Source organism: Apteryx mantelli, chromosome 8, assembly GCF_036417845.1.
Source record: "Apteryx mantelli isolate bAptMan1 chromosome 8, bAptMan1.hap1, whole genome shotgun sequence".
Classification (NCBI taxonomy): domain Eukaryota; kingdom Metazoa; phylum Chordata; class Aves; order Apterygiformes; family Apterygidae; genus Apteryx; species Apteryx mantelli.
The window spans coordinates 17146704-17285131 of NC_089985.1; the positions used below are offsets into that span (position 1 = coordinate 17146704).

General features: G+C 38.6%; 2 protein-coding genes across 5 annotated transcripts in view; one reads left to right on the plus strand and one right to left on the minus strand.

The window, feature by feature from the left end:
• ATP6V1G3 (ATPase H+ transporting V1 subunit G3) overlaps positions 1 to 2270 on the minus strand; it is an 11377-nt gene extending 9107 nt beyond the window's left edge. Inside the window, exon 1 of the mRNA XM_013961201.1 lies at positions 2189 to 2270. Coding sequence (XP_013816655.1) covers positions 2189 to 2270 — 82 coding nt within the window. The remainder of the gene's footprint in view (positions 1 to 2188) is intronic.
• Positions 2271 to 33226: 30956 nt separating this feature from the next.
• On the plus strand, positions 33227 to 102494 carry PTPRC (protein tyrosine phosphatase receptor type C). Of its 4 annotated transcripts, none has more exons than XM_067300779.1 (32): positions 33227 to 33274; positions 33360 to 33493; positions 69885 to 69980; positions 70803 to 70898; positions 71250 to 71276; positions 72839 to 72925; positions 74336 to 74368; positions 75187 to 75405; positions 76277 to 76378; positions 77546 to 77695; positions 78796 to 78933; positions 80672 to 80827; positions 83434 to 83627; positions 85569 to 85629; positions 87542 to 87650; positions 88889 to 88920; positions 90176 to 90291; positions 90860 to 90950; positions 91054 to 91130; positions 91356 to 91392; positions 91825 to 91922; positions 92937 to 93062; positions 94185 to 94342; positions 94830 to 94965; positions 95678 to 95827; positions 96263 to 96353; positions 97302 to 97435; positions 98462 to 98596; positions 98915 to 99037; positions 99457 to 99635; positions 100310 to 100445; positions 101250 to 102494. In XM_067300779.1, exons 2-32 carry the CDS (start codon positions 33427 to 33429, stop codon positions 101520 to 101522), a joined length of 3627 nt encoding a protein of 1208 aa, XP_067156880.1. In that variant the 5' UTR covers positions 33227 to 33274; positions 33360 to 33426; the 3' UTR covers positions 101523 to 102494. The 4 variants fall into 4 exon arrangements, with proteins under 4 accessions (XP_067156880.1, XP_067156881.1, XP_067156882.1 ...); XM_067300780.1 differs by having other exon boundaries at positions 74339 to 74368; XM_067300781.1 differs by lacking the exon at positions 72839 to 72925.
• Positions 102495 to 138428: the final 35934 nt, after the last annotated feature.

Sequence of the window (138428 nt, forward strand, 5' to 3'; positions counted from 1 at the left end):
TCTAGGTATCTATCAGGAGTATATACTTTGCTTACTTAATTTTTCTAAAGGAGAAAATTATATTTAGTTTTAAAAGTAATAGAGAAGGAACTCATACTAATGAAATATTTTTATTCTATTCACTGATAGCAAAATATTTAATACTTGGCTTTCTGTAGCTGCTGAATAACTCTTACCTCAGCTTTGCACCACTGGTGGTTGTAGGCAGTGGTTTAATTCAGGTTTCTGGTTCAGAGGGGTTTGGAAGATACTGTATTCATAAGAAGCTCATCACAAGTGCTGTGTTTGGGGCTGAGGTGATGACAGAAGTGCATTTTTGTGCAGAGTAAAGTAAATACACCTGTAACCTCATGTTTGGATTCAGCAAGGCACTCATCTTCTGCCATTACTTTTATGTTTATGTATATAATGATATTTTTGTTTTTTGGGTGTTATTAATTTACAAAATCTCTTTTTAACTGGCTATTAAAAAAAAACAAAAAAAAACAAACGGAACACAAGGGGTAATCAACATGAAGCTATCGTGGCTACAGGCCTGGTTCTGCAGTCTGTGTGCAGACCAGACTCTCCTCCTCTCCATTTAGGGCTGGACGGTGCCTGCCCGGATCACATGCTTTCTCGCGTCTTGTCCTGGGGAACAGCATGTTGCCACTGACCTAAATGAGAAGGAAAGAGCAACACCACCAAGAGCACCTCATCTGGCTGTGTAAGGTTTGAATCACTCCCGAATTATTCCTTGCTTTGACTGGGAGCAGCAGCTTTTTATTGTGAGCCTTTGGTTTTATGAAGATGAGAGAGGGTCTTCTCATTCTGTTGCCTTTTCCATGGCTACAAGACATAGGCAGCGGCTAGGTGCTCAAAGAAGGGTTGTTGCCTTGCCGCTTTTTTTCTGTCTCTGCTGTACAGATTAATATATCATGCTAATAATTAATGAATACATAGTGATGCTGATTTGTGTGTAGAAGGGATATAGAGACTACACAAATTATTTTTGTTTAGCTTCTATTTCTCCCTGGAAAACAAAATTTATTTCTTCATCACACTCTCCTGCACATGACATCATCTTCACGCTTTTTAGCTGAAGCCTGTAGGACAACATTAAGTTTCCCTGCTGCTGTCTTCTAAATCAAGATCACTCTGTGAAACAGTATGAAAGTTCCCCTGCAAATGCAGCTCAGTGACTCATGTGGTTCATACCTATTTTAGGAGAATATGGTCACCATATTTTTGCATTAAATCACTGGGAGATGAATGCAGAAAATGAAGGTAAGAAAAATAGATAATGGAAAGGCTCTACTAACAGAATTCTTTCTTTTATTGAAATTATTAGAAGATTCAGCTAGAATTTTTTTTGGATATTGCCTTCGTTTTTATATTTGTTACTATTACTTTTTGCTTATAGTTGACTAGAATAAAACTGTTTTAATTTATTATTCTTGGGTATTTACACATGCTCTACCCTGGGCATTTAGGAATTCAGCAAATGAGAGTTTGTTTTAAATTGAACATTTAATCACTTGCTGATTGCATGTGCCATGTTAGGCTTATAGGAATGACCTATCACAGTACTGACAATTCTTGTGACTGTACTGTGACTTTGATAATTAGCATTATCCTGAAGTCTCCATTTGTTTGCATATATATATATATATATTTTTTTTTTTTGAAGACCAACTGACATTAAAAGGTAAGTTCCTAGTTTTCACAAGTAAAGAGGAACACTGAAAATTTTCTGTAAGACCTAAAATACAGAGTCTGGAGTCTGGTTCTCCAGAGCTGGCAGCCAGAGGCGTGTAGGCTCCTAGCTTAAGTGCCTAAAGAAGGCTGTAGTGTCATTATTGGAACTGGGATAAAGCAAGGATAAAGATAGCTGACAGGATGAACATAACAAAGAAAACCTTGTTTAATGTAATAAGGTACACAGACACAAGCACACACACAGAAACAGGCACATACACACATATACAAAGAGTATTAAGCAAACTATGAACCTTCAGGTGTGGTTAGATACCTGACGACAGTCATGACAAAATACTAATGTAAGTGAGAGGGAAGTGGTACAGAAGAAAGAATAGGGGTGGCAGATGTGTTATATATACAGATGAAATAATGATTTTTTTCTGTGAAACACTGTATTTCTAGAGAGTTTACAGTAGAAAAATACAATAAAACCAGGCCAGATACTTGCTTTTTTTGGCTTCTTCCAGTTTGTCTTTGGCACGCTTTTCTGCCTGCAAAAGCTGCTGGATTCCTTGAGACTGGCTGGTCATGCTGATTTCTTGAGTGTGCTTCTGCAATAACTGGAGCTCTGAGGGGGTTTTATACAGCCATCAGACTCTTCCGCGTGCGTTTTGTTCTATCAATTATTACAACAGCCTTCCAGATTGCACCAAACCAGCCTGCTCTATCCAGATTACTGCTGACAAGAAGACCTGCTAGTGTGATCAGGAGAAACACATCAACAAGTTTTAAAGTGATATTCTCTCCTCCTCAGGGTCACCTAAAAGCTGAGGTGTCTAATTAACACATTGAGAAAAGAAGAGACTAACACTCCAAATGGCTTATAGTATCATTGAGAAATATATATATTTTTTGCTGGAGTGGATTTTAGTTAATCTTGTCAGAGCAACTGAGAATAAAAAAAATTTTATTTCTTGAAATTTTCTTTTAATGAAACTTCCCATGAATATGAAGAATCAGACTTAGATGGTCAACAAGGAGTTTTGATTGAATACAGTGAACTGATTGTAGACATCTATTTGCTGTTACTTCTTGACATTATTCGTTAGAGTTTTTTAATTAAAAAAAAGTCTTCATTGGAAATTAATTAATCAGGGACTTAAGTTTAAGTAATCATGTGGTGCTTGGTGTGTTTTGTGTTGAAATCTGCCCCTCAGCCACAAGGGAGATGAGTGCTGTGGCAGATAGCTGTGGGATTTAGCCCTAACATCCGGCCCTCAGGGAAGGCATATTTGTTGGTCTAGGTCTTACTTTCGATATACACAAACATATACAATAGTCAAACGTGTGAGTGTGGCTGTAGATTAATATCTGGCTTCCTACAGTAAGAGTCAGTGTCTTGTGAGCTACCTCATGAATGATCAGCGCTTCAGTGCTTGTAAAAACTAAATCTCCCTGTCAAAGGTACTCTGACCATTAAACAGGGAAGCAGGAGGGGAACATTTCAAGATTCATAATTAAAATAGGTTTTTAAAATACTTCTTGGCATGAGTAAAGCATGTTTATTGCAAGTTCTTCTGACTCAGCTATGTAAGGACCAGAGATCACTCAAACCTCTAAAATATACCTGGGGTTTTTTGGCTGCGGTTATCATTTCTTTGGTGTTCTCTGATATTGGCTGTGGCTGTAAGGGCTTTTCTGGTGCTTCCTAGGCAGCTGTTGTGTACATCTCGCTTGCTGCAAGGCTTTATCCAACCCCTGTGAGGAAATGTCTGCTGGTGTTATGAAGGCTTTGGTGTTTCCCAAGTGGCTGCAGGCTTGAGGGAAAGTGTGAGAAGCCTCTGACTCTCTGCAGTTGCACCCTGAACGACAGATGGTAGCACTGAGACTTTGAGAAGGAGGCTGTTTCCTTGCCCTGTTTGGGATCCTGGGGAGTCCGACCCCACGCTCAGTCTTGCTGTTGGGAAGATGCCTATTTCTCATCACGTATCACTCATTGATTTTTTTTCCTTCACCTAAAACCCATGTGAGATGGCTACCTGTCTCCAGCATTGAAACTACAGATCTGATCTAGTTGCAAGAGAGCAAACTTGGCACTATCTTTAGAAAAAATTAATATATAGCTTTGAAGTTCATTTTATTTGGAAATAAAAAAGGAAATGATGATCAGCTGTACAAAAAAATGTACAAACTGTAGGGTTAGGAAGCTTGTTGTGCCATTGGGGCTAAGCTCCAAATGACCTGACTAGCAGCAAAAAGCGGAAGTGGAAAATGAAAGTAAAAAATGAAGTGCTCTGGTTTACTTGGGGTAGGAAACTCGGGCTTAGAACTTTAAAGCAATAGTTACTTAAAAATTAAATGAGAAGCAGAAATGCTGTCAGACTCATCTCAGACATCAAAAGTATATTCAAGGCAAAGGGCCCTGTCAAGCAAATCTCTGTGCTGCAAGAAATGTTACCAAAGAGCTGGCAAATTAAACTGCAGTACAGTTTCAGGGCTTAGGTAAAAACATCAGGGATCATGCGCCTTGCATTTCTGAGCAGTTTGCAATGCTGTTACATTGTTACAATGTTCCATTGATCTTAGTATTGCTGTAAATTTTCATATTTACAATTTGTTAATTTTAATATTTCACGGAGGAGCATTTTATATGATTTTTTTTTTTAAGGAAAAAATCCATTGAACAGATTATAGCATTCTTCCATTGTTCAAAAATACATATGTTTCTTAAGCAGATCAGTTGAGCTGCAGATGTCAGATTTCACATATTTCAATGTTTTTCTGAATCAAGAGAACTCAATTTTAAATTTTCCCTGTAGTTAATTCATATACAAGGAAGCATAAATATGAACTTTTCAATTGCATCTTCGCAGCAGTTCACTCGCTCTCCAAGCCAGTGGAAGAGGCCTGTGCATGGGCATGCCGTGCTGGCACCCGTTGCCACATCAGACGGGTACAGCAATGTCTCTGCAGAGAGGAAGAAGATCATTAATTTTGGCTGGTGATTATACATATTTAGTTAGGCTCCATATGAAGTGCTGCCATTTAGAGTTAATTTCCAAGCTTGTCTGATGATGATGACGGTGGTGATCTCAGACTATTCTGACATGGCACCTCTGTGTATTCTGCTTTGCGGATAATTCATTAAAATAAAGTAGGTTAAACCACCAGCGAACCAAACAGACTCCTACTTCATCAGGCAAGCTAATGAGAAACTTCTCTGTGCTGCAGGCTTTCTTTCCAAGTCGGAGAGAGCTCCAGAGTCCTTTAATTAAAGAAGAGAAGCTGATGTGACGACTGGTGTGGGGGGGGGGAGAGAAGTATTTGCAGAGGGAGAGAAGTTAAAGAGAAGATTTTCCAAAAACAAGTCCCTTTCCTTCGCAGCAAGTTTATCTTTTCATCTAGCTGTCTTGGCCTCCAGAATTGCCTGTAGCCTTTTCTGGTTATTCCTGCTGACGGAAGGGGAAAACTGGATCAGCTCTAGCACTTCTCACTCCCTCAAAACTAACCTGCGGAGCCAGTAAATGAAGTCATATGAGGGACGAGAGACCCTGCAGAGATCTCCCTGCTCGTTGCAGCACAACCAGCAGCAACGCTCTAAATCAGACATTTCTAGTTTAGGTGGAGGTTGAGCACCTGCTATCTTCTCTCCACAGCTGGAAGGTCGGGGCCGGGGTGTAAGCTCCCCCCAGGTAGTTCTGATTATTTTACTAGGGGGAAAAAAAAATCTGCTGCTTGTTGCTCAGATTGATCCTTACCTAACATGAATATAATAACTTCTCAGCTTTAAATCCACCGGACGGTAAAGGCAGGGCTGTTGCCTCCTTTTATTGTGGCCTAAGAGCACATAGGCTGTTCTGTATGTAGGAGGGCAGCAGGCAGATTTTCCACTGAGATGTGTTTAGGCTGACGGTCTCTCATGCATTGTCTTCGCTTGTATATTCCCCTAAGTGCACACACTTTTTAATGACATTTTTATAAGAAAATATTATTTCAAAATAGAACTGCTATGACTACTACGTAGTGTGCTTTGTTCAGGCTGCAGCTTCAAAGCAGCCACCTTAATTCAATGATGAAGTGATAAAATCAGCAGTACGCCAGGCAGGACAGCTGGCACGGCGCTTCACTGTGGGAGAGTGTGTGCCTTTGGTTTTCTTGCTCTAGAAAGGACTAAGCAAGGAAAAGTACTGTGCACACCTGCATAGCTTGCTATACCCCAGTGAGGACTATTTTTCTAAAGAAAATGGAGCAACTTCAAATGGAGTAAGGTCTGTTGGGATGAGAAAGAATACTAAGTTCTGCTACTTCTCTCAGCATTAATGCCAAAAGCACTTTGTGTATAATTTCAAATGTCTGCAATGACAACCATGACACTCTTCTCAAAATCATGGCCTTTTTTCTCATAATTAAACAATCATGTTTGCTTATATTAAAAGAAAAATAGTTATGAACTTTGTGTTAAAGTTGTAATTATGTCTGCAGGTTAGGATTCTTGCCGTAACATTTTCCAACGGTGACATTGTAGCTCTGTTGACATCAGAGCAGTTGACCTCAGCAGCCTCAGTTTCACCAAGAGGGCTGAAAGGTATGGAAACAAATAGGGAAGCAAAGATGAATAAATAGTAAAATATTGCCACAAGCAGCCTGCTGCCATAGTGTCTGGGCTAGCTTGTTGACACAGACCCAACTTCGGCTCTGACGGCAGTCTGCATACCCTACACTGAGCACACTGAGCATCTACCTGGAAACCAGCTTACATTTTTCTCTGGATTTGGTGTGTGCAGTCTAGATATGGATAATTACGCTTGCAGCTATAGTTGGCTGAGCATCTGGGGAAAGCCAGTGTGAGCTGTGTATTTGATCAGTTTTCCTAAAAATCTCTCCAACTGCTAGGAGAACAGTGAGGAAAAATTTCACTCTCTCCTTTTTTTCGTTAACCATGTGATAATTCAGATGCGTTAAAAAAAAATTGCCATAGTCTAAAACTTCCTGGTTAATTTATGGCAACTTGACCATAAGGATGGCTTTGATTATTTCCCATTCTCAGTGCTTCATTTTAAATAATGTTTCTTTTCTTTTCTTTTTTTTCCCCCCCCGGTAGAGCCATTTGCTATTTTCTTTCCCTTTGCACACAGAACACACCTCTTGTCTTACCACATCCTCTCAATGATTTTTAGCATTGCTGCCTTTCCAAAAAGAGGACTTCAGCCTCATTACTGCATTTGTGCAGGCAGGCTGTGAAGGGAGGGGAAGTGGGAAGTCCTGTAAGTATATTTTAAATTATGTAGGCTAACCAACAACTTGCACCCATTTCACAGTTCAGCATTCACTTGAAAATCTACATTCATTTTTCTTTGTTGGTATTATACACTTGTTGATTGTATCATTTATGTGTCTTCATACTGATTGTGCATGGACTTGCATGCATGTTGCATGCTGTCGTACAGATCTCTTGTTCTAAACTGCAGCATCCCTTGAGTTTTCAGTCAGGTGCAACTTTTGCTGGAGCTCGTGAGAATATTTTAACCCAAGTTTGTCCCTGATCTGAGCTATCTGCATCAAGGAATGGGCTGAAATGAGAGAGGCTCCCTGCCCTGACTGTGCAATACTCTCTTGCAGGTTGACTGATCTCACACCCTGTGTGTTTGTGCAGCATCACAGCCACTCCAGGAAGGACTTGTATCCTGCCAATTTTGGCCTGGCAGCATGGCTCCATGAGATGATGGGAGAGAGATGCTCAGCTTCTTCAGGGTAGTTTGATGTTTGATGTAGTCTGATGTGCAGTTGGACTTCTGCTCAGAGATACCAAAGGCTTAAGTTTTAATCCATCGGTATGCCTGAAGGCCACCTCAGACACATGCAATGTGGGCATGAGGCAAGGTTTGAGTCATTCTGGCTCTATGTAAACTGTCAAGGTTACTCTGCTGCTTTCAGTAATGCTGGATGTAACCTTGGGAAATGGTTTCTCATCTTTTTTCCTGGGGTAAATCTCATGTTCACCATGACTTTTACACTTTCCCCTCTTCCATTTCTTATCAGATAGACCATTTCACATCATTTTTGCATTAATATGACAGTCTGTTAATGGCCACAATTACTGAGCTATAAAATAATGAGAGGATCTATCTTTATTTTGGTTATTCTGTTTGGGAAATAGAAAGGCAAGGACCAGTTAGCTGAAGCAGGAAACCACCCTGCTCTCTGTAGGCCAACAGAAGTGCCCTCCAGATACTGGGAATTTCTCTCTTCCTCTGTGCCACCCCCCTTTCTGTGACTTGGTACATGGCGACTGGCCTTTTCTTGGTATGGGTGGAGGCAGGCAATGCGTATGTATAAACTCTTATACTTGAGAGAATTCCTGAACTTCGGAATGATTGGCTTTGTTTCCTTTCACTGCATAAAATAAACAGAAAAAAGCCCCCAAAACATCTAATGCAAATTTTCATTTATTTCATTTATTGTTCTATTACTTGATAGATCTCTTTTTTCCTGTTTCTATTGCAAACTTTCAAGTGTACTATATCATAACATTTCAGTGCTGCCTAGAATTAGATTTACTGAGATAACCAAGACATAACAAAGAAAATAATCCAGCTTTGTTTCCAGCCCAGCAGAGCTAAACTTGTTGTTTTCTGTATTGTTTTACTTATGTGCTTCTCCTTTGCATGTGGCTCAAAGGACATTTAACTAATATGCTGAGCTTTGACAAAAACTTAATTTTCTACTCCATTGTCTTGTTGTATTTCATTCCAGATTTGAGCAATGCTAGCTTAAACCAAAAATGAGTAAAGGGAGTAAGAAGAATACCCCTTTCTTCTAGTGAAAACATTAATACTACAACTGGAAGAACTGGAGGCATCTTCTTAGTCCTCATAAGGCAAGTGAACATTGGAAAGGTAAGGTACAAAACCTGGGATGGGAAAATGCTGAATATTGACAATCTATCTTTAAGACCAGAGTAGATGTTGCCTTAACTATAAAATTTCCTGACATTAATAATACAATTATGAAGGTAATGGTGTATTTTCCCCTTATTTTTGTATGCCCTGCATTCGAACTGCAGGAAATGTTCCAAAACCAAGAAATCTGTAATCTGTGCATGTACTTGTGCTTGTACACATGCACATTCACTTGTGTGTTCGTGCACTGAGATTTAAACTGTTTGCTGCTACTTCACCTTCCAGTGCCTTCTTGGATTTTTGGAGTTGTTTTGTTTTTTTTTAAAGAACTTGCATCCCTTCACAAAAGAAATAGGAACATTAAATAATTTTAGCCTGTTCATCACTTTACATCATCTCTCTGGTATTTCTGTTCTTTGTTTCTCTTGCTACTCCTGCGGCTGCAAGAACAGCAAGTCTTACATGTCAGTCAGTTCCTCATCTTAGTGGAGGAAGTACTATGCTCATTAAGGCTTGATGCAGTAAACACTTTTTTTCCAGCCAGTTCCTTGGTAAACTGTTTAGGTTTTGCTTTACAGAAAGTGATTCTGCTGCTAGAGATATTTGCACGTTTGTGTAAAGCATTCGTCCCTTTTACATGCTTGGAACAAAGGTCGAAATTCATCAGTTTTGCTTTTCTTTCCATACACTTAATTACAAGTGATTTGAGAGCCTAGCTAAACTAAGCACAATTATAGCACATTAAGCACATCCTGTCTTCTAGTGTCAAACTTAAAAAATAAAAAAATAAAAAAAAAAATTGGATGATTTAAGTTCATGAGTGCAGAATGTAAAAAATGCTACCGTGCAAGAAGTCTTCACTCAAAACAGTTCACATTTTCCTTACTAGAAAAAACAGAGATGAATTTTGCTGCTTTGCTTAGTAAAGATGTATCTAAGGTGATCTTGATGAATTTTCCTTACATTATCAGGAGAGTGCTACTGCAAAAATTATATCGGATTATTTTCTCAAAGCCAGCTCTGGTGAATATTTTAGGCATTGGCATGATGCACCATCAGTCAGTCAGTTTTTCTAATGCAGCGCTATAATTTTTTAAGCATTATTTTAGGAACAGCATTTTTCAAGATACAAATATTATGGCAGGAGTTGCGAAGAAAAACATGGTAGCTGCGATTAGAAAGTTAGTGCAAGCTAATGCTTAAAACTGGGGAGGATCTGAGATTATTCCTGAGTCTGGTTAGATTTCTTTCCATTTGATGCAGTACACTGTTTTTGTACGTGGGTTGCAAGGTCTTGTGCACAGAAGGAATCCCTTGCCAGTGGATCCACAGGCCACCATGCAGATTACTTGCTGTCACTTAAATCAGGAGACAGCCGGTCCCACAGTAAGGCCTGGGATCCAGCAGAGACCTCCCTTGATACTCCTATTGGCCTGTCGAGAGGCAGTCAGGCATTTGGCATACATGTGAGGTGACAGGGTAAGCAGTTAACATGCACATGTGTCCCAGTGGATCGGGATGTGTCTTCCTCAAATGGTCTGGTAAAATGCAGGCACTGCGTCCAGCCTCAAGAGACAAAGCAATTGCTATTGCATGAAGAGTGATGGGGAGTTTGGGGACGTGAGCATGGCTTATAAGTGTGGTGGTGGTATTGGGACGGGGAGCAAGAGACGTGAGATGAAGCGCCTGGTTTGTGGAGCAGAATTGGGATAAAGATGAAGTTGGTGGGACCACAGCTCTCGGAGAAGTGAGGGATGCTCATAGCACCTTCTCAGAGGAATGGTGAGACCCGCCTCAAAACCTTGCTTTTGGCCGAATGTGGTTTGAGACTAGTCCTTCATATGGGATAGGAAATAATAGGAGGCATCTTAAGGGTGGAGTGGTGATCCAGAGATAGGTCAAAGATAATGTGCATCATTGTCCTGGAAGTGCAATAGACTTAAAAGGTTCCTTTCTGGTGGCAAGAATTGTGCTTTTAATGGTGGATCTTGGAGCAGTGGCAACCATGAAAGAGCTCTGTGTATGGCTGCATCAGAGCTCCTGCGCAGGGAAGATGGCTCTGAATTTCTGTAGTTGTCTCATAGAGTTTTTTTGGGTCAAGCTTTTGCCAGCCAACTCAAAGAACAGAGGAACAAAATATTGTACAGTAGAAACATAGTGGGAGTTCCTACAGGGGGGAAAAAGAAAACAGGAGTATTTTCTGACCCTGCAGAGAACCATAAGATTTCTGATAGCGCATAGCATTTTAAAGGGGAATGTTCAGATGACTGATGCGTGGTGTTTTAAAGTCATCACAAGAGCCAAGTGGGTCGAATTTCTTATTTATTTATTAATTTTATTTAAAATGTATCTTCATTGACATGCAGGACAGATGAAAATTTATCTCCAGTAAATATATGGTCAGGAGGAAGCTGCTGGAAATGACAATATGGGCAAATTAATGATATTCTCTTGGTTACTCTGAGCAGCTGCCCAATTTATCTTTGAAATAAATGGCTGGAAAGATTTTTGTGGGGGGGAGAAAGAGTTAGAATTAGGTTGCTATGAAATCAGGAAGCTATTCTTGATATTTCTGTCTGAGAACATTGTGAATATTTGCATTGGTCTTTTTTGACACTATGGATGATGGCAGAAGCAGCATGGATTAAACCTTTTCCCATGGAGCATGGCACAAGCTGTAACGGAAGTCTCTCAAAGCAAAATTCATTGCTTTGAAAAAAATCAAAAGATACATGAAAAAAGAAGCTTTGCGCTAATGATAAGATAACCTTTGATAAAAGGCTACACAATATTGGCTCTCAAAACCCTCTTAAAATTAAATTAAACCCATTGAAATTCTTCAGTAAATACCCAACAGGTAATAGCTTTTATTCTGTAAGTGTGCCCCACTGGATCTTTTCCTTCCAAGCCACCTGAGATCCTCCTGTTAGTAGCAGAGGTGATTGTAGATATATGTCCTAGAATTCAAAATATTACAGCAAAGTAGAAAATGTTCAGTTGTCCATTTCACTTCTCTCCCTTTTCTGGGTAGGAGGGGAGACCTTATGTCAAAGTACTGAGAACCTCAAAAATTATTTATTTCTACCTCTTTATGGCCACTCTATTCATTCTTGCCTTCAGAACAAAAGCAGCTTTGGCTTCATGAAGTAACCTGTCACAGAAGAGGCAGCAGAGGCTGCGTGTCGTAAGCACCGGCTGTTGGCTGCTCCGTGCCAGCTGCCCAGAGCCGCGTGTTCGGAATGACCTTCGGACAGGCATCCCCACCCCACCTGCACACATAGCAGGGCCAGCTCTTTCACTCACTGTTGCAGCCGTATTTTTATGAATCCTGCCTGGGAAGGAGAAGGAAGAGCTGGCGATGAAAGGGCAAAGCTTGCTCCTCATGAGCTGCCGTGAGTGGTAAACAAGACGGCACTCACCTATGTTACTGTAGATCAAATAACTGTATTGTGTTACAGCTCTTCAGATGTTGTGCAAACTGACTCTAATAGCAACAAGTTGGTATATTTTTCATAATATACATATTATGTCGTACGTACTCCAGAAAAAACAGAAATATATGTTATTACATTGTGGAGTACTTTGAAGCATTACACTTAGGACACTGTCACTTCCTTGCAATGATGCAGTGTAATTTACTTCATTTCATGGTAATATCTTTGATATTGGTGTTTTTTTCTGACCCTCTTTTTTGTTCTTGCACTTCTGCAGTATGTGAAACACTTGTTATTACATCAATGATGATACTGAAGAAATAACAAGGCTCGGCAGGGTAGAAAGTTGTGTCAATAGGTATGTGAATTACAGGGTGGGAGAAGAGCTGGCGGTACGAAGTTCAGAAGCCTAATACTTTACAGTAACTTTGACTTCCTCTAGACGGATTTTAGCTGTTTTGAAGTTTGCAGATTTAAAAAAAATAAAGGGGTGACTTAGTTGTTTGAACTTTCCCCCTCCCCAGACAATATCTGATAGGTTTTTTACCAATAAACCCAAGCCTTTTGTGAAACTGTAGTTAGGCCTATGGCTAGGTATATGATGTGCTGTTACTGGGCTCACAAATCTTAATAACATCCCACAGATTCTTTGACAAGGGAATGTCAAAGAAATTGAGTCTTAGAAAACTGACTTGAAAAATAACTTTACAAGGGAAATCTTCTCAATTTCCTTCAGGGACATGATATGAGTATGTTTTATCCTACCTCCATTTGTGCATAAAGATGCTTTAGTTCCTCATCTACCACCAGTTTGCTTGAGCCCTGAAGGAGCAGTTTAGTGGTGCAGCAAAGATGCATTCTTAATCCCCGGAGGACTGGGCAGTATTGCAAGACAGGACCTCTGCCTTACAGTCTTTTTCCTGGTCAAGAGAGGATGCAGAAATGGCCTAATCCTCTCCGATATTGTATGATGTTTTTCCTATCGCTTAACAGTTGTAGGCAGCGGTGGGGAACAGCAGTGCACCCGTGTTAGTTTAATGACTGTGGGTTGTTTTTGTTTTTGTTTTTTGATGTCTGGCCTTTGTTCAAGGGACTTAAAGTGGGAAAAGTGCTTTATACTCCCAGCTTCTACATACTTTGTAGAGCTAGCATTCTGTAGCTTGCACTAACATCCATGTGGGTGGGAAAAAGGAGAGGTTTGAGAGGCCTGTATTTCCTCCTGTGAAATCACTTAGAGTCCAGTTAAAGGTTTCATGCCTATGTTTTTCAGTAGTCTTACTAAATGACAATTTCTGTCCCAGAAACCCTAAAGATATTAGTGGCAGACTTCTAAATTTGAGCAAAGAAAAGCCTGAATATTGGGAAATGTCTGGAAGATTTGCTTGCAATTAATGCAGTCATGAGATAGGATCTTAGTCCACAGAGCTTTCCCAGAAGGTGGATGGTAGTGGGCTCTGCGCTTGGGAGAAGCCCTCACACTAAAAAGAATGCCTCAAAACAGAAATATTTGAAATTCCCATAACAATGGAATCCTGGGGGAAAAAAGGCAGTTAGGGTCCCTCCAAAGTGCCATGCTCATAAATGAAAACCTCTGCTTCACTTCTGACATCAAAAAGCAAACATGTCTTCTTCACAGACTGTTCACGCCAGAGTTCTTTGTTTATTTATTTTAATGATATGCCATAAAAATGGAAAGAACTTCTGACAGTTCAACACCGAGTGTGACTTGGTGTCCATCTTTGGTGAACAGTGATTGGTGCTGTCTTTAAAATTCATGTTACCTTATCTTATCCTCTCCGTCTAGTTTAATTGTTGTATTGTGCTATTGTCTTAAGTCATGTGCCAGGATTAAAAAAAAAAAAAAAAAAAAGGTGAAATGAAGGTGCCTGAAACAAACTTCATGCCATGCACAATTTTGCAAATTCTTTGTGAGTTACTTTCAGTTACTGCTCTGTATGCAAATCTACAAACTCTAGGTATTAACAGAAAACTGATTTCAGTTACTGATTCATAACTATCCTCAGAACTCACCATTCAAATGTCCACAAGAAATGATGTCACTGCAGCTTCCTAATATTTCAGAGCTAACTTGTTGTTAATCAGGCAGAGAATGATTAAGGTTTACTTATGCATATAACTTTCTTAGTCAGCTCTGCAGATACTTGCAATTACAGAACCTTGGTTTTTCATAACATTCATATGCCAGGCATGAAGTATAGAAAAATGTATTCCTTTATTTTCACCCTTAAAATAGGCAGCATGACTTCAAACTATATGGAGCATTCAGCTAGCTTAACTGATTTAGTGGAAACTGGCTGATGCTTAGTAATATTTTAAAATTATTTAAAATAGTCTTAAAATTAATTTAGTTTTTAATTAATTAAAAAGTTTCCTTTTGTAATTACCTAAAGGAGTTGAAGGAGAATGAATGCAGATATTGGGTAGCCTTATCTGACTTGTTAGATGTCCTTGGCATGTTGGAAAGCACTGTCAGATTAAAATCTGAAATGCATTATTGTGTGTAGACTGAGCTTTTCTGTGAAGAAAAACAAACGCTCCTATGGTGCTTACAGGGGTGGGAAGAGGTTCACCTGATGAAATCTACAGAGCTGCTGTAAGAAAATATTCGACTCTTGTTCTGCTATGTTTTACAGTAAGAAAATCTTTTTACAGTCCTTACTGGCAGTTACAGATCATGGAAGAATCCACAGCAGAAGTATGTCAGTGTGTGCACATGTTTGTGTGTGCGCGTGTGCACATGCATGGTGCTGACTGTGCCGGGCGAAAAGTTATCGGGTCCTCCTGTGTGCTGCAATAATAATTTTTAAGTCTCTCCCCCATCACCAGACTTCCGTGGACTAAGCCCAGAGATAAAATAAAATGTGGGATGCAGAAGGCAGAAGTATTGATGTATAAACCAGAAGAGAACAAAATTATTTTAGAAAAAGGAAAAAAGGCAATAAGATGCAATGATCACTTTGGTCTAACCAGAGACTACTGTTTATCTGCATCTTTTATCTCTTCTGTCCTTCTCTTCTTGAGATACAATTTCAATAAATTCACAAAAGTGATTTGGAACATACAACAACAGGAGACCACAGAGAGCTAACTCAGGGAGCTACTACCTGGTGTTATACCAAAGCACATGTAGCACCCAATGTGGTGGTGTTTTAAAAAAAATATATAATAATAATAATAAAGACGGGGTAGGCTTTTTATTCTGGATAGCTGTGTCTCAAATGTTCTGTGTGAATACATATGTGCATATATATATATATATGTACACATACATATACACACATATACACATGTATATCGGTAGATGAATGTCAGCAATAGTTGTGTGAAAAATTCAAAGCTGCTCAAATCCGGTGTGATAGATCTTCAGTCCTTATTGGGTGTATTTTAAATGCAATTTTTCCTTCCATATGGACCGTATTTTGAACCTCCTTTTTGCCTTTTACCTCACTGAGGTATTCATTTTCTTTGTGCCACCAGGACATCTGTAAAACCACATCTTTTTTAATAAGGACCACAGGATTTCGCCTATAGTTTTAGTGTTCATGAAAGAAATAATGTATTTCTTTGAAAAAACAAGGAAAATCAGGGGCATTTTGTCCACTACTACAGCAGTGTTTGCAGTAATTTCCTTATACAGTTCACAAGTCTTTCTACTTTATGTAAATACATTACCTTTTGAAAAAAACCCTTATATCTGTGAGGTGGGGCCTTTTGAAGGGGTTGTTCTTTTGAAGATTCATGGGTCTCTTAAACACACATTTTTTCTTCAAAGTAACTGTTGTAGGCTCCCTGTCACAAATCCTTCTTGTTAGGAATTCTGCTTGAAGAACAGTTTGAATTTCAATATCAAGTATGTCAAACAAATACATCTAGTGCCTCAGTACATTTTGCTTATGGTCAGTCAGTGGCCCCAAATAGGAAAGGGAACCTTGGATAATTTGAAGTCTATTCCTAGCAACCCTTTGAAGAAAAATAAAAAAAATTTCTGCAGGTGTTATAGTTACTCCTGGAAAGTAAGAAAGGAAAAGTAACTGTAAGGTAAATTGTGGTTTTGAAGCTATTACAAAAAGCACTCCAAGCCCTGCCGCAAACACTCCTTGAAAGTCTTCTGATTCAGATTTATGCAATGCTGTTGTAGAGTTATGGAATAATTTAAATTGGCAGGGATCTCAGGACATCATCTGTTCATAGCCCCTGCTCAGGGTCGGGTTAACTTCAGTGTTAGATCAAGTTGCTCAGGGCCTTATCTAATTGAGATCTGAATCTCTCTGAGGATGGACACTCCACAGCCACTCTGGGCAACTCGTCCCAGTTCATCGTCATGAAAATTGTTTTTCTTAATACCCAGTCATAATTTTGCTTGATGCAGTGTCTCTTGGTGTCTGTTGTTCCTTGTCCTTTCATTGTGCTCCTCAGAGAAGAGTCTGACTCTGTCTTCTCTATAACCACCCATTAGATATTTGAAGACAGAAATGAGATTCTCTTTTAGCTTTCTTTCTTTCCAGACTAACAAACTTAGTTCTCTCAGTCTCTGCTTGTTCATCATGTGCTCCAGTTCCATGTGCTCTTACAGATGTGATGCAGCTTCAGGGAAAAGCATCACACTAAACTGGACCGAGAGTTCAATGTCCTGCCTCTGATCAATAAACAAGACAGGAGTGAAACCCTATAACAGCCAGTTATATGTTACTGCATCATTTCCTGAAATAAGTTACCTGGGGATATGTCTGACTCCTAAATACAGGAAGAAATTGTAAGCATGTCTGTCATTAGCAATTTAAGATGTCATGTGAATGCCATTAGCATTTCAGGTTTCAGTTGCAAACATAATACTATTCTGGAAGCTTTTGTTGATTTCAGTAGATTTGGTATAGACATAGGGTCTGTCTTACCCATTATGCACAAATAAGGCCGTAAGTATTTAGCTCTGAACTGCCTTCTGTAGCCAACAAGGTCTATTTTGTTTATATATATATATATATATATATATATATACATATATATATATATATACACACAAGCACACGCACATTTGTATAGTTTTGAATATTCTGATATGCTATAACGCAAAGGTATGCTTTCAAGCTAAAAATCTAAGAAGAGAAAAGTTATTTTTAAAAATTGAATGTAAGCAAAAAGAATTTTGTAATGTCTAGAAAGCTTCTGAATAATAGCTGGGATTTTTGTTAGAGCTGCTGTGTGGTTGCATGCATAAGGAAGCACATACATCATCTTAGATTTAAAGCAGTTAAGACATTTTAAGACATTTTAAGACATTTTAAGACATTTTAAGACATTTTAAGACATTTTAAGACATTTTAAGACATTTTAAGACATTTTAAGACATTTTAAGACAATTAAGGGAGCACATAGATTACTTGAAAGCTTGTCTGGCTTATATTTAATTGTTCCAAAATTCTGTGAGACCTACAGCTCAAGGACACCATCTCATTGTAAAGAAAACCAGAAGTGAACTTGCTTCTCTAAGTCAAGCGTCATTTTTCCAGTCTGGGTCTCCATGAAGGAGAATCATAAATCTGGAAAGTTATAAGATCTTTTCCCATCAAGGTCAAGCCATAAATCTAAGTCACCAGGTCTCTTGCTTGGTATGTATGTTTTCTGGTTCTTAGAGCTAAACTTCCAAGAAGCGACCCTTTAATTGCTATCCACAGTAATTTTAGCAGCAAATATGAATGTTACCCTCTCTCAGTGGTATGAGTTACTTGAAACAAATATCTGATAAAAGGCTTTCTTGTAACAGACAGATGGAACATGTAAAGGATCCTGTTAGCCTGATAACCTTTCCATCTAAAAATTACAGCTATTTTGCCACTTCATACATCTATGTTCTTGTATACATTTGTATAAATACCTATACACACACTCATGATACTAGTTCATTGCACCTTTTCTCCTTGGGACTTCCCAAATGCTGCAGAGCAGAGAGAGAAGAATACAACAACCTGATGTCTAGGTGGAGTCAAATATAATGAAGCACATCATACCAGCACTGATGCTTTCTCTGCTGAGATTATTATCAGCACCTTGCTTTCGTCTGCAATGCTTTGAGTGATCACCTCTTCTTACTTCATGATCTACTTTTCTCCTCTGTTCTTCTCCTCCCTCTTCCCTCCCACATGCATTTGCACTGTTCAGCTAGAAGATCTGAATTCTGCAGTTCTTCTGTGCGCCTGCATGGAGCTGGACTATTCAAAGTGTATATTTCCCTAAACAGTCCTGCGATTAGGGCACATCCAGTGAAACTAGAAAGACTCTGGCAAGGCCTGTCTTCAGCTTAGGAGAAGAACAACATAGATCTCTATAATACTAATATAATACATCTTCCAAAGTTGAAAATCTGCAAATTATACCTATGAATGCTGCAGAAATGGCCATAAAGCAACAGCTAGAGTCACAGTTTCTAACTAAAGAAAACCTAACCTCACACCTCATTAACTGTGGAGGGGAGGAGGGAGTTACTAGCAACTGTATATAGTGTAGGTAGAACAAATGTACGGTTAAGCTGCAAGCCACGACACACTAAGACATAACACATATTCCACCCACTGTACTGCTGACAGAGTGGCGTTAAGGAGGGCTACTTAATGGAGTATTTTCTCCCATACAGCATGTTGTTCAACTCTTTTCTTGTCAACTGGAAGCCATCAACAAGCTAAAACAGTAGCCCCAGGCCAGGGGGAGAGAGAGAGAGAGAGAGAGATGTGCTTTCAGCACTTTGACTGGACAGAACTTCAAATTTCTGCACACTTCTGCAACCTAACCATTGCCCCAGAGCAGGTTTAGTTGGTTTTGCAGAACCTGGGAGTCAATGTCACTTACGCTTCTGTTCAGTGCAAACCTTAAATCATCAGATGTATCTTGACAAGAGCTAAGAAACCAGCTTATCAATTTAGAAGAACCTGAGGCAAGTGACTGAAAAAGTTGTGCTGAATCTCTAAAACAGTACTGAGATGAGAATTTGGGTAGCGTTTGTCTGTCACTGTTCTTTTTTGCTTCCAGTAAGAATGGGCTGGCTCCTGTGGCACATAAAATACAAAGCCAAACTGGTGACAATGAGTTCTGTGTCTCTGAAGTACAAAATGAAATCTGAGATATTAATTAGATCCTCTATGCCCTGAAGGTACCAGTCTTTTCATCAAACCAAGCCAAAGGTAAGAAGGCATATGCCAACATAAAAGGTTTCAAAATGTTAAATTGCGGTTGGGGAATGGGGGACTGGATATCAGCACTAGTGTTAACTCCCAGCTTGTTTCTGAGGAGCAGGGATCAGCAGTAGGCTGGATCAAAATGCTTTAGCTGTTCTCCAAAATGTCTGTCTTGTGTCAGGACAGACAATATCCTGTCTACAGGAGACTCCATGAGAGAAACTGTGACTTTCTCATGTAGACTGGATTTCACTTAACCAGTAGAGAAGATTATAGTCAGGTCCCCAGTTCTGCAGGTCTTATTGCTGGGCCTTGCTAGCTCATGTACGGGAACCAGAAAGTGAAACCGCCTTGGAAATCTGACACCAGCCTTGCCTGACGGGCCAAGCCGCTGCAAGTGCAGATAGTAAGCAGCGGTGAGGAGCCTTTAGTATTTTTCCAGCTGTATTAACTTCATATATATAATATTTCAGCCTAATAGTCTTAATCTGACAGTCTTGAAAAAACTACTGTCTGTCATTTGTGGAGTAATTGACAGTAAAGACATTAAATGTATCTCACAGTGCAGTTAAACCAAGCTTGCTTGCAATAGCTAATATGGATATGTATATACAGCATAAAAGAGTAATATCAGCAGTAAAGTAGTTTAAGTGGGTATTTGTTTGAATTCAAGATGGATAATATATTTAATAGATTTTTTGTTTTTGTTTTTTCCTTTTGAGGTTTTACTTGCCTAATAAGCAATTTTAAGATGTTGTGAGGGTGTAAATGATTTATAAAACAGGATTTACACAGTCTACTATTGTGGCTCATGGAAAACACAACCTAGCCTTTCCCTTAAATAATTTGATTTTTAATGAAAGCATAAAACTTTAAAAAAAAAAAGTAAAGATCAATGATCTTCAGAGAGTTCGCCTGATTGGATGCTTGTGCAAAGAATATGTACCGTTTCAGCCTACTTAGCTTTCCAACATCATGCTAGGAAATGTATCAAAACTAGACTTTCTCAAAACACTTTTTTGACATCCTGTTTCCATGTGGGCCAGCAGTGCTGCAGAAGCTGCTATGGAAGCAGCAAAGAGCCGTTCTTCCCATCCTGTGGGGAACTTCTCTTTTCTCAGTTGGTTTGTGTGCTGAGTTTTTCATGCAAACAAAAGGGAAGGAAGATTTTGTGCCTGCTCTGCCCCTTGCCCCACACTTGAGGTTTGGATTGGATTTGGTTTTCGGAAGGACGCTGGTGTTAGGCACCCTGACTATCTGAACACTGTAGCAGTATGCAAAAGACATGATGTGCAGCTAGAAGAAAGTGTAAGTCTGACCGTAAATAATGTTTTAAGAAGGCAAGCAATCTGTGAGCAGTAGTGAAGAAGTATTCTGTCTACCAAACATTGTTGGTAGGTATTTTCTGAGGCTAATGTAGGAGACTTAGGGAAAGGGAGATTTCAAGAGTAAGGAGTAGTATGAAAGGGAGATTTTATGGGTCAGGACTGTGGAGGGCAGGCTGTTCTTATTTTGCTCACCTTTTCATCTGTCCTTGTTCCTGTTCACAGTGGAAGAAGGAAAGGAAAATAAACAACAGGTTAATAGCTTTTATTAGAAAAAATTCTTTTGTGAATCTATGTACTTCCACAGGGTGCTGGCGGATGTGTGAAAATGTATCAGAAATTTCTCCCCTCAAGAAAGAGTCTCAGCTGATCAATGTGGGGCAACTTGCTGGGCATCAGCAAAATGAAAATAAGGCTGGGACATCAAACAGAAATAAGATTGATATCTTTCTCAGTGTACCTTTGTCTGAAGAAAAAGACCCTAATTTTTATTTATCAGTTTACAGGCCTGACCTACCTTGCTCTAGGAACTGGCAATGTTTAGCTAACAAGTTAGGATTTTTAGTTTTTCTTTTTTTGCATAAAAACAGTTTTAAATAATGCCTCTGTTTTTTAACCCAGAATTTCATAAACTCTAAAGTGGGTCCTCTTATGACTAGAGAGTCATAGCCTCTTGCCAAATGATCGCTGCATGGAGTTTCATTTTCTGCGCTATTTCCTAATGTACTAAGTATAGGAAGTAACGCTTGCTATAAGACAGAAAGAGGATGTGCAAATATTTTATGCTGATTTTTGGAGGAAGAACATGTTATCTCAGTTGGTCTGTCAGCCTGAACTTGATATGGGAAAAATGAGCTATTCTTGCTATGCCAGAATTTATATTGCTAACATTTTATCAAACCAACTGATGAAAAAAATAGCTACACTAAGCCAATTTTTTTTGTCAGAGACTAGATTTTTGGCAGTGTGTATGTAAGCACAAATTATAAAATTAGCTGTGATGGAATTGTAAAATTTCTCTGAGACACACATGAAAGGTTTTTTCCGGAACTAATAGAATCTGATAATGTTTTATTCCCACTGCTATTCAGTAGTGTATATGTTCTGAGAATGCCAGGTATTTTGAGACTCTTTCAGCATGATACTTTTTAAGCTTTCCCTCATGCTCTTCAAGAATTTTTTTTGCCTATTCCATTGCAGCTATGTGTTTATAAGAGACTAGCTATATGTTCCTTTAACAGTTCTGACACAGCTAAAACAGCCAATTTGTGCTTAAAAGCCTTTGAATGTTTATTACAAAATAACAGTGAAACAGAAATAAGGTATAAACCCAAAATATTAATGAAGCAAACCTTTTTATTTCAAAGTCTTTAAGTTCCCATTACAAGTCTGTCTTTTTTCCTGTTTGTCTTTAAATCACCCTATATTTTCTTGGTTCTCTGCCACAATTTCTATCTCATACAAAAAACTACTGTTTACCTGGTTGTCCTTTTAAAGCTATTTCAGTTATTTCTCTGCTCTTCAGTTACATGAGTTTAGTTATCCCCATTAACAAGGAGTGATAGAGAAGCATTTGAAATAAAATAAATGACTTTGCAAAATATTCATATTAATCTCTTTAATGGAATTGAAATGCTTAATTGAATCTCTTTTTCATTTGTGCCCAGATTTACCTTTTGCAGTTCTCATTGAGGCTAGATACCAGTCTACCAGACTAGGACTCTTTTCATAGGATTTCCAGAATACTATAGGAGTATAATAATAATGAAAATATAATCAATAATCGAATGTTGTCTTCTGTTTTTCTTTTCCATTTGCATTTTTATCTTCAATAAGTGTCCTTTGTGTCACAGGACAAAAACAGGCATAAAGAAAAAGGGGGATAAAACAGGGATGAAGTAATAATCAATATGGAGGTAGCAGGGAAAAGGAGAGGGCTGGTAATTTAGTAAATTTGGATTTAATGTGACTATTATTGCAGAGGATTAACCAACTTGAGATATTTTGACCAAGAAGCTCATATAACATGCAGCAAGCAGCCCTCTTCCCACCCTGCTGCGTTACATCTTGCATACTTTCTGCTTCTGCCTCCCTATCCTTCCACCATTTCTTACCTGTATTGTGATTTTTTTTTAAAACTGTCTCAGTCTAAGACAGTCATGAAAGATATGTGGTAATATTAATTTTTTAGACCTTCTACTAAAGGAACAAATATGCAAGGCATATATATAGACTGTGAATTGAAAGTGTTTTTGGACACCAATACTTGAACAATATATTTCCAAAGCATATTTCTCAGGATGTATCTTCATGGGATTTTCAACATTACAGATGTCTTTTTATGCTACAGAAAATTCTCTGAAATGTTCTCAGAGTTCTCTTTGTCAATGTTTTCCTCCATTTTTTGCTAACTGTTTTTCTTTAGAGAAGCTTTGAATTTATGGCCTGTAACAAATTATTTTGTTGTTTTTATAGAGTGCGAGGATGAACAAAGAAAACCAAGTATGTTTACATAGCATTTTTCTGAGTATCAGCATTGTGAACTGCCCATGTTTTATGATGGCTTTCAGTGAGGGCAAAAAAAGCATATAAAATGAAGATCTAACAGGTAAGGAAACTGAGATAGGTAGCTGTGGAATAGACCCTGATCTGCAAATTAGATCTGCAGATCAACCTGGTTTCCTAATTGTTTCAAATTCAAAGATGCATGTTCTGAGATAGAGAAATCTTCTTCATTCTTTTAGTTTTACAATGGCAGTTTCTTGACAAGCCACTGAGGAAGAAGTAATGCCTACCACATGTTTATCTTTGGAGAAACCCGTCTAACTCATTTGGACATCCCTAGAGAGAAAAATCTTGTCAAAGCATGGAGATGGGCTACCAGAAGATGACCGGCAACATCACTGCAAGCAGACCAGCCTTCTAGGTAAATATTTGTGGTTTATGTTTGGAAATACCCTGCTGAGAGGCATTTCTATGCTTCTGTACCATAATAATTGCTATCAGCTGTAGGAATACATTTCTATCTACAAATAATCATAGTGTGGATGTTAGGAAAGCATTATATATAATATATTGTATAAAATTATCTGGAATCTTATTGGAAAAATGAATGCAGATAGTCTTGGGTATGAGCACTGTCATCTGACAGATTGCAAAACACCTGAAGGACTTGCAGACAAAAGCTAATGGTGTATGACAATGGGTCTAGATTTCCAGGTGGGAAGCAGTACTGGCAGAAACAGAACATAACACTATTGGTAGGCCCTGAAAGCGCTCCTTCGCGACAGGCATGCATAGGTTTTGCTCTGGGGCCGACGTTGCTCTGGGGAGGCACCGCTGCCTATCGACATTGACCATTTTTGACAGCGACAGGCCTCGATGAGTGTTGATTTCCATGCGTATTGCTCGGGCATGCCATGCGTAGCTAGCCATGCCTCTCGGTATGCATCGCTCCCTGTGGATGTGGAGAGGCACCAAGGCCTGTCCCTTTCCATAGCTCCTCATCGGGATTGATAGCACTAGGTCTCCATAGGTATCGGTAGCTGAAGATATGGATCCCTGCCGAGTGCCATCGATGCCTCTTGCTCTTGACAGGCATCTCTGGCTTTTGCGCTCGAGCCCAGTTTGCCCTGGGTAGGCATCGAAGGCTGTCAACAGGGATCCATCTCAAGATGGAGCGGCAGCAATGGCTGTCAGATTGCAAACCTATCCATAGTGGTTGTGGTTTCCAGAAGCAAACAATACATCAGTTAGGTTTACAGATGATACCTACTTGGAAATGCTGCAAAATGGATCGAGAACTGACAAAAAGAAAGCCTGTCTACTGATTCAAGATATAGGCTAACCAGTGGTTAGCTTAGAAGTATTATGATGTAGCAAAGTAGCCAAAAACCCAGGTTCAGTTGCCTACCCTGACACTGCATGCCTTGCTCTGCCTAGAGCCCTGATTTAAAAAAGAAACAAAACAAAACAACAATAACAATAACAACAAAATCCATCCACCCTGTTTGGTTTTATTTAGAGCACTAGTTCCAGAATAAACCGGCATATCTTTATGTATGCTGCAGAGCACACAGGAAATAATGTCCAGGTGATAAGGGACTGTCCAGTGAACTGCAATGAAAATTGTGACTATTCTTTAGAAACCAGAATAGAAATATTTTGGGAAAGGTTGTTTCTGTAGACATTTTCTTCTTTTTTGTGTAGGCTTCTGTGCTGGTGTTACTATTGCTTTGACTCATGTTCTCTCTGGCCTTTGGTAAATATGGCACTACTGTGACTATCTTTATAGTGCAGGTAAGATGGCATTTACTGCACAGTATTATGTAATAGCATGTAATTTGGGAAGGATAACTAGTAGACACACGTTAGTTAATTGGAGGCAGACAAGCAATTGGACTTGCTAAAGGCCAGGCAGACTCAGTGAAGATGATGGGGAATCGTGCACAGAGAGAACTGCTTTAGTACCTCCAGCTCTGGTCCTCCTGCTCCTGGGTTTCTCAGTGCAGTTCTGCACAGCGCAGCTCCCTGTCTGCCATTCAGATCACTGCTTTTTAAAGCTGCAGTTGCTCAGGTTCGGTTGCTAACACAAAGTTAAATGAGTGTCTATGAGAATTTGGGAGGTTTGTGTTATAGTTTGCCTGAGATTGCAACTAAGAAAAATGACCCTAGAGATTGCAACTAAGAAAAATGAAACTGAAAAAAGGAAAAATCTGCCATCATTGAATGACTCTTCCAGATGAGAGTTCAGCTAGAAATGGACCATGAGCAGCAAATATTCAAATAATTGTTCTCAGGTCTTCGGTTCTGCTCCTTCTATTCATTTTCCACTTCAAACTGAATGATAGGAGGATCATGGAAGTAAAAGAAAGAAAAGTACTGTGGGTAAAAATGCTAGAAGACAGTGTCATATTTTCATTCTTAAAATTAAGTAAAAAAAACAGAAGATTAAAAAAAATTTTAAAGAAATTTCAGCAAATTCTAGTATTACTATGGCCTATCTCTTGTGTTGCATTAGAAATATAATTGCATAGACAATGTATTATTTTAAAATCATCCTAATTTCTTGACAGGTGTCTTAAACGGGCTACTATCCTACTCTAACAGGACTAAAGGACATTTTAGACATCTCAGGCGTATTCCAGGTGAACATCTTCCTTTCACTAATGTCTTAAATATAAGATCATCCTTAAGGAGCAGGTATATGAGATATATTATCCCTTGTGGCAGGGGACCCTGAGATGTTAATGGCAGAAGAAGAAACAGAATAATTCAGATCAGTGTAATCCCTATTGGCTTCTCTGTGTTTGTGGCTGTCTCAAAATCCAGCATGATTTGCCTTCTTTTTCCAAATTCCCTATGGATCTAGAACATTTTCCCCCAAAATTTTGCATCTTCCCATTCCACTCTGTCCACAGCTGCTGCCTTGCCTCTGTTATTTCCCCCATTTCAATATCACCTGCTCAATACTGAATTCTCTTTTCTCTCTTTCCAAACCGTTACGCCTCTTATCCTTTCAGATTTTGACTCTAGACTTTCCTCTTCTCTGTTCCTGGCATATGGTGTCGTATGATCACCTGCAGTAAGGGTGGCATATGGAACCACGAGCCGTGAAGGCTAGTGAAACAACTGAAGGGGGGTCTGTTGTTTATTTGATGTTATTTGCATAACGTGAAATCAACTTGTTCATTGTGCGACTTTTGAGCACTACAAAGCTAAATTCTGGGCTGTTCTTAGCATTCAGCTCTCATTCAAAAACAGGAGGAGTAGTGTTCAGCACAAATCTCATTCAATGCTTTTGGGTGCGCTTCTGTTGTCTGAAATGATCAGTTCTAAGGGGGCATAATATTACATGTCCAGAATTCGAGAATGTCTATTTCAGAACAGCTGTGTCTAGCGTTATCCAGGAATGGTTTTAGGTGTAAGCAAGAAGTAAGTGAACAGAACTTCTGAGAGCTTATAAGATTTATTGCTTATTTTGGGCCAGATTGTGAACAGTGCCTCAGGGATACCAAAATATGGTCTCTGTCCTGAGCAGGTACAATACAGATCATGCAGGCAACGTATGAAGTGAAGATGTCAAATCAGTATTGCCTAAGGGTTGATAGCAGCATAGCAGTATGCCTACACAAAGAGCTGTTTTGTATACTCTTGACCTTAAAATAATTTGATCTAATACGGCATATTAAGTAAAAATGTTTTCTTTCTTCAAGAAATAGTTCTTGGCAATTGTAAACAAATCTGATAAAAGTATATGCAAAATAGATTCCTTATCAAATACTCAACACAAATTTAGGAGTATTACAACATACATCCTTTAGCATGAACAATGTTTTCACGGTGAGTCTGTCAAATTAATTTTACAGGATGAAAGGCATTCTGGAGGAGGCTGCCTTGATTTAAACAAAGTTGCCCTTGGGATGAATTTGTCCCATGTCCGTTATTGTTTGCTAAGGTGTGTGCTTTCAGATTGTGTGGAATGCTTAATTCTGATGTGCAGTCATGGTGAGTATGAGTGTAACTGAGCTGAGTCGTATGAGCTGACTTCTGCGCAAAGAAAATTATGCAGACCAAAGAAAGTGTACATAACTTGTCATTTAAACCCAAGTGATATATGGAGTACATGGAGAATTTCATTTTTATTGAATTAGATGCTCTGTACTTTTTTCTTTTGAGGCCTCCAGACAAAAAGAAAACAAAGGTAGCCTCTCAAGAATATAGTTCCTTGAGAAGATTAAATTAAAAACATTCTTTAAAGGAATTAATACAAAACAGCCTCAGTTCAGGTACCAGTGGAGAATTTCCTGAATAAAAAAAAAATAGTTAAAATTCCTTGCAATGAGTGCCTAAGTAGCGCAACACTGAATTTGAAAATCTGAACTTGGAGGTTGTGTTGGATGAGGAGAATGTATGCTCCATCATTATTTGGCTAAACTATCAGGAAAATGAACACAGGGTGAACACTAGCATGAAATCATATCAAGAGAGAATAAAAGGTTTGTGGTTTTAGGGCTTATTGGTTTTTTTCTGGTTACTGTCCTGTTTGATGGCACTGAACACAGCCAGCACCAAGAAGGATATATTTTGGGTAGCATAGGCCCTATAGGTGCTTAATGTGCAGGGTGGACATGGCTATTATTTGATACCTGATGACAGATACAGGGTGCCCCAACCTTTTGGCTAGATCCAACCTGAGATTTTAGTTTATTTGCCCTGTGACTGTATGAAAATGCTGTTCAAGCTCTAGCTGCAACTCATACCTTCCCTCAGTCTTTCTAATCTGCTTCCTCACAGCCCTGTGGTACCCAGGGAGCGGTGTTGGGAACGCTGAGTGGGATGGGAGAGGGGAGCCTCAAAGTCCCCTGGAGGATATTCTTGCTCTCCTGGCCTCTAGGGTAGATAGTGGTGGTTTTTTTACTGTCCTCTACTTTCCTCCACCCCTCACTGGAGTAGGAATCAAATTCCACTTGTGAAATGCAGCAGGAAGGGAAATCTGCTTAACCACAGAATCAGGCAGGGACAGATGAATTTTCCTCTCCTCCACCTTGCTTTTGCCAACATGGTGTGATCAAACCTGGCCAAGCAGGACCACTGCTAAGTAATGATGCCTTCAGAAGGCAAAAATGTGAAACATTTTTTTGTAGTAATATTTGAGGACCACAACATGCCCCATGCACTCTATAGTCTGATGCCTTTGTGCCTGTCATCACACAACTTATAAAACAACTATAGAAACATCTTTTGGTAAAAGGGAAGTCAGCAGTAACTGGAGAGGTTATTAGATATCTTGGTCTTGCTCAGCAAGCTCTAAAATTGTTTGGGATCTGGGCAGAGCTTTTGCACTGTCTAGATCAGTCATGCAGTTACTACAGTATTTTTGCCTGCCACATTACGAGAAGGACTGGACATGCGCAATGTGCTCTGTTGGTGTGCTACCTCGTACAGCTGGGCTCTTTACCAGGACTTTGTGCTCTGATCATCAGTGAGGGACCAGACCTCCCTTCTTAAGCTGGAAGGGGCATTCTGCCAGCCTAGAGCTAAGGCTCTGCCCAGCTGGTTGTCTGGGGCAGGAACAGTAACATCCCCCCCATTTGGGGGGAACCAGTGGTAAAGGGGATGCCAAACAGTTCAGGGCTGGGACTGAAGGGCTCTGTGCTGAGGCTCATCTTTCCCTGAAACTCAAATCACTATGCCCGGGACGGTGGCTATGTAGTTATCAGAGAAATGCGTACTTCCTTAAGGGAGGAGCCCTTGGCTCAAGGGCTCATGTCCAGTTCTGTGGGTGTTTATCAGTGCTAGCTAAGGACTATAGTGGGAGAGAGAAAGAGAATTAGGATGGGAGGTTGAGGAAGGCATATCCTTATCATCATCTGCTTAGTCAATAATTATACTATTGCCCTGTGGGAAATCTGGGTCATGTGTAAGTCAATGCAAATCAAAAACAGTGGATGTCACTGCATTCTTCATTGCATCTCTCTGTGGAATAATTTGATTTTTTTTTTTCCTCCTTACATCATACCTGTTTCGCAAATCTATTGGAAGGATGGAACTCTGGATATATAGTATCTAATAAGATTTTACTTTCATAGTTGCAGCAGATTCAAACTTTTTTTTGTGACTGTCAGACCCAGTTTTGGTGGATTTTAAGTGTTGAGACTGAATATAGCCTGCATATATTCCTATAATGTGTGTTAGTTCTGAGATGCATGTGATTTTATGTTTCTGTTGTTTCTTGTGAGTTTTTAATTTATTGTTTGCCATTTGAATTAAAATTAAAAAATTTTTAAAAATGGTTTACACCAGATCTGGGAAAATTAATTTATCTCCAGAAACATGGTAGCTTCAGCATAGAAATATTTTCAGGTGGCATAATTAGTGTCCTATAATAAACATCTGTGTCATAAAATACTTTAAAATGATTTAGTGAGTATAGAATAAATCTATCTGTTTTGGATTATGATTGGAATGTATTTTCATTTATAATTATCATTTACTGAAGTGTGAATTGCTTCTTTACATTCTTTACAACTCATTTGCAGCAAGAGCATATTGCTTAAATTCTTTCTACCTTGAATTCCCTTTTTTCCTTCTATATTTCAAGGGCTCTATTCTCTATTAATTTTTGGCATGAAGCTAAAGGACAGAGGGACAAACAATATCTTGATGTCCACAGATGCATGCTAATAATTACTGCTGTGAATTGTAAGAGACTAATATTTATCTATACCTCTGTCATCACCTACCATTGATAACAGAACTTCCAGTTAAACCTACAAGAAGAAATGAATGGTTTTGATGTAAGAGTCTTTTACAATGCATTTGTAATCTTTTCCAAAAGCTTTAGGTATAAATTGAAAGGAAAACTGGTTATTATTAGCACTTTACTTATATTTTTAGAATTTTATTGCAGCTCTGACAAGATTACCCTTTGAGCTGTGTGTAACTGTATGGACCGTAGAGACATATTTATGGTTATTTAACAGATATACTGTATTGCAAAAGAGGTGAAGCAGACAATGAAAGATTTACTTCTTACAGTCTCTTTTTTGGCTCTTTTTGTATCTTACAAAAGAAGCAGACTTTCAAAGAGATGGGTGAGTTAAGTTTCTATACTGTTTTTATTGCCAATGTGAAAAATCTTTAGTAATACAAATTTGCAGTTCTGGCTTTGATTCTTTCTGCTTCAGGGGAAGTATCACCTCCATACTTACATCTTGGTGAAATCATTTGGCTGATTAAAAATAAAGGGTATGGCCTGAAAAAGGGTTTATTTTATTAATACCCCATTGCTTGATATGCCCATAGAGTAAATTAATCCCCTCCCATGCCCCCAAAGGTGGTCTTTTTGGCCTATACTTGGGAAGAAATTTGCAGTTTAGGCTTGGGAAAAGACTTCACGTGTTCTAATAGCCTGAAATGCATTCATTATTCATTCTGGCTGAACTGAATAGGAAATATGGGATGGGGTGTAAAAACATTTATGTAGCCATCCTATATTAATGATGGACTGAAATGGAGCTCAGTACAAGACAAAAAGTGTAAAATCCCACCCTAACATTTTTATAGGATCACTTTCAGCACAGAATTGAACCACATTAGAACTGAAATTTTCCTACTTATTAGTCTGTTCTTTGGCTTGTTCATAGTATGGTGATTTTAACTTACAAAACCTAAGAATCTCTCCTTGCCAGAAAAGTTAAACAGAAGAGGCCATATCTTGGCCATCAGCCAGCTCTACATTGACTTGTTTTGCAGGAATTTCCCCTTCAAACCATCTTCTTTTAATGTTTCTGAGGCAACTACTTTTATGGACCATCTTTTCTACTCAGCAAATCTATAACAATCATTCTCTGAACAATCATTCTCATATGGCACTAAACTGCCCTCTTGTTTACCAGTAGAGCTAAGATTGCTCTGTCAGTTCTGAAGTCTTCTGATACATACAGTTTTATATCTTGCAACATTTAGGGTCTTCTGCCTAATGCGCATGCTAGCAGAATACACTGATTCCATTTGCCCAATCCTATATTTTTTGCTTAAGTCTGCACTTTCTTTTGTGTAACTTTTAGTTTCATGAATGTAGTTGATAATTACCTGCTTTCAAAGGCTTGAATTATGAAGGGAGAAAGCTTGAAAGAGTTTGCTGCTTGTCACACGCTTCCTTCCTCCTTCTTTGGCCAGGTACGCAGTTGTTTTAAGGACTTGGTGTCTAAAATGCACATGGCAATTCACAGTATCAGCTTATTGATTAGTTTCTTTGAAAAGCCAATGTGTTAGTACCACAATATCTTTCATTTCTTCTTCAGATGTTCAAATAGACAAATGTCAAATAGAGAGGCTGTACTGATATTTGTATTTCAAATGCATTGCAAGCAGGTGGATATTACAACATCTGAGGCTAACCTAAGATCAAAGACACTATGTAGTTTCTGTGAAGGGTGTTTGTTTTCCCTCAGAAACAGGGCAATGGTTAAACTCATTGCCAAAATATGTTGCTTTCATACCCACTGAAATAGATTTGCTGAATGAGGGGTCTGCTCTGGAAAAGAGAGAGTTTTTTTCTTGTTAGCACTTCACTAAGACTTAGGATATATTTTTGAGTCCCTGTAACCTCTCCCGAGTTTCATGTGTAATCTTTGGTCAGTAATTTTAGCAATCCATAGTTTATACTTCCTCAGATGTTAAATGAGGGATGATAATAATAATAATAATATACCCTGACTTACAGTGATGGCTAGTGTGCAGTGTGTATCATTAAATAATACATGTGATATGTTGCAATATATCAGTGATAGGGAAGCTGTGTAAGTACCACACAGACAGAAAAGGTCCATTGTGTAGCAGTTATTCTTGGAAAGACGTCTTGAAAAATCGGGCAGAGGTTCTGTAAAACTGCTAGGGAAGATCAGGTAGAAATGGAACTTGGCTCCATTTACCTTATTGACAACCTTCACATAAATTATCTATAGGATACAGTGCTCTGTATTCATCAGATGGGACACTTCAACACTATGGTTTTGTCCAGGAATAACAGGGAAGAAGATACCAGTATTGAAGACAGTATATGACTGTAGTCCAGATTCAACTTGCAACAACTTCCTGATGATGAAGTTATTGTATATCAAAGCTAGGGTCTCTGGAGACTGACTGATGCCCCTATGTCAGTTTTGTTCTGAACACATTTACAATTTAATTATTATTACAACCAGTTCTTATACAGACATGTCATTTAACATAAGATTTTGGTCTGTGTTATAGGACTTCACTTGAACTTGGACCTGAGGAAGCTGGTTTTAATCTTATGGAGAATCTGATTCACTAATTTCATATGTGAATTATTATGTGAATTTGTGCAACTTTACAGAGTGATGTTTAGGAAGTGTCTAGAGGATTTATGACATGAATGAACAATAACGGCAAATAGACTCTTTTCCCTTCTTTGTCGGTCTTGTGACAGGATTCTGTTGGCACTTTTAAAAACTTTGAAATTGCCAATAAGAGATGCAATCTCAACATTATTCCCTTTGCGATTTCACACTACCAACTACTAGAAAGGAAAAAAATATTCCAGTTTCCAAGGATTTATAATTTTTTTATGGAACAGGTGAATAGTTTGACTTTCCATTTTATAGTTGGTAAAAACTAAGTAGAGTGTTGCATGGAGCTAGCTAATTAAGAACTGAACGTCACTGAAAACAGACTGCCTCTATCCATTTTTTATGTACTACTGTCATGCCTAGAATTGCATCCTTGAAGATAGATTCTTGAGAAAGATATATTCCATGTTTAGAGGTTCTTCATTTAATCAGCAATCACTTCACTTGAGGATGTGTCTTTTTATGAAGGCCTTGTTGCCAGTGTAATGGTTATGTTGATTGCCTTTTTTTTTCTCCCTGAGAAGAGTCTATAAATAAGAAAGGACTCAGTGAAATGTACCCTGTAAAAAAGTGAATACGAAGAAAAAGAATGGCTGTTGGTTGAATCCAGTCTTTTGAAAAGTTAAGTCTTGTTCGGTTCCTCAGTTGAAATGGCTGAAAATGTTCAATTTCATTTGAATTAAGGAAGCTGAGCATTACTGTAGCAACTTAAGAAAAACCCTCTTGACTTCCTGGAAACTGAAAGAAAATTTTTTTTTTTGAAGAAGTTGTTGTCTCTGACATCACTGAACTGCATTGCGAGTTTGCAAGTGGTTAGTTTAGGGTAACAGAGGAAGCAGCTCCTTCACTGTGATAAGCAGGCAGTGCAATGTATGTGCCTGGTTATTCTCCTTTTTGATTCAAGTTTCGCTGAGAAATTATTTTGCAGAGAGATAACACTTATTTTGCTTTCCAGAGAGAGAGAGAGAGAGACACACACACATGCTGTTTCATAAGGATACGCCTGATTTCCAGAAATAACCATGTTTTTGTGGCTTAAAGTCTTAGCATTTGGCTTTGTCTTTCTGGACCAGGATGCTTTTGTCAAAGGTAGGTAGCAACTGATATTTCATTTTCTAATTTTGAACCCATAATGTTCTGTGTAGAACTGAAACAATTTAAAAGCTTTGAAAAATGGAGAACTAACATCTTTGTTCAGAAACTAGAATACAATTATATGTAATGTTGTCAGAACCTAGATCAAGACGACTGACTCATAATACACAGGGCTAAAATGTCTTCCGCATGGTCATGGGTGTGAGTGCTGTATGAACTACTACTTAAAAAAAGAATTGCAGTCGCATTTGAAAAAGAATACATTTAGATCTCTTATATGAACCTATTCAATACAATCTTTATGTTTGGTTTCATTTCACAAGGCAGTACTTTTGTTTTCTGTGCTTAAAAGCTTTAAGAAAAAATTTTCCCATCCATTTAAGCCACTCCCTGATCTCAGATTCTGCATACAGTTCCTCAAATTTTGATTTTTACTGCAGTGGGATTGGAAAAAAAAGGAAACATTGTAAGCTTCTTTCTACTGTTGGAAAATTGCACTTATAATTAGTTTATAAAAACTGCTTCTTCAAAGAGCCTTCGAAATTTTGAATTGTCTATAACTACTACCCCACTGCAGGTGAATTTAAGTCACTTGACCTTTTTTAGCTTTAAAAAAGAAAGATGTAGCTGGAGAGGTTGAGTGCACAAAACATACTACATGTGTAAGAGTTGCGATGGTGAATAGCAATAAAATCAATTAATATTGAGGTAATAATTTATATGAAAATAAGCGTTTGGTGGATCTATGTTTGAAGAAAAGATTTTCTTGAAAAGAACATATAGCATTGTATATCTATATATCTTTCTTCAGTTTAGGTAGTTAATACAATTTGGCATAGTTTATGGCGGATACAGTCTTTTCAGTTAAGTAACATTCATCCTAAAAGTGCTCATAACTTACATGTTCTGAAATGGTAACAAATTACATGCAGGGCCAAAACTACTTCTCACATATGTTGAATTTATTTGTTTCTATCCTCACTTTATCATAGTAACTCCAGATTTATAATGATATAAGCAAGAAAATGATCTGCCTTTTAGTTGATAACCAGCTAAAAGAGCATATGAAGTCTGAACATTAGTTCTCTTGTCCTTCAAAGTCTCTGAAGAGAGCCATCATGCAATAAATCTGGTTGGATGTTATGAGAAAACAAGTGATTACTGTACTGTGAAGGAAAAGAACAAAACTTTCTCATTTTTCCTGACTTTTTTTTTTTAATCTGCTGTCCTACTTTTCATTTTATAAGTCTTTTTCTATGGCTTCCTACTGCTCCCTTTCTTCAGGAAGAGCAGGTTACAGCCTGCTTTTGCAGCCACCTCCACAGTCAGTGGACGCATTAGGTAACAGAGAGGGCTGGAAGACAGAAAGAAGGGTAGCAGTGTTTTATTTCAAACAATAGTTATTTTCTCTGTCTACAGACAGTAGTCTGGCTTGATCCAGTTCCTCGCTACATGTTGTTGCTATACAGAAGAGCCTCAAAGAAATGCAATGATTTAACTCCTCTCTAGAACACTTAAAGCAATTAACTGCCTGATTCTGCAGTATCAAGGACTCAACATTACAAACCATGTTTTCACTATGTTGTTTGGTGCATGCTTATTTGAGACTCCTGTCTTTCTGTTCTGTACCACTTTTCTACAGTTATGACCTATCTGTATAATTTTCCCCGTAGGCTGAATTTTGGCTTTCAGGACACCTTTCTCTGTATATACAACAGGGGGGAAGAGTAGGAGCAGAAGGCTCCTGGAGATCGGTTTTCCTGTAAGGGTGATAGGACTATTATACATCATCTTTGCTCTGCAGATTACTTTGCCTAGTAGCTGTGAACTAACTGCTCAATCTTTTAGGAAGGAGTTTTTTACTGGAGGGGCAACACTAGGAAAAGGTGGAGTAGGCTTTGGTTTTATGGCAGGAATAATTTTCAGGTGCTTGCTAGTCACTGTTGAGTGTACTTTGGGATTTGTTTTGACATTATGATTAGTGTCTAAGAGCCTAAAATACCTAGTGATTTTGAAGACCCAATAGGACAATTTTAAGATTGTTGGATTTTTCACTACAAGCCCAGGCATCCTATAGAGTATCTCAAATTCCCTGCAGTATCCAAACCACTTTTGAAAACTTCAAACTACATTTGAAAAATAAAAGTTAGGAATACCTAGAACCTGCACAAAAGCCTTTTCATTATGTAAATCCCCCAAATAAAAGACTCATATCCATCTAGTTATACTGGTAGTAAGCAGTGACTAATGGTATTTGTGGATGTACCCACATTCCAATAAATAACAAAGCTTTCATTTGAAAGTGGATGGGATTGTACACAAAGAACCAAATCCTGGAGTTGGATCTGCCATTGTAAACATTTTCACTGCTGAAATATCTCATTAAACACATCAATGCTTTGTGTAATATTGGTTAGTCTTTCATCTCCACCTAGATAGAATAGCTAGCTTTATGAAAATCTTTAGTTGTCAGGTGTGTGCCTTTTAAAATCTTTAGTGCAAGGTTGATACTCTAATGCCTTCTATTATCTAGGCTGACTTTCTGATCAAAAAGCTAATACTAACATACTGGATACAAGGCATCATTTCATATCTTTGTAAAAATTGTAAAATACAACTTTGTTCTTATTTAAGAAAAAAAAAAAGAAAGAAAAAGAAATGCTTGCAGGATTTGGAGCACTTTTTTTTATTCCATTAGCCCATTAATTCAGGTTCCTCCCTCACCCTCCACAAAAGTATTAGCAATTTGGTGGCTTTCAAAAGCTTTTACCCACTGCAGAGCAACTTCCTTTATCTCAGGAAACTAAATAATTACTTGGTAGTTTCATGTGTGACTTTATTTTCCAAGTAAATGTACAGAGCTTCAGTAAGCACACGCAAATCTGGGACGACGGACTCTCCATGCTCCAAAACTATGGAGAATCTCACCGGGAGATGCTCATGTGTTCTTGCCACCGGCATAAGCTCCAGTACAGATATAGGCAAGAGGAGTGCAGTGGCCCCAGAGCACCACCTCTATGTTTTCCTCTTATGGAAGCCCCACTGCAAGTTCTGTTTAGGATTGTATCACGTGCTTTTTTAGTTGTGCGTTTAAGGTTTTCTGAAATGCATACCCCAGCGTTCTGCAGACAGAACCAGTTACCAGTTTTTCACAGCTTGTACACTTCTAATACTTGATTCAAGATCCTCTAGGGTGAAGAGTTCGTGTATGCACAGGGGTGCAAGCAGTTTCTGGGTTGGCCAAATGCGAGCCAGTTCTAAACTGGAAGCCATTCAGTTTTATTAGTCTGGTGTTGTACCTAAAAAGACAAAGTCTACAGAGAGGCAGGATGCATATTTTAACCTGAGCACAGCACCACACTAACATGACTACATGTTTTCTGGACTAGAATTAGCTACTGACTTGGATCAAATGCATAATTTTCTTTACCCATTTGCCTAGACCTACACAAACAGAGAAGGAGCATATGGTTGGATTGCTGATAGGGTATATTAATTGATAAGTGCAGAATAGAGAAGAGACATTGGTTCAAGACTAATGGGTCTTTCTTACATAGTATAGAAAATATATTTGTTAATCATTCTGTATTCACTCACATTAGCAAATTGACATACTGAGAATGTTTTACTGGTATAAACCTAAAGCCAAAATACTTCATGCAGAGACTAGTTGAAAAGAAAATCCTGCTGTCAGTGGCATGTTGCATTGGAGCTGCTTCCTTTACTTTTGATTTTTGTTTGGTGATCTTCTGTTAATATATTTGTTCTGAAGAACAAATTAACAGTGAGTGGAATAGAAGCATCACAAATATATAATGAGATAAGGCAGAAAAGGTGGGGGGAGGAAACCCTAGTAAGTGTCGGGAATCAAACTCGGGTTTTCTGACTCCAGTGCCCTATCTGCAAGGCCACCTGCCTCCCTGAAAATGTGTGTATGCATTAAACAGGTAGGTAGTCTCCATACTAAAATTGTGAATGCATTGTACATAGTACCTGATTTTTTTTTTTCTTTTTTCCTGTGCAGCTGCACTTTGGTATATACTGTAGCATGCTGGGAGCAAGAAAAGGAAAACAGCAGGCCATGAATACGTTCAGTTTGCTGTTTACATTCTTGGTCTAGTTTTAAGAGTTAATATTCATAAGCATATATCTGGCTCACCATGAAGGCAGAACAAATTAACCCACAATGAACTTTCTGCTGTCATGGCTAGGCTTCTCTCAGTATTCATTTAACCACCTCATTTAAAGTTAGCTCAAGCATCTCTGCATTATGCTGCATTTTGCAGTACAGACTGTCACTGTCACTTCCCCTTGTTTCAGTGGATGTCCTTCCTGTGCTGTCTAGCTCGGGCGTGAGGACCCTAGTGCCGTGCAGGGCAGTGGTCCCTGCGGGAGCAGGGCCTGGGACAACACTGGAGCCAGAAGCATTGCAGGAAAATGTTGTGTGCTGGGCAGGGCTTCTTAGTACGTGTTCAGCACTTTGCAGCTGTTACTGAACTACTTTCAAACCCTTGCAAGAGCTGGTGTGTGTTACAGGGATATAACAGTTCACATAGCACTGGACTGGATTGCTCCACGTCATGCTGTGTTGCTTGGGGCACACGTGGGGCTGATTGCTGGGAACGTGACTGCCAGCCCCATCTGGGAAACTGCGGCAGGACCTGAGCTCTGCCTTCTGCAGCATGCTGAGATGTCTGCTGTTTGCATTTACTTGTTTTTAATCGTCCATAACGAGAAATCAAACAGTTGTTTCTTTTAGGCAAACTTATAAAGTATGGAATATCCAAACCATCTTTTTTTGAGAATAGCTTACTCTCTTCAAAGCTAAATTTAGGCTCTCAATCAGTTTTGTGCAAACAGTGGTGAAAATTCTTGAAGTGGCAAAACTCTGACTTTCTCCTGCAAATAGCAAGATTAAAATAACCTAAACAGTTGTGAAAGCTGTTTTTTTCTGCCACTTTTTCATTTCCTTGGCTGAAGCAGAGCCTCAGAAGGCTGTAATGTGTGTCCTGGTGCATTTCTAGGTTATCGGTACACTTGCAAACCAATCATGTTCACTGGCATTTCAGTAGCTGTTAAGCATTTTATCTATTTCCAGGCTTCTTTCTCTTTCAAGTAAAGCAGTTTGGGGCCTTCAGTGCCAGGATTTTAGAAACTAGCTGTGAGCACTTCAGTGCCAGCTTATATTATTTGTAGTGTTGTATAGCTAGCAGGATCCACTTATTTTCTTTTATACGACTACTTTTGCAGTACTGTTCTTCCAGTTATTCCCCCTGTGCCAGTGCCTCCTCGGCTAGCCTGCTTGCTTTGGTTTCTTTTCTCTAATTTCAAAGACTTCTCTTACGGTCTGTCTGTTCTTCATTCATAATCCCACCACCCTGTACAGAACTATCCGCTCAAGAGGTATCTTTTGTTGTGCTTGAATGATTTTTTTTGTTGTTGTTGCAAAAATGTGGACTCCATGGAGCAATATTTTTAATTGCCTTTTGAAATACATTCTTTCCCTGACAAATGAAGCAGGACAAAAAGAAAAATAATCAAACTAGCTGCCCTAGCAGAAGAGTGAAGTCATACAGAGAAGCTTTCAGTACAGCATACAAGCAAATAGCAGTTCGTTAAATGAATCGTATATATCCTGAAAGCACCTGAAAGACTTTAGAATTAGGGCCTATACTACAATACAGATCCTCAGCTGAAATGATACAAAAGTATACAGCTAGTATAAGCCTTGCCGGGTAATCGTATACATACCGCAAAAGTGCTCTACTGACTAAAGCTATGAATGGAATATTTAAAATATTACTAGTTCCTGAACTGTTTCATTTCTCCAGATATCAATTTTGCCGTCTGTTAAGTTGAAAGTAGTAATACTTACCTCATTGTAATATGCGGAGCCATAATTCCTTAAATATTTTAAGAAATGACTGTCATTAGTAGTAAATTACCACAGATTAATCTGAAGAAATTGGTTATGTATTAGAGATCTTTGAGTAGTGTATCTGTGCAAAGAATGAAAAGCATTAAACACATGACTCGTGCACAAGTTCACAACCTGTTCTCTCTCAGTTCTAAAGCACGGGTGTTGGCAACGGGGAGCTGATACTTTCTGCTGAGTAAGAACAACCCATACAAGAATATTACCGTGCTTAACTTCAGCAAATCTGAATTTCTCTAAAATGTTCTCTTGTGAATTGTAGTCTCCATCTTAACCAGTGTCAGGTGAAATGACCCAAATCAGTCAGTGAGTCATGGTAAGACACAGGGACAGGTCTGCCGTCTCTTTACTTCCAGTGTCTACAGACAGGAATGTGTGCCCAAATGGACCACAGCTGCAAAAGGCTTGACTTTGAAAAGCATGCTCCGCATTTAGGAGTAAATACTACAGTGAGACTATCTAGTCAGTTAGGTGTTTTTCGAAGTTTTGGTGATAACATTTATGAACTCAAGTCAATTGTACTAGAGAAATGCAGACCAAGCCAAGTCCGTTTAAAATCATATGCAAGCGTAATAAAAAGACGGTTGGCCAATATTGCTCCTGCAGCAATCCAGTTAATCTTCCTGAGATGTACCTTAGATGTCTAAAATGAATGCAGAATAACACACTTGTATGCAGTAGAAGAATCTGTTGTTTTTAATGAGTTTTGGATAGAGTATCTTGAGGATATTTTATTCTTAATATTAGTCCTCCTTGTAAGAATCCGCATGCTAATGAAACATGCTTATTTTTTTTAATGATATGTACATTTTTTTACTTGGTTCCTGATGGCAGTGATAGACTATCAGCACAGGTCTGTTGTAAGCAATACACAAGTTCCCCTTCATGCCTCCCTGTGTGTATGAATTTGTACGCATGTGCCTTGTATCTGGGAGTGAGTGGAGATACAATTATGATTCTTGAGATTGTCCAATATACGATGAAAGGGCCTGGCCTTGTTTGCAGTTTCTTTAATGCTTCTGTGCTCAACTTTGCTGGCTCGACAGAACTGAAAGGCTTTTCTACATCCTCCACACCTGCAGGCTAATGTTTTAATCTGAAGTATGAAATGTGGTTGAGATTTCAGGGAAAGATGTGAAGTAGCAGTAAGACTCGTGCATTTGTGCAACTTGGTAGCGCTTCTGATTCTGGTGTTCTGGTCTGCTAACCAAGTGCCTTAGAAATAAACATTCCCAAGAGCTGCTCAATGCACTCTCTCTCGCTCCCAGAAAGCACGTTAGGAATAAGAACAGCTTAACCCAATGTCAACTTACGTACTTACAGAGAGCACCAGGGCAGACAAAATCAACAGCTCTGAGTTTAGAAGCTTTGCAATGGGATGATGCTGAATAAGAGGGACGTGGTTCAAGGAAATAAATATGAGGTCTATAATGATTTATTTATTCTTGATGGTGACAGATTAAGGATTTCTAATACTTAGAGGTGAAACTTTCATAAAATCCAGTGACGTCTGACCTCCTGAATTCGGCACTTTATACTGTTTTGAAGATTGACCTGTTTGGCCATGAGGATTTTGAGGTGATAAAATACAAAAGTTTTAATATGTAGTAAGGTAGTATTTGTAGAGGTATACTGTTATGTGGAAAGCTGGTCTGCAGATGCTTTTGACTGAACACAGAATGTCCTAAGTCCATTGGAAATCATAGAAGAGTTCAGGATAAAAGGTCCCACAAAAATTCTGACGTTTGAGGACCAAATTATTACAAAAAATAATAAACAAGCCACAGCTGCATTTGTCTTCCGCCTATAATTAATGCTGGACTTGAGGGTCTGCTAAGTTAAGTTGCAGTTTTGCACCATCCTGAATAAACAGAGAAGTGTTTGGAGCAGCAACTGGTTTTAGATTTTGCGTTAATATCGGGAAGAAAGCCATTTACAATGTGGAAGTGATTCTGCTCCAGAAATGTCAGCTAGTATGTCGTCACTGTAGGAGCATGCCTTAAATAGTAAGGGAAAGATTGCTTGTAAACCACAGCTTATAGCAGACACTCTGTAATGAGCAATGAAGACATCTTAGTAATACTGCGCAGGTCAGATGGCACCATTTTTAGCTGCTCTCTCTGCAGTCGAGTCTCTTGATTTCTTTCACAACAGCATTGCTGCTCACCTGAGTGTCACCTCAGCAGTGACGTCAGTGGAAAGTCTGCAAAGGCAGTACTTTGAAACTTTCAGAGCTCTTACAAGATTTATTTTATCTTTGTGGTTTTTCACTGTGGTTTGCTGAATTTTCTTTGGCTTTATATTAAAATAGGAAAATAAAGTCTGCAGTTTTTACTCACAATAAAGGGCTTTGGGGTCTTTAAACTCTAAGTGCTGCTTTCCTGTTTGCTTCCCCAAGAAAGCTGTTTGTAGGAAATACCCCCAGTTTTGACTATATGCTCCAAGAAAACTTGGGAACCATTTGTTCTTAGAAGGAAATGATAAGATTTTCAGAAGACCTCTCTGTGTTGGTCCCTGAGATGATGTGAAAAATTTGGGTGCCCAGCGGCAAATTAATCTCTTCTGAAAGCGTTACTGCAGTTGTGAATACTGAGCACTTAGAAAGTCAGGAAGGGGGTGTGTGTGTGTGTCTGAGCTGTGTATGCTGCTATGAACATGTTCGTTATTTTTCATACAGTAGGGCTAACGGCCACAATCATAATCAAATGCTCCCGTTGTGCTAGGTGCAGTGAAAACATAGGATGAAAGACAGTCTCTCCCATGAAGAGTTGATGGTCTGATTCTGGACAGCGTGGACATCTCTTAAAAAGGAGTGGTAGAGGCGAGCAGAAAGACAGATGAGGGAAATGGCAATAGTAGCATGTGTGTCCAGCCAAATAGTTTACATAATCCCCTGTGCTATTTATTTCCTTTTCTGAGACAGGGACATGCAGTATCTTACTGCAAACAGCACATAACTAAATAAATTATTCCCTGGATCCAAAAGAAATCCTCCTACCTACATCCATGTATTATAATTCTCACATTGTGCCCTTACAACTCCTTTACAGGACAACAACTGCAGCATATTTGTGGAAGAGAGCACTTTATCATAAAACTACTAAAGGGAAAAAAACTTATGTTTGTCCAAAGCTCTTTTCTTACTATATTAAAATAATAATAAAAGTCAGGTCACATTCAAAGGCATTATATTTATTCGCAGTGATTATTTGCTCCAGTTATTTAATCTTTTCCTTAACGTATTGTATTCTCTCCCCAGTGAGTGAATACAGTAAGCAAACAGAACATGTAGATGATGTGTTGCACACACGCAGACACACACTCTCTCCTTCTCTTGTATGGGAGGGCATATAATCTCATGCCTCTGATACTCAATTTTTGTAACAGATGCCCTGTTTACATGAAATGACATTATGTGAATAGCAACTACATATGAGAGGGACTGTATTCTATTCTGTTCAATTCATAAACTTTTACATTATATTCAGCATTCTCATATCTGAGCCTTCATGAATAATAACAACAATAATAAATTAATACTGACCTGTCATTGACCCAATAGATTTATTTAGACAGAAAAAAATCAAGCTACAACTCTTTTGTCTTAAAAAAAAAAAAAAAAAAAAGTAATAAGAAAGAAATCAAGAACTTACGTTCAGGGATGCAAAGGATGACATCACATTTCCTGGATATCAGATGGTGAACTCAGTAGAGAGACAAGCTCTGGGAATTGCCTGCAATTAATTAAAGTGTGGCCTGGATCCATATTACAGTATTGAATATTTTGAAATATTTGTTGAACTCCACAGAGTTTTTTTTTGTGGAATTGGTTGTGATTCATTTAGTCAGTTGGAGTTCAGGGTCACAAGGACCTTCAGATTCTAGATGGCTACAAGTTTGAGTAAAAAAGATTTTGTTTCAAAATGCTAAGGGTTTGGAAGGCTGTGTTTGCTACTAAAATATTTATTGGAAGATATGGCTGTGAGTAGAAACTCGAATGAAGCTGATGTATTGTGTAAGAACTATTTACAAATGTCTTCCTCTAAATCTCAGATCTTTCTGTCATATCAGCTTGTCTTCATGTTGATGGGCAATATAGATAGGTAGCAGGAAACAGGTATAACCCTACAATCTTTTTAAAAATTGCTTAACATCTTTAAGATAGTCTTTGGAAAGTACTGCAATGATCAATAGAGTGATGTATCTTCTAATTTATGGTTGATGTCAGATCTTTACTGTGTTACTGGATACAACTGACTTCTTTTTAGTGAGATTTTCTGTAATTATAAGCAATTAGCATTCAGGAAGCAGTTTTGATCAGATATGAAGCCAAATGAGAGGAGATCAGTGTTGTGGGACAGGGAGTAAGGATTTGATGGTACAGCCATTGCTACCCCAATGCTTCAAAGGAAGAAGAAGGATGAAACTGGCAAAAGAGAAGAGGTAGGATGCTGGGACTGAGATGGCAGTGGGGAACAGAGCAGCTGGAAGGAGAGGGAAAGAGAAAGATCTGAAAAAATAAAAGAAAGCAAAGATCAGATAGGAATAAGCAAGAGGTGATCTGTGTAGGGATCAGTGGGAAGAGGTGAGTCTAGCAGGAATCAGAAGACTAATGAATTGGGACTAACTAGGTGAGAAAACAATAGTTCTGTTTTGATGGAAAACAGGATTCAGGCAAAGACAGGACAGAAAAGATCAAGTTTGGAGCTAGAAGACAGAAGAACTGTTCACTTCTGCATCATACTCAAAGGCCTGAAATAGCAACCAAAGTCCCTGAGTCTCACTGCTTCTCTACCGTCAGCAAATATCTGCAAAATTCACTGATGAAGGTCTTCTACCACTGACCTACACTTAAGATAACAATGTATTAATGCTATCAGTACTCCCTTAAACCCATGAGGCAGATCTGAGCAATAGATACACACATCCCAATCCTGCTGATAAAGCCTGGGGATAGCATCATGGTGCCCTTTCAGAGAGTTTCTGATTTTTTTTTTTTTTTTTGAGGGTGGAGGATGTTTTTTTAAAACTAAGAAATCACATGTACAGAACGACATGAAGATTGCAAAGCTAAGCATTCACAGTTTGGAGAAAATAGGTTCGTCTGTATATCCTATGACAGTTTTTACTGGCAGGATCATATACTGTTTTTTCACCGCAGGATTCTTTCCTCAGTGCACAGAATGAAAACATATTCAGTGTATTATTTTATCTGTGTTTTCAATGCATAGGAGAAACAGCCTTATTTACTGAATACTATTCAAAGCTTTCTCTGCAGCTACAAATGTTTCCTCTTAAGTTTTTTTATGGTGCTCATCTTTTGTATCTCGGTGCTACACACATATGCAATTTCATATTTGTGATGACAAAATGATCCAAAGAGGGGATCAATCTACTGATTCAGAAAGCTTATTCTGAGACCTAGCAGGCACCATACACTTTAAAGCACCCCTTACTTCAGTTAATTTGAAGTTTTGAAAGCTCACCACGTTTGCACGTCAGACTAGTACCACGATGGTAAGAACCTGATAACTGCAGAACAATTACTAATGGCTGCTGGATGGAAAATTTGATATAAGTAGCTTTCCTAGCATCATACAAGAATTCTTGGAGAAGAGCTGGAATATAATCGTGTTACCTAAACCAGCATTTTACTCCTTAGCCATGATATCTCTTTTCTTTTGTGATCCTCACTAATGTCACGGCTTCTGCAGAGAATTAGGTGACTCTACAGGCAAAAGGTGTCTTCCCTGCAGCCCCTGAGTAGTTCTCAGTTTGTCCATCTTGTGTGATGGACAAGAAGAGCAGTATGTGACCATAGAAGAGAAGATGCTGTCTCGGTGAGTATCTGTAGGTATTAAGAAAGGAAAAGACCTACAGCTTTGCACTGGCTATACAAAAGGATCTTTGCCAACTCCTGTATGATTGCCTTTGCTACCCCAAAAATGTCTTTGGGAGCAGCTTTTGTGTGTAGAATCATATTATAAAATACTAGTCAGGTGTGGTGAAAATCATGGTTATGTGTGACTTTTTGGAGTGTAATTCTGTGTTGAAGTTCTTCTGGTAATGTTATGGACTAAAAAAATCGATTTTTTTTTCTTATAGCTACTCTTCAAAGATTTGGGACATAACTAAAGAACCAGTACTGAAATTCTGCTTTTTTTTTTTTTTTTTTTCCCCCCTTCAAACATCTACTGGTATAGTTTCTTGCATTGGTGTAATGCCAAGTCTACTACATTCCTGAACCTCCTGACCCAGTGCAACCCATTGGCAGCTATTTCTCCTACTTATTTCTGAGGATTAAGATCATTTATGCTGTATTTATGACCTACAAAACTGACTTGTATTATATCAGTTACGACTATTTTTGTGTAGCTCTTGATCATCAGTTATCAAAATGCATGTTGCATTTGTTGCTATTATTTATTTGACAGAGGGCATTAAATGGTGTTTCATGAGGTGTTCCTCCTTCTTGCAAAAGAGTGAAATATTGTAAAGTGGATTCCACATTTAAAAATCATATGAATATTGAATTTTGATAATTTATATAACAATCTCCACTAGATTAGTGTGGCATCAGGAATGTGTACTTAGAATTTTTAGAATGCGTTAAGCTTCAATTTGGATGAAGGACAATATAATTGTCCTTCAATTGTTGGAGCACAGAATTTACATGGAAGTAGAAGGAAGCAGCCTACCGAAAAACCATCATTTTTTATAATCAAATGATTCTCTTTAGTACCTGCTTTGAGCTGTAGCCTTTATTTTTATATCCTTAATTAGCATCAAGACTTGAAAAGTGGTTGTTGGTAGGAAATTCAAGTGCAAAATATTATGCAGGAATATCTGATATTTTAGCTCGGGTGTAAGAGATGTTTTGGGAGAAAAAAGAAAAAGTGATTTGTTGACTGTTTCAAGTCTTTCAAAGTTAAGAAGGTGTCTAGCATATTTTGTGTTACTGCAGTAAGTCTAAAATAAGCGTTGAGTAAGTAAAAGGAAATATTTCAGTTTCTCTGGATCAGGTTAGGATCCCTGCAGGAGAAACTGCTTTCCGTATGGTTCCTTTGAACTGTTAGAGACACTGACAGAACTGAGCTTTCTGTATTTTTGGTGGGTATAGTGGACTTTTTAGGATCACTTAGGCTCCTCAATCTCTTATGTGTTTTGAAAATTTTTGCCTTTGAAATACAATGATTGTGCTGATATATTAATAACTGGCACTAATAATTGTGGTCTTGATGTCAAAGAAAACAGTAGAGCTTATTCTGGTAAATTAGTGGAATTTGTTCCTAGCCAAGGAGTAAGTGAGTATTAAGGGCATGATTGTCACTTTTTGTGTTTGTTAATCTGAAAAGGATGAAAATCTAATGATTTATCTCCATTTCTTCAGGGGAACATTTCTATCTGAAAATGAAGAAAGCTGTTCTGGGAGTGGTACGACTGAGGAAGCCTTATTTTTAGTAGCACTTGGTGTCCGTTGCTCCCTAATGCCCTCATCCTTTCTGGCAGCCTCCAGAACTAGTCCAGAGCTATGTTGTGTTGACTGGATAGCCTCTCTCTACTGGTTGGCTGCCTGGTCCCATGTCTGCTGTCACTGACTCCAAAGCCAGGGAACATTTGGATCTGGGGCACCGGAAAAAACTGTGGAATCTAAGATTGTTGTTCTGAGCACGGTTATTGTCATGGAAATAATGTCCTTCATTTTCTCAGTGATTAGATCTGATTCATTTTGAGGGACAAGCACTAACAGTCTTGAACTGATTCATCAAGATAGGTAGCATCTTTGTCTCTAGATGAGTATGGAAAATTACCTGACCTTTGATGGATATTTTGATAAAAGCAGACACACAGGCCTATGTTGAGTTTCCAGGAAGTGTAGGCAGAATAGTACCATTCTTCCATTTATAACAAAGATTAAAAGCAATTCTTGGAGGGGGGGGAAGGAATTCTTGCTCAGAGGAGTCTCTGATAATGTCTTTGGTCTCTATGGAGTCAGCAGTATTGTGCAGAATGAATGCAGATGGCTGGAAAAAAGTATTACAGCTTGATAATTGCAGTGTTATTACAGCAGGGGTAGGGGGAGAAGCAATATCTAATTAAGAAAAATGCATTCTTTTTCCAGTGAAGAAGGCATTTCATTCGTATCTTAATAATGGTTTCAGCTGCAATACTATAATGATTATACTCTCCCTTCAGCAAATTCTTACCTGTACAAGCTTTGAAATTATGTTTGTGAGGGGTTTGCCTGAGAGAAAATGGCTAGTCTTTAAAATAAATGTTACTAGGACTTCACCTATTTAAAGTCTGTGCCTTTGAGACAGCAAAGATTTATTCACTAGTTTAAGAGACAACTTCAGTGAGATTTCTTAGGGTGAAGATAAGATACCTCAGTGTCAGGATAGGCTACAGAATCAGGTAAACACATAAAGCTTGATTCCTTCCACACATGGCTGTAGCAGCTGCTCAGGACTTCCAGACTCTTCCTGGCATTATCGTTCTTTCTAGAGTGAGGTTTCATGTGTGTAAGGAGAAATACAGTAACTCCTCCTAAATGCTGAGGGGTTTAGAGTAGATTTCTGCATCTGGGAATGTTTTCACAGCTTGATGTATTTCATACATATAAAACTGGTCTTGAATGAAACATAATCTCAGTGATTGTCATCTTAATCTTCTAAGGGAAACTAGGTGAGACAAAAGAAATGGAAGTAATTTCCTCAAGATGATCATGGAGCATTTTTCGTTACATTATTAACTTGCAAAATGTTTGTGTCATTAGAGGAGAAAGCATATATTTATAGAAATGAGTCTGCATATTTATTAAACTAAGTGCTGCTACGCATCAGTTATTAAAGGAAATGCAAAAGAAAGAGCCTTGGGACATCTGTTCGTCATCACAAATTATCACCTTGTAGAGGTGAAGTAAAATATTTCTGTTTAAAAAATGGACTTCAATAAATTTTCTTTGATAAATATCTAGCTGTTACACAGAGCTCAAAACACTTCAGCAAAGAAGAGCCGTTATTCCCCTTTTAAATGGAAGCAGGTCCAGAGAGCTGATTTGCTAAAGGTCACATAGCAAGTTGGTGGACAAAAGAAAATACTCTGGAACTTTCTGCCAAGTAAGAAAAAACAAAAAGAGGGGAAATGAAGACACAAAAAGAGTATTTTTTTTAAATTCAAGGTTTAAAAGATGTTTGTTTCTCAGTTACTTCAAGTAAATCGTATACTTTGTAGCAAACTCAAGCAAAAAATCATATTTAACAGTGCAAAAGGGAGGACAGTATAACATTGATTATTCTGCAGAAAAATCCCGTCAGCTGATGAAGCCTGTTAGTCACTCAACACAGTGGTAGGAGGCCTGTGTATCACCTCAGCTCATTGCAGAAATCTTGTGTTAACCCTCTGCATAAAGCACGTGCCACCCTAGCAAAAGGTGGGCATTAGATCCTGAAAACCAGCCAGGACTAGTGGGGGAAGACGTAGGGATATTATTCTTTCTTCCCAGGAGAAGATTGCTGTCAGCTTCAAAGCATAATTTCTGCCTGCTTCTGGGCAGGGGTATCAAACTGAAGCACAAATATAAGGGCTGCTTGGACAGTTGGGTAAGATCAAAAGGAGGCACCCTTCAGATATTCTGGAGCACAAGCAAGTTTAGACATAAATGCAAAGGGTAAATCAGAAGCAGAGAAATAATAATAATGCAAATAGCACTGGCCACTTTGGAGCGGGGTCAGTACCTTTAGCAGCTGCACTTCATTGCATGGTCTGGAATCACTATGGCATTACAGTAGACAAATGCAAATCAGAATTAGCCTGACAGCATCTATAATGATAGGTTTTAGCAAGGCAAATTTGTATTAAAGATACCATGCACCCCCCTTGGAAAAGAAATCCAACCCCCGAACTAAAACATTTGAGTTGAGCTGGTGAAACAGATTCCTAATCTACATCTTAGGTCCCAGAGTGACAGATCTTTGTGTTCTGTCCATCTGTCAATCTTTGTGCCTATAATAGCATTTTCACTGGAGGTAGAAGTTGTCGCAGAGTACATGTGGTTGCAGTACTGGTGCAGTCACAGAGAGATGAGACGTCTCACTACAGGAAATGTGATCATTAGGGAAATAATCTGTCACGAAATTCATTGTAATGTCACATTTCAGAACAAAAAGTGCTTCAAAGCTTTTAGCTCAAAAACAAACTCAAAACCAAATCCCTATGACGACTTCTCATACTGAGACAGGAGGCTTCACTCATAGTGAAGAATGCTGGGAATGACTGAAAGTGCCTGATGAGGAGTGTTTGAAATGTTGAATGTTGGTTTTCTTGTCCACAGATTCCATCTAGAAGCTTCACAGTGCTTTTGCTAAAGAGGAAGCCAGTGCGACTGCAAATAGATCTAGCTTGGGCTCTCTGCTCGTTGTCTTTATGATACAGTGCTCTTCATATGCCTGCTGTTGATAGAGAATATGAAGCACTTTCTGAATTTCAGTTCTTTGAATGATTCTTTGCTAAGAATCATTAGATTATATGATTTTAGTGGCCATTGTTTACAATCTTCCTGGTACGTGTTTTAATATTGCTTGTGATGGATTTTATTAACATAATAATCAAACCACTGAGCACTAGCTCAGATCATGCCTTCTTTGCAGATAAAGCCTTGCTAGGAAGAAAATTAAGGAAGTTGAAAAGATCCCTTAGAATTTCATGATTAGGATGGGAGTTTTCTGCACACTACAGATAGAGGGGAAAAAAAAAAGGTTTAAACCTCATACTGTACAGGTTCTCCAAATCTGGGGGGATTCAAAGGATTCTCTTGAGACACAGGGGTTGTTCATCTTGTGCAAAATCTACTTCCTGCCACTTTTTTGGCATACAAGGCCAGAGGCATTTCAAGGACACATTGAGGTTCATTGCACTAGCTCTGTACTGTCTATTAAAAATTAATCAGAACATACTAAAAATTTGTACTGTACTAAAAATTAATCAGAATGAACTTTCTGTATTTCTTTGTATAAATATACCTTTAATCCAGAGTAGGAACAGATATTTTCAATGGTACTTATGATCAACCTATCAGGGCAGCTTTACTGAAATCAACAATTTTTTGCAATTCTCTAATAATTCTGTTAAGCAGGAAGAATGTATTATTCACTTTTTTAAAAAAAATTAAAGCAAGTGTTTTCATAGCTAGGAATCTTTTTCAAAGGCTCAATACGATAACAATGCAAACTTAAATAAAAAAGGAGAGATATTATTTCCGGTTTTATAAATTATAAAAATTAGTCTACATAAGCTTTAGTTCTCCATCTTTTGGGGATTACTGAATGCTATATCTTACCAGTGTTTATATCATTAGTTTTTATTATCCTTTGAAAAGTGAAGGGAAGTTGGCTGTTTGTGCCTCAGCTTCCTTAAAAAGTGATCAGGTAGGTGCAAATGTCTTTGACTAGATCTCTCCTGCAGGTCAAAATACTTTTGGAGCTGCCCCTCTGGGTGTTCAGGGGGACATCTGGGCGCATGCCACCACTCCCTTCCTCCCTGCAGGTCTAGGCTTCCCTCATGCAGCAACCAGGGTGCGGGGGATGGTGGCTTTTACCATCAGCCCCAGATATGCTTGATGAGGCAAGCATCTGGACATACAATCTTGGAAGTGCTTTGGGGTCCTTTGGTATAAAGATAGTCATCGATTTCCATTGATGCAGTAAAGATGAAGTTTGTCACCACTGGAGGAAATTAGATGCCTCTTCTCATCATGTGTCCAAACCTGTTAGGCAACTTACAAATGATCTTTCCGCTTTCTCGCTGTGATGTGAGCTATGCTATCATAGCTCTCACTGCAGTGAGCCACCATTTTTTTTCTAAATATGGAGTTTCTTTAACGTCATGTTGCAACTGATCCACCTTTACAGAGAAGATATTTTCCTTTAAGAAAAGTGAAGAGAAACATATGCACATGTGGTAGTGTGTTTTGACCTCTCTCAGTTCTAATGTTGGTCCGAAAAATCCTCCTCCGCTTTAGAAATCCATCTGAAGTGATGCTAACTGAAGATAATATAAACTGTTGTAGATAAAATTCAAGATAATTATTAACCAGATATAGAATAAATTGCTTCAGGAAATAACAGAAGCCATAATAAAGCAACAAATTATTTCAATATATGAGAAAGTCTGTGAATAACTCGGTGGGCCTGCTAGATGGCTAAAGAGGAATGAGAGCAATCAAGCAGAAGACTAAAGCCGTCCTTATACAAAGGCTTCCTGCGGTAGGCATTGATTTTATTCAAAAAGTTTAGGCCATGTAAATTCTTTAAGAAAGCTGTGAAAAGAGTGAATAATGCAAATAATGAAAAATTAGCTGATTTATTCTGTTGACGTTTTGGAAAGGCTTTGATAACTTAAGGGTAGAAAGCAAATAATGAGAGTAAAAACATTTGCATAAATAACACCTAAATATTCACAGTGTAATCATGTCTTGAAACAGTTGACCCACTGATAAAGCTTTGCTTCAGAGGTCCAAGGAACAATAAAATAGAGAAAAGGGTGGTTATACAATGAGGCTTCTGGCATGGGTAATGGATAACAGGCTATTTAAAGATATTGTCATAGTCTGTGTTGGCTGGAAGTTGACTAGATAAAGGAAAATATATATTTGTTTTAAAGATATTCATGAACTGTTTTATTTACTTTTTGAGGAAGCTCATTTGAGTCAAATTATGTCTGCAAGAGTGTTTCTGGAGGCGGAGTTAAAAACACAAATGTGAATGGGTATTTTATGCAAAAGTATATACTGCAAATGGATGGTGCACCAACCTTGAAACCTGTGTGTCTTTGAAAGTCTTTGACTCTGAGAACCGCCTTGTGGTAATGATCCATTGCTTTGTTAGTAAATTGGGAAAAGCAAATAGATTGAGGTGAATATTTTAGGGTCACTTTATAGATTGGCTTGTGCTTGAAAAAATCATGTATTTAATAATTTTGAATATCTGCTAGTGGGTTACATTTGTTTTCTTAAATGATTTCCACATCTCTAGCTGTCACAAGACAACATGTCAGTGGCCGTTTGTAGTGTAACTCTTTGTTCCTGTTGGCTGTTTATGTTAAAAATGACATGAAGGAGTTTGGTCATCTCCAGAAATGTTACCTGAGGTACCAAGCAATGGGCGTGTAGGCCAAGTCAGAGAAGCAATGCTAGGTGAGGAGAAAGTATTTTTGACATTTGTACTGGGCAATTCACATCATCCTAATGCAGAACAGTCACTGGATTGCCCATTATGAATTTTCTGTATTTAAAGAGAGTGTAACACACACAGAAGTTAAACTACCAACCACCTTCTTTATTAGACAATAGCTGTCGCCTGCTGTGAGGTACCGTGAGGCTTGTGTCACTGCAGAGGCTGCTTGTGTAGCGCTCTGCAGCTACAGAAGCATGTTAAAAATGAAAGGTGAGTCATTATGACAATCACACTTTCTGGTATTTTAGTTTTGCAAAATTCTGTGTTTTCAAATGATGTAGGCTGAGGTGCTAATATTTTTGTACATTGCTGCAATTCACCTTACCTCAGTGAGGAAGTTTACTTATTTGCGGGTTGACAGGCAGCCTTGCCATGGGAAGGGGAAGGGCGCTTGCTTACGGTGCAAGCTGAGAGCTTGTTTGCTGAAATACAGACGAGCACTCCGCAAATGGAGATAAAATTAAGGCACCCACATCCTGTGATACTATATAGTTCTTGCAGGCTGCCATTTACCAGGATATAAAAAGAAGATCCATTAGTTCCAAAGTGTTAAAACACCAAAATTCTTAAAAAGTTATTCTTGATTCTCTTTATACTGTGTAAAGTTGAAAACAAGCCTTGTGAACTAGACTTTATTCTGATGTAACCCAGTCTCTCTCTGGTGGTGTCAGTGGAGGAGCAAAAACCAGTTCTAGCTACTTGTCTGCCGTACTGGTTTTGCAAGTGAACTTGACTACATTCCTATAATTAGTACTTAATGCAATTCTCTTTGTCTATCTATAATCATTATTTGCTTTTAGTTCCTGTGTCTGTTCTTATGCATGCTTAAAAAGTGTAAAATATGAAGCCTTAAATTATTAAAAAATAATTTATGTAAAAAATAAGTTATTAAAAAATAACAGCTGTGTTCTATTTCTGGAATACATGTACACTTAAGATGGAGTTATAGACTAGGTAGAAATGGGCATTTTCATTTTATTTCTGTGGCTGGCAGGAAGACAGGTAGGAATTTGAGATTTTATTTATCTCTATCAATAAACTATTAAATAGGGCTAAGCGGGTGAAATTTGGAAAACCCTCTGAAATTCAGGGGTAGGTTTTTATCTGCTGAAAAGAAATGTAAATTTTCATTAGGCTCTTTAGTCTATCTGAAGTCAAACAGTATTTCCCCAATTAAGTGAAATCTGGTCAAGGTTAGGAAGAAAGGTTGCATGTCACAAGCTTGGTGGGCAATCAGATATAATTACTTTCTCTATAGAGGCTGAACCCATGTCTTTGATCTTATTACCTCTGAATATTGGGATTTTTGATCAAGCTGGCAGATAGCTAGCAGACTGTCAAGGCATCCCAGAATATGCAACGTAGATAGTAATTCTGAAGCAACTGCAAGTTTATAGTAAGACCGTTGTATAAGAAAGGGTCAGAAGGTTCAAAGGAGACTGGACACATCTTTCAGATGGGGATTTTTGCAGTATGGAGGCATCATCAGTAGGACCACCGACTGGTTTCCTGCAGCTTCACGTAAACAGGTAATGACCAGTGCCTGGCGGGAAAAGATCAACCCCTTGAATACTGGGGACCACTGCAGTTCAGAGGCAGCTGAAACTTCTCTAGAAGAAGCTGAGAATCAGGAAACTCTAATATCTGGAAAAACAAATGTAAGAAGGAACCGATCACATACAGCCATTGCAATTTTAGGCTTCCCAACTGACAGTGCCATTGTTGTCTGGTGCATGAGCATAAAGCAAGGGAACAGTGCAGGACCCAGCTAGCCCCAGACCCCTCTCTCGGACCATTATGAGTGTATGAGTGCAGCATCATAAACTGCTTTAAGAGTTGGCATTAAAAGCAGAGCCTGGGAAAGAATACATGAAGACATTGCTGGACAGTTATCACCAGCTACCAAGCACATTTAAGAACAATTTTGCTACTTTTGAGTGCTCAAATGATTCTTCTGTCATTTCCTAGCAAGGTGGTGGGTTACAGTATATTTTAGTTACTTTACGTGATAGCTCTAAACCTGCTGCCAGAGCAATATATAAAAAGCAAGTGAAACTTCAGGCCAACTAATAGGCAAATACCAAAACTGACCTCTTGGTTTTACCCACTATTGTCCAGAGGCAGAAACTTCACCAGATAAAGGGAACCCTCCTGTGGTTAAGCCACTCAAATCTAAACTGAATTTGATTTATACTGAAATGGGAGCCTGACCATGTATTTGATTAACTGTAATGACTCATAGCCAAGTAGGACATGACTACAGGATACAGCAAAGCAAGATAAGAGAGATCCCTGAACAAGCAGTAACACAGCTTCAGAAGCAGGATTTTTGCCACATTTGGTAATGTGGTGCCAAACGTGGAATGGGGATTGTAGTGTGGTGGGTGAGATGTTAGGGAGAATGATGCTATTTCAAGTGTTCTTTGGGAAGTGCTTTCGTAGAAGTCCCATTTCGATTCCCATTCATCAGCGAATCAGATACCTCAGGAGAAGGTATCTGCCCCAGACACCTGCCAAAGTGAAGGTATAACATTTAGTTCAATTCTATTTCATACCCTCTGCTGTTCTTCCAGATTATTAGCTACTCATTCGCTAACAGAATTACATCCATGCCCTGATTAGGGAGTTTCTTTCCCTGGGCACTCTACTGCTTTATTTTCTTGGGTGTTTGCTCATCTTTGTCGTTCCTGAGACTTTCTTTGGCCCTGTCAGCATAAAGAAACCTGATGTTTTCCTGCCCTATCTCCCACTATATTATTTGGGGTTGCTTACACCGTCATTGTTCTGTCCGTAATTTCTTTGAGTCCTGATTATGTAAATGTGCATGAAAATCATACTTGCACTTGATTTTTTCAAACCCTTCTGGATGTGAAGCTAATCTTGGAAATCCAAACTGAAAAGCTGTAGCTTGTTTGAATCGTCAAGTATAGTGGTCTCAGTAGATCTCGGAGGATGCAACTGCCTGATTCACATGGAAATACTGCTAGTGCTGGAAATTACAAATGATTACTGTAAATTACAATGTTTTAGCAGAAAAGTAGGAACAGCTATACCGAGTCAGATTATCTATACAGAATTATATGTCTGACTGTGACCAATGGCAGATGTTTCACCCAGTCACTAATGTGTGCTTCTTAATGCCATGCTACCTGCTCTAATTACCTGGCTTTGCTAATATTGGGCACCGTTACAAATTCTGGTTTTCACAGTTTTAATATGGATGAAATCACCTTGAAATTTTCAGTTTTCAGCATCAAGAGTTTCAAAACCCAGACAATTTGACATGGAGTTTGGCTCTGGGTGCTGTCGATTGGGGTTTTGATCGTAGCCTGTTGATTGAAGTACTCCTGCTGGCATCCGCCTGTGGTTAGGACCAGTTATTCGAATGCCCGGCATTTCGACATTAGAGCTGGTCTGCAGGTGGGTGAGGGGCCTGCGTGCCTTCCCCAGCCAGCAGAGCGCCAGCTGCATTACGCCTTGCCGCTTCCCCAATTCCCGTTTGTGTTTGGTGCCGGGGTGGTGGTAGGGATCCGCTGTGCGCTTATGCAGCAGCCTGTAGTGGTCCTCATGCAAAATATTGTCTTAATTTAGGAACTCATTTAAACCACGAGCTTAATTCCTACTGAAGTCAATGATGAAGTTGTGTGTAGAAGTGCTTTCTTGAGCGCTTACCAGAACCTTTTGTCTTTTTTGCGTTCTTTGTATAATCAAATTTGTGGGGCATATATGTGCAATTTCATATTGGTGCTCAAGGATCTCTCCAAGTTTCTTAATCTCCACAACTAAAAATTTTCAGATACATTTACTTAGTAAAAAATGAAAGAGTGGTTAATTTTACCAGGTTACATGGTCATAAATTCATCACCATTTCAGCCAAATTCTGGAGGAGTATAGGCCTTGAAAGAATAAAATCTTACCCACGTTCACACATACTGTGTCCTTCTGCCTCAGTTTTTCCATCTGTCCTCACAGGTGGCATTACACATCCTACTTCCAAATTGTTTGTTTATGTGTGTGTACAAGTTGATCCTTGTTTTACTGATCAAATAAATAGCTTTTCTGACCCCTTGCTTCTAAGAAGTTGTTCTTGCTATTGTCATGATAAGATGTGTAATGCCACAATATACATTCTTCTTATTATTGGACATCAGAAATGTTTACAGGTCTGCTGAACTTCCTGGCTTGTGCATTGCTGTGCCTATATCAAGAGCTTAAAATTATTTGGAGCATGAAATTGGATGTTCTCTTAGCTTGGGCCTGAGGGCTTTCTCTGGGTCCCTATACTTTGAAAGGTCCATAAAATACTTTCCCTAAGTAAATCATTGTCTAGTATCCCTTATCTGATATCTTTGATTTTACTTTTCTTTCCCAGACTGCTTGCTTAATATTTTTAGGTTACAAAATTTTAAGGGTTAAAAAATAAAATGCAAAGACTTTTTGAAACACTAAAGGAAATTGCTTGCTACATTCAGAAGAAGGTAGCATAGACTGTATGTGATCTTGTTGCTATGGATTATTTAAAGCAGTACTGAAATTAGTCTCATTAAAATCCTAAGGAATGTGAGCTTTGGAATTCCCAGTTTCTGTGCTGGAATATGCGGTATCATAGTCCCTGTGAGCATAGCTGGAGTCCTTCTGTTCTGAGCCTTTATTTTCATCTCCTGTAATGTTCACCACACATTGTCTTTTAGAAAAGAATGGTCAGCATAGGATTTAAAGCGAAATCAGGTGAGCTGTTTTCCCCCCTTTTTGCTTATGATTCCCAGATAGATTGTTAGTTAAAGTTAGGGCTCATATTCCACGTGTGTTAATAAAAATAGCAAATTGAAAAGGAGAAAAAAGGACAGGTTTAAAATGCAGATAACTGCCCAGAATTGGACACCAACGTTGGTGTTCTGATTTTCTAAAAGAAAAAAACAACAAAAAAGGAAAGCCCCCAGTCAGGGTTTTTATTGACTTCGGGAGGAGTTGTGGGTGCTCAGCACCATTCTGCAGTCTGTTCATCGCCATTGCTTCTGGGTGGTAGGAAGTGCAGGTCTCGAAGGGGCAGAGCGCAGTTTTTGCAGTCAAATACAAAGACAGCTAGAGACTTTTGTAGGCATGTGCAGAGCGTTATGGGGAGTTGGAGAAGGTGTTTCTCTCTTTGCAGTCCTGTGACAGTCCCTGTTTGTAGGGACATCTGACAGATGTGACCGTTTAGTTTTTTAATAGCAGCATCAGCTCTGTTATCTGTGAACTTCTTGATTTTTAATAAATTTCTGATCACAATATGCCAGTTTAGCAGGGTAGTGCTATTAGCTCCTCTTTGCAGATGACATTACAGAGCAGCCCAGAGGCCGAGGGATAGTTCAACTGCTCACACACTTGCTAGTAAAATGCGGAACTGAAACAAGGTTGATGTAGTCCCTGGTTGACTCAGTCGCAGTCCCAACTTTTTTCCTTGTATCTGATTTCAGATGGATTTCAGGTCAGAAATATCAAGTATAGGAAATTTTGATGAATTTATAAGCTGTTATTTTCTGCTTTCCACTAAAAAAAAAATTCCATGTCATTTTATATGGGGAATATATATAGGGAATATGTATAAATATATTTTTAACCGTCAAATTATCTAAAAGATATCGATATGCTTCAGTGAATATTTTTCTTCTCAAATGACTTTTTGCATGAGTAATGGTGGTAGAACCTGACCCTTGTATGATGCTTGCTATCAACATTTTATGTATATATTTTACTGTGTTTAAAATTTCGTCTTAAAAAGTATTCGGTTGATTCAGCTGTTGATCAATGGATACTATTTGTCAGAATATTTTACGAATGGAAAAAGTACTATTCGGTAGTGTATTTACTGACTAGTGCTCAGTTGACTTTACAAGTCACATACGGCCTGAAAGTCTTGAGGAAAAAAAAGCGAGGAGAGCAACAAAGTAAAATCACTCTTGCTGCCGGCGCGGCGAGCCAGCTGCCTGCAGCTGGCAGCCCGGGCAGGGCGAGGAGGGCGCCTCGCGGGCAGCGCTGGCGTGAGGCAAAGGCTCTCCTCTGAGGTGGCTGGAATTTTTTCCCCCTCCGTTTTCTTTATCCCTTTTCCCCTCTGCCCTTTAACAAACAGCAGCTAGATGTCTATCAGCCGGTGCTGGTTAGGATCTTTTCTTAATGCTGGAAGAAATCTGGGTCATGGAAGATGCCTGAGACTAGCCGCACAGCTTGGAGCGTCGTTCCTTAGAGATGCGGGATGGGGCTTGGGCCACTGAGGGTCCTGCTAAGCCTGGAGCAAGAAGCCACAGAAACGCCAGTGACAGCTCGCTGGCAAACAAAGTGCTTGCAGAGGGCTTGCTGTAATGGCATCGTAATTGCGATTCAGACCCCCCTGTTGTCGTTAAGGATGGGGCAGAGACGGGGGCTGCGGCGGGCCGAGGCGCGTGGCGGTGGCGGTACCGAGCAGCGGCGTGTGCTGGTCGCTCTGCCACAAAATAAGATAGCTGTATTTGGGCAGTTTTCTTTACGCCTGAACTCCGCAGTCGCCAGAGGATCGTGTTGAACAGTCCTGTCATCCCTGTGAGCAGACAGAGTGAGACCCTCGCCCTGGTCCAGGCGTGCTCATGCGTCTTCGCCGAGGTCCTTAGGAAAGACTTGGAATAGAAAACAGATTGTGCCATTCTGCTGTATTTCACCCATTATTTATTCCCAGATTTACAAGTCGTCCTGCGGTCATGGGCTGTGGGGGTGACACACGCAAGCAACGTGCTGCTGCTGCTGCGCTCGGTTATGTAGATCAGGCGAGGGAGCAGCCGTGGCGGGGCCGGCGTCGCACACGCGCAGGCGCCCGGCTGAGACCTGCCCCAGTTAGCGCACCGGTGCGACGGCCCGGCCGAGCGGGCCGCGCTCCTGCTCCCCGCGGCGTGGGGTGCCGGTGCAACGTCCTGCCTCTCGCGGCCGAGGGCCGTGGCAGCGCCGGCCCGGCGACGCTGCGGTGCCCCTTCCCGGCAGCGGCGGCTGCCCTGCAGCCCACGCCGCGGCCCGCTGCACTGGGCTCGCTTTGCACCGCCCTGTTCGCCCCCGCTTGCAGCGTGCTCGGCTCCGGGCCGAGGCCAAGCCCTGGTAATCCTGTGCCACCTTTATGTTTAAATGTGATCTGTAAGCATATCGCTTGCTTTTCCAAGTAGTCTAATAATTCCGTTTCAAGGCAGAGCTTCAAAATGAAAATTGAATATTTTAACTGAACATTAGTATAGCTATACGCACTATGTGCGGGCTTCATTAAAAGCACACGGAACAACTTATAGCTGTAGCAATTGTATAAAATCCAGGAATCAAGAATTAGTATATCTATCTTTTAGAAAATGTCTTTTTTCATTAAAAAAAAATTCTGAAATGGATAAAAATGAGGAAAAAGTGATTTATTCTATGGGCTAACCATTTGTGATAGTCAAAAGATGGATTCGTGGATTTACCCAGCATTTAGCTGTCATTTGGGAATGCTGTGGGCAGCATAGAATTTTTCTGGGAACTTGGGAACACTTGTCTCAAGTTAATTTTTTGTTTGTTTGTTTGCTATCTTAATATTCCCTTTGTAACACTGGAAATGTTCCTTTCCTTTTCTTTGTCTTGTCTAAATGAAACCTTTCCAGGCAGAAATTGTCTTATACAGCATGTTTCCATAGAACATAGCACCAAACATTTGTGACCAGGTTTGAGGCATGTTGTTATTTCCATGGTATAAATGAAATTAAACTAGAAGGGAACAACCTCACCTTCAAAGTTACACTTCCGTCTAAAATTCTTTACTGGCTCTGGTTACAACAGGCATCTAAGGTTCCTACAAAAAAAAAAAAAAAAGAAAAAGAAAAAAAAAGATTAAAGGAAATGCTATTGTCTCTCTTCACAGCCTGTGTTTTCTTTCCATTTTTGATTGTGCTTTGATCCTTTTTTTGTAGGAAAGCTGAGTGTTTGCAAATCCAGGTGGTGTTGGTTGGAGACATAAATGTTCAGAGCACCTGAAAATCAACTATTTATCTCCTTGTCAACAGCAATCCTCCCTCAGCCCCCTGGGCCAGTTACACAGCTCCCTTATTTTTGCTTGGGTCTTTCCTATAGTAACTGAGCAGAGAACACTATTATTACAAAAAGGAAGAGTTCATAGACAGGTGTCATTTCTTGAAAGTAATTTTCATTTATTTTTAAAAATTGCTGGCTGCAACTTTTTGAAGATTACTGATTACAGTCCTCACCTAAATACTGTTTCCCAGGTGCGGAGCTGTTGAGCCAAGGACTTCCCGCTAACAGAGCTGCAACAAACAGAAGGTGCTTCTGATTTTAACTGGCTTTAGATTGTATTACCAGTGGCTAAAATATTGCAGTTCTTATAGCATTAAACTGTTTATGGTTTGGTATCTGAGCTGGTTAAAGTTTAGCAAAATGTTTCCAGCTTATTTCTATTCTCCAGAGCAGAGAACCCATTTTCTATTTCTGGTAAAATAAGTAATTTTGTAATAATAATAATAATAAATATAAGTAATAATAAGTAAAAAGTAATTTGCCATCAGAAACTGATTTACAATACGAGATAACACTTGTATTATGAAGGGGCTCAGGGTAGGTAGAGAAGTTAGTCTGACATTTAAATAAGCCACGGTCCAATGAGACAGTCTTAGGTAAAGCAGTTAGCTCCCATCTCTGCCCATGACCGATAGTAAGTTCAGCTTTGGTTGCAGCCTCTTTTTCCTGTCAAAACTCTTAAAGATTGAGCTGGCTTTGGCTATGCTCAACAGCTCCCCAGAGCTCATAAAGGTGGCAATTACAAAAACACGGGCGCAGGAACGGAGAGGAAAATGTAATAGTTGCCTGTTCTTTCTTTCGTGTGCGTGCCACAAGCAATGCGCACTGGGTCCTTTCAGAGCTGCTCTCTGCTCATGGCAGATCCAGGAGAGGAAGATATGGGCTGGAAGAGTTGTAACTAAAATTAGGTACTGAGACTTTACAAAGGATATATTTAACAGAGTATCAGCTTAAGACTGGCTCTTAGCCTTGCACATGCACAAATACTGAAAACATGCAGAAGGCAAAGCAAACATTGACACAGTTTTTCTTTTGCGTGTAACACAAAATTGCCAAGCAAATATCACAGCATCAATAAATAACACTGTAAGAGCTTCACATGAAGAGCTGCAAGTGCGTAGTCTGAGTAGGCAGCTACTTTCATTCCTCACATACAGGTGTTTTTAATGACTGTGGATAGTAGCTAACATCTCGCAGTTGAGGTAGCTGTTACATCAGGATTTGATATTCTTCCCTCTTGCAGACATAATTCACATCGAGACAAATACTCCCTGCAAAGCAAACCTGTATTCCCAAAGATTGCCATCCCCCACTGTATCATATTAATGGACCTGTATAACTAAAAATAATTGCAAATGCAAATTTGGTGAAAAGGAGTTGAATAGGGAAACTTCTCGGCTGCACTAGAGAAGTTGCGGTTTAGCACTGAGATAGGTCTGATTGCTTGAGCATGCGGGTGCTATGGTAACTCAGTTTCACCATTTGGAAGCGCTTAAGCTCTAAACCACAGCATGCTGCACCCTCTTCCTCTTGAGTGGGGCTCTGTAGAAGAAAAACAGAAGTAAACAGCATGAGAGAAACCACAGAGGAGCAGCTAGACCGACGTTAGCTGCAGTTGTACAAGTGGGTTACTGTAGTTGAAGGATTCCTATGAAGACTGAGGATGTCATTTAAAGTGCAGTCCAAATGGCAGAAACACTTTTCTTCTGCCTGATAAATACAGGAGATTCTTGAATATTCATTTTAAGTCTATAAGAACTGTATACAGGGAAAAACATATTTGAATTACTGCCTTTAGTTCACCTACTACTCCAAGTTTATGGTTTTGAGAAGGTCTAGATATCATTAGTAACAAACATTGTTTCCATAAAATTAATGTTTCTTGAGGATTTTTTTTTGTGTTTTTTTCTACGTATTTTTATTATTTTTATTTTTCTCTATGAAAACTAAACTCTTTAAATTTATATTTTTAACCAGAATCAGAGCCTTCCTTTTTGAAAGGGTCACAAACATGTCATTTAATTTCAGGTTAGTTGAGCAAAATCTTATTTCAGCATTTTTGTTATGCTTTTCTTCTTCTTTCCTTAAGACAGGCTTTGTATGGTAGTGTACAGTAGTTAGTCTTAGTATTAATTTAGATCAGTCGATGAATGTTGACAAACAAATACGGATGTTTGTATTTCACCCCTCTCCTGAACCTGCAACACAGTGTTTCTCTTTGGATGTGCCAGCTATAATTTCTCCTTAATTCCATCTCTCTCTTCTGACTCTTGCCCTGGCACTTGATTTCTGGTCAGTTTGAATTTATCACCATCTCCAGCACTGTAGCTGCGGTTTAGCACTTCTAGTTGATTCTGAAATTGAGAGAGAGAGAGAGAGTTACAGCTCTTGTCTTGGAAGCTGGACAGCAAGAAGGGGGTCAAAGATGTTGGCAACAAAGAATAAACATTAATTTTGAAAGTCAATTTTCATTAAAAATTAATACTAATTCTATCATATTTATTTGTAATGTAGGTCTGCACTTTTTCCTAAAATGTAGTTTGCAGGAAAACTATGTCTTCCATAATGCAGTTCAGGTGTGAGTCCTGGTGGGTATCTTGGGAACTACATAGCCTTTGCATCTTCAGATATTATCTTTTACTTGTATATAAGGTATATCTTTTACTACTTTAACCGAAAATAGAGAGTAGAAAAGAATGGCAGGGTCAGGCCCTTTAGCTTTGATTGCAGTGTGTTAATGAGCCACTTTGGAGGAGGGGGGGAGCTAATTTATTGACAAGCTGGCATAAAAGGAAGCATTTTGACAAATTCAAACTGAAACTACTTTAATTATTATTTTGGAGAGTCAGAATGAATTGTTTACATCCTGATGCCAAAATGAAATATTTGACATTTCTTAATCAAAATATTTTAGAATATCTGTTACAATAAAATTTTCAATTTCAACTTTTTCTCACAAATTTCTGGTGTAAACAAATGTTGCACTGATAGAATTTCTTGTGAGATAGAAATTCTAATATTTATTTGGTTCTAATTCTCAGCTAATATAAATTTATAGCACTCCTATGATTGCTGTAGAGCTATGAAGATTTTTACCAGTTAAGGTTATGAATTATTTTGAATTGCTTTCATGGTTATGCCTTTAAAGAACAAATCACTTAAAAATTATAAAGTGACAAGTTGAGTTTTTCCTTTCCTGTTCAATAACATTGATAGCATAGCCCAAATCTTAAAAAGTCTTTCATATGCTGAATAAATTATGCAGGAATATTTAGAGAAAATGGAATAATCTCTCAAAATATACTTGCACAGTTTCTTAAAGTAGTTGCTTGTATGAGTCTTCCAAAGCTTTATGATTTTTTTAGGACCATCTGAAATGTCCCAATTACCTGAGAAGCTTCTACGTGTTAAACTCAAATGAGTAATATTTTTTTGATCCTGAGCATGCAAAATTTCACATATTTTTTTCTGTGAACTTTATATGGCCTCTTTTAAACAATTTTCAAAAAACCAGCATTTTTTTCCCCAAAGCAGTTAATGATAAAGAATAAAGTGTAATTCTGCAGTCTGGTTATGAAAGCACTTCAGCACACATGATCCTACCTATAAAATTTGAGGGCCCCTCTGTGGTACAGAGTTACTCAGATGTTTAAGTGTTTGCAAGCCCATTCATAGGTCTGCCCAGACTTATTTGTAAAGTAGCAATGGATCCCTTTATTTTGTGTTTGCAGCAAAAAGAGGCAGTAACATCTCTGGCCCTGATGCTCATTTACTTTAAGTCCCTTTACCCTGTTCTGGCAGTACAAGGGAGCCTTAAAGTAGGTGTGAATTACATCCTATCCCACTTGAAGTTTAAAAATAAATCAAAGAAGGGTGGCTGGCAGCATTTTGTAAGGCTCCTTGCCTTACTCACCCTTCACCTCCCACCAGGAACTGCTCTTTTTTTGAGTTGCAATTTAGAATTGGCTTGCAGTGGAGCTGACTAATGTCTGCACTGTTTGCTAGAAGACCCCCTCAAAGAGCTTTACTCCATCTGAGCAAGCAGACCACATCCTGTTGCTTTCTGTGCAGATGTGAAGAGCTCTGACCCTGCCGAAGCAGTAAAAAGAGGGAGGACAGAATTTGGACCTACCCTTGCTGCTTAATGTGAAGTTCAGCTCAGTGGGGGATGCTGTCTTCTGTCCAACATGCTAAAAGGTGGAGAGGTCCGGGGAAAAGGGCAGCAAGTTTGCAGCTCTGCAGAGTCGCTAAGCATTTTTCCTGTTAGAAAAAGCCAGCTGCCAGTACTATTGCATACACTAGGCTGAGAGGAAGGATTACTTCCTCTGCCCTCTCCCTGGGTTTTGCGAAGACACACGGAGTACAGCTGGGTGTGAAGAGCCAATTGCTGTGGTACCACAGCAGAAAAAAAGCCAAACGCGCTATTAGCAGAAAGGGACCTTTATGTCCTCATTTCCCTGTGCTGTGTGCATCAAGAGTTGCAATACTGTTTCATTGCAGCAATCCTGGGTTCAGATGGGACAGCCTCAGCTACCTGCGTGCAAGCACAGTCCTCTTCTCGGAGCAGCAATAACTATAAAGCAGGGTCCATTTTACCCACTGTGCAAATTAAGAAGCAGAATGGAGCCAGGGCATGTTCACTGTCATCTTAATAATGTCTTTTTGCCTGTATAAACATGATGATGTTTTCAGGCTCTTATTGCAGATTCTCAAGTCTCTTTGTCTTATCGGTTGGAGTTTCCTCTAATAACACTCTAGCGCAGGAAGCACATGCTGGTGCTTCCTTTTGCTCAAGGAGATCAAACCCTGGACTTACTTGAAACATAGCATCTTTCAAAATATCCCAGGTCTGAGTTGTTTTCTGTTGAGTTCCTTGGTCCTGCCATTTGGAAAGATTTTTTACTTATTTTCTCTTCATTCTGCCTTTCCTGAGCGGACAGCAAGTGTACTGTTCCTACAAGCGTGTGATGAGCGTCCGCTGTAGTGGGTGCAGAGCCATGACTGCAGGGCGGTATAGCTGCTTCTCTACTTCTGAGTGTGATCGACAGAGTCTGCTGTTCTTGGAATTTGAAACACTTGGCTTTTTTCTGCCCGATTTCTTCACAGTTCTTCCACTTACTCTTCATGTTTAGCAGTTAAAGGTTTCTTCAAAGTATGGTAGTCCCATATTTCACTCTTAGGGCTTGCATGTCTTGGAGCTTTCAAGAGAAAGGATGGTCAGCTCATCTGTTCTAGGCGTATTGCTTTGAGAGCTTGCCTTCCCATCTGAAACCTTTTCTTTCAGGCAGCAGCTGCACTGTGTCTGCCAACTGGTAGCCAGACACTAAAGGGAACTAAAGCAATTAGCCAAGCTTCCCATCTGGTGGCTGGATGCACTGTAAGTGTCTTTTTGCAGGGTACCGGAATAAGGCCAGAACTGCCTAAACATTCATTATCGATAAGACGTAAGTCTTTCAGGCAAGTCAGCAGGAGCTAGCCGCTGGCCAAATCAAGGGAAGGGGAAAGGAAGCTTACATACACCTTTGGCAGTAGAAACTTTTTATATACTTTAATTCTTCCACTTGAATTATCTGAACCTATCTTATTTATATTATCTTAAAAATGGTTTATGGCTGGATACAGTTTAAGATTTGAGCAAAGGTTTGGGATAATTCCTGTTTAAACCCAGACCAACTTGCTTAGTTTGGCAATCATCAGGCTGTCGTACCTCACAGCATGTTGTTTTGGGTTGGATATTCTTGCTGAACTTTGAAGGTATTCTTAGGTTCCAGCCTTCAAGTTTCCAGCCATATGTTTTAGAATATAAGCATGATCAGAGAGTTGTAACTTTGAGGTTAACTTTGTAATTACTCAGAGGTATATGATACTAGTGGGATATTTTGGGAAAAGTAAATTCATTGTAACTACATGCCTCCTGCCATTGGAGTAACACAGCCTGATGTATAGTCTGGCAGAGATGGTATCTTCCTTTTTCTTTCTTCCGTTTATCTAGTATTTCTCAATAAGATAAGGGGAAATATATCTGCTTTGCTGTCTGAGAGGATATTCTTTTTAGTGTTCTGGTGCCACCTACTGAATTCTTATTAACTGCATCTTATTCTATTGCTATAATAAATTCTGTAATAAAATAAAATCATGTAAGAACAAGAGACATACAAAATGCTTAGAATGATACAAAACTGCCATGAAAGTCTGTTAAAATGCCAGGGCTACTTTGGAGGAAATAAAGGGGGATCTAGGACTGTACCGTTCCCCCCCCCCCAAACTGCTTTAAAGAGTAATCTGCTCTGAGCAGAAGGGTTGGATTAGCTGATCTCCAAACATCCCTCCCAACCTCAACAATTCTGTGATTGTGTGTAATATTTATCATCTGTCATCATAAGCAAACAATAAATCTCACACTATATTTAAACTAGTATCGTTATTTCTAACATTACAAGGGAGAGGATGGGAAAATGACTTTCTCGGGGATCTTAAGGAAATCAGTGAGACAGCCAGAATTACAACACTGATTTCTCTCTTATTTTGCTCATATTACCTCACTTTTCTTGCAGGAGGCAATCTTGAAGTATATATTTTTGTCTCCATCATGTTTGCATTAGATAGCTAGAAAATAGCTAGAAAATGATTTCTAAATATTTCACTAACCTCTGAACAGTTTTATTTAAGACTTTTTCTGAAACATCTTTTGTTCTATTCTTGGAAACAGTCATTTAAGTGAAAGTTAATCTGTATAGATGCTCATATAAAGTTAATTTGGGGCTTGAGGCTAATGTATGCTTAATGTACTGAACTAAAATAAGATTTGGAAAGAAGGGGGAATAATTAATGAAGTTTAGGTAAGCCAGTTGAAGAAAGAGAAATAATAAATGGAACTTAGAGTGACCAACTGTCATCTTTCAAATGCTGAATTTAAAAAGTATGAAGATACATTGATAGTTAATTGTTTGTGGCAAATATGAAAATTCATGTTAGCTCCTACAAGGTTCTCAGGCTTCATTTAATGTTTTAATTAGATTATACAATTGCTATTAACAAAGGTTCCAGTCCTTATCTGAGATTTCAGATGCTGAAGATACCTGGATAGTTCAAAAGATCATCTATATTTTTGATTCTTATCTATAATTCATCTTTCAGGCTAGCAAGTTTCATCTGCTGACCTGTAGCCCTGAAAAGTGTATGTGGTCCTGTGTTTCAGTGGAGATGTATGTAGATGCCTGAATGAAGACACTAGAGAACTGCTAATATAAGCAGTTCTGCTTATAAGCCTTTACTGTTCACAGTTTGTTGTCAGTCTGCTATATTTCTTACAGATCATATTCGTACAATTAACAGTAATTTCATATTGACTGTTTCATATGGTTTCAGCAAAACTATAGGCCAGCCCATATCATGGCTGTCTGGACCAGAAAAATGAAGCAGCTAGCTCTGCATTGGTATTTTTTGCTGAGCTTCCTTTTACTTTGATTGATACTTTTTCATTAAGATATCAGACTACTGGCTTCAAATTGGAATTAATAGAAAGAGATCTTGAATAATATATTGGCCACAAAGAATTTTACTGTTCACTGGAATCAACATTTTGCTTTCTGTTTATGTCAATTTTTACATCATGGAGCATAGATGTTTCGTGATGGTTCTGAGCACGAAGGAGCTGCTCAGTGTCCAGAGGGTAAGTCATTTAAACTTTGTGGCCATTAGTTGTGGGATTTTTATGGCTGTTGCGGGGGTTTTTTTTGACTGGGGTGCAGAATCTATGGTAGCTACTGAGCAGTCAACACTTGTGTTGCTGCTCGTCAGGTCAATAAGGAGAAAATCTTTGGAGTCTCGGGAGATCTGCTGATGTTGAGCTTCTGTGTCAGAGATGAGACACAAGCTTTTGACCCTGGCTTGTCAACAGGGCAATCAAATGTGTATCCCTTGTAAGTGCTGTAGTTCTTCATTTAGGTCTGGAGCTTTGTTTTAAAAGTTGAAGGAGTCTCTCTTCAGAAGAGTAGAGTTACAACATTTATGAAGTACCAGGTAGGGAAGATGAAGTAAACGAGAAATAATAAACAGTGAAGTACCAGCTGAAAAAAACAAGCACACACACAGACACACACAAAACTCAGGAAAGAAATAGAGTGGAAAAGTGGAGAAGAGCTAGTAGAAGGAGGGGAAGAAAGGAAAAGCCAAGTGGGTGGATGAAGTTTGCGGACAGTTACAGTAAGGAACATGTGAACAAATGGACGTTTGCTCTTGATCGCAAGTATGGCATGCTGTGTTAGAGGTGTCTCAAGGAAGCTAGTGTGCTTTCACGATGGCTTTCAGGATTCTTATTTCAAAGTGGAAGCTTCTAGTCCACCAAATGCGTAAAATGTGTAGTGACAAGAACAATTTTCAGTTTTGATGGCGAGACAACAATACCTGCAGAATGTGCACAATGTTATACCACTACTGGCATTTTCTCAGCACTGTTCGAAGTGCCCTTATTCCCCTGGTTCCAGCCACTGCCATTTTTTTTTGTCTTCCTTTCTCACAACAGAAATTTTACATTACAAAAATGCAAAACATATTTGGTCTAGGTTTCAAAGCAGAGTGCTAAAAGTGAGGTTTATATTTATGGGTGCAAAAAGACCATAGCTCCCAGCTGAAATCAGAAAGTTATTTATGAGCGCTCACCCTGGAATTAGAGATACTTGGAGGCATTCTAAAATATTGCCAGGATGGTCCAGAAAATCCTAGATGTTCCTGGGATTTAGAAATGACTATTAGGCAAAAGTAAAGGGCTTTCACAAACACTGATTTTTGGATCTCTTCCTCTTCTATAGTGAGGATTATAGACAGGTAGGATTTTTCTTGACAATGGGATTAGTGTTGGTGTCTCTTCTTAGCAATAAAGTCATTCTTCATTCAGCAAGAAGTCAGTCTGTATGAGTTTATATTGCTTGTACTTGTGTGCATTACTGTGTTTTAACATGAAAGATTTTGAAGTTATTAGTTGATGCTGTTGCAAAATATATTGATACGCATGAAAACAGCAGTTACATATCTCCTACCAAATCTGGTCCGAGAAACATGGTTCAGGGAAAGCCATGCAAACAACTGGCCTTTTTTGATTGGAGATGAGCTTCTTAACCTTGATGTGTTGTTCACCTGATGGTCTCTTTTCCCCACTGTGCAGCCGGAGATGACAATCTGACAACTGCCACCTCTCCTCCCCCTGTGTCACCTCTACCTGCACACTCCACTCCACTCTCACCTGCAGGCACCACCAAAGGTAACGGTGAAACCAGGGTTGCAGCATTGCTGCTCTCCTCCTGCATCAGCTGAGCTGGCATCCGCTGCTGTCATCCATTGATTAACTCCACCACTGTTAAAGCTATTGCTTTAATATTTATATATTTATTGCTTTAGTGATACATGTTGTCTGAGGCCAATCTTATTGCATTAAAATTTGTTAATGGGATGAGGACATACTGAGTTTTCTTATTTTAATTAAATCAAAGGTGGGAATTCAAAGCCCCTTTTGAAAGGTAAATAATTAGAATTCAGGCTGTGGATGGTGCTGTTATAAATTCATGTTTTCCTCGCGAACACCCCTCTTCCCTGAGCTCCCAGGCCAGGGTTAACATGGAGCTGCCCTGGTGGCACTCTGCTGTGGTCCATGCAGGGCTCCTCATGCACCACAGCACTGCCAGATGGTCTGTGGGAAGCAGGTCCTTCCTGGATCAACAACGTGAAGCAAACATCCCAATCGGGCATGCTGATTGCAAACTGCACGCTAATTCCCCCACTTCAGCTGTAGTTTTCAGGCAGCTGAGGGCTGTGTGTTTTGTTCAAGGATGATCAAACCTCACAGCCACAAACACATCCCAGACAAATTGGTGGGGATTTGGTGCCCAGTGGCTTTGCAGAGGTGGTGCCAAGCCCTGCTCTTGTGATGAATCCAAGCAGACGCGTTGCACAGCCTGTGCAGGTCCTGGAGAGCAATGTAAACCCACTCCCCTGGCCAGTGGGCACCTGCCACACTTTCTGCTTGCACTGAGCTTCTCACTGACATGCACTCTTCACCTGATGGTCTCTTTTCCCCACTGCGCAGCCGGAGATGACAATCTGACAACTGCCACCTCTCCTCCCCCTGTGTCACCTCCACCTGCACACTCCACTTCACTCTCACCTGCAGGCACCACCAAAGGTAATGGTGAAACCAGGGTTGCAGCATTGCTGCTCTCCTCCCGTCAGCTGATCGGGCATCTGCTGCAGCCATCGGGAAGCTTTCTCCACATCGCGGACTCCTTGCTCAAGGAAAAATGATCTTAATGTGGACAACATCAGTCCACATACTATATGCTTGATATTTTGGGGGTCTGGTTGTTGCTTTATGTCATTAAATATCACTTTAGAACATGTAATTCCACATGGAACGATGATCTGATGCGAGGAAGAAAAATGTTTTTTTTACATAGTTGGAGTATGATTGCTTATAATCCTGTTACAGTTTTATTTACGCTTTCTCTCTCTCTCTCTCTCTCTCTCTCTTTTTAAGGGGATCAGCCAGCATCAACTACAAATGGTAAGAAACTTCTGATTTGCATTACAGAACTTCATTGATGGTTTTTCTGATGGTTTCTCCCTGTTTTGTGTTTTATGATTAAGAAAAGACATTGTGCTCACAGTTACCTTGCAGAGTGTGTAATGCCTTTCCTTTTGCCTAGTGAAATGGAATACACGGTCTTAAGAAGGAAGAATATGATCAAAAAATGAGTCTGTTTTTGGAGCATGAATTTGGGTACATCTTAAAATATCAGTGAAAAGATCAATGAAGGAGATGCAGTCAGTGTCATAAAGGATTATGTTTACTAGATGTTTAGCTGGCACTTGTTGGACCTCCTAAGAAATTTTATAGAACAGTAACCAAATGGAGAGTTTTGGTCAAGTTTGGTCCATATCTTGCCTTCGTTTGGAGAGTGGTGTGAGATGGTTAGGCAGCGAGCAGGAAACGGATTTCAAATTCTTTCCTTTCTCTTTCCTACTTACCGAGAATATGTGACCTTGAGGAAGCTTCGTCACTAATTACACCTGCAGTTTTTTATGCTCTTTTATCTCTGAAGGGACATCACAGGCAATGATTATGTACCTGTTCAGGAATGGTTATTAAAATCTCAGCTATTAAAGTTTCTCCTTCTGCCCGGCGTTGTTCGGAAGCGTTAACAAGACTGCTGTCCTTCCTTGCCGCAGGTGTCTCTCCTCCAGGCAGCCCGCAGCTTGGCACTCGCGCGAGCTCCGACCCCACTGCCGGCGGGTTCGGCTCCCAGCCCCCCGGCAGCACCGCCACCCTTTCTGCACGCACGGCCGCTGCCGGCCCGCACACGGCACCAGGTTCGCTGCCTTCCTTCACCCGCTGTCGTCTGAACCGTAGGGGAAAGCTGCGTAATTCAGCATCGGGGTCGCCTCTCCTAGCTTCTAGTTCAGCAAATGGCAAATGTACCTGCCATTCAGCGTAACGGCAGGAGCAGAACTGTGCCGGGATCTGGTGTCCGATGGCCAAGTCTGGTAGCCGTTATGGCAGCAATTGCCAGTGAGGCTGTTGCCAAAACAAGAACTGTAGGAATGGATCTAAAACAGAGTTGCGAAAGCAGGCAGCGGCTTCCACGCAGTGCGATAGGCAGGGAGCTATAGCAAGGAAGATGGGGAACAACCTATCTGCTCTGCCCGACACGCACGAGCGGAGTGCTGATTTCTGCGAGAGCGCGAGCACCGTTCAGAGCTGTGTCGTCGCGCAAGAATGTTGTGAAATGTTTTAGTTTTTCCTAGTTCCCACTTATTAAGGAAATTTTTATGTTGACTCCCTCATGGATTATGCCTAAATAATGTCAGAAAAAAACCTGTCCCAGTATTTTACAAAATTCATTAGTAGATGTTAAATTCCTAAAAGTTTGCTTTCTATCTAAATACTTGTTTTCTGTTTTATTGGATACATTAGCATAATCTTGCTTTCAGCACTCTAACTTACAAAAGTCCTGGAAGGAAAAAAGGGGGAGGATGGACTGTGGTGTGAGACGTTTCTGATGACATCGCCATATGAAATAATGAATTTTACTCTTCACTGCTGATGTGTTGTTTATTTCCTTACAGATGATTACACTCCAACATCCTTGCACAGCACCACCTCACCAACCAGCATGCCAGCAAACACTGGGATCATCCCCAATCACACCATAGGTGACAAACTTGCACACAGTTATAGCAATTATGATACTGCAAGCACAGAATATATTTTAGAATGAGGGTACTAAAGTTGTTTCAAAATTTTTTTTTCTTTGCAAACTTCAGGCATACAAATTAGTTATACAACTGCATTGAACTTAAGGGTTTTTAGGAATCTTATTAATAGTGTATGAATAGCATAAAAGACACCAGATTCACTACTTGTCAAGCAAGTGAAAAACAGAAGTTATTTCCTAAGCAGTGGCACAGTAGGAGAGTAGATCTGTCAAAAAACTCTGCCAAGAGTCCTTTGGATATTCATAAAAATTTGCCCAAGCAGCAAAAAAAAAAAAAAAAAAAAAAAAGTATGATTAGATCCACAGCTCTGCTCACTTGTCCTTGTTTTCAGATTGCTTGCGTGTTGTTTTGCTCAGCATTAACAGTACCTTGGTATCTAACATTGCAAGTGCTTGTGCACATTATTATGGCACTTGTGCTATGAGGAATGATGCAGGTCGGTGTGTCTGGACAAAGCAGAGCCAGGAGTTTGACTCTGTCGTCTTTGTAACTGCCCTTCAGCCTCTCGGCAGCTCCTCTTGGAGAGCGCGGACAAGCCGAGGCTCTCCTGGCGGCTCCTGTGCCGCAGGCACCCGGAGAGGCCGCTGCTGCTGCCTCGCTGCCCGGCCTGGCCCAGCTCCGCTCCGGCAGGAGGCAGCGCTGCTGGCCTCCGCTTGGCCCGGCCTCTCCAGCCGGGTGTTGACGCACACCCAGGGCTTTCTTCCAGGGCGGAAAGCAGATTACAGTCTCTTTTGGTACATTTGGACCTAAGTATATTTTCAGTAGCTGTTTGCAGGATGAAGTTCTTTGCTCAAGCTGCAGTACAGGTTTCCTGAATACCAGTTCTTAATTTCCTGTTGGATATTTCAGTGTAAAAAATAGTTGTAAAATGATCTGTATTGTTGCATAACTTTGATTCCAGAGGTAAGAGCAGCAGTGCATGAAGCAGGTCAGTTTTGTTTCTTTAGTGACAACGGAAACTATTCAGTTAGCCACTCCACAGTGTACGTACCGTGGGAAACTGGATAGCCTATCACACCTATAGGAAAATGTGTGGTTTTGCAATATTCTTGTGTACTTTTGTATGCAGAAGCATTCAAGAAATGTTATAAATAACCAATATGATATGTAGTCAGTAATATCATTGAAAAATGATGAAATGCAATGCACATGATCTCGAGAGTATCTGGTTAAAAGTGGGGGTATAGGTGGTGTTTTCTTCCATGTTTTCAAATACAAATGGACTGCTAAATACAATTACTTGTATCGAATGACTGAAAAAGTGTTTGGACAGTATCAGTCATCCTTCTCTCATGCTGTATGAAAAAAAAATACCAGTGATATTAATTTTGTTGTCTTTTCTTACAGCAGCTACCACAGTGACAACTGAAGAAGCTTGTGGTAAGAACTGAACCCCTTATTTTTCTCAGTCCTGCTAGCTGACCAAATCAGTAAACTCAAATTGGTAAACTCCATTAGAGAAAACTGATCAGTAAACAAAATTAGTTAGCGCCTCAGATTATTTTATAAACCGTCTTCCAATTCAGGAAGAGTTATTAAAGTCATTAACATTTCTGGTCTTCTCATCTCCGTTTACAGCTCTGCTAAATTGCCCTGTACTAGGCTCTTGATATCAGTAATGCCTCAGGACTGCAGACAAGATCTGCTTTTATTCAGCTAGGCCCTCTCTAAGTTTTTCCCCAATGCTACAAACTGTAATTCATAAGTAATGTAAATGCAAAGTTTAGACATTGGTTTACCTCTCTTCAAAATTAGAGAGCTCTCCCCTTTCTAATTTGCAGCAATAGACTACAGCCATTATTTACTAGATGGTTTGAAAAGCTCTGAAATGCTTTGAATGAGAGAATTTTACACTTTTGTTCAAATGAATGATTCAATGTGTCAAAATGAAGTATTTAATTTTAAATTGATGTTATAAATTAAAACAAATATAGTTCTGGAATGTTAATTTTTTAATTCTCTGATTCTCCTAACTAGAGAATTCTTTAAAATAATATTTTCCTAAGGAAATTTTCAATTTTGACTAAATTATTTTTTCAAATAAATGATGATTTTAGCAAAATAAAATAAAATAAAAGGCAGCCAAATCTGCTGTATTTTCTGATTCTTAAAACACAAATGGTGTTGGAGGTGCTATAAAACACAGTTCTTAAAAATTCTTCTAAAATCATTGTTTACTTTTTTCTCCTTTTTTTCAGATCCTACTATTCATTATGAAGTAGTTGCTGAGACAGATGGGAATAACTCTGTTGAAGTCAGGCTGAACAAGCTCCAAGCAAGCAAACGATGTGTTATTGTGGAGGCTGGAAATAAAACAGTCATGAATTGTAGCAGCTCTGGAATAAGGCTTCAGAGATGCCGCAACTATACCGTTGAACGTGAAAACTGTCCGGCAGTGAGTCTTATTATCCCACCTGGTAGGTATAGAAGGATTTTTTTTTTTGTTATGCAGATTTTATTATGTTAAGTTTTGTTGTACCTTGTCAGTAATCTGTTGTGATTCCAGTCTTGCTGCAATTTGGCAGATTACAGATATTATTTGATGTTGGAAATCCCTTTGAGGGGGCTTTCTTAGGAGTATAGTCACTTGAAGTTCCTCCCATAAGTACCTGCAGTAAGACTTCAGTTCTCCTAAGATCCAAATTGTGTTTGGAAATACTTAATGTTATCTGTCAGTTACAATGGATTATGGCTATTAGGCAATTAAGTCCAAAGTTAGTTGGGATGAAGACAGAGAAAAGGAGAAGCTTCTTGTAACTTACTCTTCTGTCTTCATGTTCAGACACTAGAACTCAGCAGTTTCTGACCTGCTTTTCCTAGTCTAGTTTTGTCTTTTTAGAGAATCAGATAGGAGGTTTTCTTTTTTTGTGCTTGGTTTGCCAGATATTTTGCATTTTGAAGTTGCATCTAAAGCGCCTGTCAGTGATTTTTGAAATATTGTAGGGTGTTAAAAAAAATTACATTTTTCTCATTGTAAAGGAAAAAAGTGAACTTTAACTAAATCAGCCTTAAGCAGCATGGTTAGCAATAGCAAGACCGGCCAGCATTTGAAAGAGATTCTCACTTCAAGATTGTCTTAGTTGGGTTGAAAGTTTCATTTATGATCTGAATAGCGCCATTGTCTTTATCTCATGCATGTATTTTTTACTTTCAGTTTCTTGTTAAATTCTTTGCATATTATTCTGTGTCAATTGTGTATTCATATTACAGAACAAATATAAAAAATAAAACTGATAAAGAATAAATATAGCTAATGTCACAGTGACATATAATATTGATCCTTTTTAGATGTAAGCAAGTATTCTGTCAATATTTCGGATATAAAAAGCACATCTGCAGAGTTCTGCTGGAACAGCCCACCTGACTGTCCTGGGCCCAACCGTTCTAACTGTAAGTTTGATAAGATGCTTCTAAAGTATTTTAAAAGTTGAAGGTTGGTTGGTTTGTTTGTTTGTTTTTTAGCAGTTTTCATATTTTCTTTTGATGAGGACTGTCAGATTTAAATGATTATGCCAATCTGAGACAAGAACTGTTCAACATTTCCAGGGTCCCTAGATTCAAGACCATTCTTACGTGCTACAGAAGATCTGCGTAAAGTTGAAGCCCAGAGAGCTCATTCCCTGAGTTCACCAGCTTCACATATTTTAGGCAGCTGGAGATTTTTGAGGTGGTAGAGAAGACACAGAGTTTGGAGGTCCTCGTGTGTCCTGGAGAACTGCATGATAAATATCCTGGGCTGGAGATTTCATATTTCAGGGAGCTGAAGGTTGAAATCCGTGTCACATGCAGAGTTCTGTCAGACTCCCATGAAACATTTTGATTTCTGTGGGAAAACACTGTTTTCTTGGAAATTCAAATCAGCACTATTAATTTTTCCCAGTGACTTCCATGATAGATGTTAAATCAGTAATTCCTGGGAATATATAAGTGTTACTGATGAAAAGTAAAGATCTATGCAAATTAAATTAAAATACAAGATCCTAATCATCAACAGGTAGTGATTTAATACCTTCACATTTAATCACTTTCAGCTGAGTTAATCAAATAAATGCTAAAAATCTGTGTGACCTTTGAAATTCAAATTCTTATTCATGGCCTCTAGATCGACTTTTCAAGAAAAGCAAAAAGTTTGACCATAGGTGTGTCTCTTGATTATCTTGGAATTTGATTTGCTACAAATCACAGACATTTATTTCATTTCACACCTTTCATTTGCAGACATTTATTTCCACTCTCGGGAAACCTGTGTAGGAAGAAAAGATATTTAAGTTGTAGTGGTCTCTAAGAATAGATTTAACATGATCTTCTCCTCCTGCCTATTTTAGATGTAAATCTTAAGTTTTACTTCTATTATCTAGCAAGGATGAAAGGAAGAGATTCTGAATGCCAACTATTAAAATGTTTTCAGGTTATGTAGTGTTGGTCCGGCTGCCTGCTGAATGGACAGTATTGCATTAGGCTAATGCTTGGTGTTTTTGAAAATCCCAGTTAAAATGGTACCATGTACTTTTGGAGTTGAGAAAAATATTGATAAAAACTTTCCTTTTTTGTGTGTAGGTACAGATTCCATTTCAGTAAACCATTCAGGGAAATGTGAAAGTCTGAAAAATTTGTCTCCCAACCGTAACTACACGTGCAATAGTATAGTGCAACTTTCTAATGAGATGTATATGCTCAGAAGCTTCAGCATAGAAACAGATTTTCGTCGTAAGTATAATGTATACTTTTGTTCCGTATTCCACGTTTCTGCAGAGACCCATTATGAATCCCTCTGCATGTGTTTCCTGGGGGATGACGATACATTTGGAGGACCTTTGCTCAGCTAGCTAGCTAGGGTTGTCCTCCAGCTCCTGCTGCCCTTTCTCCTTTCCTTACGGATCTTCCTTGGCCATGGTCACAGCTTTCCTTTCTCTCTCCAATCCCAATCTCAGGTTCCCAGTCTGTCTCCTTCCTCTCCCCACTCTGGGCTCAGACTGAGGGTCAGTGGGAATGCAGCAGGGTTGTGCTCCCCCTCCCACGTCCAGAGCCCAAGGCTGGGCCTGAAGCAGGCTGAATTAGTCTGCGGGCAGGGACATGTCCAGGAACAGCACGGGGATCAGTCACTCTGTCCTTCTGGGGAAATGGTACACAGACAGGCTGGTCAGCAGTAGGAGCCGAGATAGTTTTGCTGAGTAACAGACAATTTTAAGATTTTAGCTGCAAAAGTGTGTTGAATCTATGAGAGTGTTGGTTGTTTTTTTTTAATGTGACCAAATTTAAGCAGGTTTCAATAACAACAAAAAAGTGTGCAGGCCTGGTCAAACAAATGTTAAATTCTTGCTTTTGAAGGCAGATGTGATAGAATAGCTGCAAAGAATGGCTCAAGATAAAATGATGTGTTTTTCCTTAGCCTTGTCCTTGGACATAGCTTAGGTATTTTTGCTGAATTAAAAAAAAAAAAATCAGCCTGTATCAAGTGGCCTGCAAAGAAAATTTAGGCCAGACATTACATTTAAAGTTTGTTAAAATTACAAGGAAATCAAAACAATATATTATAACTGGAAATGTTGGACTATTTCAGTAATATGTGATATTGCTGTATTCACTTATATTTTACATTGATTAAATTTATGAAATTACTGCACTTTGATACTTATATATATATATACTTGTTTTATATTTATGTATAATTTCTTTGAATGTAGATGATATGCAAAATATTACATGTTGTTGGTATCTTGAATTAGCATGCATTGAAATTTTAATTTAATCAAAAGTGATCAAATATAGAAATATTTTTCATTTTCATTCAACCATTTTTTCAACAGCTCCAGAAAAACCAAAAAAACTTCTAATCACTTCTAATGCCACAAATGTATCACTTACGTGGGAGAAACCATCTACGAACGCATCAAATGGTGATATAGCTGGCTATATTGTGTGCTGCAATACCAGTGTCAACTGTAGTAAGTATATGCCTCTTTGGTATAGAATAATTCATAACATGTTTTAATATTTACAGAGCACCGAGCATGATGTAATGACAAATCATGTTGGAATCTCTTAAAACTATGCAGTAAAAACACTGAAGTGCTTTATTTGTACAAAACTTTTCTTAAGTTTCTTTCCTTGAGGTTGCTCCAGTTCAGCCACGTGGCTCATTCAGTTTACCATTTCAGGACATCACTCCACCACCCTTCAGTGTTATGTATCTTGTATTAAGAAAAAGCCATGACAAGATTATCAATTGCCTGATAAGTTCTACATTTCTACCTCAGAAAATGTTCCTATACCAGTTAATATATTCTCTGAGATGTTTTATTCACATTTAAGTATGTTTTAACTTTTAACAGATCAGAAGTTTGTGGGGAAGTGGAATCATTTCTTTAGAGGAAAAAGCACTGGCAGGTTTAAAGACAATTAATAAAGACACTTTTAACAGTATCTTCCCTTAACTACTTTTTTAACCTATCCCAGTTTAACATATTAGGCTTAGTGGGTTCACTGAATCTGCTTATTCCTCCCTGAGTGAGAACAGGGATTGCCTCTTCTCGGTACAAGTTGTACATTTCTTGAAGTGGCAAACAGCAAATAGGGAGCTGCTTTCTGAGTAATGCTAAGGTTTCTGAAAGCCCAAGTGCTGAGGGTAGCATATGCATGTTTAGGCAGGTAAACCAGGCGGTTGTCTTCTGCAAAACAAGCTCTATCCTTTCAGGTAAGTTATTTTAGGCTATCTATAACACATACAGTCATGTGTTATACTGTATGTGTTATACTGGGTTTGTGTTTCCCAGTTGTGAGCTTTTCTTCAAAACAAGGACTAGAAAATTATGCTTTCAAAGCTAAGAGTCTGATACATGATTCCAGCAAGTACATCGGGTTTAGGCTAGTCCTCACTGCAGCCAGTTAATTCATTCCTCCTTTCACATGTTCTGTAAATCTGGACTGCCCCGGGCAGTCATGCTCCTGTACTTCTCACATGCAGGAAATCTCACTGGTTCTCCATACCTTGGCACTGACCATTACGCAAATGGGCTCCAGTTTGCTGGCCAGTTCCTGTGACTGGATAAATGTGGTTTGCCTGGAGACCTGGGCAGTGTACCCGGCTGTGGGGAGGTCACAGCTGGAGGGAACATGGAAAGGGCCATTGCTTCCCAGTCCCCTGGGCCTCCAAAACCCCGGCTGCCACCCTAAAAAGTTGCAAGGGTCATAGCTTCACTCATTTGTTCCTTGTGCAATTCCTTTCCGTCCTGCTTGCAGTCACCAAAAGCAGGCTGGATCTCTCCCATCATACCAGGACAGACTCACCCTTCTGTAGCTAACAGCATGCAGGGTGACTTCTGGCATTTGACTACTAACCCCTTCCCAAACTGAACACAGAAGAAAATATTAGCCTCTCTTTACACACATACCTTATGTTAGTTTCTAATTACACTCTTTTTTAATAACATACTACCGAGAAAGTAAAGACTAAGCAACGCAAAACTCAGCCCTCTGCCTGTTTGAGTGGGGAATATATTCCTTCCTCTTCCTAAGTGTTCACTTAACATTCATGAGTGAGGCAAACCAACCAAGCATCCTCAATACAGAGTAATTAAAATACAAGTACTCATGACATTGGGTTCAGACAGCTCTGATAAAATGTAAAAGCTCCTGTACTCCTAACATAAATCTTAATTTATGCTATATTTTCATTTTTTCTAGAAACAATAAAGTCCAATGAGACTGTGTTTAGCTGTGATAAATTACATGCTTTTGCTAACGGTTTTGTATCAGTCACTGCCTTTACAATGAGCAAACGTGGTTCTGAACAACTCAAAGGAGATGAGGCAAAATGCATGTTTAAGACAGCTTCAGGAAGTAAGTCTCATGTTTACTAACTTTTACTAACAAGGCAATGACCTAACAAAGGAAATATATACTTCCTTATTTCAATTCATTATATTTTTATATTTTATTACTATTAATTTAAACAGTGAACTGATTAACATTAAAAGAATTTTACTAACATTCTTAGCATTAGTGTTTCATTTTGAACTATTTTATCTTAATCTGTTTTTAATTATGTATTTGATATTGGTATTCTTTTTTTCTATACTTGATTTTTTAAAAAACTTTCCCTATTCATTCTCAGTTCTTGATAAGATTTTTGAAATTATTTACATTTTATTGTAAAGAGAACATTCAAGTTACAGAAAATGGAGAGTTTGACAAAAAGGACGTGAAAAATACTTATTTTCTGTGGCATGAATGATGCAAAGATATGTAAATACATCTATTACATAGCTGCTTGGTTGCTAAACTCAGGATACCCAGGATACATCAGTGTTGATGTCTGTATCCATGTTTTGATTAGTATGTATGTACATGTATACAGTCAGTTTCTGAGACTCCACATCAGAGTAGGTTGCAGCTCCCAAACGGGTGCCAATCCTTGCATCATCAGAAACAGTCTGTCTACATTTTGGGGGCTCAGCTTTCTGCTGCCCCCATGATCCTGATTCTTTACCATACATATTCTATTGATAATACTATTAGAAGAGCTGAAATAAATACAAATGTTGCAGCATAATGCAAAATGATGTGGATAAGGCCTTATTAAGACATTAGTCCTTCCTTTTTGTTGTTTTTTTTTCTTTTTTCTTTTAATCCTCAGAGATATAACCTCTTACTGTTTTCATTCTTTCTTTGAGAAAAAAAAAAAAAATTGTTTCTCTTTATCTCATTTCTTCCAGTACATATTTAGGCTCTGGCTCCACAATCTCCAGGCTCAGCTAATATAAAGATTCAATTATAGAGAAACTATAATGGGTTATACCTGCTGAGATCCTGGATTAAAATTTTCTTTAATTGCATTGAATGACCAAAAATTATTTTGGGGGGGAAAAGAATATTCTTTTTGTGCTAATGATGCTATGATACTTTAAAGTGGTGATTTTTTGTTGTTGTTAATATTAAGAACAATTAAAAATGTCATTGTTTAGAGCTCCTGAAAAATATACAAAAGTGGATAACTAAGAATCTGATTGCTCTCTTAAATTCACTTGTGTAGAGCTTTGGGCAATACAGGGCCCTGAAAGAGACTGCTGGCAGAGTGTTTGTTTGGATTTGAATCCTCTCCTTCTTTGGAACGCACAGAGCTTCTGTATCCAATTTTATAGATTATCCATGAGAACATTGGAATTTCCCTGTTACTCTGGGTCATTGGACTAATAAATTTTAGTTTATAGTTGAAAGAATACATGGATCAGATTTATCACCTGAAGCCTCTCAGGAAAGAAAGCTGACAGATTAAATGATATTATCCATTTGATCTGCATAAGTCCTGTGCCTATAGCTCTCCTTAAACAGATTTAACTGTATCCCAAAATGGAAAACACTTTGGGTTTTTAGATAGCCCTAATTTGGGCATGTTTGTGATTTTTCTCTCTCTGATAATCTAGTTTGAGCAAATTTAATATTGCTTGTCTTCTATAAAATATCATCCCAGATTGTCCTCACTTGGCTTTTCTCGAGGACAAGGAAAAAAATCCAAACCTGTTAACTTAGGTGGAGAAAACTACTAATCCTAGCGTGAATGTCTCCCACACAGCCTTACAGTTTAAATACCAGGTTTGCACAGAGTCCCACGTTTTCTGGGCCTTCATTCATGTTTTAATTCCTCAGGTAGAATTTACGGTCCACAATATAAGTTTATAGGTCTAGAAACTAACCTCAGTTCCCTTATTTTTTGAGAAATAATGAGTTGTTTGCCTTTGTGAATCAATGGTATTTATTAAACATTCTTCAGCTGTTACAGCAGCTGCTAACATGGTCAAGCAGATACCTCAAGATTTTCTGTGATTTCCTGAATAAGAGAATGGTATCAGTAGAGCATTTGCCCTTTGATTTAGGAAAAACTACATTTTGTAAAATATTCGTTCTTTTTCTCCAAACAAACTCTACAAGGAATGCTCTCCTTCACCTTTCCTATCTTTAAAATTAGTTAAAAGTTTTTCTGGTTTTGAGCCAGTTGCACGACAATGTAACTCTTGAAGCAAAAGGATATGAAACCAAAGGATACTTTTCAAAATATTCCCTTGGTAGGGAATTTCATTTACAGCCATTTTGAAACTCATCTAGTCACTTACATAGAAGGTTTTGTCTGTTCCCATATTTTGTCTGTTGTCCCATGTTCTTCAAATGAGAAAGTTGAGAGATACAGTCGCTACTGTATTTCTCTTTGCAACCTGACCATTGCTACAGCTCTGATATTCCCAACCATTTCAATTCCAGTTTACAGCTAGTACAGTTCAGATAAGCCTATGATTAACTTGAAATTGATTTGATTCATCTTGTTAAATTAGGATTGAAATTTTATGAAATCTCTTAAGAAAAAGGATGAAAAATAGACATGAACACATGCAATTGTTGAAATGTTTGGCTTGAAATGATTAAAATAGAACTATTAACACTTCTATGAACAGCACCACAGCGAGTGACTGACCTTCACGTAACACTGACAGCTGATAATGCAGTCCAAATTAAATGCAGAAATCAAGAAGTGTATGGTGAAAAAACAATATTTGTATTGCTTTGGAATACTGAAAAAAAAAAGAATGACAAGAAGTGTTTTTTTGTAGAAGAAAATCTTTCTTATTTGACAAACTATTCATTCAAGGTATGTATGCTTAATAAGTTAAATATATAAAATATTCCTATATTCTAATTTTTTAAGTGTATTATGCTTGTTTTTAGAATAAAGGCAAATATGGTGGCAAAGGAGTTAATCTATGTATCTGAGTTGTAAAGTAGCTTCTTACTTGGGGACTGATGAGTGTAAACCAGTTCAGATTCTGTGTGTGTGTGTCATGTCCTTAGATCAACCTTTCCCAAGCCAGTCTTTGTTTCCATATAAAATATATCATCTTCTGAGCTCCTTGTTTACGAATTTTCCTTTCCTGAATGCCTCCTGCTATTTTCCCTTTGTTTGGGCATTTCATTCTTTCAACTTTTGTTGTTTGCAAAGCCAGTGCCTTGTGTCATCCCCTTGGGGTGGCTAATTATTTGGAATATTTTTGTATCCTGATAGTTCCTCTCAAAAGAGTTTAGGTAAGAAAGTAACTAGTGGGATCTGACTCCATTTAGGACTCCTTTCAGGAACCACGTTCACTCATTTCCCACAATCTTTTTCCTGTTTTCTCTGTCCTTCTGAGGAAATGCAGTATCGGAGAGCTTTAGGAGTCTATGTCCTTTTCTTCTGAGACTTTTGCCACTATTCTTCCTACAGATTCTGCTCAGAAGGCTACATATTTGGAAACCTAGATCAAACTTCAGAAAGAGCAAAAGATGCTTATGTTGTCCCCATGGTATAGACCTCTTTTGTAAGACCTTTTCTCACACCACTTTGCCTCACAGAAGAAATAGACTTCTGGTTGGCTCCAAAGGCTGGCTTGCACTGCCAACTTATTTTGCCCAGTTCTTACCGGAGAAACCAGAGGAAGTCCTATTGCCTTTACTAGGATCCAAGACAGTTTTTGATTTAATGAGGTTTTGACCCCAAACACAGCAATCAGTTTCTGGCTTTCACTGTTTGAGAAGCTTCTTGCTTTTTTTCACTGCCATCTCTGCTGCTGCTGCAGATATTGCCACTTTTTCACCACTCAGCAGATGGCTTTCTTTCCAGCTGCATAATTCAGAAAGCATCAGCACCCGGAACACACCAGCCTTTCAGAGCAGTGAGGGGAAGCTGAGACTGAATTCTCTGAGTTATTAGGAAAGATTTTGCCTAAGGAATTGGATAGACAGTAAGAACTCATAGACTGCAGTCAGTGACAGCACTGGAAACCTTTGTCCTTCCTTATCGGATGATTTGCTGCAGGACGATAATACCTTTTAAATCAATATTATTCAATACTGCTAGTACTCTCTACTGTTCATTACTAAATCTTTAAGTCAAAATTAATCCTAGGATTAATTTTTCTTTGACAGAAAGATGTAACGTATTTTAGGTGCAAGCTTCAAGCTGCCTATTAGATGTAATAGAATTTTCTGTTAAAGAAATTAAAAAGAATGGATTAATGGAAAATATATTATAAAATATAAACTGACCAAAATAAATTTAGTATTTTAATGGCAGTTAAAGTATCTTAAAAGTTAATGTTGGAGTAAAGCAGCTTATTTCACAAATCTATTTTGCTTTTATAATTTAACTTTTTATATATAACTTCCAGTATAGGGACTTGTATTAAAACTACCTGATTCAATTAAATGTTTGTATATTTACTGATTAAGCAAATAAAATAATGATTTTTTTTACTACATATCACATTTTTTCAGATTTGAGATGATATGCTGTAAAGTGTGTCTCCTATTTCACTAACATTTTTATTTAGTCATCTACATATTTTTAGGACCTAGATCTTGCTATAACTTAGGAGGAAATCTGAGCTACACTGTAAATGGCTATACAAAGATTGACAGCAGATCCTGCTGTCAGTCAGGTTAATTCATTGAAAATAGACAGATCTATTTTGAATACCCAACTTGTTTTTTTATTTTATGTAGACATTATTACTTGTTATATCTTAACATCTCTATTGTTCCTACCCGCTGCATACAGATCTTTGTGGATAATGGAGATCATGAAGGAGAAACTACAGGTGGCCACATAAAAACCAGATGTAAGTAAACACATGCAGCATTTTTACTTTTAGACTTTTTTCAGTATCCATAATATAGTATAGAGTAATAGTGTAAATTTCAAACTCTATTATAATTGTTCTGAATTAAAAATCCTCCATTTTTATAGTTAATAGTTAATCTGCATTTGGAAACATAGTATCCTTGATTAGGATTAATGTAACAGATCATATTCACAAGTCACTTTGGCTTCTTCAGAAAACATTCTAAAGTGACTAGAAATTCATTCTTTTAACTTAAGTTATTCATTTTAGAAATTTTTTCCTGTGTTCAGATCCTGTGTTCCAGGAGCTGAATATCTGTGACTTCTCAAGGAGTCTCAGCTCCTGCAGAGTTTGTGTGTCCAATAACAAACAGTATGAGAAGGTCAGAATATTGTAGACGTGGATAGAGTAGGCTGCGACACTGCAGAAGGCTTAATTTTGGCAGACAGAACTTTAAGTAATTACTCAACTAAAGTAACTCTAATGTTATAAGCCTGGAAAGCTTTTTCCACTGCGGTTCTTGGAGCTTTAGAGGCCCACAGTACTATTTAGACATTCTGCTTTTTACCTCCATGTCTGTCAGTGGAGTCTGACTGACAGCCAAAGGCCCAGGTCATATTAATGGCTTAGAAAGCACATCACCTCAGTCTACTCAGGCACAGAAAGCACACCATTCGCTGCAACACTGTTCTCGCTATTGATGCATGCAGGGCCTTGGTCATGTCCAGCAGCAGCAGGGCTGGGCGTTCGGGGTCCCTGCGGTAGGTGCTCAGGCCTCTGTGGTGGAGGGCAAGGTGCAAGGAAGCAGGCAGTGCACTGGCCTTCCTGGTTGTGTCTTCTCTACCAGACAGGGCAGCTGCTTCCTGACTGCTCAAGATGTGCACAGTTAAGGAGCTCTGAGAGGCTTTAGCCTTTCACGAGATGCACAAAGAACTTCATTGTCCGAGCTGTCATCACCTGATAACACAATGGAAATTATTTTCACGGATCTTCCATTCAATGCCCAGGAGAGGCAACCACCCAATTAGTGAACTATGCTCAGCAGCCCTTCCCTTTGGCTGGTCTTTCTTCAGCAGGATTGGGTTGGGGGTGGGAAACAGAGGAGGAGGAAGCACTGCTTTCATGTGAATGTGCGGATGTAGACTGGAGGGGAAAGATCCACAGAAGGGAACGCTGTCATGGATGCTTGCAAATAAGAAGTCCTATTTTGAACTCGATCCCAAACAATAGCTGCATTAAAGAAATTGGGCAAAAGACTTTATTTGAAGAGTACCTGCTACCAAAATATCCTGGTAGCACTGACAAGAGCTGACAGAAAAGGGTTAAAAAGATTACAGGCAAATCAAGAAATACAGATGGGATTAATTTAGAAACAGATCTTTCTCTGCCCAAATACATGAGACATCACATGTTATTTCTTGTAATACGCAAATAACTACAGGATGAATCATTCCTCTAGCTGGGGAGACTGCGCTTGGTGGCAGAGCACCTTTGAGCTTGAGGAGCAGGTGCCCACTCCCAGCTACCAGGCAGGGCTGCAACCTCGGGTGTCAGGAGCAGCTGATAGCTCCGCTCAGCGAGTGCATAGGTCGCACAGAGCAGGGATACACATGCCAATGCCAGGCCATTGGGTGAGTCGTAGCATTTTGACAGGTGGGAGTGAAGAAATTATTTGAAAGTTTTCTTAATGGAGAAATATATTTCCCTCTTTTGCTGTGAAGTTTCAAAAAATTGACTTCTGAAAAACAAACAACACTTAAAAAGTTGTTTAAAAAGTTAGTTCTTTTCACAAAAATATTAAAATTCAGCGAGTCCTTGCTCTGGGATATATACAGATAAAAAAGTAAAATTCCTATGCTGTTGATTATTTATTCAAGACATAGTATATTTATTCTTTTTCTGTTACTAGACAATTCTAGGGCCCTGATTATATTCTTGGCATTTTTGATCATTGTGACCTCAATTGCTTTACTTCTGGTTCTGTATAAAATCTATGATCTTCACAAAAAAAAGCTCAGGTAAGCTTCATGTTTCTCTCCCTGTTTTATAAAAGTGCAAATTTTTTTTCTGTTTTTCAACAGTGCTTCACAAAATGTTACAAGTTTAATATTTCATTAATATTTGGAACAGGCATCTTTTCATTTTAACAAATAAAAGAAAATCATTTTTGGTGGTTTGTCTGGCAATGCAAAGACAATGAAATAGTGTTAGAATCTCTTTGGTATATTCTTATTCAGGGTGCAGAAGAACTGATGAGCTAGGACAGAATGCTTTTTCACTGTTTTTGTGAATAAATAGTCACAAGGATCTAGAAAACTTTTCCTTCATGTTTTAAGCTAAAATAATGAAAATAATAAACACTTTCTTGGAATGTTTTCAAATGCTGATTCACCTGAAAGAATGTCTCAGAAATGCTTTGTTTATTATAGTCATCTCCAGGTGACTTGACCTTTACCCAAAAGAGTGGATTGGGATAGAAAAATGGCTGTTGCCTTCTTGACTGTTCCATAGACTTGGAAAGCCAGGCTGACTGCTGCTATTGCTGTAGAGGCTGATGTTGCAATGTGGGAGGGGGCATTTACTGCTAGTAGAGAAAGAGGAGTTAGGGCAACTTCTTCACAAACCTCTCAGCCTTCTGGCAATAGCAGAAGAGGCCAAACTTGTCTCTTCTAGACGCCTTCCTCAGGGCCCTTTTTCTCCTCCCTTCTCTTCCCCTCATAGAGGGCAGGGAGCTGGTCTTGCTCAAGCCTCCAACTTTTATGTTGAGGGCAGCAAAATTAATTTTTGCTTATACTGCTCTAGAGGGTCTGGCTTGTTCTTTGATATTTATTCTTTAAACTTAAATTCATTATACCTCCTGTATCTGCAAATTTTCTGTCACTTGTTTAGAAAGAGAAACAAAGACTGTGTGAGCAGGCACCCCAATCATTAGCAAGAAACTGAAGACATGCTTGATGCAGGTGATAGGGACAAAATCATGCAGCTAGTAAAGCTGTTTCATGAGGGTCCTTGGTTTCTCTCCCTCACTTGTGCTAAGCCTTCCCTGGCTCTTGCAGGAAGACAAGGATCCCAACCACCTCTGCTGAGTGACTCAAAGTCCTAATTGTAGCACTTCTGTTTCACAAAGGGCTTGCAGTGTGGTCTGATGATTACTGAACTGTCTTTGTGGTCATATATGAAGCTGCATTCATTTAACTCATTATCATATACATTTCTTACTAGTCAAAGCTTTGACAGATGCTTTTGCTTCTTACAGCAATTCTTCTGAAGATGTGAGCCTTGTTAGAGGTGAGTATCTTTAATCTATATATCTAGCAAGTGAAAATAAGGTATTAGTCACATGTCCTATAGCCACTTTTGGATGGTTTACATTCTAGGTAATATACATAGATTACAGATATCAGCGTAAACTTCATCTGGAGAAAAAAATACATCAATAAATACATTACATAAATATGTTTCATAGGTATTTATATAAAAATGAACTGAAATTTTATCAGAATATTTGGAAAACTCTTATTTATTATCTTATCATGAAAACAATTTTGTTATCCCAGATAATGGTCATGATATATTTAACCCTGAGAGTATCTCCAGAATCTCATATGACTTCAACCAGAATTTCCCCTTTCTGTACACCTTCTTCAGAGCAAGAATTCAAACATAAGCCAATAGTTTATCACTGCAAACTTTTGAATTCAATTTTTTAAATTCAAAATTTAGAATTTTGATTTTTTTTTTCAAATCCAAAAGACTGCAACCTAGCATTATGTGCAACTTTTTGTACAGGATTTCAGTGTCTATGAAGAAAGACAGAATCAGCCAATACTGGAAAGCTTCAAGAAAAAAACATTTATGGCATTCAAACCCACAAAAATTAACTAAATGGGAAGTAATACCATGTTGATATTCCTATCCGTTTGCTTAGTCACACATAACTGTAAAAAAAAAATTCTTTTAAAGGGTAATTAAAAGTGAACAAATGGATTTATAATATAATTATGGATGTTACAACTTGTTCAATCATTGCTTTATCATTAAATATGATATTACAGATTATTACAACTCAGAGAATAAGTTGGAGAAAGTCTGGAGAAGTGGGCAAGATTTCTTATATTTCAAGAGATGTTAGTAGGTTGTTTGTACAGTAATATATTTTGCCACTGCCAATAAATAGTCAAGCAGATTTGAAGCACAGGGCAGAACCATGTAACTATTGTGTGTTTGGGCTGTCTGTTGCTGTGACCCAAATGTGACAGTTGCCACTTTGTATACAAGTTCTGTTGATGCAAAGTCCCTGCATGTGGCCTGTTCTTGCATGTCCCCAGTTCCATAACAGAGCTGAAGAAGTTGTTATTCCCATGGCCTGTTTGTTCACAGAGAAGGCTCAGGGGGGCAGCATCTTCTGAAAAAAAACCATGGTTAGTTCAATTAAATAGGCTTGTCCTTCTGTTAACTCATCTGACAATTTGAGGAACACATTTACTGAAATGTAATTTATGTTTTAAAAGCCAATAAAGATAAACATTCAACATCTTTACAGTTAAAGATGATGAAAGGCAACTTCTGAACATAGAGCCAATACCTTCAGAACAGTTGTTGGAGACATACAAGAGGAAGATTGCAGATGAAGGAAGACTTTTCTTGGATGAATTTCAGGTTTGTCATTGGCTCAAAATATACCACAGACTTGTAGCCAGGTGTTTAGAAGACTTCTGTTCAAGAGCACGTCTAAAGTATATGCATTCACTATATATATGTATATATTTCTGTGTGTGTGTGTATACACACGCACATATATAAAATCTAAAAATTAGAAGCGAATTCTCATCTAAGGTCAAATAAGGTCAAATATGGCTTCAGTTAATTTTGTTACTGAGTCCTTTCTTTTAGATGACTTTTTTTTTCTGAAGGTGGTTTTCAGCAAAAGTATAAAATGTACAGTCTAAATTCTTTTTATTCAAAAGCATTTTTGAGGCACATTTTGCAGAGTATTACTACATAGCCATGGGGATATAAATAATAAATAACCATAATTAATGGAAAATGGATTTCATATTTATTTTAGATGACATGTAAGAAATATATGAAATAGTACGGTATGAAAAAGAATGTTATCTTCCAGACTATTATTAGCACCAAATTACTTTCATATGCATTTGTTTGTAAGTAGAAGCTATTTTAAATATATATGCTTACCTAATAAAAGAAACACTATATTTTACAGAGTATTCCTAGAATTTTCACTAAGTTTTCAATAAAGGAGGCAAAAAAAAGCCATAATCAGAACAAAAATCGTTACATTGATATTCTCCCATGTGAGTATTTGTCACAATTTCTTCATGTTCTATTAATATTTGTTTTCACTTACATCAATGCCTTGAGACAATATAATTATTTTGTTTTAAATGATTTAAACAGACGATCATAATCGTGTTGAACTCTCAGAGATACCAGGAGACCCAGGATCAGACTATATCAATGCAAGTTATATTGATGTGAGTGACTTCTGTTCATAAAATGTCATAGATACTACTGAAAAAATTCTGTGGTCTGTACATATCAAACACCTTTGATGATTTCCATCTGAGTTCTTTCCATCTTTGTAATGTATTTGGTATTACTGGACTTTTGCATATTGAACTCATTTCTAAAGTTGCAAATCTTTTCAAATTGTCCATGCTTTCTTTTTAAAAGCTGAGTAACATTGTATGTTTTTATAGGGTTTCAAAGAACCAAGAAAATACATTGCTGCACAAGGTAATTTTTAAACTTAAAAGAACTCCCTTTCTTTGTTCACCCACTTTTTGTTAGAAAGTAGTCCAATAGCCTTAATAAATTTAAAGAAAATTTGAAAGACTGACATTTTGAAATTTAATATCAAAAAGTTGCCAATGAGTTTTGGCTTAGGGCATTTTTGTGAAGATGAACAAATTACGCTTCATAGGCAGATTTGCCATGATGGATTGTTTCACACCAACAGTTTTTACGTTTCACAGCTATGGACTATATATATATATATATATGATTGTAGGCTAATGACAGCAGTCATAACAAAATAAAGTCTGTGGCTGTTATTTGCATGATCGCTGGCTAGCTTTTCAGGCTACATGGCTAAGTATGTCAACACGGTAAGGGCTTTTCTGTCCAACTGCACTCTTGGGAAAAATCCCTTAAAATATCTCTTGCTAGGCCCCAAGGATGAAACCACAGATGATTTCTGGAGAATGATCTGGGAACAGAAGGCAACAATTATTGTCATGGTGACTCGCTGTGAGGAAGGCAACAGGGTGAGAAATATCCATCCATTCACCCATCTATCCATCCATCCATCCATCCTTCTTTGATCTGAAAATAAAGTGGGTTGTTGTGCTGTGGTGAATTACATTTTCTGCTTAAGTACTTTGTTTTTATTCTTTGCTATTCTCTATTTGCGGCAGAGCCTATGTTGAAAAGCATACCAAAATGGTTTTTGCCTTATGGACATTTTACTTATCAGTCTTATCAGCAATATCACTTTAATTACAGCTCTAAGGAACAGAGGATGAGCTTCCAAATTACTGCTGATAAATCCAGAAAAGGGTTACATACATTGCAAATTCTCAGATTAGAACTCTAGCTCCTCACTGATCTGTCACATTTGTTGCTTATAACAGGAATGGCTTATACTTTTTCCTGTCTAGTCTCTTCTAATATCCTGGCAATGCGCTCAGTAAATTCTAGATAGGATTTTTTTATTTTTATTTTTTAATCTGCTCTCCTTGCCTTTCATTTCACAGGAAGGTTGGATGTTCTGGCTTGCTTTTTTTCCTTATTTCCGGTACAGCAGGAAGGGAAACTGGTATTTTGACTGCTTTTAAAGATGGAAAGATTGACAGCATGCAGATATACAGCATCCCCACATTGATGTCATAGGCAGGCAGGAGCAAAGTCCCTCACTGAAGACTGAAATACAAGCTGCAGAAGGAGCTGCAAACTTTACCACAGCCTTCAGGCAATGCAACAAGGATTCTGTAGTGGTTTTCACTTTGCCACTTAGTGTATAGGATTCTTTCCCACCTTATGCTCTAAATAAATGCCATGGGGAAAAGCTTCAGGCCAGAGATGAGAATTGATGGATATTTGGAATTACTTGGCAGTGATAGCCTAAGCAGTGACAGCCTTTTCAAGAGAGGACAGGACCTATGAGAAACTGGAAAACTGTACTGAGTTACTAGTTATATTAAATCAGACTTTCCTCTGGCTCTCACCTCTCTGCCACTTTGCTGTCATGCTGCTCACCAGCTAATTTCATGTTTTCATAGAACAAATGTGCCCAGTACTGGCCGTCAGTGGAGAATGGCTCTGCAACATATGGGGACATTATTGTGAAGATCAACGAAAGTAAAGTGTGTCCAGACTATATCATTCAGAAACTACATATTACAAATGTAAGTTGACATAGGAATGCAAGAATGACTTGAATTGGAATGTATATTTAGAGTCTTAACAGTTGTATTAGGTGATTATTTAAAGCACGAGAGGAGTCCACCAGCAGTGGAAGATGTTCTACTGTTTTTCCCCAAGCAACATATAGTTTAAGAGAAAACTTGCAGATGAAAGGATTGTTAAGAACCCATAGTGGCATCCTCACAGTCTGACTCCAATGAGTTTGGTTTTGGCCTGTTATACTTTAAATCAGAAGTGTTTTTAAATTAAGCATACACTGAGAGAGTATGGTCAGATAGCCACAGCAACTCCTGTCTCCTGACTGCAGAATTCTAGCCAACCAGTCTTGGTTACATTTTTCTTCTCCATTGTATTTTCTTTGGTATAAATCTCCTTGTTGCATGTTCTCTTCAAAATATGAGAATGGAAACAGTCTGAACGGAGTGCCGGTTTATTTTCAACCTTTATCAACAGAAAAAAAATGTCATTGACATGTCTTTCTCATTCTGTTTTACAATCACGTTTACTAGAATGTATGTTCTCTCCCTGAATCTAGCAACAGCACATGAAAGTAGGACCCAAAACTAGATGTGCTGTAAGCCTTAATCAGGTGATTTAAAAAAGAGAGTCACTCTCTGTGATAAATGCAGGCTTTCCTGTACCTATTTTAGGTTACAATTAAAAAATTTTTTTTTTAATCTGTGGTAGCCTTAGCAGACTAGTCCCAGGACAGATGAGAGAATTACCAACCAGTATGCCTCGAAGCACAGCCATACACTGGCCAAGTTATTTACAAACAGTGGGGACACTTCTTATATTTTGTCATAGGCTAGCCTTGACAGTAAAGTATTTGTAAAGTGTTTGCGGCAATACTTTGAACCTCTTGCTTGTCCTCTATTCAAGTTGTGTATCCCTGATGCACAGCTCTTGACTGCTATTTTTTAATTAAAATTAGGTAAGAAAAATGTCTTAACCTGAGAAACTTTTGGGAGCACCATATGACAAAATACTGTTTGAAATTTCTGTTACAACATTTAGTGGCTGTTTTCCTTGTTTTTCTTCTGCTTTGTATATCTACACTTGATTTCGATATTGTATAAAAAAACACATCTCACTTTTTCTAGGGAAGGGAAAGGACAGCTGGAAGAGATGTCACTCACATTCAGTTCACAAGCTGGCCAGACCATGGAGTCCCTGAGGATTCACATCTTCTTCTCAAACTCCGGCGCAGAGTTAATGCTCTCAGCAATTTTTTTAGTGGCCCAATAGTGGTTCATTGCAGGTAAATATTAAAAAGAAAATGAAATTATGTTAAATGTTAAATGAACATGAAATGAAGTTATTCAGAAAAAGGGAGCTGGTAAAGTAATATCTGGCTGATCCCAAACTTTGTGACTTGCTTACTCAAGAGTGAGGCTGCTAAAGATGCATAAAAAAGCCTGTTTTCTGCGAGATCAGTTCCCATTCAGGTTGACTGAAACTGAGGCTACACAGACTTTTGGAAAGCAGCCAGGTAAATGTCAGGCTACTCTGGCTATGAGCACCAGGTTTTAAAATATTGTCCTTATTTTCATTAAAAGTTATTTAAAATATAAATCCATCATTTTTCTTATTGCTGAGTAATTTATAACAAGAACTATTTTCAGTTGTTTCATCTCCAGTTGTTCCAAGAGTTTTCACTTTCACTCTCTCACTCACTGCTCCCCATTCGGAATGGGACTGAGCGATACCATTACCTCTTGATAACCATATCCCTTTGTGCTTTCCAGTGCTGGTGTTGGGCGCACTGGAACATATATTGGAATTGATGCAATGCTGGAGGGGCTTGATGCCGAAGGCAGAGTGGATGTTTATGGCTATGTTGTGAAGCTGCGTCGACAGCGATGCCTCATGGTTCAAGTAGAGGTATCTTGCTAAAATCCATTTCACTTAAAACTCTACTTCATTAATGCTTCATCAGTATTTCTTGAGGAAAAGTGCTCTTGTCAGTTTTGGGTGATGCTAAAGTTCACTTGAAGCTGTTTAGAGAAAATACAGCTCTGAAAAGATATTAAGAGAGAGAAAACCTTCCAAGAAGAGTTTTCAGCTTTAGAAACTTCAACATTTTAAATTCAGACTTTAGAAAAAGAAGGCAAGAGCATTTTAGATTTGGTAGTCCAGGTTTTGGCATGCAACTCAGATGTGAAGGGGCAAAGGTTGAACTTGTAGAGGCAAACAATTTTCATATTGTAAAAGTTGTGTGGGATTTTCAGTTGAGTTGAGAATATAGTAAAAGTCAAGGACTGACGAGATGCATGCTTGTAACTTATTTAGGCATTTTAAAGATCTTTGAGATTTTAATTACATATTTCTTAAATGACATTGCATATATTTGCAGAACACCTTTCATCCAACAAACCAAATTTGCTCCAAAATGTTTAATTAATAGGAAGCCACTATGATTTTTAATAGTTGTATTTAATGCCACTTTAATGTTAATGTTTAATATTATTATCACGAATAACATCATGTGAGTAATAGCTTCTTATAATGGTTTTAAAAAGTGATATTTTTTTTGTTTTTTTTTTTTTGCTCATTAATAACTTCACTTTTAAACCCTTAAAATGGGAAACACCAGTCACAGTACATCCTCATCCATCAAGCACTAGTGGAATACAATCAGTATGGAGAAACCGAGGTCAGTCTTTCAGAACTGCATTCCTACCTTACAAATCTGAAAAGGAAAGATCCTCCAAGTGATCCTTCTCTGCTGGAGGCAGAATTTCAGGTAAATATAACAGTGCCCTAGCTCTTCACTGGCTTAAATTAGAAATTGCCTTGCACAATAGTCATGAGAAAGAGATACCATACGTAACAGATCACTTCTGTGCTATTTTATTTCTCTGGCACAGACACAATTTCTTCACCTTCATGAAGAAACTTGTAAAGTAATGAAATTGCATTCCTGCTTTTGATATTAATATTCTCCATAAAGTTTAGGGGAATAGAATGATGCCTTGTGACTATGTGCATGATTTCTTGTGGCATTGTATATGGTACAGTGAGCGTTTTTAAGCTGTAGTCCAAATGTGACCAAAGTTTATCGAATTAAAATAAGAAGTGAGGCACTGGGAGATGAAGACAGGTTATGGCTGTCCAGAGGGGACCATGATCCAATGAACCATTTTTATCAAGCATAATCCCAACCATCCTATTTCTTTAGAGGCTGCCCTCCTATAAGGGATGGCGGACACAGAACACTGGGAATCGAGAGGAGAACAAAAGCAAAAACAGGAATGCCAACACAATTCCATGTGAGTATTTTCCATGAACCTTCTGTTATTTTCTCTGTTATCTTGAAAGAAAACCTGTTAAATTTTGAATAAATTAAGGCAGTAAATTACCTCATTAAGCTATATTTCTGATTTGTTAATTCCCTCAACATTGTAAAATTAGAAACTTCTTACAATGTTTTAAAAAAAGAAAATAAGATTTTTTAACATATGAATTCTTAGGAGTGTTTAATTTTATTTCCAATAAAGTGGACTTTGTTTGGCAGCTTCTTGTTGATGGACTAACCTTTTTCTATCTGCAGTTTCCGTTAAAACATCGCTAGCAGGGAACCATCTGTCTTTTTCTCTGGTGAAAATAAAGAACTAGATCTTAGTGACACTGTCACTAAGAAAAACTTTCTTCACTATATGGATACAGTGCACCCCAGAATGCCTATGGTTCACCTGGGTATTGTGTTAGGAGAGGAGAGGAAGAGTCTTTCTCAAATCCAGACTTCTCTCATGTTGGCTTTTGACATTAGCCAGCGTGGAGGAGGCCTCAGCCCTCACCTATGAGATCCTTCCTCCTCTCACCTTTCGCCTGCTCCCAGTAAGGATGCTGCTGCCTGAGATCTGGTCTTGGCTTGTGTTTTAAGAGTTTTGCAGAATCAGCCCTCAGTTCCCCGACTCCCTTCTCTTGATGAGAGAGTAAAAAATGACTGAATATCTGGTAGCATGACCCCAGTTCAGAAACTGATACAATCCAGGGTGAGTGGACAAGCTTGTCCTTCCTCTGCTCCCAGAGCAAAGTGACTAAACCACACAGAAACCCAGACCACTATGTGTGTGGCCATATTCACCCAGTAATAAAAACAGTGCCTGGGATTCCCTGGAGAAAGCAGGAGGGTAATGACACAAGGGGGGACAGCCACCCTCAAATGCTACACCTGAGCAGCAGTGCGCATTTTGGTGACACTTTGTCTTATGCAGATGACTTTAACCGAGTGCCAATCAGGCAAGAAGAGGAACAAAGTAAGGAGAGTGAACATGATTCAGATGACTCCTCAGATGGGGACAGCGATTGTGAGGAATCAAGCAGATACATCAATGCTTCCTTCATAACTGTATGTATTTAGAGGATGCACTACAAGTATCTCACAAGCTTTCAACTAAAACTTGCTGATAACTATATGCTAACTTGTGCCTTTATTCTCTTGTTGACTTCAAAAATAGAATTGCATTAACCTGAATAGGGAAGGAAGATCTGACATTTGATTGGCAAAACCCTTTATAGTTTTAATCATCAAAATCTTCTAAATTTTGGTGCAGGAGTAAGATTGAGCTTTTTCCCTTACATAGTCCTAGACTATCCTATCACCAAAAAGTGATAACAAACACAGAAAAGGGTTTTTTTGTTTTTTATGTTTAAAATCACTAAATTTCAGCTGGCCTAGGAGTAGCCTATTTTTCTATGAGAGGTCATTTGCCTATGTACAAATTGATCCATATTAATATTTTCACTGTGAGTGAAACATGAGTATAGTTATTTGCATATACAGAACTGTACTAGCAAAAACTGAAGCCAGGAGTATTTTGGTATAATATTTACTTCTAGAAGAAGGAGAACAGCTACTGGTCACTAATAAAGATAATTGCTTATGAAATTATCAGATAAATTATAGTTATCTGAATTCTTTAAAATGAAGCACAGTTAGGATGTCTATTCAGCGTAAATGTATTTTTACTTTTGGATAGTTCAGTGTGAACTGACTGGCTCATCAACTCTGCTGTATGGGATAAACTTAATTTGTTAGAAGACTAACAACAGGTGTGCAGAATTAAATCCTTGTTTTAGCCCTTAAAAACATAATCTGTACATAATGGCAGGCTGAGCTCTCAACCACTGCAGCATGGGTATGTCTTGGTGTCATTCTAGAGTAATATTTTTAGGAGGATTCAGTTTAATGTCATTTGGCTCTTATTGTTCCTGTAAGATCATTGCCTACTGTGATAGGCATATTTTCCTCTATAAACAAAAGGGAACAGTAGTTTATTTCACTGGGTAGTCTTTAAATGACAATGACTTCTGTTACATGAAAATAACATTTTGGATGAATTTAGGGAAAAGATGTTCAAAACTTCTTTCCTAGGGCTACTGGGGTCCAAAAGCCATGATTGCAACTCAGGCACCACTGCAGGAAACAATCGCTGACTTCTGGCAAATGGTCTTCCAAAGAAAAGTCAAAGTCATTGTTATGCTGACAGAGCTGAAAGAAGGCGATCAGGTGAGGAAGGTATCATCTTCACACTGACACCTTAAGGGTCCTCTGTGTGCAAAGAAAACACCCAACTGCAGTCTTTTATTCCTTTCCTCCATTTAAAAGTCTTTCATCTGATGAGAAATTTTCTAATATAATTTGTTCTATTATTTACCTTCTTAATTTACCTTCTACTGAGTTTTTGAGGAAAAGAGTTGCTTGATGATGTATTTTAGAATACAGTGAAACTCCAGTACTTTAAAGTGAAAGCGTTCTGTAAGCGCATGCAGAAAGTAAAAGAAAGCAGATTTGAAAAGCACTGACTTCTACTTTCAAATATTTTAGGAACTCTGTGCACAGTACTGGGGAGAAGGAAGACAAACATATGATGGCATAGAAGTACAAATGACAGATGTTAACTGTTGTCCTAGCTATACCATACGTGCATTTGATGTTACGCATCTGAAGGTAAAAGTTTTTTTGAAAATTACAAAAGGAAATTTTACATTTCTTAGAAACTTAGCCTAGAGTAAAGAAAGATAAGGGACAGTTCCCACCACACTTACCTCCTGCTCTAAGAAACGGAAGTATTTTTCTGTTTTGGACCAGCAGCCAATCATGATATATAGTATAAATTAACGCAGGTGTCCAGTTTAGTGATGTACTGAGAGGGTGGTAGAGGACTCTAAGGAGGTGAGCTCTCTTTTGTACTTTGAGCAAAGCATGGATGTCTACCTATCTCATGTTCATAGAAAGGCAAAATTTACATCACCATGCAGCTTCCCAGGAATATAAGCTTTATTTTGTAAATCACCTGCAATAGATGTACTATATGAATCTTTGCTGTTAGTCTGAACATTGATTATGTCTCCACTCCTGTTTTGCAGAGGAAAGAAACACAGAAGGTGTATCAGTATCAGTACCACAAGTGGAGTGGCTTGGATGTTCCTGAAAACCCCAAAGACTTAGTCAACATGATTCTAAACCTTAAACAAAAAATTCCAACTAGACCAGGCTCTGAGGACAATAGAGGCAACCGCAGTGTCCCGATTGTTGTCCATTGTCGGTAGGTGTGAATTCAACACATACGTTAACCTAGTTCTAAGTTCTAGATATATTTAGCAACTGCATTTTTGTAAATCCCACCTTTTCCCCAAAGCCTTTGTATGTGCCTGGAGACTCAGCTCTCCCTGGAAGACTTCTTGAATAGCTCAAAATTGACCTTTTTCATTGCAGTGCTGAAAAGTGATCACTCTTCTCTTTGGCAAGAGCGAGAGTGGAGTAGGATGTCCGAGCTAGTTGCTCTTGCCTAGTACATGTATTGTGAGAAGAAATGCCAGGTCATAGTGCTCTTTAGTGCACTACTAATGAGGATCCAGCAGAGCTTTTATTTCATCTCTCACTCCAGTGCAGAAACCCACTTTTTTAGGACCATGTTTCCAGGTATAGCCATGCATACCATCTAAAACAGAATAATCCTGGCTAACAGTTGCTCAGACCATAGGACTGAAGTTTTTAATTTCTCTCCTCCCCCTTAAATGGTCACGTGAGACCCAGGTAGAATTTAGATAAAGTAGCTATGCCTTGTTTGTGCCCTGCAGATATTTTTAGTTGTAACAATTTCAGTCCAGTTAAAAATGTTTTGGAAATGTAATTCATTATACAGTCTTTGAAATAAATTTAACATTTAGTCACAGGTCTTGCTGATTTTACATTTTAAAAATGTGTATCTTTTTCTAGTGATGGATCCCAGCAAACTGGTGTATTTTGTGCTTTAATGACCCTCTTGGAAAGTGCAGAAGTAGAAGAAGTGATAGATGTTTTCCAAGTAGTAAAAGCTCTTCGTCGCACCAGGCTGGGAGTGGTCTCCACCTTTGTAAGTAAATCTTATGAATTACAAGGACAAGCTAAGAGATTGCTTACCACAGTCAGGAATATCTTTGTAACCTCATGCATTGTTTCTGTGTAGGGAACACTAATTATAATGAGGACATTCACAGCCATTCATCACTACTTGAGAATTGGCCATTATTGATGAGAATGAAGGAATCTGTGAGATGTCCAGAGCTGCAATTCTATAACATCTTTGTGGAAGGGTACATGTTGTAAAATTATAAATTGAATCAATTGAGGTTTCTGCAGTTGCTTAAGGGACTGACATGCCCAGTGTCCCTTAATTTCTGCAGGGTTAAAAGTCTAATTCATTTGACAGCTTAGGAGCCATCAACTTACTTCATTGTAAAGCACCCTAGAGGAACTGCTGCTCTGTGGCATACACTGCGTATTTGCTATCCAACAAACCACCTAGATTTGGTCAGTGTGCAGCAAATTAGTAGATAACTCTCCCTGAGTCCTTACAATATGTGTTGACTACAACTTAGATACTCTGAAAAACATATTTTTGGTACTTTGCCTTGTAAACCAAGAGGTACCTAGCGACTCTTAATTGAGAACGTTTGATATAAGCAGTTACAGAGGCATTACATAAATGTGAAATTAGAACTAAACCACAGAACGAACACCCTGTAGGCCAAAAGCTGTGGAAGCAGCTTCATATGTGATCCTCCATGTTCAACTAAGTGCTGCATTTCCAAGATTTAATGAAAAAAAGAAAGAAGGTGCTCATTCTCAGGTAGTGGACGCTGCATTCGTCCTAATCTCGTCTCTTTTTTTATATTAGGAACATTACCAATTTCTGTATGATACCATTGCCAGCACCTACCCTGCACAGAATGGACAAATAAAGAAGAACAGCCAGCAGGAAGATAAAGCTGAATTTGTCAATGAAGTAGAAAAAACAGATCAGGAAGCCGATTTGATCACTATTGATCTTACCCCTTCAATGCCAGAGAGAAACGGGGCTTCTGAAGCATGTGAAGATTCTAAAACTGCAGATAGCACTAAGGAAACAGAAAGCTCTACAAATGGTCCCACAACTCCAGTTTTAACTTAAAGGCTATATTAAAAATATGCATGTGTTGATTTTCATGTGCAAAAAATCTTAAACAAAATAGGAAGTATATGATTTCTTCCTCTTCCCACCTTTTCTGGAAAACATTTACTGTTATATCAGTTTTTCAAAGGTACAGATTTGTCAGAATACTTGAAAATAATAGAGTGACAAAGAACTGTGAAAATTTATTTTTTTGTGTAGATTTGCATTTAATAATTCTTCAAAAAATGTTTTCACTATTTTATACTTTTAAAAATATGTACAGTGTAATACTATGTTCTCATGTTGAGCAGTGCAAAGGAATTTTTTATTTTTATTTTTGTAATAAGCAAAAAAAAGAACTCGGAACACCAAATTTACTGTGTTGCAAGTACAGGTCTGTCTTCAAAACTACTAGCAAGTAAATTAACCTAACAGGCAAGAGTATATAATAGAATTTCAGAAGTGCTTAGCAAGCATTGCTTTCATTAAGTTCTGTGGAACTTGTATAACTTTGCCAAACAATCTTAAATGCTTATCATTTACACTGTGTATCAATTCCAAGGAAGTCAGACTTACTGAGCATCTGACCCTTCATCCTTTCAAATCAATGTGTATTATAAGCTTTGCATTTTTCTAACTTGCCTCAAGATGTCCTTGGTGTTCCACATAAATTCATCTGAGATTTCAATATTAGACTCAAAGAAGAAAGTTTGGAGACTGGCATGCTGAATGATTGCAAAAATTCTGATAGAAAATGCATTGAGTTGACTTTGAGAGCTTGAAATACTGTGCACTGGCACATCTGTTTCTTATGCTTATATTCTATAATTTAAAAAGAATACTTCCCTGAAACTGCCTGTGCATTGAAGAGTCTTGTGCAACTTATATAGTACATGCTTTTTTCCCCCCAAATATTGTAGATTTTAGAGGGATTTTTCTTTGAATGATGAGGTTTTGTATGTTACTGTTGTGATAATTTTACTATTTCCTACTGGATTTTAGCTTAACATTTTTAAAATAAATAAAAAGTATAATAGTTGAAATGGTGGAAATGATTTTGTTCTGCTGGACTGTGTAAACCGATCATTTTCTTCTAAATGCACAAAGTCTTGTGTTATCCAATGTGTGGAGTTTTCAGTAGAAAAACACACCATTTAATTTTTATAAAACTGTGTGTGAACCCAGGTAATTGTTCTAATCCTGTCATTACAGATGAAAAAACCCTTCATTCTTCTGTTGCTTGAAGTCATTAAAGGCACAGTCACTCAACAGGTTTAGGGCTTCTAATTTATCACTGCATATTCCTAATCTCTCTTTACAAAACGTAACTGAAAATATTTGGAGAGCCATGTAAACAACATATTTAGACACACCTGGTTAAAACATTAACTTAATTGTGCAGTTGATCTAGATCAAATATTTCATTCACACCTAGAGCACAGTTAAGTGCTTCCTCAGCAGTCCTGCTTGGCTAAGTGGCATCAGACACACGCCCCAGGCTGTGGGACTTCCCTTGACAGGGAGCTGAACTTCCTCTTCACCTAAACGGAGTTAGATGATGAACTAAGCTAAGGGGGAGACCTGATGTCAAAGAGAATTTGAGACTAAATGTGAAGATAATTAAAAAAAACTTCTAGGCATAAAAGCGGTTGGCCATTTTTAGAGGAACATGTCAAAATTGCAAATGTAGCACAGCTTTGGAGATCAAAAGGATAAGGGGCCTAGGATGCCAATCAGCAGACTGGTGCTCACTGGATGACAGAGGACACTTGATTTCTTTTTCTTCTTCCAAGTTTTGGTCACCATAAAGCCCTTCTAGCTATTTCATGTAGTAAATAAAGAGCTTAGTACAGATACTTAATGTAAGACTGTGGAAACAGATACTGGTCACGCTTTTAGGAATAACTGTGAATGTTTCTCAAATAAGAGGACACTTAGGCCTAAATTTTCATCTTATGTAAGTCTGAGGACACACATACTCTTACTCCTTAAAAAGTGGTTCCGTATTCTTTTAAGTTCCTGCAACACCTCGGCTGTAAAAATCTAGAGGATTTTATTTTCCTTGAATTGTTTCCTAGAGTGACTTTAATGTTCTCTTGACTATGTATTTTTTAAGAAGTGCATGTCAGGTTGACAGCTGTTTTGTGTACACATTTTCAAACAAAAATTCTGAACTGTATTAAATTTTGCCTAATGCCCATCTCCACCATTAGCCTAATCAGAGAAACAGAGCCTTACATTAAAACTCTGCTCAGGTGCCTAGTGTAAACCACTTTTGGAGTGATGTCCCTTATAGTCACAAAGGGATAAGCTGAGCTCTTGGTTTTTGATTATTTTCAAATTAAATAACACTTTGTCCAATTAAATCTCATTAAATCCCTGTGTGACAATTTAGGGAGTCTGCCTTAACACAGTCTAGAAATTCTGACTGCTTTGGGGAACTCCCTAGCGTAGCCGGGTAGCGGGGAGTTTTTGCCTTCTCTATTGTCATTTGAATGTCAAAAAATCCGAGAGGTGCTGACGCAGGGTTTGTAGCAAAGGGACAGGGGAGCGGGTTTGGAGGAGGGACGGCGGTGTGCTGTGGGGCCAGGGGTGGGAAGGGAGGGGAGAAGGAGCCGCCGGGCGCCGCTCGCCGCTCCCGCTAACGGCCGCCGCCGTGTGGAGAAGGCGGCGGGGGGAGGGGCGCGGAGCAACAAAACGGGAAACCTAATCGAAATCGAAGCACAAGCGTCGCTGGATAGCGAGCCTGTGACTGAGAAGTAAAATATTAACAATGTGAAGCATTTGTCTGTTTGGGAAAGCAAGGAATGTAAGCGTGAATAGTGGCTCAAGACAAGAGTTTTGTTTAAGCTGGAAGCTATAGCCTTTAAACATTCCTCAGGAAAACTCTCCAGTAGCAATGCTTATCTTTTAGACAAGGCAGCTTGCGTTTGTACAGGCCCAAATTTTTCAACTTTGAACATTCTCCAGATCACCTCTAAAATAGTACCTGCAATTCTCTGGGGGCTCCCTACAGCTATACTACAGCTATTTTTCCATACGTAAAAACAACTGTTTTGCCAAGAACCAGGAGGCTCTATTTTAGGCCAGGGAAAACCAAACTGAAAGAAAAGGAGCAGTTCAGTTACAGGGTACAGCGCATTTCTATATGCATCAGGTCTACTTCAGAAAAATGGTAAGTGTCTGAAGAAGAATGGGCTGCAATATATTTTAAAGACACAGCAAAGTAGCTAAAGCAAACTAAAAAGATTTATAACAGCCGTATAAGTCAATCTTTCATTTCAATGCAATTGAAGATAATTGCAAAAGTACTAAGCAAGTTTATACTAAAAGATCTCTTTATTAGGTTGAAAAAAATAACTGTTTAGGGAGGAAACTTGATATAAAAAGGTATTGTAAGGTAATAGCCTCATTGTATTAACCCTAATACAACAGGGTGTTACTAGGTAATTATGTATTCAGATTCAGAATCATTAGCATCAGCAATACATCATGTTAGTGGATTTGTGAAACTAACAGGATAAACATTTTTCAGAGGAATAGGCAGATAACTGTTTACAGCTGGGTTGTCTCTTGAATCCTACAGGTGCACACTAGTTTGGCTTGTGGTGCTAATGTAGTCCTAAGCATGACTGTCTAATATGCAGAGAAAAATACAAAGTTTAATTTGGACTATTTTAGAATTTTTAGCAGTCGGGGGCTCAAGTTCTTCTTTTTGGAGACCAAACTTTAAGATATCCTGACCCTGCCTGGAAGTTTACTGAGATCCCAGGGCCACCCAAACTTGCCCTGGTCGATTGCAGTCCGTGGGAGACTTGGTGTATTTGCACAGTTTACCCGCCAGGCTGTGCTGAGACTCTTCAGATACCTTCATTCTTTTCAGAGCCACACTGCAATGCGTTCGGCTGGCTCCATTTATGTAACGTGGAGCCATCAGCGGTGAGGAGGATGACATTTGTTTTTACAACACTGCACAGATCGTGTCTATAACTATCCAAGACCAAGCACTCGTCTGTCTGTCTGTGTGTATTTTAGCCAAACTATACATATTTAGCATTAATAGTTTATTTGTGTGCATCATTCATAGTCCTAACTCTGAACTCACATTCCCAGCCCTAAATCGATGGATCCTTGACTTGGCAGGTGCCAAGGATAAAAATATAGGGGGAAAAAAGGGATGAAGTGAAGTGCCCATGCTGACTTTTCTGTGAGGCAATACAGCATTGAAACAATGCTGACTTGTGTGGCTGATGGGCTTTCTAAGAGGTGGTTTTCAAAAATGAATTTGCAAAAAATAAACTGCAGATGAGGTACAGTAGATTGCATACAATGCAGGGTGCCTGTGTTGTCACAGAATAAATCAGTGCTGGCATCAGTGTCTACTAGAAAGTTGTTTGTCAGCTCTCCTTCTGCTGCAATAAAAATCAGTGTTGATGTTCTTCAACTGCAGAGAAAGATGGTAAAAAAGTGACAACACAAAGTTATCACTGGAAAATGCAGTTTTGTCCAAATGCAGACATTTGGTAAGAAGTGTCAGTTTTGATCTTTTTTGTTTTAAAATAAAAGATGACTCACTTTTCGCTGTCTTTTGCTAATATTAATGCAACATTCTGAGAAGGTAACACTGTCTAGTTCTAAGTTTAGCACTGCATTTATTTTTATTTCTGTTCTTTTATGAAATATTTAAATACTGCATATTTTTTAATATTGTTTTGTCATTGACACCACTTCAAAACTGAACCAATTCAATATCATTAACAGTATTTCCTTTTTCCATACTGTTTTTTAAATAATTTCTGTTCAGCAATAAAAATGAAATTCTGATTTCATTTATTGATTTAGCGTAAATAAATGAATTCTTACAGAACAGGAATTCAGTTTCTTAAATGACACTAATAAATTATTCCATAAAGAGTTAGGTCTCCCCAAAAGAAAGCCAGAGATTTCCACTATCAAATAATACTTTGCCCCTGTTCCAGTCGCAATGGAAGGACACTTTCTGATGGCATGAAAGGCAGGCAAAGTTCGCATCTCTCTCCCCAGCAAATAGCCCTAGTCTCATCTCCACAGTCCAAACAGTGGAAGTCTCAGCTTTTTTCTTTTGCTGCTCTTGCCTCAGTTACTGAATGGTGGCCTCTTCCTACTTGAATAGTTGTAACAACTTTCTAAATTTTCTCCCTGTTTTGGATATCAGCATTTCATTGACTTGAACAGCTCTGTCTGCTTTCTGCTGGTGGTGTCGTCCTCTCTCACCCACCATGCACAATGGGTGTCAGGGAGCAGCAAGTTTGGACTGCCCTGCAAGTGAAGGGGAGCCTGGACCGCAACGCACGCAGGGCAGGGACATGACTGACATGGGCGCAGGCCCACAGCACCCAAATAAGGTGAACAGAGCAGGTTTGGTGACAGTAACCAGTGTCAGACAACAGTCCCATTCTTGCCAGGCAAAGTGATGAGGCAGGTTTGAGGTCAAGCCAAGAAGTTGAGCTGGTGAGCCAGGAGCAGCCAGGAATGAGGCCAGGTGTAGGCAGGCCGACTGCACAGCACAACAAGTCTAGGCAATGCTCATTACCTAAATGCCTCTAGTTTCCCAGAAACTGGAGAAATATGTCAAGAAACATGTTTCTGTTAGGTCTTCACTTCTGATGGTCTTAGGCCATTTTGGAGTCACTAGTTGTGCAAAGTGCACATGCCACTTGGCTAGACATTGTGTGTGTGTGGGGGGGGGGGTCGATTACTTGTCATAACATGGCATTTGTTGGAGCCTGTGAAGTGTGGACTCAGCAAAGCCACTTACCTGATTAGTTTGGGGCATTCTGACCTTTGACTGTTAAGCCATCACACTATCAATTACTGGCCCAATTCAGAGAATAATATGCTCTAATGTTACATATGACATCGGTTTGTCAGGTTTCTGTTTTCAGCACCTCTATGGAGCTGACACCACCACACGGTTTGGTAAAGTAGGAGATGTCAGCACTATACCTCAGCAGCTGAGCTGTTGTATCATGGTGCACAATTCTTTGGTATCTGTTTTAGCATTTCTGAAGGTTGCTGAGATTTTAGGTTTTACATGTTTAGCTGATGGGAAAACCACTGACTCTTGTAAAATCAATGCTTCAGGCAGAGTGCTGACTGAATGTTTTTCCTAAAACTTGAAACTTATTGATAAAAAAGGATTAGTTTGTCATGATCTAAAGAAAATCTAGAGTTAAGAGTTAACCATATAGTAATGAGAGGAAAAAAAAAAAAGCTGAATTCATTGACATATAGAATGCTCATACAGATTTTCATTCATGCCCCATATCTACTCTGAGTTGCATCTGCATTCTGGATGAATCCTCCCATCACCTGGCTGTTGAGATTTTATTTTAAAAATTCCTAGTGTTCTCCTCACCTTAGAACAGATATGAAAGAAATTGCCACAAACTAGGTATCTTGTTCTCAACATTTCTGTGTTGCAGGAATAGCTTCTTGAACCCCTGTTTTGTAAGAGTCACAGTTTCAAAAGTGCTGGTTTGGACTTCCTAATTCAGTTCTCCTTAAAGTCATGAGTTATGGGTTTTGCATTGCTACACAGAAGTTAAACTACAAGTCTATTAAAAATCATCACATCTCATTTTCTGTTCTCTTGTCAAGGGACAAAGCTATATAATGTTGTATAAAATTGCCACTGCTTTCTGTGAGAGAGAAATCTCTCTTCCTTTTTTTTTAACAAGTGAGAGAGCTGGGATACTACTTACTTGTTTTTCTCTCACCTTCGACAAAACAAGGAGGAAAAGGTTCCCCCCAATAGATTTACGTATCCAGACAACATCAGAACTCACAACAGGCTGTGGTACAAATTAGCATTTACATTTTGATTACAAATGTTATTGTTTGGTCTTAGCCATTTTAAGCCTTGGTTACTGTTCCAGTCTAATACAAAGATGATTATGAAATGATGGTGTTTGGGAAATGATGGCCTCAGTCCCATTCATACTGCAAAAGTCTGTTTCACTGTTATGGCTATAGCAGTGCTCTCTGAATTAAATTGTTTGCCATAAATGCAAACGGACAAAATGAATGTAGATGGGCTTCAAGAATATTGGGGCTCATTGAGTACGTTTCACACCCTGTACAAATCTCCTTTGGTGCATTGTCAATAGTCTTCCATTAGGCTCCTCTTCAGGGTGAGGAGTTTTGTTAAGTATAGGCATAGTATAGGCATGGAGGCAGCAGTGGCGCTAGCTGCATGGCAGGGGGATTGTAGCAGGACGCACGCTGTTGGAGGAGTGAGGAAGCTTGAACTGGGATTGCCCTGCAGCCATTTGCTCTTTAGACAAAGAACTGCTCGGGCGTCACCAAATGGATGTCCCTCAATAGCCAGTTCAATCTTTTCTCCCTTCTCTCCTTCAAAGCTCTCAGATGGGACAGGTGGGTATGTTTTCCCTCATACCTATGGAATTTTCTCTTGCTTTGGTTCCCTACTGTATTGCATTTTTTTTTTAATTGCATCTAGCACTCTGTTCCTTAACTTCAAGCTTTTGCTTGCAGATAAAAATATGAATAAATCAAGAGTTTGTTTAGTTTAATTCCTGGTGCTACAATTTCTTTTTCATCCTGTCATTATGAATTAGTCATTTCTTTGCTCAAAATCATCAAACACAACAGCATCCAAGATAAATACTTCAATAAATCAAATTCAATAAATTATATCGTTATAACTTCAAATATCTAAGATAAATAGGAAGGGGAGAATATTTTTGCAAGGTTTATTCAGGTTTCTTTGGCAAGAGCTTGATGTACGGTAGACATCCCAGCCAGTACTTCCCCCCTGCAATCTGACACTCTCGGCTCAGAGACATCAAAAACACCAATGAGTGACCGTGTGATGGCAACTGCTCTGAACAGCCACAGCTGTGTGCTGATGGGGCTCCTCTGAAGTGGCTCCCAGGCCAAGATCATGTATAAAAGGCTGCTAGAAGGCAGCATGAGTTACGCAGCACAGCAGCTACAACAGGATGTGCCTCCACGTCAAGGAAGTTGGCTGTGTGCAAGAAATAAATGCAGGTGTCTTGCTGTTCTGCTGGACTTCTATATGGGAAATGGGTGTACCAGATTTAGTGACACAGAGTTTTTAGCTAATTATCTCATTCTATGGCAGCATTTAAGGGAAAAATTGCAGAGTGCATTAACCATCTTGAGGGCAAAGTGAGTAACATCATGTGATAGGAAGGAACTCATTCACTCCCTTAGCCCTCTGGTACTGGTTTCCTAATTGTTGTCCTGTAAATCTGAAGCACGCATAGCCTGTAAGGCTGCTTCTTGACCCTCAGAGGATGAAAGCAGCTTCCTCACAGAGGACTGAACTGATACCCTGAGTTGCAGGGGTAGCAGTACATGCTGTAATAAATGCCTGAATATCTATTGTTTATCAAAGGCTAGGGAGAGCAAAATATACTATTCAAGCAGAAAAGACCAAATTTTCCTGCTGTGATTAGTTTGAGGTAAAGGATGAACTCAAAGTGTCAGAGTCCAGCACTGGAAAGGAGAGATCTGGAAACTGAGGACTCTTTTTTCTCAAGACTGTCCAAAGCGGTGGGGTTCTTTGACGGTGTGTCACCCTGGTCTTCTGTTAGGGAGCATTTCTGATGATGCTAACCAGACTTTGGAGGGCAGCTGTTATGAAGCACAGCTTAAGAAACTGTGCTGCCTCAGGACCCTAGAGCAGCCTTTTTACTTTTATGTCTTGGCTAATGAATAGACTGCCCTTTGGCATCTGTTACATAAGCCAAGAGCTTTTTAAGCCCAATGCATTTCACATGCTCTTGAAAAAACAAAATTTTTGACCTGATAGAATAATGCATAAGCAATTCCTTGAGTTACAGCCTTCCCTGAGTTTTCCCAGTCTGCGTTTTTGCTCCACAAAGCATATTATGTGCATGGGGGGGAAGCAGTTCCATGGACAAACTGCTTTTGCAATGTTGCTTAAAATTGTCCACTGATGTCACCATGATCACACTATTTGGCTGAGCCAGGACTCTGTCCTGTATCAACTAAAATTAGTGGGATTTTTTCCAATGATTTTCCTGTGCAGGAAGTTGGGGCTTAAATTTGAGAAACAAGTATAAATGGATTACATTCAACTTTTTTTTGTGTCCTAAGGTACCAGAGACACTAATACTCACAAATACTGTCTCTATGCAGAAAGTTTCCCTCCTGTAATAAGCTTGCTCTTCTCCCCCTCCAAAACAAGGGGAAAACAGAGGTCAACTACATAAAGTACGCATTTGGCACACCACTGTGCCTTGAAACAATTCATTTCTTGGATCCTGCTGCCCTGAAAGTGGAGATCAGCATCAGGCAGGTTTGTGGTGGACTCTGGATGTTAACCTTAAAAAGGTACAATTAAGAATCAATATTAAGTTTTATCTATAGACCACTGTTAAATTGGTCCCCAGCCAAGGGCAATGTGAGAGTAAGCTTTCATGCTAATTTGGTTCAGTGATAAGATCCCTGCCAGCACTACGATAGTGGGGAAACTGTGTGTGGTTAGCCTTGATTTCTTGGCAAACAGGCACAGAATTTGAACAGCAAGAGGGAAATTCCTGTTGACCTGGTTATACTGTTGTTTGGAGTCTCACACCTGTTTCTTTTGCAAAGCCTGTCTTCCTTTGCATCAGTTTTTCTGTGTGAAAGATCAAAGCAGGAGGCATCAGAAATTTGCTTCTTGAAGTGGCTTCTGTTATATCAAAATTCAGCCCAATAGACTAAAAATCAGCATTTAATAAAAAATATAATCCGTCATCACTGATATTGTTTCTGGCACCTCATGGTTTATTTTTGGATATGGCCAATTACATGAACATAGTTGGAGGATACACGAGAACCTGTTGCAGTCTTGGAGTTAAGCAAGGGGGAAGTGTAATTAAATGTGCTGTTCTGGTGGGCTTGAAATGTATTTACAATCAAGCAAACCACTGAGTTTTTCAGCAGATTTGGCACGCTCCCCTCAGAAGAGGTCCAATACTGGGACAGCAGCCATGTTTCACTGCTACTCCTGACTGAGGTGCATTGATGGAGAAGTGTGGGAGTTTACACAGGGTCCGTCTGCACCAAAACTTGATCTAGCCAGGATTAATCTCTCACTTTTATGAGCACTAAATTTCACCAACATTTACCCCCAAATTTAAAAACTAACAAAACTATATTACTAAAGCAAATAAACTTTGTTTTTTTGCATAAATAAAGCAGAGTCTTATTTAATCTTTGTTGCCTTGGATGAGAAGAACATGGTATTAGGTGCCAAACCCTTCACAACCTCCTGGATATACCTGAAATTAACTCTTTGAGAGGAAAGTGGAAGTGACAAGTCACATGTTTGTTTGCAGTTTCTTTTTATTTCCCATATAACTAGAACAAAATTGTCCAAAGCTTGAACTTTGTTAGAGGCTAACTGTAAAGGTTGTTTGCTGAAGCTCTGGTAGCTGAAGGTGTCATACAGTGGAGCGCACTGTAGGGATTCCTCAGCTAATGGTGAACCAGTGAGCTTGGAGCCGCGAACCCGATGCAGTGTAGCAGTGCTATTCCAGCACTCTCGTCAGAATTAACTAGCCTGGCCAAGAGGCAGGACAGATTTGCTTGAGCAGACTGCAGAGATAGAGCAGCTATAGTGCTCGGTACCTCAGTGAGTTTATTCGGAGCGAAATGTAAGTGCTGAGAAAACTGTCAGGCTGACCACTGACTTACATAGGTGCCAGATCACACTGTCTATTAGATCGGTTATCTCAAAGACACATGCACAAGACTATATTTAAAACAAATAGTTTTCCTCCTGTGCTTTTTCTTTTTGGTATAACTTCAAGAGAAGCAATAGGTTCTCTTGTTTGCTTGAAAAGCTGAAGCCAGAAAAAGGGTTAACTTGTAGTGAAATAGTTCCCTTTCCCATGCAAGTACAAATATTAAGAAAGGAAATTAAAGTAGGAACACATCAGTGTATATCAAAATAGACATCTCTAAGACTGATCTTTACACTCACCACTGTAGAATAATTAGATTTTACTTTAGCATAATCCTTTAAATGAACATTTGGCAAATAGTGTGTCTGTATTTTAAGTCCAAATAGCTAAGTAATAGTTAGGTATATAAACCCCCATGCATTAGTTTCCAGGAGAAAGGAATTTGCGAACACAGGCTAATCTCCAGACCTTTCTAGATAATTGGAGCCTTTCATCTAATGGGGTTCCCTTGGATCAGAGCTGTTATTGCAAGGCACAGTAACTCTGGCTTTGAGGAAAGAAGACTAACCTAGAGAGGTGGATACCAGCCATGGTAAACTGACTGAGATATAACTCCTTCCTCTGCCATAGTCTTCCTGTGTGATTCTGGGAAAGTCACTGTGGGAAATAGACACAAAGGCTATTTGCAAAGTGAGGAATATAGTACTTTATAATAGTGATAAGTTATTGTCAGATAAAAAGCATTAAAAGACTCTGAAGTGATCTTCAGTAATGGGAGATGAAAATACCTGAATATCTATTGTTTAGAAACATTTGGCATTTTAGAAAAAAAAATCTATTGTTACATGGCTTGTTTTGATAAAAATCAAAGATGAAGTAGGAGAAAAATGTGAGGAAGAGAGAATGCTTTATACACACATATCTTGAACTGATGGAACCAATAAGAGGTGTTACTGCGGTGGGCTAATCCCTGCTCACATCCTTCATCTTGTATAGTTACATCCTGATCCTGCAACAAACTGTGCTTCATAGGTGAGGCTTCAGTGTAGTTGTATAATATGCAGCTACTTTAGAGTGAAACATAACTGCTGCTCTATAAAGTATGCTAGTGCTAGATACCATAGTAGTTTGGAAAACTGAGGTCAGAATAGGAATTAGGATCTTCAGAGTTAGCTATTGAATTTACATGTCCATTTCAGTTCAGTTAATGGACTTAAAATTCAAGGCTTTGAAGATCTGAGCCAGGAATCTCTGGGGAAATAAAAGGTAAGATTTAGGTAGCCCTGTATTTTGCCCTATCTGCAGAATATAGCAGATAATGCCCATATTTTTTGTCCAATGCCATTCTGAAAATAAGTGAGAAAGAATTCAGGAGAAACTTTTATACAGGAATAATTAAACTTCAGTTTGTCTAGGGATATCATGTCTTTTCCCATCCTTGCTGTTTTTGTGTGCTGAATGTCTGTCTAAATTATATGCTAAAGCTCAAAAAGAAGCTTAAGAGTTTGAGAAGAAATTACTAGGGGATGTTCTGTAGCTTGCTGTGCAGGAGGTCAGACTAGAAAAATGTGTGTTTTTTTATGGCTTTAAAAGCATGGAGCCTGAATATCATTTTCCATATGAATGATGGTTCTTTTACTTTACAATTCATGTTCATTATGAATTGTATGTTCATTATGGATGTTCATTACTATGCGCTTTGTCATGAAATAGAATCTTACCCTGTTTTATCTGTATGAATTGGTTTTGTCTTGTGAAGACAGGAACATCCCTTAGAACCTAATAATTGTAATTCTATGAAAAAAAACCCAAACACTTTTATGAGAAGTAACACTAATGGGGAGACATGTTAACAGGAGTGCTGATTCATATCATTAATGCAGACAGGCAGGAACTGTGGAGAATGAAAGAGCTGTTGGAACATGCCTTTTTTGAGAGCACACCTAAATTAAGAGGCTGTCAGACACATGTGTTTCATAATGTTGGCAACCCAGGTGTAACAAATTTCCAAGACAACTATTAGTGAGTACTACCAGCTAAAAAAACCATTTCTAATTTCTTGCAGAATATGGAGGCCTACATGTCAAGTGGGATAGGGAACTGTGAGTGCAAGTGAGGGTCAGTTGGGATATGTGAGCAAAGTAATGCCCATTAGCAGGGAAAACATCCATACATGAAAGGGTTCAAATCAACTGGTTTGATTTAAGAAAAAGAACCAGGGATTGAGGGAATGGAAAGATCATCTCATGCTTTCCTAGTGCAGAATTTTTTTGCCTTCCCTGTCATGCTTTTTGTCTCGGACAGTGGATCTTGGATCTGGTTTGGCATGGCAATACCTATCTTCCTGTATTTGCTTTTCTGTTGATACATTTTAGAATAAGGTTTACTGCACTGGGAAGAAACATTCTCCTTCCATTATTTTTCTTTTCTGAGTGCTACATTATTTTTGACTCACAGATCAGTTTCTTATTGTAATGAAACCAAAGAGATAATAAGATTTTCACTTTCCTGGATGTGATTGATAACTGCCTGGAAAAATTAATTTTTCTTTCAATGGAGCTACTTTGCAGGACGGAAGCAGGAATTAAGCATGACTTCAAAGAATTTTTTTTCAACTTTACTACTCTGCTCCTCTCAGATAGTGGCCAATGATCTACAAGGGTAGAAAGTCTGGGCACATGACGTAAAGCAAGCTAGATGTTTGTGTATTTCTTATATCTTTTAAGTATCTTGCTATTAAAATGTTCGTCTGTTTCACATATGATTTTTTTCTCATTTTTTTCATCTGGAAGGTATCTCTGAATTTTAAATAAGGGTTGAAGAGAAGAGGTAGAACTTTTGATGCTAAAACATTTTGACAGGCTCGGAGGATCTGTATTTTATCTGTGCACTTGTTAGTGACTGTTAATTATGAAAAAGTTAAAATGACCCTCAGTTTCAGCACTTTCTTTTCAACAGTCAGACCCACTGCACCTCCAGCTATGGCAGTTTAAAGATGTGAAGATTCATGCTATTGATTTTGAAAAATATTTTCTTGCACATTAAAGTTTTGATGCTGATAATTATTAAGTGCTGGCCCTTTCACAAAGCAGGGCTGGCAGTGGGCTAGATCTTGCATTCACTGAATCAATGGGAACTTCAAGGCCAGTGAAAATGGTGATATTCAGACCTCAGAAATGGAAGGTCCCCAAATCACATCTGAAATGCTTGAGGTGTTTTATCCAGAAAATGCTCTGTAAATCATATATGCTGGTACCAGAACTCTGGCCAGTCAGGCAGATCAGATAATGATGGCTATCTGTAAGTCTTGTACTCAGGCTTGAACACTGGCTTTTTACAATCATTGTGTACTTCACACATATAATTCTGCAAGTTTTATTGATTTATGAATCTGATTCATAGTGTTAATTAAAATTGTGCCTAGGAACACTTTGGAAGTGCATGTTATTTAGGCCCTGTGTGAAAACACTGAGGGACAAAGGAATGTTCATTCCCATGAATTTTCCACCTCTTTCAGATCATGGCCTGCAATGTGCAGTGAGTTTCAGTAAGTAGTTGAGCTGTACTTGGAATCTGCATCTGTGGTGTTTTCTGGAGAAGAGGTGGTACCGGAAATGAAATTATGATCTACTATGTGTCTCTGACCACTTAAATAAAAAGCATTTGCAAATATCGTCTCAGCTAGACAGACGGTAGAGGCCCTCTGAGTCCTAATCGTTCCTCTAATATACATTATAGATAATGCTTGTCATGTGTGACCATTTCAGGTGTCCATTCCAGGCTGGTTATTTCTTTGGGAGATGAATGCACAAATCATGGTGTGACCTTGTTTTCTGTGTTAGAGTGGAACCCTAAGATATAGTTTTAGGCTGTGCCTGCCCTGCCCATCTCACAGCAGTTCTCTTCAAACCAAATACCTTCACTGTTTGTGATGTGTTCAGCTTGAATTGCCTTCAGGCACAATGAGAGTAACCTAACTGGAAAATGAGGGAAAAGGCAGGCAGAGTTTGTAATAGCTGCACTGTGTCCTCTCAAGCAGCCTGGACAGCCCAGAACGAAGGAGAGTCCTCACCCGCTTGTGAGTAAGGAAAACAGAATTACATGTCCCTAGACTAAAGTAAAAGCTTTTCACTTTTGGCAGGAAGTTTATATCCCTTGACATCTGTGTTTTGTCTGTTGACTGTTTGCCCTAGGGCCTTAGCTGCAGGATTCATCCTCCACACGCCATACCAGCCACTGCAGTGCTCCCACTGCTACAGCACAGGAGATTCTGGGAGGGGACTGGCAGCTCCAGGACGTGCAGGCCCTGTCTTCCCCCAGCCCTTGTTTCTGGGCTAAAAGGGATCAGCAGGACACATGAAGAGTCAGGCAGGGGTCAGGAGATGAGTCAGGATCAGGTCAAAGACTAGAAAAACCTTATGCAGGCTGACTGTGGTGCGAACACATGCCCGATGTTCCCAGTGTGGATGAGTTTAGGAGGTCTTAAGGCTCTTGAATCAAAGTATTTTATGTATGGATATAGTGCTTTATGAAGCTATTTATAATACTTGCATGTCAGGAGCTTGGGGTATTATTTTAATCAATGCTATTATAGAAGTAGCCTTTTCTTCTCCAGTCTTGTGTTTTTATGGCAGATGGATGACATGGGGTAGTCATTCTACTATTTTAAGTTGTCATGTTCTATTAAAAATGGTCAGGAGCTACACTGGAATGACTCAGCTGAGTCCAGCAGAGCTAGCACACATTTACACTAGCATTTCTGAGAGTGGAAAACGGCCGTTTTTGAACATTAACATTTTTCTGGACAAAGGCATATGTTGCATCTTCAATAAGGATTCATAACCCCTCATTAATGGGATTTATGGAACTTGAAGAGTCAAAGGACCATTAGGCAACAACTTTGTTCTTTGCAATCTGTTACAGCTAGTGATGCATACCCTGTATATTTAATAACAAAATGCCTGTCTTTTTTACACTTTTGGTGGTGTGTGCATTGTGTCACAAGTATTTTATTTCTATTTATGTGAGAGAACTATGCTGTTTATATTATAGTATGTTATACATGAACAGTTTTTACAGTGCTTAGAAAAGTTTTGTCTCCCTAAAATTGGATTTTAGAATTCTTAAGTAGGGCATTCTTTGCAATAACTTTCCATCATCTGTTCCAACATTCTTTGTCTTTTTTGAAAATCACATCTGATTAAAAGTCTAATGCAACAGCTGTTTATGATCATATGATTGATATGTTTTCTAGACAGATGCTGAGTATTAGAAGCAGAACCATTCTGAATTCTTTGCAGGGCTCAGAAACTTTTAAATTGGTATTTTTTAAAGTCACATTAGGACAGAGCTGCCAGGCAAAGCAAATTCTTTACATATTTAATTAAGAATTGGTGCAACTCAAAAGACTGATCATACAACACACACACACACACACTCACACACAAAACTTATACATGACTTCAGGAGGTGAAATTCTGTTTGTGTGCATAAATCAAAAAGTACTCTGAAAACTTTTACCTGCTCACTATACTCCTAGAATACTGTGGTTTCTTTTTTTTTTTTTTTTTTTTTGCTACTTAATATTTGAAGTGAAGTCCCCTTGTGGTAAAGCATACTCATTAGTTTATATTAGTATGTAACAGCTAGGGCTAACAGCTGAAGGGTGTTGAAGCCAACAGAAGTTCAGGAAGAATGCAGGTAGGGACAAGGCATTTAGGCAATTTGCAGTATGGAAGATGCTAGGTTTTGTAATCACTCTTAAAAAATGAAAACCCTTGAGGTCAATCAAGGGCAGAAACATTCCTGATGTGTGTTTTATCTGATTTCTGAAAAGCAAGACTAGAAACGCAGAGCACTACTCCCCTCCCTTCAGTGATCCTTTCCTAGTTACATAACATGAACAAATTTTTCCGGAAGGTTGAATGAACAAGCAGCTTGTTCTTAGGCCTATTCTAGACATTTCCAGAAAGGCTCCTGTGAGAATTACTCAGCAAGTATAAGCAAGAGGTGGATTTTAAGCAGAGCACAAAGAATACCCATGTGCTGGGGTAAAAAAAACCCAAAAAACTCCGTACAGTTGTTAATCAGACAGGTTCATTCATTGGAATGCCATTTTACTAAAATGGGTAACTGCCACTTGATAGCACACGCCTACATGTATGAATGCTTCTTAAATACTTTGGGCTGTGGCTATCTCTTTGGTCAATGCCTACAGGATGATCAGGTATGTGATGCCAATGGCTGCTTTGTTTTGAGCTGATACCGCATTGATGGAATATGCTTATTCTGTTTTCTTGGAAAGAAACATGACATAAACATATTAAAGCATGTTTATTCAGTTTGAATCTATCCAAACTCCTGCAAATATTCAACACTTGCTAATTGCACTCTGAGATTTACACAGACAACAGCAGTATCCTTCCCATACTGAAACACATCGTATTCTATAATCACACTCACATGTACAACTTTGTGAATATCCTGACTGTGATGACTTTATTTTTCTTTTCATTTGTTTGGTAAGGTGTGGGAAGCCTGCCCTTTGAATGGTGGTAACACACTGAAATAAAGAAGCCAGGATGCTGCAGAATCTGCAGGCTTCCCTTGGGTGCAGGAAGGGTTGAGAGCTGCAGGTGAGGACTGGCTGCTCCAGCAGACTTCGATTGATGGGGTATTGCCTCCCTGTTGGACTGGGGCATCTCCCTGGTGAGTAAACCACTAGCTATGACCACCTTTTCCGAGAGGTCAGTGTTTTGAGCAGTCACCTAGGTTTTGAGAAGACTGTATCCCTGCCACCCCAGGTGGAGGTAGTAACCACCATTTTAGGGGACAGTTAAGGTGAAGGGGGGATAAGCTACATTTCTGCTGAAGCTGTTCCATTTTCCATGAAGAGATGAGAGTGTGTTGATATGACTCTTGCTGTTAGGGAGAAGATGAACCAGGGGGTGAGGGCTTGGGGCTCCCTCAGGCCTCTTGGCAGAAGAGAAGCCCTGCCACCTCTGCTGCTGAGGCTCAGCTTCTGCTGGCCCTCTCGGAGGGGAACAGTCATGTCCCTGTGCAGGGCACACACTGATGGATGCCTAGGTCACAGCACCTTGTAGGATGTAAGCGCCTGGGTGTCTGCTTTTCCTCAGTGTTCCTTACTGCCCTTCCCAGTGAGGTTTTTGATCCTAGTGGCTGTCTATTTAGGAGCCGGTTTGCCAAACTGGTGCTGAGGATTCTTTTAGACACTTCAGATTTAGGCACTTGAGGCAAATTGCTTAATTCCACTTTCTGTATTCCATCTTGGCAACAGCCCCTTGGCCAGGTGCTGATGATTGATCTCCCAGCAGCTGCTGGGGGGGAGGGAAGGGGTTAACGAGACAGGCTCTGGCTGCCTGTTGCTTTGATTGCTCTGGGCTGGGGGGGCATTTCAGTGCACAGATCCTCATCCAAACCCACACCTGTAGCTGAGCACTGAGGGACTCCCCACTGCTGAGAGCAATGCCTTAGAGACTCCAGAATAACACTGACCAAGCAGCCTTGTTTTGACTTCTGTTCACACTTCTACAAGTTTTCTTCTTCACTCATGGGACACTCTGGGTGGCCCCATGGTATAGTTTACACATCATCTGAGGCTCACAGAATAATTCCCTGGAGTCCTTATCATAAATGCTAGAAAGCCAGAGAAGTAGTTTTAGCAAAGGTTCCCACTGCTGTGTGGCCGTGAAGGGGCAGCTGCTCTGGGGGCCTCCAGCATGGTGTGGGCTGAGGGACAGCAGCTGTGCTTCTGGGCCTGGCCTGGGCAGCCCCTTCCCCTCAGCAGAAGCTATAAGGGCTGGGCTCCTGCTGTGGTGGGAAGTGAAGTGCTATATGGGTGATGCTTGGGCTGCAACTGGGGAAGGTGCTCAGGAGTTCAGGTGAGTATGTTCCATTAAAATCAGCTTACAGTTCAGATAGATGTTACTGGGTGTATATAATAGCTGTGTGATGGGAAGTGAAGGGAAACAAAGTTTTGCTTGTTGTCCAGAGTTGACTTTGGTTCTGAGTTTTTAAAGGATTGCACTTCACATTTATGGTATGGTTGCTGTCACCACAGTCTTGTGTATGTGAAAGCTTAAATATGTAAATGTGTTATTTGCTTTGTTGTTCCCAGGCTCTGTATTTCACCTAGTCTCCCTTGTAGTTTCAGGATGCCTGAACACTTGTGTGGCTATGCATGTGTACCACAATATAGATGGAAGGCTTGGACCTGCAAATGATGTGTATAGGGCAGTTAGTGAATGTCTTTGATGAAGTATTGCTCTAATGGCACTGTGATATGATTTCTAGCAAATATTAGTAAGGGAGGCTTAGGATGGTGTCCTTATCTCTTAGATGTGCTGTTGGAGTCTCTGGCTGTCTTGCAAGAGCTTGTTTTTTTAGCACTGTCAGATCTCCTGGGGATATCATGAGCCTGGATCAGATGTTCTTTCTATATCAAACTGGCTTCAGAAATGTGGCTGAAGGTATTTAATGCTTTTAGGGAGGAGAAATCTTCAGCAGCACTGCTTTTGTTCTAGAAGAAATATGTTGACAGTCAGACTGCGTATACAATTTGTCTTTCTTGGTACTAGGAAGGCTTTCCTTTTTCTTTCCTCACTGGTAGAAACAGGAGTTCTACTTGTATTACAAAATTGTTATCATTTACCACTATAGAATAGCTGAAAAAGTGTAAAGGAAGCTATGAAAGCTGTTCCTTAGGTCATTTTTTTAGCAATTGCTTTGGATTAAAAGAAAAGAGAGGGAATGGCAAATTTATTCCATTTTGTGCAGTTAAATTCTATATTTATGTTAACCTCATGTTTTGGCCTACAAAATTGCTAAAAGAGAAGTTTGGGATCCCAGTCTTACAAGTAATCATAAACTTAAAGTGGTGTTTAAAATGAAGGGTGTTTGGGGGTGTTTTTTATTTTTAAATAGAACTTGAAGTCAATCTCTGTTAGTGAGGATCCACTTGGTGGTGGTGGTGTGGGACCCAGTTTGGCAGTGATGGCTCTGGAAGTCTGACTCAAATGCAAAAATAGATTGATTCATTTGCTGTTTAGGAGAAATTAAAGGAAGAGAACAGGAGCTAGTCCAAGGAGAGGAATAAAAAAGGGCCCTGAGGAAAGGAGGGGACAGAAGTCATAATTAATTCAATCTACATATTTGGTTTTTTTTATCTTCTGTTTGCACAGGCGTGCTTTTGGGACAGGAAGGGTTGTTTCTTCCGCAAATAATGCATGTTTTCCTTCAGCTAGACATTGGATATAAATGCAAACATACAAAATCTGTGGTGATAAAACAGCATGCATAAAGCTTGTCTCAGTGTTACAGCGTTCCTCCATTATAGTAAAGGAGGGTCAAAAACACTTATCCAGGAAATCGAATGAATATATGTAGAATACAGAAATATCCTAAACCAAATACAAATTAGACATGTCATATTTTCATTTCCTACAAAGGAAAGCAGTAGACTTGGGTTGATTCAAATGATCCCAACTACAAGCTAGTAAGTGTGTATGGACTCCTCAAATACTTGTATCAACTGACTCTTGCTATATCTGATTTTTAAGTAGCCTATTTCATTATACAGAGAGGAAGTACTTGTATAGATTCCTAACCTACAAAATGTTCTTAAACTTGGGATTAAGTGATGTCTTAATGGAAGTACTTGCAGTAAACCTAAGTGTATGCATTTAAGATTTGTCTGGTTGATCTTTCTTTTTTGGATTTTTTTGAGGTATTTCTATACACATTAATAGAGATAACATGCCACAGCTGTCACTTCATGGTATCACGCACTTAGTTTGCCTTTAATTCCGTTCCGTAAAGTCCATTTTCTTCCTTCCTGCTATGTGACCTGAATAAGATCACTGAATTCAGGCTGTGTGCCTAGAATAACATGTAATATGCAATTATAGTCCCTGTAAAGCCAACAGTGCTGCCTTGCTTGGTGTCAAGAAACCTCTTTGGAAAGAGAAGGCCAAGCTGTTTAGTAGCTTACATAAAGGATAGCTTCTCTGAAAGAGTTTCAATAGCTTTGCTTTACAGTTTGCTGGCTTCTTCTATGCTTCTGGGCTTCTTCTATGCTCCATCAGGATAATTTATTTTATTGCAGTTGGAAGAATAATCATTGAAGAAACTTAGGTCTTTTAACAGCCTTAAGATTTACTATAGATTGGTGGAACTACTGTGGATAGATGAAATACAAAAAAATTTGGGGGGTTGTTTTTCATGTGGAGTATCCATTAATTGTAAAATTCTTGTAACACAATCAGGGTTGATTAGCTGGTTGATTACTTATCTTTTAAAGGAGTGTTAATGTAAACATCTGGGGAAACAGGTGGTGCCTCTCTTGAACGCCATCTGCAAGAAGTGGAAAGCTGTGTTGAATATCTGCCTTGCTTGAATCCAGAGACTTTGTCTTTGACTGCCCGTTAGTGTTTTCCCAGTCCCAGCTTGTAGCTCAAATGGGAATGTGCGCATATCTGGCACTGTAACTATTTAATATGCCACCCGCATTCCTGGTTCCGTGGTAAAAGCGCCAAATGGTTAGGGCACAAAAGGCTTCTTCCATAGAGCATTCCGGGCTCCTAGTGGATTGGATTCAAAACAATTTAAAACAGATACAGACCTTAAACATGATAAAGCTTAAAGGAAATGAGAGGTTCACAGCTATTTTCCCATAGATGAGATAACTAAATTGATATGAAATTTAACGTGGTATCACAGGACATCCTTGTAAATATGCATTTACAGCAGTCTATAATTTATATATGTATATTCTGGTAATAAGGGTACAAATGTAGTTTGCCACATAGCTTTCTTTATTAAGCAGATGTATTTTTTGAGGGAGAGTTAACATTATGTTGATAAAGACAGCTTTGCTATAAAGCTGACTCTGGGAATTCAAGGCATATGTTTGTTTATTAACGGTGTACTTTGTACTATGTATCTAAAGAAAGACCATCAAAAAGTCCATTTCTGATTTGTAACTTGAAATCCAGGTCTTTATTAAAGTTTGTTTCTGTGCCAAATATTTTCCCATAAAGATATATGGGTTTGTGTGCAGCTTAGATATTCTGAGATTAAACTGGTGAAAAAAGGCAAGCTTGACTGCTTTGTTTATTAATAGACAAAGGCACTGTCTGAAAATTTTACAGTAGAAGAGTAGTTTTAGACAGACAGGCACCACTGTGGGAGCTGATTGCTCATTATATTTATAGATAAGCATAGAAGCAGTGTGTGAAAGATTGCTTTAAGGGGTGAGGTTTTCTAGTATATGATATGAAATACCAGTTGCTGTTTCTGAGAGCTGTTGAGAATACTGATTTGGAAATGGGACCTTGTCTTTAGCAGCTGCTTAAAGATACCAAGTGAGAATTCTTTCTTTTAAAGACATTTTTTGAAGCTGTAACAGCTCTTGTTGTGTGAGTGAGGACTTTCTTAATTAGCACCTAACTCTGCATGCCTGATGAGTGATGAGGAACTTCTGAGCCCTTGAGTAAAGGTTTATAGGAGTATTGCATAATCTAATATCTGGAGTTGATAATCCTCACCAGTACTTTGACTTAAAATGGACATGGTTTAGATTAAATCAAAGAATAAGTCAGGTTAAGCCTGGTGAACAATTCAGTAAAAAACTGGCTTCCCAAACAACCAGGCCAAGCCACCGCATATTTAGATAATACTTTAAAGTTGAGTGATCAGTATTATACCTGTGTTTTAGCAGGGTTGACTTCTGCACTTGAAGTTCTCTGACTTACCAGAGTAGTAACTTTATTTTTAAGATATGTGTAGTAGTATGATTTTGAGACTTCAGACTTTAATTTGCATGCTCTAGTGAACCTAGCATTATAGTTAATTCAACTTAAATTTTTTTCTGAATCTTGCAGAGGATTAAAATCACTGTAGCTGATACTAAAAGACTTTTTTTCTTTTTTTTTTTCCTTCTTGTCTTCTCTCTTATTGACTTTGCTTCATGTGTGCATTTTCCAGCCATTTTTGCAGGGAAAGTTTATGCAGGAATCTTTCTCCTCCAGTAACGCATTAAAATATAAAGGCTTAGGAATAGTATATGGCACAGTCACTTTGTTTCTCAGATTAACATTCTGAATTTGATATTTGTTTTTTTCAATACATCTGCTTTATGTCTATGAAGTTAGTAACAGTATTGTCTGTGTTAAGAGGTTGTCTTGTATGTAAAAATAGCTTTGAGATTCTCTCTGGAAATGCAAGCTGGTAGCTTGCATCACTTTTTACAGTTTGTTAGCTGACTGTAGAACTGGCAAACCTGAATGTGTTCAATGCTAGTAGTATTACTGATGGACAGGAATGGAGGTCTTTCAGCAGTGAATCTGAGCAACCCTTTCCTGCTGTCACTTCGGACTGTGATGAATGTAACAAAAAGGATGCCAGTCAGTAGCAATATCAGGTTCTTTTGATCTCCACTTTCATAAAGTCACCTCTTGCTGTGGTTTGCTAGTGTCCTCCCCCCCAACCCTTGCAATTTAAATAAGTTTAACATGGAGAAGAGGGCTTCAACTGCAAACTCATGTCCTTAACTTTCCTGAATGCCCAGGGTGTTGGGTGCTGGCTTGCTTGGATGCTAAGGGCAAACTTCCAGGTGATGCCATCAGTTCCACTGAAACCAGTACAGACATGCTCACTTGTACCGGGGCCACCCTTACACCTCAGCAATGAATAAAAACAATGTTGTAAGATAATAATCTCATTCTGTGCAAGTTTGGAGAACTTTACAGCTACTGTAGTGTGATAATACACATGGAAGCATGCATGATAAATTACACATTGCAACCCAAGATCCAGAAAATCTTCTAATACCTGACTTTTGTCAGTTCTTACACACCTTCTTTTCAGAATGTCCAGGTTTCTCTCACCAGTCCATGCTCTCTTCTGTTTTCTGCTAGGCAGATCTATGTTCCTATGCACTATCGCTGTGGCGTTTTCATATCAAAAGCGTTTAGGTGGAATACTGAGTTGGATATTGCACATTGGGGGGAGGGGGCTGGGGGGGAAGCATTTTCCAGAAGCAGTGATGAAAAGAAGTACTACTGCTTTCATTTCAGTTTCCATTTTTAGAGTAAGGGTAATAGCTCTGGAATGAGACTGAATAGGGTTTTTGCTTTATAATGGAAAGCAAGCAGGTCACCTTGCCAGGAATACCTGAGCAATTACCTGGGTGGAACAAAGCAAATAGTGGATCCTCTGAGCTAGAATAATGGATTGCATTTATCTGCAAATTATGCCTTTTTTGCATGTAATCAGTGCTTTATTATTTGATTTTCAAAGGTGACTGTTAACCATATATTCAGTTTTCCTTCTGAGAAATATTGAAGATTCCAGCCTAGAAAGTAACTGGACAAACTAACAGCAAGTTTTCTGTGTCTCATGGAGACCACCATGGTAAATGAAGCTGTTATCCTGTAAACTATTTCTTAACTTTCCACCTTAATTAACACACCTGGCTACTAATTTGATTTCATTCCTTATCTGAAACAATTTAAATGTACTGTAGAACCCTGATTGCCTGCAGATGTTTTCATGACAGAGCCTGTGAATGATAACAAGTTAGCTCACTCCTATAAGGGCTTGCTTTTTCTAACTTTTAAAAACTATTAAACTCAGGAATCCAATTGATTTTAGACAAGCCACCCTCACACTATGCCCATCAAACTTTTTTTTTAACTTAAAAAAAAAAATTAAGTGAATAATCATGCTGCTCTATTCCACGTATGCTCTGCCATCTCCCCTCTCCCTTCAAAATTCACATTTAGCATGCACTCTATAGTTTGAACAGGCTCCTCTTAGATTTTGAATAAAGATTTGTGCAGGAAGAAGAGACATCTTTCTCAAAAGGCTAGGCAATTCTTTGGAAAGGAAAAGGAAAGAGTGGTAGTGGGAGGTTATTCATTTTAAGAGTGCCATATTTTATCATTATTTCTTCACATTCTGGTTGCCATTGCCTTCCCTGCACATTTTTATTGGACTCTATTATAAATAAATACTCTCTGTGTGTGTACACCAAAACCACACAAATTCTAGTAATGTCTCAGTAGGAAGGGAAAATAGAAACACTGTAGGAAATTCTCCCTGCATTGGCATCATCTTTTGCTCATGCTTTTGTGTTAATAGATGTAATGGTTGTATATGTTTATAAAGCAAGTGGTAATCTAGTGCTTGTAGCCTTTGGGTCCAGTGAAATAGCTTTTGCTATAAAATGTTTAAATGGTCTAGGTAAGAACAGTTCTGCCTTTAACATGGATCTTGCTTCTGATGCTTTTAGAGGTACTGTACTTCCCTTTGGGGTGAAACAGAGAATTTGGGGCCTAGAAGTTTTTTGGTGACAGTGAGGGTCCTTTCCTGACAGTGGCAGTAAAGCCTACTGGAGTGGAAGTGGTGTAAAGGGAGTAAGAAGGTGACTCAGTTTTGCACAAATTTTATTGTGCAGCAGGCTCCTCAGCGAGTGATGATTCCTCCATTGCCAAATTTGCTCTTTAGTGGTGCCCAGAGAAAATCAGTATGGATTCCCTGGCTGATCAGTTCAGTGTATGATCTGTGGCCACCTCTAAAAGAAAATGTAACAAATTTAAAGCTGTTCCTTGCAGTGTAGTTAAATACTGCTTAGCAAAAGGCTATTGCAATCTTCCAGTTATGATATATGTGCATCAAAGCACAGATGTTAAGTAAAGCTGGACTTGTTCAGTGACTAAATTAATGCGTTTGAAAGGAAGAGAGGGGAAATGGTTTCAGGACAAATCAAACCAGATGGGAGAAAGTGGGGGTTAAATTTTTCAGTTTCTTTTGGGTTAACCCACATATTTGGTCTAAATAAGTGTTTTAAGTTAGAAATTATTAAATATTTGTTTTTTACCCTGTGTTAAAAGAGAGGTTAATTTCATCAAAGAAAAGTGATCTGTGTTTTTGTTTGGAAATGCTGAAACAAGCCACTCAGACCCCCCAGTTATTCCTCCTGCTTTGGTTGATACTGATCACTGAATTTGACTGGAGATCGGAAAAGCCTTCCATGAAAATGTATTTTATGGTTAATTATTTGACGGGGGGGTGGGAGGAAGTCCAGTTGTCATATTAAATGTTTTGGCTGTTTATTTTATATTTGACTTCTGCTTATGTGCCTCAAGCCTGAGACCTGAGAGAACTGTTTCTGAGTTCATATGAGTTGCACTGAATGTCAGATCTGTCCATATCAAATGATACAAGAAATGAACCTGTCATACATCCTTATTTTAATTTTCCCTAATGTCTCATTGGTGGGAATTGGCTTTTTGCCTCAATATTCTTAAATTTATTGAGATACCAAATTACTGTCTCTTCCTACATTGTGTACAGTAATACTAGATTTGGAAGCATTCATTTTTTATTTCAAATAGAATTTTTGATGAGAAAAGAGATGTTAAATCTTTCAGATCAGCAGAAATAACCACTCTAATTCTAATTCTGGAAAATCTCTTGGTTAGATGATAAAGGCAATATTCACACATGCTAGTGAAGGAGCTATTTTGATCCCACACTCATAAGTCTCCACAGACTGCTATATATTACTCCTTTTACCTAGAGGATGATGCCTATGGACAGTTGCAAGGGCTAATACAGTGGTTTCTGTACTGAATTTTGTAAGGGACTCTGCAAACAGGGATGTAAAAGAGCTACACAGATTGTTTCAAATAGCAATACTGTGGTTTTGGCTGAGCACATTTATGCCTTTCTAGATGAAAGTGGAACATAAGTTTGCTGGAAGCCAGAAGTTCTTTTCGATGAACTCCAACAATCTGGAGAGGAAAAAAATTGGCTCAAAGAAAAGGAGAAAAAAAAATCGACTTCTCTGGAGAACAATTTTAGCCACTTGTGAGAATATCACACATGCCTTCGTGGTTCATGTGTTCCCACGTCTTGCTAAGTTTTCAAGTTGAAAATAACAGTAATCAGGGACTTGTGATGTCATAGCACAAACTAACTACAAAATAATATTTCAAGATGCTGAAAGAATTTAGCCAGGTATTGCTGCCACTTATTGTCTAAAGCCAATGGGGTTTCACAGGCTATACTTTTTGAATGTGGTTGATCCTCTAGTATTTCTAAAAGCATCACAAAGTTAAGAGTTGCTAGAAGTCTTTAATATGTGAACATCAATAACTACTGCAGTCATAGTCCAAAAGAGATATTTATTTCTTAAAAGAAGCGAGAACATATTGATTAACCAAATCGAGGAGAAAAAACCTGGGTATTGGTCCTACAGTTACATGTGGCAGTGCAAACAATTGCACCGTGAGACTTTGAAGCACCAGCTGGGCATGGGCATACCTGTCCAACCATGCTGGCAGAAATGGGATGCTGATCTTCAAAAATCCACCCAGAAACAAAACATTACAATAAATAGAAAGAACAATGAAATGTTTAAGGATTTTCATCTTGGGTCTGGCTTCAGAAGGACTAGTATTTATTTGCCAGGATTCACAATGCACTTCTGAGACACTGTTTTCCTTCAAAACAAATAAATCCTTCAATCTGAAAAAGACCCACAAAGTGGAAGAAACAGTGGTTATCCAAGCAAGCTTTAATTGTATTTGTGACTTTTCTAACTCACAATTCCTACTGCAATATTAGAAATAGTAAAGCTTATTTTGAAAGTGAGCTAGCAAAGATTCTTCCATGAAAGAATACCTCTCTCATGGTGCACTCTTTTTTTTTTTGAATACTTTTTATAGAACCTCCCCAAATTCTTCCTCACTTGAGCTTGTCTACCAAGCACTCTTCTTTCTGATCGTGCCTCCTCCTTTTACCATTGCTACCTGATCTAATCCCCACTGTCATCCAACATCCTGAGATACTCTGTCATCTCCGTGCTGTCCCTATGCAGGGCTACCTAGGATCCCACAACAATGCCTTCCCCATAGCTTGCATGATCCTTAACTTCACTTACTCAATTTTAACCATTGGGCTGTAGTGAGGACTTGAGTTGTATATTTTTGTCTACAAGTTTTGCCTTAATGCTGGTATATTTTTGCTTGAATAACTTATCTCCTTTATCACCAAGTGTACTATGCTTATGGTGTCAATCATCTGCAAAACACCTTGGTTTCCCTCCCAAAATTTTTCCTATGCCTGCAAGTTGTGCTTCCAAGGGAGGATCTAAAACTTACAGCTTTGTGGGGGACAGATGGGGTAAGAGGAGACGCATAATTTTAGGTTTACTGGCTCAAGTTAAAGTCCTGAATAAATACTGGAACAAATGTTCCAACTTCTTGTAAGTTCTTCAAATATGAGGAGAATAAGAGTCACCATAGATTTGTAAGGAGCTAATTATGTCAAATTAATTTCTTTTATAATAGGATAACAGAGGAGCAATAACTGTTCTCTTTGTGTTAGTAAGATTGAAGGTAACTGTCAGTTCACTGCCAAAGGAAGAACTACTGAATGGTGTTATGCAAGGGTCCGAGTCCAGTACTATTCAACAGCTTCCCTAACAACCTGGTGTTGGACTTGAGAGTTCCTTCACTAGTTTTACAAATACTGTTTAAGTTGGGAAGGGGGAGCTGCAAGTATACTGGGGAAATTGAGGAAATGGTGTCAAAATTTTCCTGCTATATTCAGCAGTGGCAAAGCATCATCTCAATTACTGGATAAAATGTTGGGTGTGCTGCTTTCAAAACATGGCCTCATTGTAGGCAGATCCTAAAGAGATCAATAAAAATGATCAGATATCTAGACTAAAAGATTTGTAGTGCTTTGGTCTAAGACAAGGAGACTGAGGGGAATGTCTTCAGATGTGTAAAATCTCTAAACAAGAAGAGAAAAATTTGTTGTCCTTGCCTGAGCAGTCAGAAGAAGAAATAATGAGCTTAATTATAGCATGAACAATTTAGTTTAGATGCTGGGTAGATGGCCAAAGAAGGCAGGGTAGACAATGAAGTCTGTGGACTTTCAGCACTGTAGGCCTTTAAGAAGACCCTGGACAAATGTCTGTCAGATGTGACTCGCTTATAGCTGATTCTGCCTGGGAGCAGGTAGATGGACTTAATGTGACCTCTCAAATTCCTTCCTGGCCTTGTGGTTTCATAATTCCATATGCTATTAAAGTGTAGGGAAAAGCTATTTTAGATGAAAATAAAGTTTTATATATATATGCAGAATAAAGCAGGAGAAAATGCAATCTTTTTTGTTGCTGATATTATCATATTGGACCACCTTGTCAACACTGTTGAACCCGTGTGAATTAGGAGTCTACATCTAGGTATTGTAGATGGTGATCTGCAGTTTAGAGGTTTTAGGCAAATGGCTTTGTCAGGCAGCTGAATCCATGTTTTAAGTACCCTCCCATCCTCATGTTCTAATGTAGCATCCTGAGGTTTTGTGGTTCTGAAAAGAGAAGTTAACTGTATAGTTGCAATCTCTCTCTTTTCCACTGAAAAAAAATACATGCTTACATATTCTAACAGAGGTGGATCAATCCAAACCTGAAGTTTGAATACCTCCAAAGTTTGGAGTGGAACAGCAAACTGTTATGGTTTTCCTTATTGTTCATGGGCTAACATTAAAGCCTTTTGAACTTTCAGATGCATATTTAAACTTGTAATTCTATCTTGGGCCAATCCCATGCAATTAAACATCATAAATCTGATGCTGCTGACTTATGCGTCATATAACTATAACCATTTCATTTCATATTACTGTAAAATGAATACAACTAAAGATGATTATTCCTTCATATGAGCCCATGAAGATCTGCTAGTTTTAATTACCCTGAACTAATATTATCTTAATACTATAATGGTATTTTTTTCTCTGAAGTTAACACAAGAAACATCCTAAAGAGCAATGAGGTGATGTAGTTGTTAAAGACATAGCATAAGAAGAATTGATACTAGTGCTTGTCCCAACAGAAGTACATTTCACATCTGTTATTTATGATGTGCGGTGTCATTGGGGACTGATTCAATAACTATGTACATAGTAATATCTTTAATTAGACTAACAGAATAAATATTGCACACAGGCTTTAGGTATCTCATAAAAGCTTTACCCCGGTGAAGAGGAAATTGGTGCAATTGGAGAGTGATAACTCCAACAAGAACTGTAAACTGGGAAAATCAATACCTCCTAACTTCTCTTGCGCGTTGATTCTTGCAGCATTTATGGATAAACTTATGATTCCTCTCTGACCTTTTAGGAAAAACCTTCATGTGAACTCAGAAAACTTAAGTATAAAACTTACTTGTCAGTCAAATGACAAATGTCAGATGACCTTCTGTTATTACTGTGCCTATACCAGGATTTTTTTTTTTTTTTTTTTTTAATTCTCATCTCTTTTGTAAATACTGCAGAGATTACGTTACTGGAGCAGAAAATACCTTTACTTGGGGTGCTGCTGCCTCTTTCCTGGTCTGCACTGCCTGAGGTGCAGAGCTGAAGCTGGGGGTATGCGGGCTTTGAAGTTAAAGCATAACAGCCTCTTTGTTTTCTCCGTTTTCCTTGCCATAAAGAGCACGCAACCGAAGCGGTAGAATTCAGTGAATAGAAGCTTTAGGTGGTTGCCCACTGCAACACCTGCTGGCAGCTGTGTGTGACACAACTGCAGACCTCTACCCCATGGCACAGGAACAGCCACTGAAACCTCTTTTTCAACTTCGTGTTTTATAATAGTGAGAAATATACATAGTCTGAGTTGCATTTTCCTCATTCCTGAAACCAGTTTTTCCTTGTATTTCAGCCAAAGCAATACCTGCAAAAGCTGAGGCTTGTTTTCCAGCTCAGCACTTTACAAATGACTATGACAATACTACAATCATAGCATGTCTTCTCTAGTAGAGCTGGTTTCCACATCTTTGCAGTGGTCTGGAGGTGTGGTTAGATGGACAGGATGTTTTAATAATCTATTGCTGTTGATTTTTGCCTTCTTGCTCATTACTAGCTTTAAATAAAAGGGCAACAGGTCAGGCTCCAGAAGAAAAGACAAAATGAGGTTTTAACACTGGACCTTTTTGCATTGCTATCACAAAATGAAGACTTCCTCTTGTATGCTGCTTGTGTGCAAAGTGAGGGGAATTAACCAAAAAAACCCAACCCTGAGCTGAACCTTGTGGGCAGGCTGAAGAAAGTGCACCCTGAATTGTGGAACCCTAATAACTTCAGCTGGGAAACTGCTTGCATGTCTTCTACTTACCAGACTATAGCTTGTTAAGTTGGGATAAATTCTTTCTGTGCCCTGTTATCACTTCCATGCCTTGATCCATCAACATCACTCCTTAAACACACAGAATGAAGACCAAGTGATTTCCCCCCCCCGCCCCCGAACCTTTCTAAAGTGCTTAGGTGGTTGTTGTTGTTGTTGTTTTAGTCTGGCTTACTTCTCCCTTGAAGAGTTACCAAAAAACCCTGCTCTTCTAAAGAATGATAGTACTTACCAGATTTCTTTTCCTGATTGTTTTCTTAATGTTCATTTCTAATGCAAGGCTTGAAAAATTAACTAACCTAAAACTTGAATTTTAAAAACTACATTTCATAGCAAACATGGCTATACTGTGTAGAAAGTTATAAGCCTTGTCTTGAGACTTAATATCTTAGTGTATCCACAACAGATTCTTAGAGTGAAGTGGAAATTTGTATCTTCGTTTTGCTGTCAAAAGTGATTTGAAACAGCACTAGTGGCTGTTTGCATGAGATGCAGGCCAAAATCTCATTAAAAATGAAAGCTGAGCACCCATTGCAGTATTTTGTTCTTTATGATTTGGTTTTATTAATATTTGCATGAGCGTTCTTGGTAAGAACAATTATTTTGGTAATTGTAAGAAAAAAATTCTATACGTGTATCAATAAAGCTTGACTATAGGGAAGAACTGATGAAAAGTAGGTCAGTCCTTCAGTCTGGCTTTTAGCTACATCTTAAAGATTTTTCTCTGCAGTGATTTGCTGATCCACTTATTCTTAATATCATAATCCTAAAATTTATAATCCTCAATGACAATTGATGATTGCTAATGTGTAACTTTCCTCATCCAGTGTCAACAGCATCAGTGATATACTTGGTCATGTGTTTTTAAATGGCTGTCTGTTTCAGAATCTGGTTATTTAAAGTGTATCTAATTTAATTACCAAACAGTGAATATACTGTCTGTAAAAGTCACTGACCTAGAATGTTGCCTTTAAGCTTTCTAGTGTGGTTGATAGTGAAATGATGTAAAATGACATGAAAGCCGAAGACATAACTGCTCATTGTGAATCTTTTTTTTTTTTGGTAGCTAATATTATTCTAAAAATGAAAAGTAACAGTTATATACTTTTGTCATCCTTTCCCTGTAGGAAAGGAACAGGCAACCTACTTATTTTTGCTGCTGCTAGGGCTGACTCAAATTATATTCTTAAAAAGTTTATTTACTAACATTATGGACTGAATTTTCAAAGTGGTCTCTTCCCAAGTACTAATTTACGGCTCCTATAGTCTAGGTAGTTCATGCAAAATGAGCTGTTAGAGGTTTATCCGCAAAATATCACAAGAGTTATTTCTAGGAGCAAATGCTGTGTTTTGGGAGTGTCCAAAATCAAAAATAGTTAAGCATCCAAAATTCAGAGGCTGCTTCTGAATATTTGGCTCCACAAGACTCAGATGCCATCTGGTGACAGTTTTACCTTTTATGCAACTCCCATCAGATTGTGTGTGTGTGTTCCCATTGCTTGTAAATTTACGCTTGTAGCTGAAGGAAATGTTGCATATGTGAAGGCTTGGAAAGCAGCTAGTGAGCAACCGTCTTTTAAAAAGAGCTGATTAAAATGTATCAGCTTTTCTTAAAGGGAACAAAAAGCCTATTGGTGCTTTTAAGCACGTATTGCAATATTATGTGGTTTTAAGCATATAGGCTCTGTGTTCACTTTAAGATTGTTGGCTGCTACATTTTTCTAATAATAATGAAGCAGTATAAACTGAAACCAGCTCAGGAACCTACCAGTCTCATCTGTGTGCAGTGCAGAGATACCCACATTATTGCCCAACAAGCTAGGAGGGCCTGTTACAGCTGTGACCATTCCTGTTGAAGGAGGATAGTTGCAGCAGTGCACTATGAGCCCAAGCACAACAGGGTGTTAATGTGGCATTACTGATTTTTGGGACCTGAGTCAGAATCTGATGGCTGACCTGTGACATCTGCTAGTTCTTTTGTAGAAGAAAGATGGCAAAAGAATGATCTATGTATGTTTATTTAATGTTAATGACTACTAAAAGTACTCAAAATATGGTTTGTTATTTTTGGACCCCTTATTAGTTTACCTTTCAGTTTCAGCAAAAGCTAGTCTTTATCCTCCTGGCAAATAATGTTATCACTGGTATTCTGACACTGTCAGATTAGCTACTTGTATAAACTGAAGAACAAAGATAGATTTTTCCCTTTTAGGAAAATATAGCTTGGATACCTCATCTGAGTAGAGAGGAACCACCGCAGCTAGACATTACTACTTGTCAAAACCAGCTACAAAGCTATGCATGTAGATTCTAGCCAAAAATATCTGTGCAGGTATGCATGTCTTTAGACTAGGATTATTCCTGAGCAACTGCTCCTGACTCATTAGCATTAGAGGCAGTAGTGCCCCAAAAATATCAATAAAAGATCTAAAGCAGAAGTGATGTTCCCACACAGCTAACAGGCTTTCAGGGAGGAAGGAACCCTAACTTATTATTATTATTTTTTTCCTTTAATTATGGAGTGTCTTAGGTGCCTGTCTGCACACAATAAAGATACCAATGGGACTGGTGGTGTAAGGTTTCCTCTGGAGCCTTAACAAGGGTAGAATATATTGAAGGAAGACTGTTCCTTATAGGCTTACAAACCAAAGCGGTTGGAAAGGAAGAGGATGGTTCAGTATTGTTCAATATTAAGTGGTGTGGGTTGTGTGTGTGTGTTTTTCTTGTTTGTTTGTTTGGGTTTTTTTTTTTTTTTTTTTTTGAGAATTGACTCCTAACAGTCAGTTTGTGGTATTCACTTTGAACAGACCTGTGGTTTGGTTGTCTTAATCTTGATGCATGTTATCTGATTCCAGAAGGCACTTCCAGTCAGCAGTTTGAAGTCTTTGTATGTGTACCTGCAATGCTGGAAATTTTGCTGCACATAAATCATCTCTTGTAAAGACCAATACAAAGCTTAAGTCAGTGAAAAAGATTGTAATGACTTCAACAGTACTTAGTTCCAGGTCAGAGAAGGGTGCTGGAAGGCATCCTGAATTAAGAAGCTCCTGTGTATTCTTACAGAAGGCATTTTAAAGACCCAGGTGATGAAGTTTGGCTTTATTTATTTATTTAGCTCAAGTATACCAAATGAATAACTTATTTGTACACAAAACTAAAAATTAATGGAAAATGATGTGAAATAAGCAATGTGAGGGGAGAGAGAGGAAACAAACTGCGATCATTTCAAGTATGTGCACTGGTGCTGTGGGAGCCATTGTCAGGCATAAATGTGCTGTGAGCTCTTTCCCACCCACGTACCTCCGTCTTCATAAAGCTGGAGAGACTGTCATGTGGTGATGAAGACCAGATTATCATAATGTGGGTGTAAAGTTTCTACCCCAAAATACTCTCCTGCTTGTTGTGTTCTGAAGCTACTTATGGGTACCTGCAAAGCAGTAATCTGTATAGAGTAGTTAGGCGTCCAAGTACTGTGCATCCAGGGCCACCCACAACTTGTCTGTGGGCAAAAATGCTCTGTCTGTAGTTGGGAACGTGTTTTTCAGAGTACACATTCTTTTGCCCCCTCCTCCCCCTGCCCAAGAGTGACGTCTACCTCTGAATGCATTTTTATTTAGTGTAGGGTGTGCAGGACCATGTTTCTTTTACATTTGTTTTGTGTGTTGGCTTGCCAAGTCCTCAGCTTGTATAAATTGGCATAATTCCACTGAATTCAATAAAATTATGTTGACTAAACCCAGCAGAGAATCTGAATTCATTAGTTAGCAGATCATCATCCACTTGAACTTCTGGAATGATCTCCTGTGATTGTTTTGGGGATACACAGAGATCTTTCTGGAGGGGCTATGAAGTCCTTCTTACTGATATTCTCCAGACTGCAACTGGCTGCTGTCTTTAAAGTACTATTTTTTTTCCTGTCTTCTATAGTTATATCCTGAATATCTGTCATAAAATTAGTTCTGTTATCTCTGCAGCAGTTCATGGCCTTTGTAGTCTGAGGGAGGGAAAGGGCAGCAGACACAGAAATTTCACCGTGTCTGTCAGTATGGTAACCGGCAGTGTATTGATACTGAGACACTTAAACTGGATGGCATTTAAATGTAAATCTATCGCCATGAACTCTAGGCTTTTCATGGCTCATTATTTTGAGGCAAATACAGTAATTAGTACGGGGTGTACTTTATGATAATTAGGAATGTTTTACACATCAGATGGTGATGTTGACTTTTGAGGGCAACCACCTGGACTCAACTCTTGCTAGCTAATGTTAATATTTTGTATTTCTTTTTGTTTCAATGGTACAAAATGCCTATGATAGAATATTTTAACTGTTTAACCACTAAATAATAGAGCCATGTAGTCAAATAGCTTAACAGCATGATTTTTGGTATAACTTGCTGTCACCCATATGTCATACTGCAGTTTGTTATACTGCAGTTTCTGCAGTCTAGATATAAAGTGTATGTATATAGTTGCTTATCCTGAGTGCAAAATGGACTATCATAATGTCTAGGTGAATGTTACTTTTCAGCCTCTTTTCCTGACTTAATCTGAACACTGGTATCCTAGAATTGTGATATTTGTCCATTTTAGATTTGTCTTTCCTCATGAAGACCTAGAGTGAAATTTTTAATAATGAGAATCATTAAACAAGCAAACAAAAAACCTTATACCTTCAGGTCTTGCGATGCTCTATTTACAAGTTTATGATAGGTTAAAGTGTTTTTGTTTTAAAAAAAAAAATCAAAAATCAAAATTTTTAGTGCCAGCTTGCATGCAGCTGTATCTTATGAAACAAAATCAGAAAAGATCAGCATGTGTATCCTTGCTGTATATTCTAGTTGCAGAGCTAGGGGCTTGTTTCTGATTGCTTTGCAGTTTATGACAAAGTTCTGTTGTAATCTGTGGCTTGTGCAGATTAGAGTTCCTATATTTGAAGTTTTCTCTGAATTTTTGGTATCATTTCTGTTCCATACCTGGAGGAGGAGACTATTTGATATTCCAGTGACAATATGAAGGCAATCTCTTAATCAACAGATGTTGTAGAAGTGGTACTATTTTCTATCAGTTTTCTGATAAGAGCCATATTTGAAAGTAGTGCAACTTGAATATTGGTCCTGTTTTCTCCTCAGGAAAATACTTCTTAATCTCAAACATAAGCCTCATCATACATATATTCATGCTAAGCATATCTGTATTTTCAATTTGTGATTAGCAGTTGTTATGAAGTGAAGAATCTAATACTGCACTGAAAAATACTGGGCTTGTAAATACATTTTCAATGCAGACTACAGAATGGGTTTTATAAGAAAATGATCTTGCAGTGACATAAACTTGTCATTCATCTTAGAGGAGCAGTTATCCATTAGGCCTACTGCATGAACAAAGAATGAGGCTGCAATAATATGAAATAGTTCTACCTCTTTACATTTAATAAACTTCTTATTGGACAGTTGCTAACTTTTTTATAATTCTAAAAAATCTTTACTTAAGTTATAATAAGACAGCATCTGTAGTATTGCCTAACTGTGTGTGTGTGTTTAAAAAAAAAATGTTTTAAGAGTTCTCTTATGTCTGTGCACCTTGAAAACACACCTCACTTATGTATGGGATGGAACTTTTCTTTAGCTTATGAAAAACTTGCTGGTTTTGTGTTCATTCTTTCCATTGCCCTTTTTGTAGTCTTTTATTTTAATTAAAGTATAAAAAGGGGGGGGGGGAGGAAAAAAGAAAATGAAACACAATGTCAAGCTTAAATATTTTTTTACTAAATTATGAGACACTTCTGCTTATATTCAAAGTTCATGCCTACTAATACATGCTGTGATGGATTTTAAGTTTCCAAACCTTAGCGAAATGTATGTTTTATTTTTGGGATAAACTATATTTTGTAGTAATTGCTCTATGATCAATAAATGGCAAGTGCTGCTTTTCAGGGGGATGAAATATTGGATGAAATATTTCAAACTAGGAAAGAACTTGTGGACA

Bases quoted from the DNA above. Each gene is read 5' to 3' on its own strand.
- PTPRC (XM_067300779.1), top strand. From the start codon at position 33,427: ATGTTTTTGTGGCTTAAAGTCTTAGCATTTGGCTTTGTCTTTCTGGAC. The intron at 90,951-91,053 runs GTGAGTATTTGT...TGATTTAAACAG, and splicing joins TTACATTGATATTCTCCCAT to ACGATCATAATCGTGTTGAA. The intron at 100,446-101,249 runs GTAAGTAAATCT...TTTTTATATTAG, and splicing joins TGGGAGTGGTCTCCACCTTT to GAACATTACCAATTTCTGTA.